General features: G+C 30.7%; 1 protein-coding gene and 1 pseudogene across 4 annotated transcripts; both read right to left on the bottom strand.

Moving 5' to 3' along the window:
• Window positions 1-11,316: 11,316 nt before the first annotated feature.
• LOC142330373 (general transcription and DNA repair factor IIH helicase/translocase subunit XPB-like) lies at window positions 11,317-55,381 on the bottom strand (annotated as a pseudogene).
• A 5,465-nt stretch (window positions 55,382-60,846) lies between these two features.
• On the bottom strand, window positions 60,847-119,956 carry LOC142330175 (polynucleotide 5'-hydroxyl-kinase NOL9-like). Of its 4 annotated transcripts, XR_012757714.1 has the most exons (7): window positions 119,672-119,956; window positions 110,742-110,885; window positions 87,495-88,676; window positions 75,506-75,719; window positions 70,004-70,146; window positions 65,554-65,840; window positions 60,847-61,223 (listed from the first exon to the last, which is right to left on the bottom strand). XR_012757714.1 is itself a non-coding variant. In XM_075375281.1 (6 exons), the coding sequence occupies exons 2-5, from the start codon at window positions 87,964-87,966 to the stop codon at window positions 65,608-65,610; spliced, it is 1,062 nt and encodes a 353-aa protein (XP_075231396.1). In that variant the 5' UTR covers window positions 87,967-88,676; window positions 90,818-90,931; the 3' UTR covers window positions 60,847-61,223; window positions 65,585-65,607. The 4 variants fall into 4 exon arrangements, 1 of the variants encoding a protein (XP_075231396.1); XR_012757713.1 differs by lacking the exons at window positions 110,742-110,885; window positions 119,672-119,956 and adding an exon at window positions 90,818-90,931; XR_012757715.1 differs by lacking the exons at window positions 110,742-110,885; window positions 119,672-119,956 and adding an exon at window positions 90,236-90,380.
• Between the last annotated feature and the right edge of the window lie 321 nt (window positions 119,957-120,277).

The following is a 120,277-nucleotide window of genomic DNA, read 5'->3' as shown; positions in this document are numbered from 1 at the left end:
TGGCAAGGAGGGTCACAAGTGTGAGGACTATCCGCTGAAAAAAGAGGCTCCGACGAGCGTTGACTGTAAAAGGTTGCGCAAAAGTCATAGGCACTCGGTGAATAGCAGAGAGTGTGGTTGTTACTTGAGAGCAATTGAAATGTATTTCAACTCTCTTGATGGTTAGGTTCGGTCAACTTAGTTCCCAGGGAGCCTATCCAGTTCAAGTATAGTTAGGTGAGGTTGTTGAGAAGCAAAGCATCAATATTCTCCTTCTACAGCACCCATATGTGGTCAAGGGTGATCTGCCAGGTTTTTCAGGCTGAAGTAAGTTTTACATTGGTGATAGTAAATCCGCCGTTCTATGCAGGAAGTCCATAGATAGTAAAAGATGCATGGTGGGCCTCTGATACGCATCATGTCATTATGCTTGCCGTGAGATAGTAAAAGATGCATGGTGGGCCTCTGATACGCATCATGTCATTATGCTTGCCGTGAATGGTTTGGACCTGGTTGTTGTAAGTTCGTACTTTCAGTACAGAGATTCCACTGAACAGCATTTGGAAAGATGGGATATGATTGTTAAGCTGGTAGCGGGTCATCCTATTCTTATAGGAGTTGATGTGAATGCCAAATTGCCTCTTTGGCACAGTGAGATCACGGACAATGGCGTGATCCCACATTCTTGCAGCCTGGCACATTCTTGCGGCCAGGCTGCAAGTTTTTACTCGCAGCCTGGACGAGGTCCCATTAGATGACCTGGCAGAGAATTTCTCTTCTGCGGTAGATGAAACTACTGAAAACTCTATCCCTCAGAGTACAGGTCGAGAGAGAGAGTAGCTGGATGGTGGACTCGGGAATTGACTGATGAAGTAAACTGTGGGCCGGCTCAGGAGAGCCGCACAGCGTGCAGGTGATCCTGATTGGCATGCAGTCTTGATTGCAGATTATCGTCGGAAGAGGGCCGAGTATTTTCACAAGATTAGGTCTTCTTAACGAGATTCCTGGCGTACTTTTGTTCAAGAGCAGGGGAATAAATACCCATGGGTTGTTGTTTATAGAGTTCTTGGTAATATGCAGAAAAAGGACATTCTTCTGTTAGCTCTCTTAACCCAAGATGGTGTTATAGATAAAGATTGTGTCCTCACTCATCTGATGGAAGATCTACTTCCAGATGATATCGAAGTTGGTGAGACCTCGTATCATCAATGTGTCTGAAAGGAAGTTGTAGGTTTTCGCTCTGAGATTGTGCCTTCAGAAATTACTGAGGTGCAAGTCCACCAAGTAATTTACAACCTGGCTAGGAATAAAGCCCCTGGATATGATGGTATCACGGTGGAACTCCTTGTTCGCACCCTGCCTGTGATTCTTGGTCCATTGACTAGGGTTTTCAATAGGTTGCTGTTTGCCGGGCACTTCCCTGCATGTTGGAAAAGTGGTGTTTTGAAATTGCTCTTCAAGGGTGGCGACAAGGATCCCACTGTCAGTTCCTCTTACCATCCTCTGACGCTCTTGCCTGTAGTAGGTAAAGTTTTCGAGAAGGTTTTATACCTCAACATTAACAGCAGGCTGACTTCTAATCACATGCTGATAGACGACCAGTATGGTTTTCACCCTGGCAAGGGCACAGAGGACGCACTTCTTGGGTTACGGATTTGACTTCAGCCAGTGAGTGCAAGTATGTACTTGGTGTCTTCTTGGACATACCCGGGGTGTTACTAGACAGGTGTCTTCTCCTACGGGGTTGGGATATCTTCTTAATACTTTATTTCTTTATTTTGCAAAAAAGCATGTACATTTGTAAACACTCCTGACTTTTTCATCTAAAATCATTAAGAGGTTATGATTTGTTACAACAACTTGTGGTGGCCCTCAGCCCTGTTTCAACTGCAGCAGCATGGTTGTATGCTAAATGAGATTAGAACTTTCTCGAGCTACTTCAGCGACAGAACTGTCGTACTTTGTGATGGCAGTTCGGAGGTAGGAAAGACCCTGTCTAAAGGTTGTCCACAAGGCAGTGTTCTAGGTCAACTCGTTTGGGTCGTTGAGTATGATTCTCTCATGTGATTCCAGATTCCCAGTGGCTGTCGCATTGTGGCTTATGCCGACGATGGGCTGCTACTGGTCGAGGGCAATTCGCATGCCAAGATAGAGTTCAGAGCGAAACAAGCATGTAAAGTGCTAAGGTTGTGGAGTCTTCAGCATAAGATGGTTCTCAGTGTGGAGAAAACCACTATAATGTTTTTGAAGAGCCACCTAGCTGCAACTTGCCACCCGCGAGTTGTGATGGATGGCCTTCCAATTAGGTATGTCACCATTCAGAAGTATCTGGGTGTTATCTTTATGAGAGGCTTCTCTTCAAGGAGCATCTCCAGTTTGTAATGAAGAAGGCCATCGATGCTTTCTTCGGTGTCTGTAGAGTCATCCATCCCGATTGGGGGTTGAATTACTGCACCATGCATATTCTTTACAAAAGTGTCTGTGAGGCCATAATGTTGTACACTATGCCTGTCTAGGCTCATTGTTTACAATTACGATGTTGTAGGGACATTCTTTTACGAGACGCCTTCTAACGTCAGGGCATATGCAGGAAATTGAAGACCAAGGTTATGAATCTTGGCAAGCTTGGTGGAACAATTCTTCTACTGGTTGATATATGCATGGTTTTTTTTTTGTTGGGAGTTGCGTGCTATATTTTTCCTTCACATTTCAACATGTAAAGCAAGTTTATTTTACAATAGAATAAACATGGCGTAATGCTTTTACCTTCTGAGCCTAAAAAAATGCATTAAATCAAATAATTTTTTATCTCTATCTATTAAAACAGGTTTCTATTTTAGTATGGAAAACTATTCTAGTGATTGAAAAACATATTTCTATTTTATTGATGAAGGTTATTAATATTTGCACAATGAACAACTAACTGTGACTAAAATATAGCGATTAATGTTGAACAAACACTTTATCAAATGGTACAAATTAATTTTTGGATTTAATAATTACTAACTTGATTAGGTGTATCCTGAAATGCAACTGAATATACAGTTAATGCTGAAGTTTCCAATTGTACATACACATCACCTGAAAATTAAGAAAAAAGATGATAAATTACATAACCAGGTCTAAAATAACTTTTAATGTGTTTATCCAAAGCATTTTTCCATGTATTTATGTAAACAATTAAGATAATAATTCACACATGCCTTTTAGTTCCTGTTTCGTAGGATATAATAAATTATGAACATTATATTCAATAATATAACAATGTAAATCACTAATACCATACAGAGTAATTACCATTACCATTATTACTACTACTAAATATACAAATCTGTTGTATCAACTATAAGCAATATCGTTAGAGAAGGTATTCTGCCACATATGCCATACAATCTATAGTTTTATAACAAAATAAAACTAGTACAGATATATATAAATCATGTTTGCATTTTGAAATTCAATTATTTATATGTTTAATGATGTTACAGTTAATTGAATTAATGGAAAAAAAAGTTAATCTAATTATTAAAAAAATTAAATTTCTTAAGTTAATTTTAAATTTAAATTATTAATGGTTATAATTTTTCCTGTAACAAATTTTTCAAAAGTTCCATTGATTCAAATTTTTGTTGTAGTTAACAGTATAGATAACATAAGGGGTAAACCTGTTTTTTCTTCCAGCATGAAACAGTGTAACTCTTAATTAAGAACTTCCTCATTGCTTCCTGTCATTGTTTGCTTCTTCAAAGTTAGTATTGTTTCCTCATCAAGTAAAAATTATACATAATTCTTATTTTGATGAATTAAAACTTTCATATATTTACAAATTTCTATCTTTTGCGACTTGTGACATTTATCTGGATTAAAATTTGAATGTCTCTATGATTAAAGTATGTCTTTGGCTTCCTTCACTGATGGACACCATAGTTATTAGAATCATAATCATAAAAATAATGATTATACATTACCATGATCGTACAAATACGGTCTTATTTATTTTTATTGATTGCGCTTACTCAGTGAAGTGGGTAAATTTACATATAATTTCTTTGCTTTTTCCAAACAATTTTTGTTTTACTTTTTTAATCACTAAGCTCTTAGAAAACAAAAAAAAAAAATGTTACCAGGTTCATCTAATCAGAATACACAAACACTGTAATTACATGAATCAGTAGAAAATCCTTTTCCAAAATTTAAAAAAAAATGGAGTAACAAAAAACCCCAGATCTGAGCAGAAATTTTAAAAAGTTGTCAGTAACTTCTAAAATTAATGATTTATTCAGTCTGCTCTACCTCAAAAATAAGATGAATATTTAAATACCAATTTCTGGGTTTTGTGAATTCAACTTCTAAGAGGGTGAAATGGGGTAAAACTGAATTTCACTTTTTCAAATTTTTAACAAATTGAGATAACAGCTTGATTTTCAGAGAACATATTTTTCACGTAAATATCTAAAAACCAATTCATGCATTTTTTTTGATATCTTGAATCTAAGGTCGTAATAAAATGTGATCATATAGAAATTTTAAAAAGTATTTGATATCTTCTAAAATTAATGATTTATATTTAGTCTGTTTTGTATCATAAATATTTCTTGCATAATATTTTTCTTCGTTTTCTACATTAACTGGGGCTGTAAATTACGATACACTTTGACCATACTAAAATCGCATATTGTTATTAATGACCTGATTGGTTAATGACATTCAATAGGATTGGAGAGAAGGGTAATAATTAAAAATCTATTAGGCTCATAACTGCCCTATATATATATATATATATATATATATATATAGTAGTGCTTAGATGTGAAACGTTCAATTTCAGGTTTGCCCTGAAGAAGTAAACTACAATAGAGTATTGATCAGTGATACTGCGGTACCATTTAATATTGATAAAGCGTTAAATCATGTTAGTATAATATTTGTTCGTGTTAGTGCATTAAGTGATGTGTGTTAGTACTTATTCATTAATAGCAGTGTTATGTTTACCAGTGCTGGTGTTGTGTTAAGTTTGAAGTAGATTTAAAATATGTTGGTGAACATCAAAGTTGATAGGTTATTGATACTCTACTGTACAGTTGTTTTGATCGCAGGAGATGGTGTTTGTCTCTTTCATTTTGCTTTTCTATCTCAATTTACGATATTCGAGTACAATTTCTAATTAAAGTATGCTTTGCAATGACCATTAATTAATCACAAGGACAGTCACTGAAAGTTGCAAGAATCAATTTAAGATAAGACTATTTTCCCCCAAAGCCAATTCTAAGCAGCCTGGTCCAGAGTAAGTTCTCCATTAAGTTTAGTGATACCAACAGAAGGACTACTAACTTAATGTACAAAGAGGTTCTGACATAATTTTCTGATGTAATTGTAATAATTTGTGACTTTGCATCATACATATTTTTTAAAAGCATTTTTCATAATGTAAATACAAAACAAATCCAGCAAATAGTCAGTTTATTTTTCAATTCAATCAATCTATCAATTCCTCAGTTAAATTTTTGTGGGTGAAGCTGTAAAGGGTAAATATTAGTGAGTCTATAAATTTGTACAGACATCATTATGATTAGTATACATTTGCATTTATAAAATAACTGTTTGAAAAATAATGTATAAAAACCTCTTTCATTTCGTCACAGGTCACACTCTTTTGCAATTCTCACAGTATCAATCGCCAATTTATAATGGGGAGACTATAGGTGAGATGACGGGCAAACCTTTTTTTAAGTCATGATAGTATGAACAGTATGATATGAATTTATGCTTTGTTGCAGTATACAAGTCTATTCAGAAAATAACCGAACATTTTTAATTACACGCCAACAGAGATATTTAGTGACATGTGGTTGGCAGCATTATGTTCCACATAACCTCCTCTGTAACCACATGCTCTTATTGTTGATATCTCATTTGATTTTCATGTTTAATTATTTTAGTGCTACGTGTTTAAGTGTTAGTAGCAATTTTTGTAATGTGTGATTTTTGGGAGCAACGATACAAAATTAAATTTTGCGTGAAACTGGGGAAAACTTTCACATAAGTGTTTCAACTTTTGAAACAAACTTACGGAGATGATGCTCTGGATCGTACACAATGTTACAAATGGTTTTAACGATTGAAAAGTGGTCGTCAGTTAATTGAAGATGACCCACGACCAGGGTGGCCTTCGACTTCAACTGATGACACCCATGTTCAGAAAATCAACAATCTGGTGCTTTCAAATCGCTGATTAACTGTCACAAAACTTGCAGAAGAGGTTAGCATTTCAGTTTGATCATGCCACGCATTTTGACTGAAAAATTGAACATGCATCGAGTTGCAGCAAAGTTTGTTCCTCCTTTGATAACCGAACAGCAGAAAGTACGTCGAGTGGACGTTTGTCGGCACCTTCTTGAGCAAGCCAAAGATGATGAAACATTCATGCAAAGGATTATAATGGGAGACGAAAGCTGAATTTACAGCTACAACATGAAACAAAAGTTTAAACACCAAAAAAATGCTACTAACACTTAAAACACATTGCACTCAAAATAACAATAACATGAAAACCAAATGAGATATCACCAATCCAAGAACATGTGATAACAGAGGAGGTTATATTGAACACAATGCTGCCAACTGCATGTCTCTAAATATCTACATTGGTGTGTAATGAAAAATGTTCTGTTATTTTCTCAGCAAACCTCATATGTGAATGATGGAAAAGTATTCAACAACAAAAATCAAAAAGATAAATCACATATTTGTCAAAAAATTCATGTAGATAAAAAAAAGATTGAAAAACATGAAATGGATGACAGTATTTCAGAAAAATTATTTACATTTCTATGATGATGTTCATGTGGATCATTCATGGATAACAAGGCATTTAAAAAATATATGAGCGATGATCATACCTCACAGTCGTCAGGATTTTCAATTTTTTATTCATTATAAACACTTGCAAAATCTCTTCCGAGTCACAGTACAGCTATAGAATTTCATACAATGCTAACAGAACAACTGAGATCAGCTGGCCTTGACCCAATGTTGTCAATGAAGCTGTGTGCATGTGATACACTGATTCTTACTTTCTGGACAATCATAGTAAATTTTTGCCAATTATCCAAGAATAAAAATTAATTCTTAGAAAAGGATTGTTCAATATCATCAGAAATTACTCTTGCGCACTTTAGAGGTTAAAAAAAATTTACACAAGGTTGGCAGTACCAATTTCATTTAAATGAAGTTGTGAATTTCTCTCTGTAATTTATGTGAAATCTGCATGGCAGAAAGTGGTGTTTAAAGCTCAAGCTCATTTAAAAGAGGATGTGTTAGTGTACATTCTAGTATTGTATTTTTAAATTTTTTTATTATGTAATAAAAAAAACCTGTTAAGTACCCACATTTATGTGCAACAACATTGATATAGTAAAATAAAATTAATTTAACAGGATAATAAACCAATGGATGTGGTAGCCTTGAACAGTTAATAAATTGCAAGCACTCTTTCAGTTAATTAAAATATTTAATAAGAAGGTGTTCAACAAGTAAATAACAGATAAGAACAATAAACTCTATCTTTTTTATTACTAATTGGAATATTCACTCTCTTGATTGAATTATAGCTGGCACTGACTTTGAAATATTAAATTATTTTTTGTCTTTTGTCTTAAATTTGTGTTTATTTTTGCTTTCTAACTTTCTTTTATTTCTATTATTTTTTAAAATTTTATTTACATAATTTTTATTTTTCCTAAAATGTTTATTTATTTTTGGGATTTATAGTAATATTATTTAAATATATAAACAATATATATATTCTGGAGTGCTCTTGCTGTAGCTTATTTGAGCCATATGTCTAAGCTAGTGATTCTCAATCTTTTTAGCTCCATGACCTTCAAAAAGTTAAGACAAAAATATAATGAATACTTCACGTTCCCCCAACTGCAACCCAATGTAACCTTGTTAAAACTATTCAGTTGTGTTGACAACGACAGATATGAACATGCATGTATGAAGTGTACAAACATGATCATGAAGTTTACAGGTTCCAAACTGATGTGTATGTGCTCCATTTAATTTGGTTTGCTAGCATAACATTCACTGTGAGAGCATCATGTTTGAACATGCATGTGATATGTTTGAACACGTTATGCTCTTAGCAGTATAAGAGGCGTAAGGGATTGCAGAACATCAGTTGAGTTTTGGATGAGAAGCATGTAACTAAACCTTTAAGTTTTTAAAAGCGTAGTTTCATTGAAATTAATAATAATTCAAGTTTCGGTTTTTTAGTGCGCGGTCAAATGGTGTAACTGTGTTTTTTTATTTTTATTTATTTTTTTCAGTATTCAATTTGATGAATCAATAGATGTGGCAAATATTTCTCAGTTCTTATGTTTTCTGAGATAGGAATACGATAGGAACAGAACAATAGAAGAAAATATGTTGTTTTGTAATTCAATACCTGGTCATGCAACAGGACAATGTCTTTTTGACATTTTTATGAAGATACTATAAACTATAACATAGGCTACTATAAACTGTAACATAAATGTTTTGCAGTACGTAGTGATGGTGCAAAGACAATAACAGGAAAAAACAGTGGATTTCTGAAAAAATTAAGATTGTTTTTTCCAAGGGTGCGAATGTAGTTCCAACATGATTGTGCCACAGCTCACATGGCAAGAGCATCGATTGAAGTGGTTTGACAAATGTTTCCTGGACATGTCAGTTCATGATTTGGCGATGTTTCTTGGCCCCCACACTCACCCAATCGATCGATTTGTGAGGCTACCTGAAATCAAGAGTGTATGTGAACAAGCCACACACAATCGAAGACTGAAAATTTCCATTCATAAGAAATTGAAAGCTGTGCAGAGCTTTAAGGAGAGGCTCCAAATTTGTAACCAACAAGGATGTCATCTTATTGACATTTTCAAAATGTAATTAAGGTATGTTAATTTCAAAAATGCAATAAAAATATTATTTAATGAAAACTTTTTTTCTACAATTAATACAAGTGAAGTTATTTAGTAGTGAAAAACATGTTTCCTCTACTCCACCCTTATTATGATGAGCAATATTTACAAAAAATGACGTAAAATATTTCTCTAGCAGACTCAGTACTTGAATTTTTTTTGTTGAGATGACTGCTTTTGGTCAATTTGCCCTATGAGAATAGAAATTTGTAGCATTTGAAAATGCCATGCCTGACCAGGTTTCAAACCAGGACCTCCAGATGAAAACTTTCAACATATAATTCCACATAAGTGTATATAATGTTTTTTTATATATTAAATAATGCAATATCAAAACCTATAAAAACAATTCCTCAGAAATCATGAAATATTACTGTATGCACATCTCTTGTTATAAAGTGGCAGAAAACATACAATAAAACGAAATTTTATGGTAATATCTGTTCTCTTTAGAAATAAACATGTGTTTTCTAATAAAAAACAAAAAATAAAATTAACAAAATCCTTCTCTTCAGTGGAAGTCTGGCTAAATAGATTAATAGTTCAGTTAGATACCTTTTAAGAAAGGATAAGCCTGTATTTGGATAGTCTTTTATTACTAAAGGAAGAGCAACTTATATTGATAAACAAAATTGCTCATTAGAAAATAGCAGAAGTGCATTTTTTTCACACTGCATAAAGATAACCCAGTTTCCTGAGAATTTGTGAATGGAATGGATGCTTGTTACAAGATGTTAACTCCTTTGGATGGGGTTGTTTTCTCATTACCACCAATTTCCTGTATTCTTGATCCCTTCCCACCCCAGTGATGTTAAAAAATGATTGGAATTTCATTTATGTGGTTAGACAGGGTTATCTTACCAGTTGCTTTATCCAGGATATTTTGGGTTAAAAATCACAATTGGGAGTGAAGTTTAAACTTAAGTTAAAGTTTCTACATAATTTCTTATAAGCAGAAATATGTAAACATGTGATCTTGAATGGAACTGTACTATCCTAGTCTTAATCACAAAGATAAAAATGATTATTCAATCATCATCAGCAGCATTAAGTCTCAATATTTACTAACTTGAAACATCAGAAAAAAGTTGTATCAGCTGTGAAAATAAACTTCTTTGTATAGTTAGTTTTATGATACTCAGAACCTTTAGGAGCATTATAATCACAGAAATTACAAAAAATGAGAACTATACAGTTCGTGGTTAGTAGGAAATTCAAATTAAAACTGAACTTATGCTTCTTTCCTTCACTAAAAAGAAGTGATCAAAAAATAATATGTACGTTTTATTTATATTTATGTGATTCCAAATACCAATAGATAAATGAAATTTGGGTTTTCTTTTTTTTACTTCATTATATATCATTAGCAAAACATTCCTTTGGATGTTCCATTAGTTTTCTGAATTAACTGAAACCAAAGGGGGATAGATAATTCATGGCTTCCCTTCTGTACAATTTCAACATTAACATACGACAATAACAAGTTCAATTTCATAAAAAGTGTATGAAACATTATTTCTTGTCAACAAGACTGGTCTTCCTGACATGTAACTCATCATGCGATTGATGGGCCATTACTATTTAACAACGGTGATGCATGTTTCTGTATGTTCACGACATTTGATCTTATTTTCATATTATATGAGATTTTATTTTTTTGTCCATAAGAAACAAATTATGTAATGCACCTCTTCTTGAACATAACCAATTATATAAAGCATAATTTTAACATGTTATCACTCTATAATGAGACCGGTGCACCACTGTTTGATGCATAAGGAATATTATTTTTTCTCACTATTCAACTACAAAGGCTTTTTCAATGTTTATATAGGCAAATTTGAAAGGATGTTTTTGTTTGAGTAACCTTTGTAAATGTGTAATACCTTACACAGCTTAATGTTTACTAACTTTTCAAAATTGTATGTAAATACTTCATTCTAAATAAAGATTGTATGCATACATTCTGAATAAATCTTCAAATGCTACAATATTATGTTGTAACGGTTAAAACAAAATAAATATCATTTATGTGGTAAGACAGGGGGTTGTCTTTACCAACTGATTTATTGAGGATATTTTGGGTGAAAAAAGCACAATTGGGAGTGAAGTGCTCTTTGGTAAGAATCATATCCCTAATCCTAATATTAAAAATACTTCTTATTCAAATAGCTGAAGTGCAATAACATCAATAATAAACAATACTTACTGGGTATAAGAATCATTAATGATTTCAACTGAAAAATCATCAATCCTAAAAACTAAAATAAAACAAGAATGTGCTTGGCTGAAAAGGACAACCTGGTTTTAAACAAACCCATATAAGTTTATGCTTGGAAAAATAACTAAGTACCAGCTCATTTTCATACATAACAGATTTAATTAAAAGTTTACACAGCGTAAAGAAATAATAAACAGGAAATTCAAATTTTAAAACTTCAAATTGTCACTATATTTATTTCATTATTGTAAAATTTTGACTTTGTAAAAAATAAAACAGAAAATTAATTCCACAGCAATAAATCACATTAAAAACTAAAAACAAATTTTCTAGCTTAGGGAGTAGGAATCATCCACATCACCCAATTTCAATGTTATACTAATATAACATATATATAATAAATACATATTTATATATAGCAAGTGAATATCGTAAACACCTGATCAAAAGTTAATGGCAGTTTCAGATAAAATACATGGACTAAAAAACAACTAATTCTATGATCTTAATAATTTTTTTTATGTAATATAGACTTACAAATTTATAATATATTGTGATCTTTTAACCTTACTATGTATTTCTGCAACTTATACCTAATGTTTGTATTGTGATTTTCTTTTATTGCTTTTTTTACAGCTGTAACAGGGCATGTTACTACCATCATATTGGTAGATCCATTCATGTATGATGCTGGTATGTTGATATATCGTACATAATTTTGGTTCTTTTTATTCCAATGAAATATTTATTATTAAATAAAGAATACCATTATTATTATATCAGATCTCAACCATTATAAAATAGGAATTTCACAAAAAAATTTGTAAAAAAAAACTAAAATAAGAAATCTAATTAATGGTTTTTGTTTTATAAATTATAATGCCAAAGCAACAAAATCTTTTACAAAACAATACAAATATCATCAATAAAACTAACAAAATTATGCCTAATATTTCCTCTGCAAAAATAGCAATATTTTTATACAGTATTTTTACAACGCGCATACAAATTTTTTTACAAAAGATTTTAAGCACAAGTTGTTAATGTAACAAAAGAATTCTCTTATTAAATAACTTTTGGCCCTTCATAAAAATAAATAGTTATGAAAAACAATTTATCCACGAAATTTCTTAAACAAGGGATGTTTAACAGTCGGTCGTTTATATTCAAGGTACACAGCATCATCAGCTCCAGATAACGAACTCATGTTACCACTACGTCGAGATGTACTGCTGGTAGCACGTAAGCCTTCACCAGGAACCCTTTCCTCATCTGCATCCATTTCACTAGCAGCTAGCACTTGCTGTAATAACTGTCCCTGCTCTTCTCTTGTTTTATAAAGCATATCTGGTTCCTGAATACAGACGTAAAAATCAAAATATTAAAACTATTTTTAAATAAATTGGAATATTTTTAATTTATTTTATTTGGTTATCTATATTTAAAACTATTAAAGTACACAGAAAAATATTTCCAAATTTTAACAGCAAAATTACATCATAAACATAAAAAGGTGACCACAAGTAGTATAGCAAAAACCAAACAAGAGAAAAAAATACCAAATTACCATCAATCTTTACTATATTATGTCAACACCATTATAGAAATGAAGATTAAGATATTATGCAATAGAAAAAAGAATGTTAAATGAATTAAAATATTAAAACATTGTAACCATACGTTTGTAGTAGTTGGTATATACTTATATAGTTTTATAACCAAACATTCTTTACTTATAAATAAGATAGTCATAATTTTACCAAGAACAGTCATTTTTTAACAATAATGAAAACTAATACAAAATTATACTTAAGTACATGAAAAATAATTAGAAATTTTATCAAAGAATTAATACATACCTCATCCATTCCAACCAATTTTGTAATAACTTTGTATGAATAACCTTGATTAACAAGAAACCGTTGCCTTTTTCGAGAATAACTCATTTCCATTGTATCTTGAGAAACTAAGGTATAAAAGAATGCATTGTACTCTTCGGCTAATGCACCTACATAAAAATATTTTTAAAGATTAGAGAACTAATAATTTATCAAACATACTTATTTATACACTGAATCTTCAACTACATAAAATTTTGTAAATATTAGCTTGTAATGAAAGGTAAACAGTTTTGGTTAATATATTGCAACCATCACTCCACTTGTGGATAGATCCTCTTCCTAATTTGTGTTATCACTTCACATTTCTCTAGATTACATTTTATAACAGTTCTATTATTTCTCTCCATAAATTTAATGTTCTGTATGAGGATATGCAAGATAAAAAATAAAAATAAAACTTAATATAGCTAAGCCTAAAATTAAACAAATACAAAAATCATAAAAGAACAAAAATTCTAAAAATAGATAATATTTTAGACACGTATTATAAATATTGATGACATAAGAGGTTACAAAAATATATTACATATAAATTTTAAAATAAACAATGGACAACTATTGTGAGGAGATTTTATTTCAATGAGCAGTGAAGATAACAAGCTTTATCGTGTTGACTGCATTATTAATGTGAGGGCTTTTTTTTTCCAACCTCCAATCATGCACCTAAGTAAACAAAAGGTAAGTGGGAGGCAAGTCTGCATGTCATGTGATTGCGCCACCCCCTCCCCCACACAACTTCTGCCATTCCTGGTTCCATTGCATCAGACCGAGCCAAGCTATGTGCAATTGAATATGTATGGCTGCAAAAATCAATGCTCTCACCAAGTATGATACGTATTCTGTATGAGCCTAGTGTACGGTAAAAACTTTATAAGTGATGATAGCGTACGGGAATGGTATAGGAAATTTAAAGATGGGCAAACGGACGTCCATGATGGTGGACAAGGACTCAAGTCTGTCGCTACTTTATGCCTGGTTGAGCATGTTGATGATTTTGTCTGTGACAAACGGAATTGTCAACTTTCTGCAGAAATTTCAAGGTCTTCTCTGTACACAATTGTGCCCAAAGACCTGGGATACCAGAAACTACGTGTACATTAGGTCCCAAAAATGTTGACTGATGATCACAAAGAGCAGCAAATGGCATCAGCCTTAACGTTTCTCATGCATTATGATAATCAGGGGAAGAGTTTTTAGAGTCTATCATTAGTGCGATAAGACTTGGATCCAGTAGGACAATCCAGAAACCAAAGAACAGCCTAAGCAATGGATGCACACTTCTTCTCCAAACAAGCCGAAAAAGTTTGAAAAGACACTGAGCAGCAGGAAAACAATGGCTTTAGTTTTTTGTGATCATAAAGATGTCTTGTTGGTGGACTTTATGGAGCAGAAAACAACAATAACCAAGGAAGTTTATTGTGAATCTTTACGTCACCTCCGCAGAGCGATCCAGAACAAATGAAGAGGTATGCTCTAATTTGGCATGGTTTTGATCCACAATTGCATTGTGCCAACAAGATCTTCTCAAACGATCTTCAGGAGGCTGTCAAAACATACCTTACCTCACTCGTGGCAAACTTTTTTGAAGAGGGCATCGGAAAGCTAGTGTCATGATACGACAAATGCCTCATTCATTTTGGTGATTACGTAGAAAAATAAGTTGGATACTACAGAACTTTTAGTAATAAAATCATTTTGTTATGTCAACACATCTTTTTTTTATAGCCCATCAGATGTTGAAAAAAACACGTATTATAAATATTAATACATATAAATTCAATTATATATAAGACTTTTAATGAACTAATAAACATTCAATGTTCTTTAAACGCTGAAAAATTATTTAATTCAGTTTTACTTCCAAAAATTAATTTCATTGAAAAATTCCAGTATTGTAAGTAAGAGGACATTTCCTTTATTTTACAACTCAAATACAAATATTTTAAAATTAATTAGTAATTTAAACATAAAACTGTTATAAATTATAAATAATTTTTATTAAAACAAAAAACTTAGCACTTTATGACGGCTAGTTAAACCTTATTCTATCTGAATTTTTTTATACTTAAGGTTTACATAACTTTTTTTAATTTAGACAAAATAATATTTTAATATTAAAGTAATATTTTAATTCAAGTGTAAAATATTACAGTGATACTGCCTCATACAAAGTACTAACCTCTAAGGTGATGTGGTAGTATTATGCATTTATTTAGAAGTTTCTGGGTTCAAATCTTGGTCAGGCTTGGAATTTTTTACACACTACAAACTTTATTTTTCATATTCCCAAGCATAAACTTCAAACTTACATGGTGAATTAAATCATGAAAAAAAAGCTTAACAAAAATAAAGGTATAATATATTTATAGATGCGTGGAAAGAATTACAAATAAAAAAATATTTTTATTTACTTCCAGCCTGTTAAATAAATGCATAATATACCTATAACATATAAATTATAACATATATTAATAAAATTAAAAACCTATCTGAAAATCTATATTGTGGACCTGAATGATAATGAAGTCTGAAAATCTCAAAAAATAATGATAGTAATAAAAATAAAATTTATTTGTAATAAATATAACATTTACTACATAGGATTCTATGCAGTAAGTTATGGGTTTAACTCTACATATATATAAAAAACAAACCTTTCTTAGCTCAAAGAATACGACCCGATCGCTGTGCTTCTTGTCTTCTAGATCCACCATGAGAAGAAATTTGAATTAGAACATTTGCTTCAGGTAAATCAAATGAAGTATCAGCAACTTTACTTACAAATATTGTGTTAACTTTTGGATTGAATTTAAAGTTTTGCAAAATTTGTATTCTTTCAGTCTACATAAAATAAAAGGTAAACACAATTAAAATAATTTCATGTCTCATTATAAATAATACAGACAAGTAAAAATTAATAGGGCTCCAGGAGCTTACCTGGAGAAAGCTTCAGTTCTGTCAAACGGGAGTGATGTGCGATATAAAAATTCAGACGAGAGCATTCTCATATACTCGTCACTCCAACTCCAAAAATGACCTATACATGATGCCCCCCTTGTTAAGCTGAGAACTCACTAGAAGGTTTGGGTATACAACCCCAACAGGAAGGTGAATCAGCAAGCGGTGAATATATGTTGGGAACTGAGGAGTCCTTCCTCACTGTAGCACTGCAACCTGACGGAGGTCAATTCTCACCTCAGGAAGTAAGTGAAGTCACAGATCTGACTGCTGAAGCAATGTTTTACTATTATGGTTAGCATGACTGCCTAAAGGAGGCAGTCCCTCCATCATGATCAGATGCTGTAGACTGATAGCCTACACAGCTGAAACTATAATTATCAAAAGCAAAAATAAAGAGCAAACTTGACTGAAATTCAAGTGTAAATATGGAAATGAATCAAAATAAAAGATTTTTTGGTAAGAAACGGGAACTGGTAGATGAACCGAAACTTACCAAGTTTAAATACTTAGCTCTGACAAAAACAACAAAGAAGGGTCAAGGTTGTGAGATAGATATACACTGATCTATTGTGGAGTGGAGTTGTCGCAGAGAGCTGGAGCTGGAGTGGGATATATTATATTCATAAGGAAAAAGAGAATATAAAGGATGGAAGTTTCTAAATGAGCATATCATGGTTGTGGATGTAATGGCTGCAGAAAGACTTGTATCTATAATAGCTGTATATGATCCATATGAAGATAAAAGGGTTAATAACAAGGATACCTTCTATGACTTTCCAGAAAACTGTTGATGAGGTGAAGGGAGAAGTAATGATATTGGGTAATTTAAAAGCTCTTGTGGGTAATGGAATGGGAAAATGTAATTTGACCAAATTGAGAGCGAGTTAAATGAAAGTGGTTAAAAACTACTGAGATTTTGATTGCTAATGACTTTGCCACCACAAACACTACATTTCTGCATCCATCATTTTACTCAAGTGGCGTCATCTAGGAATGAAAAATTTATTATTGATTACATAATTGCAGAAAGGGAGCTTATGCAGAGGTCCAGGTTATGAGAGTGAAGAGAGGCCCAAACATTGATAATGATCACCATCTCTTGGTAATGATCAGCAATTCATAAAGATGTATGAATAATGTAAACCTTTTCATAAAGATAAGAAAAGTGAGAGAAAAGCTACATACAAAATAAAAAACTATAAACTGAGGAACCTGGAGGTTCAGCACCTTTTCAGGGAAGGAAATAGATGCAGTCAGGTTTTAAAACTTAAAATCACTGGACACATGGGCAGAATTTTAAATTTGTATATCAATAGCTACGGAAAAGCCTATGAAAGAGCTAAAATGGAAACACCAGAGAAGAGAGCAGTTTAGTGAACTTAAAGCACAGATAAAAAATAAGAAATTACTGTGGTACAAATAATTAGTTTCAAAGGTGGCAGAAGATATCTACGAAACAAGGCAAACTCTATTGAGTACTAAGAGTATGAGGTATTGATGAAAATGTTATGCAAGCTGTGCAGAGTCTTTATACAAACTGCAGGAATTATGCAAGGGCAAATGCATTATCAGAGGAATTTATTACTATAGCGCAAGTTTGACAGGGGGATATTTATCGCCTTTCCTGTTTGTCAAATTTTTAGATGATGTAATGAAAAGTTTTAGGCAAAGAACAACGCAATATTTTGTAGAAATTGGAGATTAAAGCCTATTAATGAATCTAAAATTGTGTTTGCTGGCAGGCTTTATTATGCTTTGAACTAAAGTTTTATTTTTCAGAAGGAAATCAAACATGATACAAAGGTGACAATCTATAAATCAAATTTTCTAACAACTCTTACATATGGTTGTGAGTCACAGATTTTGGCTGAGAAGCACAAAAGCGGATGCAAGTGTAGGAAATGAGGCTTACAAAGGATCCTAGAAAACACAAGAAGGGACAGACTACAGAAATATTTAAAAGGAATGTGCTGAAGGTCAAGAATATGGAATCATAACTTAGGTGTCTGGGACATTTAATAAGAATGGATGAAAATAGATTGCTTAAGCAGGTGTGAGAGGCCAGGACTCGATGGAGATCCATAGGAAGAACAGAAATTCATTGAGAGATAGGCTGCATGCATACAATGGGTTCAGGCAAGAGGTAGAAATTTTAATAACATAAAATAGCTGACAAATGGAAGTGAAGAGCTCTTTCTTCCTTGATACCCACTGGATAAAAGAGAATTCGACTAAGTAAATAAAAATTAACAAAAAATATACTCGTAAACTGTTTTGCTTTCATCTGTCAATTTTTACTAAATTAATAGTAAATAAATTTTTACTATGCACAAATAAAGAAATCCATGCTTTTAAACAGCGGAATGCTCTAAGATCATATATCATCAGAGAAATTATTTTTTAAAGTTAAATCAACAATTCTTTCTTCAAATTACAATGTAAGCAGTACTTTAAATAGGACACAAGTGTCCTATTCATTCATATAAATTTATAACTATTATTGATGTTTTTTCTTCTTTATTGCAGTATCGCTTTTGAATTACTTCCTAATAGAACATTCAGCGATTAAATTTCATCTTGCTTGAAAATTATCCACTAATATTAATTTTTTTATTTGTTTCTTTATTAAATTACCTTAAATTAATTTTAATTATTTCTGTTAATATTTTTTTACGATTTATTCAATTATTAATTCATCATATTTTTAGTGAAATTTAAAGGCACTAATACACACTTCAACACACCTTCTGTGTTTGACGGCAAATTAACAAGGACTCTATTAAATTAAAAAATAATAAAAAAAAAACACAGAAAATTTCATTAATACTAAGACATATCTGTAGGTCTGGAAACTAAATATTTTCATTAAGAATAAATGAAAAATAAATTTTTTCTGCAAATATTACCTGTGATGTAGGTCCATAAATGAACGGTTTACCCATCTTTAGAGCATAATGTTTTAATGCAAATACATTATCAGAAAATACAATAGTTTTATCACCTCTGCGTTCATGATAACGAATAAGGAACTGAGTAGCTCTAAATTTATTTGGGTTCATAACGTACAGCAACTGGAAGTAAAAAAAAAAAATTCAGATTATTATAATTTTTATTACTTACTAACAACTACACAGGTGTACTTGACAAGTAACTAGATCCCTTCAACTCTCATTTGTTTGATCTTCAGTGTCTGCAGCTCTAGATCCTGCTTAAAGTTCAGCTTGTGGGTTTTTTGTTGCCTATAAGTTTTCCTATAAAAAACAAAAAGAAAGAAAAATGGTTCATTGAAATCGGTTCAGTAATATTCGCCGAATGAAAAAATTCAATGAACCGACAACGGTCAACAAATTTAAACTTTTTTTAAGAACGCTGATGAAAATAGCTGTATTTTGAGGCCCTATATTTGAAAATATTGCAACACATACACTTTTTTTGTTACAGAGATTGGGGGTTTGACTAAAAACAAAAGACATGTTTTTGGGATGTAATGAATATTGAATAAAAAATATATTTACACCTAAAACACGTTAAATCTAATTAAAGATGTTTTATTAAGGACCAAATGTAATTAAATATATAAAATGTTACAAAAGGGTACCATAGAGTAACAAAATATTTCACTTTTTTACCTGATGTTCAGTAAAATCTTCTCTTTTTAAAAAACAGCAGCAGTCGCCCATCGTAGATGTGTCGTACCAGCATCTCTGGCATTGTGTTTACATCGGCCTGGTGAAATCTGTCTGTTCATCACTTACTGTACCCAAAATTTTTTTGGCCGAGAGTACAAAAACTTATGTCACTGTATAACATGAAAAATAATACTTCATTGATTATTAGTTTTATTTGTTTTAGGATGCTCCATACCCGAGAAGTGTTAAAGAGATTGCCTTCCAAAATGCAAAATTCGTCACCAACTGAGCCAGTACCATTGATGTCAGGAGGTACAACTTCAACCTCCACAACTGAAAAAGGAGATTGGATAGAGAGAAATACAATTCGCCATCACGATTTGGGGACATCTAAGGACACATTCTTATTCCATTCCTAAGTTGTAAAATGAAGCAGGCTGTTAATACTCCTTTTTTGACATAAGTATCATTATTGAAATGTTCATCAGAAATAAACATTTTCAGATGCAGGAACACATGAAAATTATTCTAACAGCTAAATGTAGGTTGAATTACGTTCCATTTCTTTTAAGAGAAAGAACATTTGAAGGCATCCCATTCAGATAAGATTTGAAGAATAGAATTTGAAAAGCAGTATTAAGCTTAGGATTTTAAAGAAGCAATACAACTTTACAAGAAAGCACTAACACCTTTCAATATGGATCACGTGTCAGAGTGTTAATCTCACAATAGGAAGCTACGTTTACATTTGTACCTTGAAGCACAAATTCAACTAGAAATCTTTTCTGTCCCAAAAACTGTGCAAATGAAGTTATAGGCTGAAATAGCCTGAACATTTTGTTTTCCTATTATGAGAATGCAGGTCATACAGGACATTAAAGCAGCAGCTATAAGTATTCATAGATCTTTGCAAAGACTAAGCTGGAAAAAGAACATTTTACTAAGATCAGCCCACACTGCATAAGGAGAATGCTGAAGTATTATCTGTATTGAATGCAGGTTTTCTATCGGCTAACTAATGCTGATTATCCTAAAAGGTTCACAAATGTCAATGCTTCAAGAACTTCATTAGAGGCAGCATTGGCATTTTCGATCAAGTGTTTTTCAAAGACAAAGTTTGGTTTCAGCTTGATGGGTCAGAACTACCAGAATTAGAGTACTGAAAACCCACACATTTTCTTTGAATCTCACCTACACCCACAAAAAATAGGCATTATGGTGTGCAGTTTCAGGGCAAGGAATAATAGTACCCTTGTTTTTTGCAAAACTATGGATGCTGCCGTTAGCAAGAAATTATCCAAGCTCATAACCTCACTGCAAGAGGATGAGCATGACTACTGCTTGTTGCAACAGGACAGTGCCATTTGCCATATAACTCGCTCTACTATGGAGACGCACAGCTTTTTTTTGGTGGAAGAATCATTTCTAAATAATTGTGGCCACCGAGATTTCCTGATCTGACTAGTTCAGACTTCTTTCTATGGGGTTACTTAAGAGAAATTGTTTACAGCAGCAATCCACACACCCTGCAAAAAATTGAAGACAAACAGTAAATAGACAGGGTACTGCTAACAAGAGTAGCCAACATAGTCAAACATGTTGATAACTGTTTAAAAGTGGATGGATATCATTTTCAACACCTGTAAATTATTATGTTAAGTGTTTACAAATAAACTATTACTTAAAAATTAAAGTAACTGACAGTGCCTCTTTTAATTTGAACCCCTTCATTTCAAAATATAATGGTGCTACAATGTCAGATCACATCCTGTCTCCAAAGACAACTTCTTCAAGAAACCACCATCTTGTGTCCTCTAGCCACATGAGAAAGATCAAAACATTGCCAGCTCACTTTATTTTCCCTCAAAAGATGCCTTCAGCATTCAGTGATTAACACTGGTTGACAGTTCGAATAACCTAGATGTATTGGGGCAATTTCACAGAGAAATTATGTAAACTTATATGAAAAGAAGTAAAGAGCTGTAAGAATCACAATTATTATTACTTGCAAAGTCCACTACATGCATCAAATCATTAATGACCACAAACAGCCACCAGCAAGTTATCATGCACTTTATCAAACTACAATTCACCTCCTATCCTCCTCACGAACGGTATTTTCACTGAACATCTAGATCTATACGTATCGTAATCTTTGGATTCAAAACACGGTATAAATAAAGCTGTTTTTCACAGTTGGCACACTGTTCCAACACTTTTAAATACAGAATGCATGCATAAGCACACACATATACATACCAACAAATACTTTCTCACGTATGGCATCTTTAGCTTTCTAATAGTGGAAAATCAGTACAAACATTAGCCACAGTGCTGCAATGGAACAATTCAATCAACACTTTTTTAAAATATACTTTGTATATTGTTTAGTTATTTACAAGTAATATTTAGTTGTAGAATGGATAAATAATCAAATAAAAGTGAAGTTTCTGTACAGAAAGAATTATCATAAAGTATTTTAAAATTAAGAAAGAAAAATACTCACCAATTTTTTACTTGTTCTGCAAACAAGATATTCACGATAAAATTCTGGTGTCATTGCACACCAAACTTCAGCACACTGAACACGTGCAATATAACCTCTCTTTTGTAATTCTAACCAATTAGCTTCATATAATTTTGGACCGATCAGGAAATTAAGATCTGCAATTTTGTCATCTTCTCGTAACAAAGTTGCAGTTAAACCCAATTTACAATGCGACTGAACTATGGTTAATACACGTCGAAACATTTTAGCAGGAATAGTATGTACCTCTGTAAAAAGAAAATATTTTTGCTATTAGCATTTTCTTTCAATATTAAAACAAAAATCAGTTAATGTCTAAAATAAGTTAAACAGATTGAAACTACTTAACATCTAGATGGATTCTGTAAAGAATACATGATAAACCTGATTACTAATAATACATTCTTTAAGGTTAAGAAACTCAAAATCCCTGACATTACCTTTTGATAATTTATTATTTATAAAGTGTAATAAGAATTATGTATCATTTATTTTCAGCACTTATATTTGTTTAAGCATTTTTAGTTTAACATTTTTATAGTTAGGCAAATTCTAACTAATTTTATATCAAAGTTCCTGAATATACAGTACTATCTTATACATAAGTCTGATAAAAAAGGAAACTGGGTGAGATTGTTAGAACATGGTGAAAAACAATAGCAGTCCTGCTCATACAATAAACTTTTTTATCCAGTATCTTTTTCCTCATTTATTAACCGCAAAAATGTTTAAATAAAGACAAACTAATTAATCCTACTGAAAATCAAACTAAGAATCTCTACCATATCCAAAATTATTTCTTATCATAGTCTAAAAATCAAAGTTGTGGCCCAAAACCTCCTTGCTTGTAAATACCAGAATCTAGCTCTTATCAAGTTGTATCCAGGCAAGTTTTTATTTCTTCTCCTCTAACAAATTACTTAATTTTTATTAATATGTAATAAAAAACTTTTAATTTCAAATACAATTATATATTTTCCTTCCTAATGCAGTAACCTAAATCAGTAGGAATTATACACTACCATTTCACTCTGTGTCTTTCATTCACATTTCTCCTATCTCATCGACAGTTTAGTTAATCTTGCTTTTATATTTTTGTCAAACTGTCCAATTTATAATTTTTTTTTTAATCTAAATTTCCCAACACAGCATTCTCAAATGGAAGGGACAACTACCTCTTTCCTTAAGGAAATTATCATAGTAGTTAGTAAATTAAGTACAAGAATCTTCTGAACTTAAATTAATATTTTTAAGTAAGTATAACCTACTTCTAGAATCTAGAAAAAAAAATTTACGGTTTAAGAGAACAATCAGTTCAGTGAATAAATATTTCTAAGTCATTAAAACTAATTAAATGAGTCAATAATTAGTATTTTTTGACGGGAATTTTTAAAAGATTCTTTTTTTAATAAAAGAAATCATAAGGACAAGAATACAAATTCTTAAAAACTTAGAATTAATATGCAATATTATTATCAAAGTATAACTTTTACTAATGCTACCATCACCACATACTAAGTATAATATTTTAATAATTAAATATGAGCAACCTGATTTTATGATGTAGGAATTTATCAATTATATAGAATTTTTTATCAATCAAAAATATATTTAATGATCTTTGATTTCTATAGTGTTTTACTATACAAAATTCTAGAGAGTTTTGTATTAATTACACCTTAGCATGTGATATTGTGTTTGGAAATAATTTTAAACTTTTAATATGGATATTGATCTTGGTTGCTTGTATTTTTCATCAAATATAACTTCATTTTATAAATATACCTTCATTCTTTCTTAAGGTGAATGAATTTAAATAGATAACAATTTTATGTACAAGAGGGATTCAAATAAAAACAGGGATTTTCATGCTTTGCTCTTATAATGAATGCAAGGTAAACACGAGTCATAGAACAAACACTTGTATATAAGAACTTGACATCAATAGTGTTGACTACTCTTTTTCTTCTCTTCATAAGTTTTAATCATTATATCTGAACGAATAATAGTAATGTACAGAAATGTACTAAATTTTGTAGGAATCATTTTGTAATGTAGGAATCATTACATATGATTCATATAACACTAAAACATAAGTTTGAGAAGAAAGTCCGGAATATAGGAATGATGTTAGTCATTTTGTGATCATCAGGAAAGAAGTGAAAATGAATTACAAGCTCACCGCCCAAGAATCAAAGACAATAAAAAACAGACTGAACAGAAAACCTTATTTGAGAAAATCAGCAAGGGAAATCTCTGAAAAACTTACATGGTGGTAGTGATAGTGATAGTGAATAGTAACAGACCTCAAATTTAGCAAAGTGATTGAAGGTGAATTTGCACCTGCCTATTTGCAGCCTGAATCCAAAGAAAACAAGATTGGTTGTAATCACACAACTCTGCAGCAACATGAAAAGGTGAAAGATTTAAGTTTTCAAAAGAATAAGTCAAATGAAACATAGGTGCACTATCTCAAGCTAGTGAAAATGAGTAAGTATGCAGTCCTAATATGCAAGCTCACCTCTACCATGGAAATAACAAATTTTCAAATGAAAAAATAATAACATTTTCTTTTAGGTATTGCAGGAAATAATTTATCTTGACTTTCTTAAAAAAGGAACTACAACTGCACAGTACTATTCTGCAATTTGAAAAACAAAAAGAAGCCTGAAAATCATCTGTTTTCTGTCTGTCTCCTCCAGAACAATCTTCATCCTCAGATTACCACTTGATAACTATGGAAACTACAACAGCTCAAGTAGAATGTTCAGACCTCCCTTCCAACTTAGATGTACTGTTGTCGGGCTATCATCAATTTAACCATTAAAGAACATTTTGGGGTACATAAGATTTGAATAAAAAAATATTGACAATATATATGAACAGGTCAATATGTCTACTAAATGACTTTTCTTCTGACATCAAGAAGCTTAAAGAGTACTGGAACAAATGAATTATAATGATGGAAAATTACATTAAGATATAAGTGGGTATAAAATTTACATACAAAATTCTTACTTTTTAATCTCCTTGCTATATATAAACTTTGGAACTATTGCTAGACCTAATGATATAAATCTTGCTTATATAAGTCCAAGAAGAACACAGATCTAATAACTTTTACAATTTAAAGAATGTTTTCCTATTATAGCATAAGGAAGTAATAGACCTTTTAAGATAAATTAATATTTACTTCGTAACACAATAAAACCATGATAAACAGACATACTTAATTTTTTTTGTCGTTCAATCACTTAATTTTCTTAAAGCATATATGCAGATGATATTTTACAAGTCATTTCCACGATAAATATTAATTTGCTAGTGGTAACTCTTAAAAAAATTATGTATAACATTTTCATTTAGAGTACTGTTGATCTGTGTTATGTGAATTTATTCTGAAAATTCAATTAAACATGACTTTTCCTTATTAAATATTAATTCACCTCTAATCAGACAGATGTGGGCTAAGTAAAATTATCTTGCACTACAATGAATGGGTAAAACCTTTTATATAATAGATGTATACATAATAGTACTGCCTGGTATTAAATAAATCCCCCCTTTATCTATATAAATCAAATTAAGTAGAAAATTGAACTAAGTGGATTGTATAATTCCACTCTAACAAAGCTAAAATCTGTAACCAGATTTTATTTTTAATCTTAATTTCAACACAATGTTTCCTGTTACTTAAATAACAATTAAATAACTTACATGTATTATCTGCAATTTAATCGCTCTTAATTTCTCTCTTAACATTAGAATGCAAAAGTAAACAGTTTATTTATATCAAAATATACAGAAAATATTCTTTTTCCAGTGTACACACATTAAAAATTTTTTCTGTAAACAAGACCAATACAGTCTTCAGATTTTCCATTCTTCAAAAATTTGAAACCATTCTACTCCTTTGACAGGATTTTTCAACTCATTACACTTATTTAAGATACATTAAGACAACAAATATATTATTTTCAAAAATTATAGAATGTAATGAGAGAATACAGAAAGGTTTGTAATTACTGATTTCAGATTTTACTTTTAATTGGCTTTTAATTTGGCTTAATTTTTTATAATTCATTTTACTGTAATATTTAGTATTAAGAATTTGTAATCGCACAATTAGTAATTCAAAATCATATTTTCTACTACATTAGGAATTGATTTATTTATTAATAATAAAAAAATACGATAATACCACATGACTTCCTTGTACACCTGTTTAATTGCATATACACATTTTTTTTAAATGAAAATACATAAAATTTTATTTCATTAATAACTTCTAATATTTTTTTTTTTTTTATTGCTACTGTTGAATTATTATTTATTGTAAAAACATTTCTACAATCAGAGGTTAATAGATCAATATATTTAAATTAAAAAGAAAGTAAAAAAAGAAGATGACATCAGATTGAACCGATGTGCCGTCCCTTGTAAAATCCAAATATTTCATTATTTAAAATTTCATTTGGCTACAACTCTAGAACCAATGAAAATAAGTACCATTTATGACATATCATTGAAAAGTTCTCAATGAAAGCGTATTACTGTACTTAAGAAAAAATCCAAAATTCAGTTTTTTGGATTTTGGGCTTTTTTGGACACTTCTGGTCCAGTCGATTGCAATCAAAAGGGGAAGTGAACAACTAAATAAGTAACATCCTAAATCCAAAATTTCAACATCCTATGATTAATCATTTTTGAGTTATGCGAGATACATACGTACAAATGTCATGTTGAAACTAGTCAAAATGGATTTAGGGATGGTCAATATGGATATTTCTGTTGAAATCTGAAAACCAAATTTTTTTGCAATCACAACATTCCTTTACTTCATACAAGGAAGTAATAAAAAAGTTACTAAAGCCAAATTCAAATTAGAATTTGAATTAAGTTTCTTTAGTAAAAAAAAAAATTAATTCTGTATACTGATGTGTGTTAAGAAAACACAGTAAAAGTAATTTTAAAAATTAAAGTTTGAAAAATCAAAGTAGTTATGATGTTGGAAAGGTTAGGTGCAAAGATTAAGCTCAATGATTTTGAAAGGAATAGTACTACTCATTTGGTGTTGAAAAAACAATCAACATTTGAACAATTATTAAACAATAAGTTAAATCTAGAGCCATCAGACTACAAGTCAGGGGTACCTTTTACTACTAGTACAGTTTACACATACATTTTCATAAAAGATAATTTTTAAAAAAAATACTCAGCTAATTCATCCTTCTTAATAAGTAGTACCATTCAGACTAATAATTGCATGCATGCCTATTACTAATTGCAAGACAATTAGCCTATTAGCCTATCTAAAATGATGTCTCTCTGTTTTTTTACAACTTCATTATTCCAAACCAGGTAGTATGCTTATGTAACTCCCTTATTATATTTACTATAATTCTCTGATACAAACGTTTTTTTTTGACTTCTTTTGACATTCAAAAATCTATTTCTACTAACTGCTAGATGATACTGGAATGTTTTGGAATTAACTGAACTACATAAAAGCATAAAAATACAGATAGAAGAGTAAAATATATCATTCAGCAACTAGTTTTATGAATTTTGTTAAAGATTAATAAATTTTTTAAATAATACAACCTTCTACTCAGTAACAAGATTAAAAAAAAAAAAACAAATTGTATAATGATGAATATTTCAAACAGTAACTTCTTTTACTATTATTTTCAATAAATCTCACATGTAGTCTGTCCAGAAGTGTTATCACAAGAAAATATGAAACATACAAAAAACACCCAGACAAAAAATCAAATTGGGTAATTTTTTAAAAGTTAAAATTGCCTCTATAAAAAGCAATTCAACAGTTTTATGCAACACAGTAGAGAAAAATTTTTACTATACTGAAGACACCAAGGTAATGATAGGATTATAAGGATGAGTTCACTGTCAGATTATATGAGATAATGTTCAAATTGCTATATGGCTGTACTATTTTATTACAAGATGTTTCTTGCATCAAAATCATTACTAACTAAAATAGACTGTTTTAAAATTTACCATTAAAGTAGGTAAATTTCATGAAAAGTAGGTAGGTTTTGCATCAAAATCATGGCTATCTGAAACGGATTATTTTAATTTCACCAAAAAAAAAAGGAATGATGCGAACTCATATTTTCAATGAAATTTGTGAAAATGTGGATTGATTCTACGAAAATCCAGTTACCCAAAAGAAGTAAAGCAGCTTTCAAAGGGTAAAGTCTTGAAAAGAGTTTTTCAGTTAAGACCAAGACTTTTCAAGTACCTGAAAAATGAACAATCTAGTTACTCTGCACTACTGTCAAATTCTCTCTTTTTTGGACTGGCCTTCCTTTATATTTTTGAACACTTTAAACACTGAATAGTATGGTCTGTAAAACTGAGATGTTAAGTTAATACTGGCCATGATAAAACGAACAGATTTATAAAAAAAATTATTTCTGAATGATATCACTTGAGAAAAGGGAGTTTGATTCATTCTAGCGTATTTCAGAACTAAATAAAATTTATCAAAATATGATACAGAAAATTCTGACTTCATTTTTTTTACAAGCATGCAATCAAGTGTGAACAGTTTTTGGAATATACATAGTTTTAAACCCAAAACAATTTTCAACTGTCAAGATCACATTTATCAAACTATTTTTTTTTAACTCAAAAACTGAAATACTGAAGCATTTTTTATTTTTCTAATTGAAATTGTCTATTTTCTTAAACATATAATAATAGTACTTTAATATGTATTAATAATAAAAAAATCTGTAATTTATAAATACAATAAAAATAAATCAGGTTTTTTTATACATTCTTACATACAAATTAAATGTACAACTTTAGTAAGGTGTTTTGATTTTAATTTGTAAATCCTAAAAACCCCACTTCAATTCTTTGATCTCCCCAGAAGGTAGTAAGCACTGCTGTATAGCAACCAGATGTCTAATGTAACCAATTTTCATTAGACCCAAAAAATGGTCATACAAGAAGTGACCAAAGGTATCTGACCTTGTCTCATAAAAACAAAAATACTTAAATATATTTAGTTCGATGACTTGTACCCTTCAAATTAGGCCCCTTCTGATATAGCACACTTAGCCCAGTAATGTTTACATTGTTGTCAACATTTTTCCAAGTAATTTTTAGTGAACTCCATAAGATGATTTGTCATATTTCTTTTGATCTCTTCTCTGTTTTCAAATATTTTTCTTTAAGTGGAATTCTAAACTTAGGAAACAGCCAAAAATTGAGGGGAGCTGTGTCTGGTGAGGAAGGAGCCTGAAGTTGTTCAATCCCTTGTTTTGCCAAGAATCTCTAAATAAAATGTGATGCATGGGCTGGAGAATTTTCATGAAGAATTGTCCAATCACCATTTTCCCAAAACTGTGATCTCTTGCATCAAACAGCAAATCTTAACTGACAAAGAACAAATATGTAGTACTCTTCATTGACACTTTGTCCTTGAAGAGCATACTTGTGATGAAGCATGCCTTGATAATCAAAAGAAAATCTAAGCATGACCTTTATATTGCTTCGTGATTGCCTGGCTTTCTTTTGTCACAGAGAACATGAAACTTTCCAATGAGATGACTGCGACCCTGAAACTTTGTTTCAGGGTCATTACCATAGACCTATGCTTGTAATACATTTATCCTGTCTTGTGCAACTTGCAGTTTTCCTTTTGTTCATAAGCGAGAAGTTTAGGGACAAATTTTGCTGCTACATGTCACATCTAAGATCTTCCATTAACATCAATTGCACTGAGCCACATGAAATTCCTACTTCATCTTCAAGCTATCTAATTGTATTTCAACATTCATTCATCACCATCTAATGAACTTTCTCGATTTTATCGGTTTTCTGATGAAAGATCAGCCAGAACATTTGACTTTCAACAGATGTTCGCCCATCTTGGAAATGCTGATACTACTCTTTAATTTGTTTAAAACCCATACCTGATCACCCAAAGCTGTTTGAATCTTCCTTATTGTCTCTACTTGCATATCATCAAGTTTCTGACAAAATTCAAAGCAGATTCTCTGCTCAATCCGTTCAGTCATTTTGAACTGCAAAGGAAACACAAGCACTATCATACATTTTACTTCCACAGTTGTTATGCAATGAATGACTGTAATGGGCAGTAAAACAACCAATCATATGCAAATAAGTCAAGGTCAAATTCCACAATGGTCCACCTCCTGCGCTAAACTGGTTACCACAATAAAAAATAAGGTTGGATACTTTTTTTTTCTCTACTCCCCTGGGCCGGACCGACTTGATGGTATTACGCCACCCAGGGGAGTGTCCGTTACTCTAATAGGCCCTCCCCGCCTACTGGCTATATACCGGCATGGCAGGTCAGGCCTACCGGTGGCTCTTTTGAGATTTTTTATTCTCTATTATGTCCTCTATGGAACCACATCATACCTACAAGTCGTGATGTGACCTCCGGATTTTTTATAATACTCTCTTGTTCCTACAGCACACCCCAAGGAGTCCTCAGCAGATCATTGAAACCAGCACAACTAAGCATGCTGGCTCTCACCGCTGAGGCTGTCCACCCAACCTAATATACTAGAAACCCATACTTCTTTCATCTTCATTCTTCTGTTTTAGTACTGTCTTTATATAATCAGCGACCTTCCTCCAGTTCTCCTTACTGCTGAGCATGAAATCCATGGTCTCCTTCGGTGTTTTTCCATGAATACCCGCGTAGTGTCTTAGTCTTATCCATTTATTACATACTAAAAACGTATGCTCAGAATCATCGTCCTGTTCGCAGTACATGCACGTGGGTTCATTCCTTCTTCCCACCTTATGGAGATAACCATTGAAACACCCATGTCACGTCAGGAACTGGGTGATCCAATAGTCATTTTCTCCATGCCGCCTGTTAATTCTGGAATTAAGGTTCTTGTCCATCCAGCCACTCCAGCCTCCGCCCATCTCTCCTGCCAGATTCTATGTATGTTTTCCCTGACTTCATTTTCTGCTCTCCCTAAAAACCTGTCAGTTCTATATCTGGTGATAAGGTCAATCGGTAACATTCCCAAGAGCACACAGAGGGCCTCGTAAGAAACAGTTCTATAGGCAGATACTACTCCCAGTAGTATCCCCCTGTGTGCTCTCTTCAACCTGTCTCTATTTCTGCTAGTAGTGAGAGCACAACTCCATGCCGGCACGGCATACATCATTGTTGACACTACGGTTGTCGCTAAAACTCTTCTTTTTGATGCCCGAGGAGCGCTCTGCTTTGACAAAATTATATTTAGGCATTTAGTCAGTTTCTCTGCACTCTGACAGACACTTAGTACCTGCTCAGTAAATCTGCAGTTTTTCTGTAAGATGACTCCAAGATATTTTAATACTGTTACTTCCTCAATATTATAGTCTCCAATTCGTATATCTACTGGCTGCAATACACGTTTTCCAGTGAATTTAATGTATTTACATTTTTCAATCGAAAGCTGCAATCCCCTATCAATGAGCCATCTACCAACTGTCTCTAATGCAGCGTTTGCCTTGTTTTTAACTTCATCGATCGTTCTGGCCTGCACAATGATTGCCAGATCATCTCCGTATGCTATAATTTGTACACCCTCAGGAAATGTTCCTACATATACTATAACTACATATAAGTGCCACTTTTAATTGTCGCAAGTTTTATATCTGATGTATGTATTCAAACTTCCTCCTACATTTATATCAAATTAAAAATTATGTTATTTAAAACCAAAAACAGGAAAGAAAACTAAAAAATATATTATACATAAGACTATTTATTTATCTGACTTCTGCATTCAGATAAGAAAAATTTAATCTTCATTTAAGTAGAATTTTCACAGCAGTAAGTATTTTTATTTTATATATATAATTCTTATTTAGTAACATAATAATAATATAATTCCTTAGATAATCCAGCCACAAGCGGACCATACAAATCATTTTTGTTAGTGACAAATGGTTATTATCTGAATTGAAAATAACTACATATTGATACGTAAAAATTTATTAAAATAAAATTAATACTAGTTCTTGGAAAATTAACTGTAATAATAAGCAATTATGTTTCAATAATGTAAACATTTATGCTGAAAATATTCATAATTTTATATTCTTTAACTAAACTGTCCAAAAATTGACAAAGTTCAGACATAAGTTTTATAAGAGAAAATAAAATTACAAAATCTAAATAAATACTCACCATCAAGTACCATTATACCCCACTCTTGATCTTGAAGCCACTTCATTGTCTGATCTGCTTCCCATGATCTTTTTTGTGTATGTGTTATCATTGAATATGTTGTTATTAATATACCACAACCCATCGGTTTATCTTTGGCTTCTGATGTAAATCGGCAAATCATACTGTCATCTGCTACACAAATAAAAATGAAATAAGTGATAAAAATTAAAAAATATTGCTTTTATATAAATATTCATTTCTATATATTTATTCATATTTCATACATTAATTTATATAGTACAAGTTAAAACACTGGTTTCAAAATTTAGTGATGTATTAAACACATCTTACAATGTCTCGCATCTGTTGTAATATAAAAAAATAAGCAACCACATTTACATTTTCATTTTCACTGAATAATATTATCATATAACTTAAAATAAATAATAATTTGCTTTTTCATCTTTTTCAAGAAAATATACATTTAGATTTCAAATTCTGACATTTATTCTATTATAAAACAGTGACATACTTTTTTTAACACTTAAAGCTGAAAATTCAGAAAAAATGTGCGGCCTGGAAACCTAGACATATTTTACTTTTTAATAAAAATCAGAAATCTTTTAAATTATAGCTTACAGGGTGCCCTTGAAAACTAAAAATGCAATAGTAGTATTATATTATTTTTTATAAAAATTGGTTTACCCTTACAACAAAGTTCATTTTTGAAAATTTTAATGAAAAAAACAAAACAAAAAAATAATTACGAAGATTCTCTGACAAGTATAAAAAATATTTTAATTTAGTCACGATTATAATGTTTAATACAATAAAACTTAAAAATAGTGTTATACTCATGTATGGATAAAAAAGCTTTCTTCAATCTAAAAACAAATAAAAATTCATTTTCTGTTAACAAAAAAAATAAAAAATAAATAGTGCAATTTCAAAAAAAGGATGTTTTGATACATTATCAGAAGAGTGTCAGCAGTATTGTTATAATAATTCCAAACAAAAAACGAGAAAATTTTACTTATTATAAAAATACTTAACATTAACTTATACATACTTAGTAAATATTATAAGCATTTACTTTTACTTTTTAATACTTTTTTTTTAAGTACTTTAATACTTAGTATTCAAATAATACTTCAGAAATTCATATTACGATCAACAAAGATGCAAGCAACTGAATGTAAAATTATTAAAAACAATTATTATTAACTGCCAGCTTGAATGTAATATATATGAAACTCATCAAACATAGATGTAACATTTGCTATCATTGTTTCTCTATTTTCAGTTACAATGTTTATCAACTCATTATAAATAAAACAAAATAATAAACAAAAATAGAACAATATGTGTTGACCAAGAAAACAGAACTGAGAAAATGTATACTAAAAGCATTATTTATCAATTTTTCAATATCTGCGTCAGATAAATTAATCATTCAAATTGGCACTTTTACAGTGTACAGACCAATCATCAATGGACGAATCTTTGATAGAAAATAACCAAGATATATTTTATTATAAATAAATACGGTTACATGAGATGTGCTTGAGTTTTGACTGGTAAGGTAAGCCCAATGAAAATTATTGGTAAATAAATAGGGGTTATTGAAGTTATTGGTAAATACTTAGTTATCATGTCTAATACATAAGTTTGTAAGACACGGTTTTTTATATATATAAAAAAACCATGGTTTTTAAATATATATATATATAAAATCAATAGGGCTCAAGCCAACCATCACTTTTAATCATAGAATTATTGAGAGGACAAGAAAGAACCCACATGAATTCAACTCACCCAGAAAAACTCTTAAAAATTATCCTCAAAGATTAGAGGCTATCAAAATAAACTGAAAGAACCACACTATAAAAAGTTTTTATAGAGTATCTTGTTTTAATGAAAATTTGATTGAGATATTGGACTGTGCTTATTTTTGTGAGTAGGTCTGGTTTTATCTGGTTGGCTATTTTAACTTTAAAACAATCTTCTAAGGACTGAAAATCCTCTAATTTATACCAGGTAACTACAAAAACTTAACACATTGTTCCCAACAAAACAAGTTGTACTGTTCAACCACAAAACTTGAGTACAACAGAAAAAAATTAACATAATTTGGCTTGTATGTTAACTTATCAAATTTTATTTGATAATAAAATTATAAATAAATCATCCCAAGTCAAATTCAAAAGGTTTTACAAGATAAGCATTACTACTATTTTGTAAAATTGTAAAGCTATACTTCTTTAAAACAGTTTTATATATATAAAGCTGACATTGTTGGATCAAAGGTTATGTTATATATATATATATATAAATATGCATATCAGGTTCAATTTTATATAATTATAACTGTAGAAAACTCAAAACTGAATTTCTCAAAAACAGATCATATGAGTCTGATAAAATTTTACTATGTTTACAGTTATATTAGATCTACAACTTTTTTCTTATTTTTTACAGCAATTTAATTAAACAAAAAAGTGCTTTACCAGTAGACCACATTTTAAATTGCTGCTTCCACTGTTAAACTGAAACACCACTGTTACATAATACTAATGCTCTTTTTCTAACTGTACAACAAGCAGTGACTCCAACAAGACTTTTACCAGCCCCTGTAATAAAAATAGTCACATTAAAATAATGAATTTATATCACAATAAAAACCCAATTAAAACATAAATCTTATAAAAGAAATAAGAGAACAGAACATATATGATTCCGAGTGTAATACTAAAAAAAAAAATTGGAATACTTTCTACTTCACAAAAATGCATGTCAAGCATTTAAAACAGGAAACAAACCTTAAAATGAATACGTGTAACTTACGCATGCATGAGTAAAGTCTAACAGTACAATATTTACCAGATGGCAATACTGTACCCAAATTTAACATATAGCAGCAACTGAAGTAACCTTGTCATGTTCTATTCTCAACATTTCATTATCCATTATTTTATGGTGTTGTATCAGCTATGTCATTATCCAAGAATGAACCTGTATTTATTGTAGAAATTATTTTATAGATAAATCTTCCAAATATGTGTGTTAAGTTAAGTTGATATTTCCTTAATTTTTTAATTCCTAATAAGTCAATAATATAAGTTTTAAGTTATAGTTATGTACGTAGAATCAATAGGGCTCAAGTCAACATCACTTTTAACCATAGAAGTTATTGAGGACGTGAAAGAACAATATAATTCAACTCACCCAGAAAAAATTATCCTTGCAGATTAATTTGTCAATAACTTTACTTTCAGAACTACAAAAAGTTAATAAAACAACAGCGCTCATCATACTGAAGAATCATACCAAAAACTTTTTTTATAGAGTTTGCGTTTGATTTTAATTTTGTTTTAATAAAAATTTGATTGAGTTATTGGATTGTGCTTATTTTAGTGACTAGGTTTGATTTTACCTAGCTGGTTAATTGACCGGTTAACTGTCAAAACATTCTAAGGAGAAGTAAAAATCTTCTCACTTTTATAATACACTCTTAATTTTAAAGTCAAATTATCAAAATAAATTCTTGAATGTCATAATTCTCAACCTTTGAAACCAAATGTTCTTTCCCATAATCATTAACACAATTATTCAGAGTTTTAACTTCAAGTGATTAGTTATTTCAAGTTGGAAAAATGACTTCCTTAATCTTATTCTAACCAATAATGACATTCTTTCTAATCTCTGTTAAATTGTTAAAAAAACAATTTAAACATTATTCAATTTAACATTCTTCCTGACAAAAAAACTAGTCATAACATACCTGAATATCTATAACATTAAGAGTTTAATGGAGAATTCCAAGGTATAAAAGGTAAATTAAAGAAGTAACATACATTTAAGTAGTGCAAATACCATTCTCAAATTTTGTAACTAAACCACTTAAAACAAAAATTACTGTTTCAAAACCACCTGTTCAAAGACTACAGTAATAAAATATAGATCTGATACAACTACAGGATCAATCATAAAATATTCATTCTCACTTAATGTCTGGATTAACGGTGTCATTCCTAAAGTCATATTCTGCAAGTAACGGATGCTCTAATTCAATACATCTCTTTTGAACCAATTCAATTTTTTCCTATAATAAAAAAAAATTAGTTTAAAGGATGAACTACAGAACTACTTCATCTTATAATTTACAAAACAATTCATATACCTGTAACAGTTTTCTCTTTAGTCCATCTCATGCTACAAAGGATATGTCCCAGAGAGGATCATTCTTTCTTGCCAGTCAAATTTTATTAGTTTTGTGGTGCAGATCTGATCTTACTAGATTCTTCATTCTAAGGATGCCAGGGCATGGACAGCCAGTGAATTCTTAATATCTGTTACAGGGGCTGCCTGCTGTACTGACTTGATAGCTGATTTCCATTTTGTGGCCACACTGCAAGTCTAATTGTGACAAAGGCTGTTAGTCAGCGTCAAGTGTCTAAATCTCACCAAAGAAAAAAATCATAAAATCTGGTAAATTATCTAACCTGATGAAAGAATTGTAATTATTTCTTCACCTAAATACCCACAAATACATGAAAAACAATCGTGTAGTAAAGTAGTTATAAAACAGTTCCTCAAGTATGAAAAATTAAAGAATCTATAATTATAATGTCTATTTCAGGTTTCAAAAAAATTAATATTTAACTGTCATTTGTTTCTTCAATGATACTATTAAAAAAATAATGAGAACCTGGAAGGAAGATTAGGATATCCATAATACAATATTAGATCTTTATAAAGATTTTGAAAAAAAATCTGATTTTAATAATGTTTTAACATTTGAACCATTTATTTTTAAAATTGACACAAAAACTGAAAAAGGTTTGATTAAATTATTAAGAAAAGGCCTTTCTCACATCAAAAACAAAATTAATTTAAGCTTGCATAGAATTAAAACTTATTTTATGTTTATTAAAGCATGTTAATCGACACAGAAAAGCAGTCAACCCTGACAGTTTATAGGCATCCTAACAAAAAAAAAACATCACTCCTGAAAATAGGATAACCATTTTCAATAACAAAAGTATGCTATAAGTCACAAGAAATTATGTAAGGAATAAGTGCCTTCTTTAATGAGAATAACATAGTGTTACACATAAGCTTGCTTAGTCAAACTGTAGATGATATTCATTACTAAATGTATATCCCACTAGTGGTATATTCCCTCTGCTGATCACATGAACAACCAAATAATAAACATTACTGCTCTTGAAGAAACTAATTCTTGATTATTTTTTATACAAGTTGTTTAATGTATCATATTAATAAGACTGGGTAAAGAGTGTAACACCACAAATTAATGCACAGCTTCCATCATGATTACTGAATGTTAGGCCTCATAATCATACTATAGGTAGCTGCACAGCTCCTCCACATAAGTGCAATCATTATCAAAAATGACACAGCTAATCTCAAGAATAAAAATCATTCTATATCAAAATTATCAAGGTTACTATAGAAAGTGAAGAGTAAAATGACTAACTATTTGCCTTCTTCACTTAGTGAAATATACTATTGTAGACCAGCATCCTAAGTCAACCTAAGTACAAGCAATTTCAAGCCCAACAATATCATTTTCTTTACCAATAGGATAATGGATATCATATACAGTGTAATAAATATCTATATAATTTGGTGAGAATAACTAATAAGTAGAGACTGTAACACATGATATACAGACACCACAAAAATAAATTAATAATCTGCCCTTTTCTGTAGGAAAAATTCTATTGTAAACAATGTTCCATCTCAGCAGAAAAATGGATTATTGTACACCTATAGTTAACTACACAATAAATTCTAAAAATATACAAAAATTGTTATACTAATAACTAATTATTAATTCCCCTTTAAGTGGTAATTTCCCTTTCAGCGCTTATTTTAATAATAAAAAAGTTTTTACCACTTTTCAAAGATGTATCCTAATGGTTTTAAAACATCTGAACTATATCAGGGAAATAACAGCACATTTAAACAGTGCAACCAGATGCAAATTACAGCTCAATCAACTAGGTGTAGGTCACATCAAGCTCAGTAAGCTGGTGATTGAAAATTTACTTGAGTTCAGAAATCAAATCTGAATTGAGCAAAAAAAAAATGTGAATGAAAACAGATCCATAAATTTAAATTTGGGACACTGGATGTGAAATAATATAAAGATACAGTGGACATTCATATAAAAATAAAATATCTTTAAATGAAATATCAGATGGGTAGGGAAATTATCAGAAAAAAATGAATTTGTAACCATTGTAAATTCTGACCTAAATTTAAATTAAATTGAATTGGCTTATTTAAATTGGTGAATTTATTTGTATTTTATTTTATTATAAATTATTTTGTTATTTGGATTTCTTAATACGTCGACGGACCATATTTTTTAAAAACATAAAAGTTAAATTAGTAGCAGCACGATTCATAATTTTAAGAAATATGACATTATGTTTGAAAAATGAACAAACTTTTCTATAAAAAGAGTGTTACATTTGTATGAGTACACATACTCACACAGACTTGTTAATTCTGAGAAGTAACGGTGGGGTTAGACCAGTGAGAACATCAGAAAGCGTCAGTTTTGTGTTGGATTTTAACATGGTTAGTTTAGTGCAGTGAGTACGTTAAGCAAACTGATCACGAAATTCATAAACTATGATTTGTACAAAATACAGATATGAGAATTTAATGTCAAAGGCCTTTCCATAAAAACATTTCATGGATTTATCAGAAGACTGCTTTGAAAATGTAACATGTTATAATGACAAATTATGTTTAATATTATAATTAAAATTAATTTTGGATTGGCCAATGCTTTAGTATTATAAGTATTAATAAGATATTTTGTTAAGTTCTGATGTGTTTCTTCTATTACATAATAGTGGTTCTATGAACTCAAGTAGACTAGTTATGGGAGTATTGAGTCAAATGTGTTTATTGTCATTTTTCTTTATTTTTATAATTAATGTGTATTATTCATCGCTGTTAGTAATATTTTTTTTGATCTCTTGAGTTATTTTAATTTTTTTTGTACAACTGGAGAGAGAAGCATAAGCAACATAGTCCTAGTACACTGTTTCGCAAATCCCAAAAATAGTAAGTTCATTTTTTATTTATTACAAGTTTATTCTTTATAAATTATAAAATTGTTATTTTTGTGTACAAATTAAATTTGATGTTTTATCAGAAGCAAATTGGATGTTTTTGGATTGTGTGGAACGAAACAGAAACAGGGTGAAAAAATTGTGAATGGGTGTAAGATATTTTGAAGTAGAACTGATGTGTTGTCTAGGAATGGAAAGGCAATTATTATGAGTAAAAAAGATGTGTATGCTTTACAAGCAACAGAATAGATTTCAGGTAGAATAATTGACATTTATGAATGCACAGAAGGTTACTAGAATTGTATAACTATATACACCTCATGTGGTTGTGTAAAAGTAAATGGAAAAATGCTTCCTATGGAGGATAGCTTCTAGAAATCAGGACAAGAATTTTGGCATTTGTTTTACTAGTAAGGTCATTGACCAAAAATATGCCAACAAATTATGGTGATCTACACATGGAGACTGCAATCAGCATTATTCAACTTACGCGTATCAATCGAAACCAGTTTATTTCACATGTCTTCAACCACAGACATTTTTATACTTACTTCCTGCCTTCAATTTTAAATATTATTTTCTGAAATATTATAGGAATTTAGGGACAATCAGGTTGTAAGAATGAAGTTTATCATTTTACTGAGCAATCTGCATCTAATGCAGATGTATGTATAATGTATAATGTTTTCTAATGTATGTATATTATATACATACATTAACAATAAAACAGAGTTTGCAGTCAAATACATAAGCAATTTATTAAATAATTTTTTTTATTTTGCACACTAATCAAATTACATTACTTCAAAATTGATTCCCCAAATTTTCACTGTACAATATTCACATTACCTGGTTTAGTTCAAATGATACTGTCTTCAGTACACCCTCCTCCTCATCATCTTCATCAGCTTTATCCATTTTATCATAAAAGTCAGATATATCTTCCGGCACAACAACTGGTTCTTCCTCTTCACCAGTTGCGCCACCTGACTGAATATCAGTCTGTTGCTGCTGCTGCTGTTGTTGTTGCTGCATACTGTTGAACTAAAAGCATTAAAATAATTGATTATCTGCAACATTAAAATAATTTTAAAATTGTAAATGAAAAATAAAATAACAGTAACAAAATTAGTCATTATATTATGAAAATATTTTATTAAAAGAACAGAAATTATTTTTACAGACTATCTTCATATTACAAAAAATTAATCGTAAAATTAAATGCAATTTATGAAAACTTTACAATAAAAAATTTGTATAGTAAATAACCTATATTTGTATAGTACAATAATATCTTAGTCTATTTATTTATATAACCATCACTAACACTGACATATCTGTTGAAGAAACTTAAAAGCTTCAAAATAACCTTGTCATATTCATTTGCTACTACCACTTACTTATCAATTAATGCGTTCTTTCTAATTCACGATCATTTTTGAGTCACCTGCCGATTAAAACATTTCATAAAATTTTTGAAAAGACTGACTTTTAGCAACTCAGACCTACATCCAAAATTTTGAATGCATTGTGCACAAATAACACCATGTCTTTTGTCAACTCTATAAATATTTTATCTCAAGTAAAAATGTTTCCATCGACTTAAAATAAATCGTTTCATCTTTAGCAGAAGCTATTTTCTTAACCAAAGTATCAGTTTTTTCCATAGTCCCTCAATTGCGAGAGACAGAAATTTAATAATAAATAAAATACAAACACGTAAAACTTTTTTAAACCATCGGATATGAATCAGAGATGCAGAAGGAACAAAGCGACAAAAAATTGATAACTTATTTCACTACCGTAACAACTTTTTGTATCGTACAAAAACATAATACAGCTGCCAATTAAGCACTATAAAGCATCAACTAACCATGTACATTATAATTTAACCGTAAATTAAACAATAAATAACAGAAATATTTTTCCCTATAAAAATTACTGAATCTGACCAAAAATAATATTTTATATAATACAATAATTAACCAGTTTTTACTGAAATAACGATAAAAATGACAAAAAGGAGATAAAAAATGTTAAAATTTTAGCAAACTTTAAACCGTTATAAAAAATAAACCAAACCTGTGGGATGCCTTTTTTATCAATTATATTAGTAGTAATTGGAGCCACTTCTTTATCAACATTTCTTCGTAAACGACATTCTTGAATAACTGGATCTTTAAGTAATTTCTGAAGAACATCTGGGAATGGCGATTCCACAAAATACTTATTATGTTTTAAAACAAGTTTAACCTGTAAAAATTTGGGAGAAATTTTATAAGTATACAGTAAAAATAATTTTTTGGGTAAATACTGATAATGACACAACAAATTGTAGTATAATACTTATTATTAATAAACAAAACATCAATCACTTGCTACGTAAAATCATTTCTACTGGAATAATATATATTTTAACATCATTTATTTTTTACTTCTTTAACCTAATAAAGTTCATTTCATTTAATAATAATAATAATAAACATATTATTTAATACAAACAAATATAAATATCTAGTAAATTTTTTTATTAATATGAAATTTCTTAAGAAAATAATAATAATAACTGAACACCTGGCAATATTATAGTTTAACTTTTCCAATATTTGCATAAAGCTGAAACTTATTTTTAATATTATTAAATTATTAACTCTTTTCTTTATTTAGTATTATTGAACTCTTCATTACTTTTTGTAGTATGACATATTATAACATATTTTATCTTTTAACATAAATATATTTACTACATTGTACACGCTACGTTATAATTCAATATTTGTCTTCCTAAACCTCTTTAAACATCTCTCTATTAAAAAATTAACCAAACCTTGATGGCTTAGTACAAGGTTCGTTCAAAAAGTATCCACCATCATTTTTTTTTGTTTTGAAAATATTTGAGTGTAAGCAATAAAACTTGGTAAATAGCAACATTAATAAACTACTGTGCATGAATGTTTTTTACGTAACTTCATGAAACATGTCAGTCTGTTCAGCAGCCAATGTGTACATGTTACTGCAACTGGTTTTTTTATTCTGTGTATAATGATGAAATGCTTGAACAAGATTACCGTATCAAATTCTGCCAGAAGATCGGTGGGTGCCCAAAGAGAAAAAATTTGAAAGAGATTAATTAGGTTTGGTGAATGAAGCTGCAGGAATTACACAAATTAAATAAAAAGTGGTAAAATCATTTTTATAGTGGCCAGACTTCATTTGAGAATGACCAGTGTACTAGCAGCCCAAAAACCAAAACTTAAATATCACTGACAATTTATGCAGTTTGATGTGGAAAATCATTGGCTGACTGTCCAAGAAATTACAAATGGCATTGGTCTCATGTAATAATTATAACATATGATTCAGGCATACACAAAGTGACCATATATCTCTTGTCAAAATTGCTTTCACTTGAAGAGAAAAAAATTCATTTTGATGTCGCACCAATGGTGATTCCAACTTCCAAGACTGTAATAACTGGTGAAGACTCTTCAGTAAATGGGTACATACATATATAGATATTCATTAAATGGGCAATTTATAAGTATAAACTGCAGAATCTAATTCATATTACATACTTGCCCCCACACAGATGTACCAAGACCCCCCCCCCCCTTTATTAGTGTAATATTTCAATATTACACAAACACAACAAACATTGTGAAATCTCAGAATACAATTGTTTCATATGTTTAACTATTAAAAATTAGACATTATGGAAAATTTGTTATCGATCTGTAAATACTAATGAAAATAATAAGTCTGAAAATAAAAACTTATTAATCAAAAAGTGATAAAATAAAAATATGAAAGAACTGTACCTTTCCATATGACAGAGTACAAAGCCTAATGAATTCAATAATGCCATCTGGTACGCTTGTTTTACTCAATCTCTTCAAGTATTCAATTATATCATGAGTCTCCAAACCGACACTGACTGCAGCATATAAGAAATAAGCAGTCAATTTGTACTACCGACAAAAATAAAACATTAAATGACATTATTTCAAAAGTAGCAATTAATCACTAAATTCACTAAACAAAACATATTCATTTTTGTTCAGCGTAAGAGAAAAAATTCTCACCAACCTTGCCCTGGATTCAGTCGTTTCACAGTTATCAGGGAACGTTGACCGGGTTGGGAAGGGAGTTCGGGGTTTCAAACTAGTGACGGGTGAAGCAATGGGTGAACTGCAGAAGTCTATTAAACGGATGGAGGAGAAAGTAAAAAAGCCTGTCTCCTTCACCTCAGTTGCTGGAGCACCTGCACCTAAATGAGTTGGTCCACCGCCGCCAGTTCAGGCACCAACGACAAAAATTAAGCGAGCCACTGTCAAGGTAGTCCCGATTAAACTTGTCCAGGGGCTTCATTGACAGTGACAAAGCTAACCCTTAAAAAGGTTCTGGACCCAAGTCTCCTGGGTCACGAAAACAAGGGAACACAGCGTAATCTTGGAAGTCGTTTGAGCAGCAGGTGAAGCAGCTGCTGGAGGCCGACATTCTACAGAACAGGCTGAAGGCTCAGTTCCTGGCTGAGCATAGGCCGCACATACTGGTGTATGACAGTGGCCAACTTTTCTGTATATAAGACCGACTTTTTATCTTAAAAGTGTGTCACGATCGACTTTTGTTGTCATAGGCGTAGTCTAAGGGGGAAGAAGGGGTGTGAAATGCATACTATGTTTATACATTGTGTTTCACTATAAGGTGCATTCCAGCGAAGTATGGGTAAATAAGTAGAATATATTATTTTTTAAATCACTTATTAAGTTTTCGAGATATAGGCTCATGAAGAAAATAAATTTCCAGACCCAATTTTTGATAGCAGCATTCCGTACATGCGGTACCTAAAACATTTGATTTTCCGACTCTTTCTCAAAACAGATTTTTACTAACTTAAAATGCAATTTAATTTTTTTATCAACTGCAATGTATAAGTTGTACTATTTGTTTGTAAATATGAAAAAGTTGTTATAAAAATGCACAGTATGGCTGATAATTTGATATTTCACTTTCACGTTTTTTGGGCCAGGAAAATTTATAATGAAAAAATAATATGACTTACTTTTTGCTAATCTATCAATAGCTCGTCGAGTACACCTTGTACTGAAATATAGACATACGGCTTATCTATCTACATAAAAAACAACAACAATAATTATTTAAAGGGCCAAAAAACTCACGTCCAGGAGAATTAAAAGAACATGGATAATTATTAACAATATTTATTAATTCAAAGTAGCTACAGATAAAGACTTTGGTCACATCTCTCTCTACTGCAGTCCAAGATGTGTAGTCACTGTGCTCTTTCGAGGCACACAGCAGCCAATCGCCCTGCCAAGACAGCACCTGCCACTGCCCCGCCTGTACTGCAGTGAAAGACTTTGATGCTGGACACCGGATCTGGGGTATGCAGTGCAGGGCACATAAGATTGCTCATATGAGAGCTGTAAAGAATACAGCTTATAGCAACGCCTGAATTAGGGGAAGCCTTTGAAGGCAGACCTCACCATGTTGAACACTTGCACCTGGGGCCGTTGAATCTGCATCATTCCCTGGCAGCCACAAGTGAAGCTATGAGGATCCTTAAGGAGTAAAACCTTGAGGTCCTCTGGGTCCAGGAGCCATACACAGTCGAAGATAGAGTGGTCAGCTTCCACGGGGTGGATTTTATTCATTCTCATGGGAGACGGCCACTCTCTGCAATCATAGTCAGCTCAGATTCGTTGGGTGTCTTTTGGATGCCCCATTGGTTTGATGAGCAATTCACCGTCGTGTGAATCACGAGGAGTACGCTTGATATCATGCTAGTGTCAGGATACTTCCAGCTTGGATGGAGTATCGATGACTTGCTGGTGAAGTTGGGCAGGATTCTGGTCGGTCTCCCATGCACCAGAGTGCTGATTGCTCTGGACACTAACACCAAGTCTTCCAACTGGGGATCACCACTCACTAACTCCAGAGGTGCTGGTCTCGAACAGTTTGTGGACACCAGGAACCTGTACTTGATTAACAATACAGAACCACCAACTTTCTCTTGCAAGCAGAAGGAAAGTTACATCCACACAACTTTGGTGACAGGTGACCTGCTGAGAAGTAATAGTAGTTGGACTGTCTGGCCCAAGGCCAGTATGATTGATCATAGGCTTATAACTTAATTTTATTTCATTAATAACTTCTGATATTTTTTCATATTTTTTTTTATTGTCATTTTTCAATTATTATTTAACGTAAATTTTTTTTACAATCAGAGGTTAATAATTATTAATAAATCAATATATTTAAATTAAAAAATAAAGAGTTAAAAAAAGGATATGAGGTCTCTGATTCAAACTGATGTGCCTTCCCCTTATAAGATTCAATTTCATTAATTAAAATTTAATTTGGCTATAACTCTGGAACAAATTAAAATAAGTATCACTTATGATACATCATTGAAAAGCTCTCAATGAGGGCTTATTACTGCAGTTAAGAAAAAGTCCATAATCCAACATTTTTTTTTTGATTTTGAGCTTTTCTGGACACTCTTGGTTCATTCAATTGCAATCAAAAGGGGAGGCGAACAAGTAGATGTTACAACAGTTCTAAATTCAAAAGTTCTAGATCCTACGGCTAATTGTTTTCGAGTTATGAAAAATACATATGTATGTATATACAGACATCACGATGAAACTAATCAAAATGGATTCAAGTATAGTCAAAACGGATATTTCCGTTGAAATGTGGAATTTTTCACGATCACAATACTTCCTTTATTTCATACAAGGAAGTAAAAAAAAGTTTTACATCTGTAAACAGGTATGTTTTTTAATTTTCATATTTTATTTTACAGATTTAACTACTTTTTGTTCAGCCAGTTCCTGTTGAACAATGAATAATATAATTATAAAAAAAGCAACTCTGTTATATACGTTCTCAGAAACATTAAATGTATTTCAACCAAAATAAAGACTGGGTCAGGTAATGTAAAACAATAAATTACCTCTTTCTGGAGGAGAATCTGTCTCCACACACAGTAGAATTGATGTCAATAAAAAAACCAATGAAAAAAAATTATAAAATCAATAAAAACCAATGTAACAAATTATAAAATAAAACAAAACAAATAAATAATTAAAATGTAGTATTAATATAGATAAAAAGAAAAAGGTAAAAGAAGCTTTTGTTTTCATAAATAAAGATTATTTAAAACATCAATTTTTCTCCCAAACAGGATAAATCATAAACAATATGAATTATAATATCTGATAATTTTAATAACTATAATAATTATAATTATTGTCAGGTCTCTCCAACAGCATTCCAATAAATAACTATTATTAATATGTATTAGTATACAAATACCTCATGTATAAATTCTGGTCGGCAGACAGGCTCTGAAATAGCAATAAGGAAGTCATGAGCGTGTTTATAAACTGGTGAAAATGACTAAAAATATATGACCATTTGGAGCCTGTAACATTTTGAAATCAACCACATTTAATAGAAAAAGAAATTTACAAATACATTATTAAAACCATATAGTGTTACTATCTCTAAATTCATAAATGATTTCCAGTTAACTCTAAAATAAATATATCTTTTATCTGATCATTAACTAAATACATTAAATAAATACATGTAATATTTTATATGACATCAGGAAAGGATAGGTTTGCTATTAAGTGGACAAAAAAAGGACTATCCAAGTATATGCCTGAATCAGTAGTCAGCAAACTCATTAGTCAAAAGAGCCAAAGATCAGTGTACAATGATTTAGATTTCTTTTGAGAGCCAAATTTCTTTTGAAGCATGTTTTTAGGAGTCAGTTTAAACTAGCTACTAACATTAAATAAAACCAGATATAATAATAATCTTATTTATTGACAAAAAAAATTCTTTACATTAAAATAAAACTATTACAACACACATTTAATGTGAACAATGACCTTGCATTCTTTAGAACATTTGGATATGCCAGGTTTGTATGTCATTTTTAATTTCAAGCAGGATTCCAGGTTCTCATCAATAAAACGATTTCTCAATTTATTTTTGATAAGGTTCATTCACTCTTGAAAAAGATTGTTCGCATGAATATGTAGAGCCAAAGAGTAAAGACCAGCAAATGCTAGTTTTTTTTTAACTGATCATATGAATCAGGAATACTATTCCAGGGGTTGAAAATTATATGTCTTCCTTCTCCAGGTCTTTCAAAGCAGATCACTTTTGCTATAAACTAAGATCACATTTATTTTTCTCAAATTTTTCAACATCAGCATTAAGACATTAAATTTAGTGCTCTATAATTCTTTGTTTATTAATTCCAGTAATTGCATTTCAAAAGCACCAATGTCAACATTAAATGGAGAAAAATTCAATTCTGTTACGTCAGATCAAGAAGTTTTTAACAAAGGCTAATGTCTACGCACGCTACGCTATTTCTGAATTCCTGAAACCTCCATAGAAAAGCTTCCTCATACTTAAAATTGTTTTGAAATTGCACATGTCAGTTAGAGAGTTATTTTCTTGACGACGTTTCAGCAGGTTTGGAAAATGAATAATGTTTCTCTTTCAAAATCTTAAGCAAAAGTGATAATTTTTTTCTAATGAAATAACTTCTTTCTATATTGAAAAAGTTGTGTTTCCTTTCCCCAGTGGTTTACAATTAAACCCACCGGGTTGGCCTAGTGGTGAACGCATCTTCCCAAATCAGCTGATTTGGAAGCCGAGAGTTCCAGCGTTCAAGTCCTAGTAAAGCCAGTTATTTTAACACGGATTTGAATAATGGATCGTGGATACCAGTGTTCTTTGGTGGTTGGGTTTCAATTAACCACACATCTCAGGAATAGACGAACTGAGAATGTACAAGACTACACTTCATTTACACTCATGCATATCATCCTCTGAAGTATTATCTGAATGGTGGTTACCGGAGGCTAAACAGGGAAAAGAGAGAGTGGTTTACAATTAAGATTATTTAGATGAGACATAACATCTACCGTAAAATTTTTGGATCTCCTGAACATCCATTAGTTCAGGATAGTCAACATCCTTTTCAAGGAGAAATGCTTTAATTTCTAATAAGGAAGCGAAACGTTTTAAAATGTTTCCTCTTGAAAGCCAACGTACCTTATTATGCAGCAAAAGATCTGCGTATTCACTCTCCACTTCAACTAAAAATTCTTTAAATTAGCGATAATAAAGAGCTTTAACTACAATTGGTTTGACAACCTTGATCACTAATTTCATAACATTGCAAATTCCTTCTGGAAAAAGTCTGTGCACAAAGTGCTTCTTACTGAATGATGCAATGGTAAACAAGTATCTTGTGATTAATTTTTTCCTTCAAAATAGAAACAAAACCTTTTCTCACTCTGGTGATACTTTTTGCCCCATCAGTTGAAACTGAAACAATTTTATCGAGTGGAATATGATGTTTCTGCACATATTCAATGATACCATTTGCAATATCATATTCGTCGTCGCCATATGTTTGACCTTTCAGCAGCAATAATCCTAAAAGTTCTTCTTTAGGACCCACACATGAAATAAATCGTCCAAAAATTGAAACTTGCACTGTCATTTATGTCACAAGATTTGTCATCAACAGCTATTGATAAAGCTGAAACAATTCAACATCTTTGATTTGCTGAAGACATTTTGACTGTTCTGTCTTTTACTGTTTTAGCAGGCAGCAGTAAGTCTTTAATTTCTTTAAGAAAATCTGCCTTATTCTTAAAATCCAGAACAGCTCTTGGATACATTTATAAAACAACTTTTAATGTGTTCACCGTCTGTGTATGGTTCGCCTCTCTTAGCAATCTCTTGACTAACAATAAAGCTTGCAATATTAACACTGTGGGAAGATTGCACACAATAATTAAATCCAGAACTTTATATTTTTCAGAAGAGTCAAGAAAAATCAAGTTCTGTATTTAATTCAGTTCCTCAACTGCTTTCTTCCTCGCACCACCGGCAGGATATTTACTGCCAAATGATGAGTGTTCAGTTGTAAAGTGTCTCTCCAAATTTGATTTCTTGTTATGTGCCAATTATTCTTGACAAATAAGGCAAGTCGGAAGCCATTTGAGTTTTGTATAAATGCAAATGATTCGATCCATAAATTTAAGGTTTTAGTCTTGTATTTTCCTTTGCTTCTTCTTTGTAGCCGTGTCAAATATGTGCACCTAAAAATATGTTTTGTTTTATAACAATAAAAGCAGCAACACAAAGTTATAACAACTTGATAAATAGATGCCAAAAATACCTATGAGATCTGCTGCTGGTTAAAAGATACAAGCAGCTTTACACAAATTCGCACGCGGCTTTGTGTAAAAAGTAAATGACAAGCTAATATTGTTTCTGTAAAAGAGAATTTTTCAGTTTTATTTTAAATAATGTGAGATCTTTTAAATTTTTCAATAATTTATTAAAAATGACAACATTAGCTCTTTCTAATAAGGCTTTTTCTTGTAAGCTGAAGAATTATGTTCAGTTATACAAAAATAGTCCTGTTGCTTTGTTTGATATATGTGGATATTGTTATTTTTTAAGAAAAAGTGACTAGTCTCGTGACTAGTCTTTTTAGTAAAAACTGCACACTTATAAATAGAAATGCATAGATAAGTAAACATTTTCAATTTAATAAATATCTCTAAACAATTCATACTTATTGGCACCAAACAATAATCTGACATTTTTACTGTATCTTGAAAACACACTCTGACTTTTCAAGGGATCCCCAAGAGATGATTTTACTTCCTAAGAATAATAAATATTTAGTAACGATGAGAAACTTAGCATTTTATTAAAAACACTTCAAAGGAAACCAGTTTGATTTTGTTTCAAATTAATCAATTCGATCAACCTAAGAAAATTTGTCTTCTAATAAAATACCCAGAAATGTTTCACTATATACAACAAAAATATTATCATTAATGGGAATTCTATTCACACAATTAGTAATATTACAATTACCTGAGCACATGCAACAGTTTTATCCATATTTAAATTAGATGTTTACAACACAAGCAGTGGTTAACTTTTTCAAGTGCTAATGTAGAATTTTCAAGAGCTTTTAATTAATTACCTCTGAATTTAGATACAGTTACCCTCCTTATAGATGAAGTTGAATGCAAGAAGTTGATAATGATAAAGGTTAGTCAATATATTATTCTAATCAAAAAATTTTACATTCTATTTTTTATAATTTTTATAAATATTTTTGAAAATACAGACAATGAAATTGGCCTGTAATTTTGTACATTTCAAAATCTTTTTTAATTCGGGGGAATAACTGCAGATGTAAAGGCAGCAGGAAAATTTTCCACTATTGTTCAATTAAATTGGTAAGATAAAGAATAATGGCACACACAACTTTTAAAATACTAGCAGAAGTTTATCAATACCCACTAAATAATTACTCTTTATATTTAAAATAAGTCCTAACTTCCTGAATATCAATGAAAAAAAAAGAAGATTCATTAACAAAACGATTCAAAATAGTGGTTTTGTGTCAAATGCAGCAAACACATGCATTGCATTATCAACCTAAAGGCTAATAATATATGTAAACATTCAAAACAAAAACTATTTCATTTATTCAAATCCCTATCCATACCATCTCACTGAAACAAACAACTGACCAAAATTATGTATGCATAGGATAAGCAATTATTAAAACCAATATAATCCAATGAAATCTACTTTATGAGTTACTAAATTTAACCAAAATTTAAGCTTGAAGTTTTTTTAATTTCTATGTTAGATTAAAAGAGCAATGAAAGAAACTTTAAAAACAATTAAAATGTCTAAGTAAAAACTGTATTAAGATCAGATAACATGTAAAATTTAATTTAATCAATAATAAAAGGATTCAATAATTAAAGACAAATGACAACAGCAAAAAGACTACTTAAAAAAACCAGTCTGATGTACAAGTTGACATCCCTTACATAGAAAATATTGACTGTTTGAAAAGAAGTTCCATTATTATAAGTTTTTTATTTATTTCAATGTTACCTCCGCTTGAAACAGAACCAACACTGTGCTGCGATAAGATTTTTATTTTCTGAAGGTGTAAAACCAGCCAAAATTCACTCACAGATGTTAAACACTATGGAAGAAAGTATATTAACGGTGAAAACATTTAGTGATGTGGGACAGTTAAAATCGGGCTGAAAAAGTGTTATAGATTTTTATCATAGCAGATAATGAGTGAAAATTCTGACTGATGCATTGAAAAATTCCATTAATGATTTTATTTGCAAGAAGACAGATAAAAATTTGGGAAATTGATGAAACTTATAGTGCTGGTTTAATTCTGAAGGTGTTAATAAATAATTGACTGTATTTAAGCACACATTTAACGAGTATGCAGAAAATTTTTTTTTTCATATTTGTGCTGGTGAATACCAACATCCCAAAAAATCATGAATTTATTACCATAAGTAACATTTATAAAATAATGATTCATAATTTCATAGCAAACAGATTTAATCATAAATACTAAAAGGATGAAAATTAATTTTTATTTAGGTGCATCATGAACTGTTTTAAATGGAATTTCAAGTCATGCCATAAGTTACATAAAGAAAAAATAATTATACAATAAATATATTTAATTCATACAACATGTAAACAAAATTGATACTAACAACCCATAAAGGTCTAGATGCATGATCTGGTTTAAGAACCATCTGTGATCGATAATCTTTTGCACCAAATTCATCCTCAAGTGCTCCGCTATCTTTAGCTTCGGCATTCTTTTTGGCAGCATCTGGAATTCCATCTGAAAAATGTATAAATAAATTTTAACATATAAAAAAAAAAAATAATAATCATCTTAAAAAATTAATATCTTGAGAAAATTACCTCTGTAATTTAAAATTACTTATACTCTAGGGCATTTAGAGATATATCAACCATGAAGCTGTAAAAATGAGGAACTACTTTTCAAGAAAAATAAAATAAACATCAGAGACAGCTATAGAGTACATATAAAGTTTATATAAATTCTAAAAACATTAGGATGTAAGCTATACCTACTATATAAGTAGGTAGGTGCAGCTCAGAAAAGATAGGCCTATCTTTTAAAAATGTCAATGAGTAGAGCAGGTAGGAAACAAATCACCAGTTCTTGGAATGGCATATTATAGCTCTAGTATGAGGATAGTTTAATCAGAAATCCAGCCCTCATGTTTTCTTAAAATTACAATTTCAATTCTGCAAGAGCAAACACAAAAGTAATGGAAAATCCTTGCTGCTTCCAGCCCATTACTAAGTGGAATAGTACTGAGGGCCACTTGGCTACAATTTTTGAAAGCTTTATTAAATAAAAACATGTTAATAAACATGAGTATTCTTTAAAATTTTTGGCAGCAAATCAATTCTGATGATTATCTTTTTATTATTTTTAATCATATATATATTTATTAATTTAGTAAAACAAATTCTTTTTTTTCTATATCTTCCTCTCTACCGATTAATACCAAAAGCATTGACAAAATTCAGCACAATCCGCCAAAGTACAGAATCAATAACAGCTCTTACCTTATCTTGTTTTTCTTTTTTATAAATAAAAGCGCTTTCGAGGAATTTCCTCATCATCAGTTGAAAAAACATTAATAAAATATTTAACTTATTATTTTAAACATGATATAATATATGTAGTCAATAATTAATTAAATCTTTAATTTTAAAAACAATAAAATTTTTTTTATATACATGTTTGCGGCCAGCTACTAAATACACTGCTTTAATACAAAATTCTAAGTAATCCAAACAAATGGTGGAAAAACATCATTTAATTCATTTTTTCATTAATATTTAGTTTACAATTATTTACACTTCTAAAATAACAAAAATTCCATACTGCACTAACAAGCAACATTATTCACTTGGTAAATGCATCCCTTACAAAATTGTGGTACCACACCTTGACTAATACAAATCGCAGAGTAATACTCTGAAAATTGAAGGGTATAAAGTAAGGATAAAATCAAAATCATTTAAGAACCAATATAATAAACTAGTTCCCATTGATCACAATTGTAAAAAATTCAAAAGTTCATCAAACTTACCTGGAAATTTGTCCAGGTGCTCTCAAATGTCAGCATGCATTTTCAAGATACAAAAATACCTTATGTTTGATTCCCAAAAATATTACAAAACATTACATCCTGCTTGTTAGTTTCCTGCTCTAATTATCGGTGAATAATCATACCAGTCAGTTTAGTCTTCTTTGTTTGAGAGGGAACTGATATCTAAAATTTCTCATTCCCTGTTAGTATTAGGTAGAGGAATGGAAAAGTGAACATGGAAATGATAAATTTGTTATTTTGGTATCCTTGTTTCTTTTTTAATTAAATTTATTTCATAAATTTTCTTTCCTGAATCCAATAAGTGTTTCACTTATACAATAATTAATATATACTGTAATATTCAGCCGAAACCAGGGCTACCCTTAAAGTGATCTATTATCTGGTATTCAACAGAAATTGGTCCATTTTTTTGTAAAATTAAAAATTTAATTGAGTCACCTGTCTGATTTAATTACAATTGCAACCTGTTCTTCCTACATCATGTTTACCACCGGGACGGGATTAATTATATTAATATTACAAGATTGAACCAGGTAAATTTATCTTGGTTAAATTTAATTCTGATGATACATAAAAACAATAAAGTATAGGTATGTGTGTATAGTTTTGGATAAAGACGATTACAGTGAAATAAAAGAATTTTCACTTGAAATGTCAGCGATGACCTCATTATTTTTAATGGAAAATATATATCAACAATTTTCTTTGAAAACAAAATTAATTATTCCCAGGCCAAAATGATTCTGAAAAACAGAGTGATAATGTATAAATTTTCATTATCACTTTATGTATTTCAAAAACTGCAAGAGTTCAAAATAATTTCACACAGGCAATAGTCTTATTTCTTTGAAGAATGACCCCTTCATATAAGGGCAAAATGAGGTTTCCACCTAGATGAGCATTATTCTTGTAAATATGATGTGAGCTTTTGGTGAAGAATTATTTAGTTAAATAACTCATAATTATTTAGTTAGAAGACTCAGTTCATTTTCCTGTAACGAACTGTTAATTTCCATTTTAATGCCACTAGTTTTGATGTTTATTATTAATTTATTAAGTATAAATATAATGTACTTAAATTACATTTTCATTTAAAGGAAAAAAATATTTTAGTTAAAAAAGTTTACACATACAATAAGTTTTTTTGGAAAACTGTATTCAATTTTGTAGTTTTCTCATTTTCTTAAATTCCATATTAATATATAAAGATAACAAATTACCTTCATCGTTTCTTTCAACTGGATCATCAGCATATTAATCTTCATCATCTTTCTTCTTTTTCTTGGATCTTTTATCTGTAAAATAAAATCAGATAAAAAATAAAAACAGTAAAGTAGAATTATAAAAGTATTATCATCAATCATATGATCAACAGAATTCCACAAGTAATTATTGATTCAAGAATTTTGTTACACTAACTAAATAATTTTTCGTAATAGGAAAAGTTTTTAAACATACAAGATATTTTCTACTGAAAGGAAAATTATGTGCAAAGCTTGAAATTTCACAAAGTAAATTCTCCACCTTCAATTTCTGCAAATTCAGAATTATATATCTAACAAAGTTCTAGGTTATCAAAAAACACAAATACTAACCGAAATCTTTTTTAGTACGCTTTGGGCCTCCCATCGTGATTTAAACAAAAGAAAGCTAAATTGCACAATCTTACTTCGCAACCGTAACCCAACTATGAACACATTTTAACATATTAAGATATTATTTACGTTGGCTGCCTATACATATATAACATAGCTTTTACAATTACTATCACATCTGCAGTTTACAAGAATTAGCTTTCGTTTTGTAAGACTGCAAATCACGACTACGATACAACTTTAAACTTCAACACTATCGATAGCTCTTGGAACTAAATCATTACTATCGAACTTCCAATTATTATTTTGTAAATGAAAAAAATTACTTACTAAAAAAAAAAATTAATACTTTAAAATAAAATTCTACATTCCTCCACATCCGAAAAGATGAATAAAGTTTAAAAATAGAAGAAAAACTAAGACATTCTAGTAAATTAACATTAGTCAATATTTGGCATGAAAAAAGCAGTTCATAATTCGATATCTATTGCACATCACAGAATTGGAACTAACCTCAAATAATTTTCCAGAGTAACGTTGAAATTTTCAAAACGTTAGCAGGTTGTGCGGTGTTTGCTCATTCTTATTGTAATTAGATTTGCTTATTTTTTCAAAAATACTTTCTTCTTGCAGAGGGTCAGTCAGCAGATTAATTTAAGTTTAAAACACGAAACTAGCGACCTTAAGTTATTCTGATAGATCATGTATTTTATAAATGTATAAAAGTCAAATAAAGCTGTACTTAAATGCGGTACCCGAAACTATTTTGTACCGTTATTGACTGACTTATTGTTATGGCATTGACTCATAATACTTTATGTAGTAGATTATGTAAATTTAACCATTTACGATTACATTTTAATTTAGTTCATAGACATACTAGTAAAAGTAGTTCAAGAAACGTTCTAAACTACGATGTTTTGGATATTTATACGGAAAATTTAGTTCAAGAAAATTGCAATAAATTTAATGAATTTATTTTCAAAGTATCATTAAACAAAACAAATTTAATCAATATTTTTACCAACCCTTGTCAAATATTGGAATTGCCTGATCATTGTACAAAAGAAGAACTTGTTTCCAAAATAATAGATTCTTTAAGGGTTCACAATGTAAATAATACTGTTACTTGTATTAAACTATGTAAAGAAAGATCATACTGTTTACCGTATGGATTTATGTTATACTTAACAAAATTATTTGCAAAATTAGGAGAAAAAGAAGGTTTGGAATTAATGCAGTCATACCATAAGTGTTTGTATGCAAATGAGTTTAAGAAGTACTGTGGTTTTAAACACTACACAGCTCAAATGTTATGGTATTCTTGATATTTTAGAACAGTTATATCAGAACTGCTCAGTTAGTTTAAAGTATGAACTAAATTACATAATATATGATATCATCTCTGATGTAATAATGAAGCATGGGGAAGCTTTATTGGTTGTAATGACAAAGTTTATTAAACAATTAGCTGATAAATATGATAATTATTATCCCATGGCTATTTTATGGAGATCATTACAAGAAAGTGAATGGTTTGCAGATCAGGAATTAGCAAAAAAAATATTGAATGATAATGAGGAACTTATTATTGTAATAAAGCCATTGGTACCTGTTTGATGTGTTTCTTACATGCAGTGCCATAAAATTGATGTTGTCCATAGACTGTGTGAAGTGTTGCTGAAACTTAATGCCGTCGATCAATATTCATCTGTTCTTCATAGTCTTTTTGACTATTATTGTAAGTATACAGAATAACTTCACTAGTATATTTATATTGTCTGCCACTGCAGCTTTTATTAAAATAAATTGTAATGATAATTTTGCTCAGCCATCTCTCACTTCAACCAAGAAATTTAGTAATCTTTCATTTAATTCTAATTTCTAAATAATAATGTAGGTTACCCAAACTGGTAATCAAGGAAAAGTATATTTTCATTTGATTAGCCTACTTCATTTGTCATGAAATCTGACTTTCTTGTAACATTTCATTTTAAAATATGTTTTTTCTATGTAAAATTATGTATAAAATATGAGGAAGAGTCTAGTCCTTGATAAGCAGTGCAAGTGTATCAGTGCTTCATTAGTGGATTGATAGAAATAAAATCGTTTGAATGGAAGCTTAGCCATTTAAGCACTATCTGCTTTTCTTCTTATTAGACCTGAAAGATTAGACTCTAAGAAGAGTTCTTCTATGTAAAAGATACACTCTTGGGAAAAAAACAGTAGTAATGGAAAGCTGTATTGCAACAATACAACCTTCTCAGAAGTACATGTTATTTGGGCTTGATTGCAGAATTCAAGTGATTTCTGAGATGTAGATTGAACTGGTGGAATTGTTTTCCTGGGTATACAGTACACCAAAATTATCTTTAGCTCATCAAAAAACAAAATCAGTATGATGATAAATTTTCTGCTGATTGTTAGGTAGGGTTTTGGTTATTTTCAATTTTGATTAGGACATAAGACAAATAAAATAACTTACTTTCTTGGTTTCCAATTTTTGTTAGTGGATCCAGGTCTCACTTCCAGAAAGTTGTATCTAGGAATACACCATCTACACACATTTGGTACGGCATTCTTGTTACAGGCTCTTTATTGAACTGCTGATCATGAACAGTGTGGTATAATTATTATATTTATGTATGACTTATAACCAGATTTCATTCACTGTTATGCACAGATTTTACTCTGCTATGGTTCAATTACTGTAATGGTCTTTGGTGTCATTATTATTGGTATGTGACCTGGTTAGTCTTTTAAAAAATTTTCACTGTTCAGGAACTTCCCAGTCACTCATATATTTGCTGTATATATGCTCACATATATAGAACATTTTTGAATACAAATTTTCTTATATTAGGCAGAAATTCATGTTGAGGTTATCTATGACATTGAATGTGTTATAATATTTCAAACGCATATTAAAATTGTATTTAATTAAAAAAAATATATAATATATACATCTTTACTGTGTCAAAGTAATCCTTCTCCAGCTTAATAATAGTTTAAGCGGCTATAGAATTAGGATAACTAGTGATTCACCTTGTACTTATTACACAATTACAGTAGTAGTATTAAAAGTAGAATGATCTGAACGGATGAAGAAATACTGGGCAGCTCGGAAGAGTAAAATAACACGCTTTTCTCAGAAAAGATTAACTAAAATTGACTTAAGTGGTCCCATGTTGCACGTAAAAGCATAATAATAATATAAATATATATCACACTAGTTATCCTAATTATATAGCCACTTAAACTATTATTAAGCTGGGGAAGGATTACTTTGACATATTAAAGATGTATATAATATATTTTTTTTTAAAATTTAAACAATTTTAATATGCGTTTGAAATATTATAACACATTTAATATCATAGGTAATCTCAACATGAATTTCTGCCTAATATAAGAAAATTTATATTCAAAAATGTTCTACAGATTTCCTAGGTTACTTTTCTATATTATATATATATATATAAATTACAAAACAGAATACAAAACAAAATACAACATATAAACCACCAAAACAGTAATTAAATAAGTAACTTAGCATTATTATTAATTTCCAATAACAATTTTCGCAGTACCCCTTATCTTCAGTTTATTAAATAATATACACATCTATTACAATAAAAATATTCTTTTAATTTTCTGAAATTTTATTTGAAATTATGTTTTATATTTTGAATAATATAATAAGTGTATATGTAAATTTTGATGTCCCATTATATATGTTATAATATTAAATTTGATTAACAAAGTTTCAATATTTTTAATTATTTGAGTATTCAAAAAGAAAATATATATTCTTAGTTTTAAAAATTAAGTTTAACTCATTTATTTACTCATCTATTTTTTTAAATAACACATTGGTCAGTATGTGATGAATTATTTGAATTTTTAACAAAATTATTTATATTATATATATAATACTAGATAAAAAAATAGTGTGGGATATACAGTCTATAACATGTATTTTTTTTTTATTGATGTTTGTTGATTACCCTTGAAATTTTGTTTTTAGTTTAGATATTTCTGCTGTAGTAATAATTATTTGATTTCATTAAGCATTTATTTTTTATCTGTAGAAAAATATTGATAGAATAAAAATAAAGAGCAGTTTCTCACTGTAAATTTTGTGAGTTTTATTAAATTTTTTTTCTATCAAGATAATGTAATGCATTATCTCTCACCAGGAGTACATTGTTTTTACATATGTAGAGCACATTTAAGAACCTACAGTTCTGAGTTATTTCTCTGAATAATAATGTTCACTTTATAGTCAAACTGGCTCAGTAAAGAAGATGGTGAGAAAACCACTTCGATTTTCACTTTCCTTATTAAGCTTGGCATGGGGTTCTTGTTAATTTGGTCATGGTTATGTCAGTTTCAAGAGGGAATTAAATCTCATTAGGTCACCTACAATCTTTTTAACTAGTAATTAACCTTCTTCCTAACAATGTTTTTTTTTAAAACTAGTAAAAAGTGTACAGGTGCGTGAAAAATAAAATAAAATTTCTCCTTGATAACATTATTAATTATTACTGTTTTATTACACATTTAAACACATATAATATTTAAAAATTTTTTTAAGTTGACACTAGTTATGAATACACTATTGTAAAGTAGCTCTGAGTTAGAAAAGACTCATTTGACTTAAAAATTAGTGACCCGATTTTTACTGCCTCTATACTTTAATACAACAGCCTGTTAAGACTGACACATATTTTTTTTTAATTTTAAAATACTTATACTTATTTTACAGATTCACAAAACAATTTAAAAAGATGTTCTGCTGTAGTAAAATCAGCTTTGGATCTCAATATACCACTGAAAGAATCCTATCAGAAACGCTTTTTAATATTATTAACTACTGGAAAGTTTGACAAGTCTAATCGCAAGAGCTCATCAGAAATACCCAACAGTATCAATTATCAGATAAATTTAAACTTTTAATGTTACTCGTACCTGTTTTTATGCTTAAAAAGTAGTATTTATGTAGTAAGTGGCATAACTTAAATTTTAGCAATTTAATAATTTTGTAATTGTTAAGTTTTTGTCTAATGTAAATTATTTATAAATAGCTGATACATTGTGCTGAATAACTGTGTTTTAAAAATGTTAACTGCTAATAAATCAACTATTTATTTAAATTTATTATGTTATTTATTTCATGGTATTTTTCAGGTATTTAACTACCGATTTTTTATTGTACTGAAAATTAACTAAAAGAATACTAAAACAAAAAAGATAATAATGTATTATGTTAATTTAAGTAAATACGTATCCCTACTTTACACTTAAACACAGATTGTAAAAACAATTTTCTACTTCTTTTTAATAGATGCTATTAATCCTGGGGTTTGTTTTCTAAATTTTATTTCTTTTCTGTTTTTGTTATTTGATATAATTATATACCAACTGATGTGGGATTCCACAAAAGTCAACTGTTGGTATTAGTTTTTTTTTAGGTTTTTCTGTTCTAAGTAGTTCTAAGTTATTGACATTACTATACAATTTCAGAGTTGTTTGATATTGTAACTATATAAAGGCATTTATAATAACAAACAAACTAATAATCACACAGCTCTCACTATAATTAATTGCATAACAATTTAGCCACACTTAAAACTTAATAAAATAAGCATTATATAATAATTATAAAAAAAAAAAAAAAAAAAAAAACATTAAAAATGTATTAAAAAAATTTTATTTACTCAATATCAAGGCTTAATTATAAGTTTTTTAACTACACCACTCAGTACATTATTACTAATGGATGTATAAGGTACATATCCTATGTCTGGAGGATTACAGAAAAATTTATTAAAATAGTCTTTATACGGTATCTAGGTTTTTATAAGTTTTCTTTGCTACACCACTCAGCACATTATTACTAACGGATGTATAAGGTACATGTCTTGTTACACTTTCTGGAGGATTACAAAAAATTGTATTTGGTAAATAGACACATCCTTTAATTATACTATTGACTTGACTTAACATATCTTCATTAAGAGGTGTTAATAAAAACAGTTCTTCAGTCTCTTTCTTCACACCTCTTACAATACCTATTAAAAAAAAAGAAGACAATAAAGAATACAATAGCACTGATAATTGAAAGAATATATAATAATAATAATTGTCTCGAAATACAATCTTATGATCTACAGTAGAACTGTTACACAAATTACTTTGTAATGAGTTCTATATCTTACCATCAAGAAGATGGCAAGAAAACTACAATCATCGTATAATTTTAAACAATTCTAACAAGTCATCATTAAAAAGATATTTTTAGAAAATTTCTTTTTTTAATGACAAATCAAAGTGAAGTTATTAAATAGTTTCTAAAAAAAAAAAAAATACTTTTAATGCTTTTACAGCCAGGTGAGAATAATGATGGCAGTCAATAAAGGCCAAGACCTTTATCATTACTCTCACCTGACATCAGTTGATGTTAATGCTAGAAATCATCTTGAATTAAAATATCATTTTTGTGTTCACATAAAAAAGTAGTTGCAATACCATAAATAAGTATAAAGACATGCATATTTAAGATGCTGAATTTAATAAATTCAGTTCAGCTGATCTTAAAAAATTAATATACATAAGTTAAAATTTTAAAGGAAATATGAAGTAATTCATATAAAAAAAATATGTGAAATATGAATTTTGTCTTATGCATACCTACAAAACCACTAAACTGTAAGATCAGCTTCACTTAAGTCAATGCAGAGTGAAACTGCTTCTAGGGCTTGAAATAAGGATAAAAAGTTCATACAAACATATGACAGAAAATGCTTTGTTACTGACTTATGGCTAGTGAAAAATTTCACCCAGATTTTAGTTCCCAGTGAAATACTGAATTTTTAAGGCGTTATAAAAGGACTAAATTTGATGGGGTCTTAAATTTCTTGACCTGAAAAATTTAATAAAACAGGTTCCAGGACTGTATTTTTCGTGGTTTTCATGATATCCAACGTAAATCATAAAACTTTAGTACTGAAAAACGTTTCTTTTTTAAAAAAAAGTTCATGCACACAAATATTTTTCCTTATTTCAAACTCTAGAATCAGTTCTCAAATGATTTCCCTCTTCTCCTGAATCAAAATTTATAATGTATTAAAATTAAAAATATAACATGCAAAATTAAATTATATATGAAACTTCCAGAAAATTTGAGGTCAATGAGTTTTAAACTTTTAAAAGATATGTGGTATATATGAGATATACTATTACGCGAAGCATATTAAAGTGTAAATGAATTTTAAATAATGCAAAGCATTGTTTCTAAATGTTAATATTTTTGATATATCTGATGTGTACATATATATATTGGTTGGTTATATTATATATTTGGCTATATATATTATATATAGTTGTTTTTTTATTTCAAAACATAAGTTACTTTCTGAACAGCCCTCTTGGGTGTATATATATTTATATATATATATATATATATACAAAACCAAATAAAAAAAAAGAAATTTTATTATATACATTTGAAAGGGACAATCGTAAACTACTTTTCTACATAGTTGCCATTTAAATTGAGGCACTTATCAGAACAATGCACAAGCTTTTCAATTCCTTCTCAATAGAAATCTGCCACCTTAGATTTTTGACACCCATCTTGCACAAAAATTGTGATAACCAAGCTTCCCCGATACAATTCATGCAGTAAACTTTGTGAAATTTGTAGGAAGTGAAGAGAGAGTTCTGCAATCGTAATGCGGCAATTTTCACGAATTTTATTGTTGATTTTCATCATCAGTTCATCAGTCACAAGGTTAGGCCGACCACTGCGGTCGTCATCATGAACATTGGTGCGGCCATTTTTAACTGAATGCATCACTGCCTCACTCCCCCTTCACTCATTATTCCATCTCCATACACCTTGCAAAGTTGATGTATTTCAATTGGTTTGAGGTTTTTTGCCAGTAAAATCCTCCTAATCACTGAACTGCGTCTGCAACTCAGAACTCGCGGGATTTTCTATTATAGCGCACATTTCAATAATTCACAACGAACAAAGTAGAAAAATCATAAACCACACAATATGACAGCTTGATGCACACTGGATGTAAAAACATTTTGACGCCAAGATGGCGGCTCTATCCCCATCTATATGCTAGGCACCAACACAAGTTACTTTCTGGACAGCCCTCGTATAAATAGTTATATATTTACTGCATGGATCTCATTTATACATACTTTTTATTATGTTTTTGTTGTGCTATATATGGTGTGGAACTATTTTACAAAAGCAATTAATATAATGTGTAGAAATGCAGAAAATAAATTAATTAAATTTTGAAAATGCATTACCATACACATTTACTTTTAAATGTCAGTCTTATAAGAAAAGTCCTTTATTTTGTAGTCAATTTTTTTAAAGTTTAATAATACAAAAAGGAACAATAAAAAAATATTTGTATTATTATTTTAATAAATACCTAAATTAATGACATACCGGTTGATTCAAAAACGACTTCAAATTTTAAAGGCATATAAAAATTTATTGAGATAACTTACAGATTTGGTTGAAGTCTCATTCATAAAAAAACACAAAGTTTGTCACCCAACATTCACTTTGGTTCTACATGGTTTCCATTTGTAATGCGACATACATCCCAACTGAAGTCAATTTTATTCCAGACTGTAGCCAGCAAGTCGGGCGTTACCTCTGCAGTTGCAGCATTAATTCAGTCTTAGTTCAACAAGATCAGCAACCAAAGGTGGTACATAAACCTAATCTTTAATGAAACCCCACAAAAAAACTCTAGTGAGGTCAAATCTGGGGAGCGAGGTGGCCATGCAATTGGACTTTCAGGACCAATCCACCAAACTAGGAATCGAGTACCAAGAAAATTTCAGACTTCTATACAGTAGTGAGGTGGTAATTCCATCTTGCTGATGGAATTACCATCCGTCCATCTTGGTCATCATTATCTAACTGAGGAATTAGAAAATTTTGAAGCATGTCCAGATAAACGATACAACTTACAGTTGCCTCAAAAAACACTGATCTTAGCCCCATCACAAATGGACTGCAAAGTTTCATGAGGGTTTCTGCTACCCCATATTCCGTAATTATGGATGTTCACCTAGCCACTGATGTGAAACATTGACTCATCACTAAAAATTACATTGTCTAAAAATGTATTGTTGTCTGCAATTCCATCCATCATTTTCAACCAAAACTGCAGCCAACCAACTTTATCATCATCTGTATGTGTTGAACCGTGGTTAGTTTGTATGGCTTCAAGTGCAATCATTTACATAAAATGCGCCAAACAGTAGTTTGTAGAATGCCACTCACGTGATAAGTGTCGAGTTGATTTCTTCAGATTACATGCAAAGTGTTCGAGTTGTCCCACAGCAGCACGGGCATCCCGGTGATTTTGTATGTGTAACAGAACAACCTGTCTCAATGAAGGTTTGATGCCAAGAGTAAATATTGTAAGCTTACTAGAAAGCTTGCTACCCTACTCTCTATGAAAATTACTTTGAACTGCAGTTGCTGACTGCAAATCATGGAACCAAAACACACAGTGAGAACATTCCACACCAGTAAATGTATCCATTTTTAACAATACTGGTGGCATACTTCAAAACTAATAAACTATATAAATCAAAACTTTGTGTTTTGCTACAAAATGAGACCTCAACTGAATTTGTAAGTTATCTAAATAAATTTTCATATGCTTTTAAATTTGAGAAATCCTTTTTGAATCGTCCAGTACTTTGGTCACAGGATAACTTAGTGACACTGTCTCAAGTTCAAACTAGACAAAATTAAATAGGTGCCAAAGCCAATTAAGATGTAGTATATTTTTAATATTAATAAATTAGTAAAACTTGCATGAAATTAAAGCTAACTGAAATAAATATAATATAATAAAACATATCAACAATTTACTTAAATTTTCTTTTAACATTTTTTAAGCTAATTAAAATCACTAGCAAAAGACAATCTTAATCTCTCAGCTGTATCGACTAATATTATATTTAATATTGTATTTCCCCTTTATTTCATTTATCATATTTTGTAGCCAGTGTACTGATTAGCAAGCTGGTCTTGGGTTTGATTCTCAGCCAAGATCAGACATTTTTACATCAGTTATTTCATCCAACATATCTTGCTATTAAAATAGATGTAGAAACACGTTTGTAGTCATAATACAGTTAAAAAATTATAAATTACTTCAAAAAATGATTTCTCATTTCACTAATATTTGTCTGCATGTACTGGTGATTTCCACAATTGTTGCTGAAAAAATATTTTGTAAAAAAATAGTTTTCTTATAACATTGTAGTCAGAGAACCATTCTTACTTATAAATATGAGTTTAAAAATATATTAATCAAGGCTTCAACAATTAAAGGATATAATTACATTTTTTAAATCCTTCATTTCTTAAACGTACCAAGTCTGTGCTTGCTGTTTCTTTTAATTCTTTTTATAAAACCCTATATTTTCTACAGCTGATGGTATAGGTAATAATTCATAATTGAGAACTTTTGGGTCATGTTCACTCCTGCAGAGATTTAAAATGTTATCTTCAACAAATTCAGGATCTAATAAAGCAGGAAAGTTACGCGCTTTATGTTGTGACTCAATCTGTACAAGAACAGTCGGTGATACTTTTTTAATCATACTTGACACAATAAGAACACCCATCCCTGTAAAAATAAATAATTCAAATTTATTTGAAAACAAAATCATAGCAATACAATTTTATATATCATTACTAATTGATGTACTTCCAAGTAACTATCAGTCTAATTTTACATAAACTAGAAGTTTTTTAACCAAGAAAATATAAATTTAAACTAAACTGATAAAAATGTAAAATAATAAACTGTTTCACAATGGCCCAAGACAAAAATGTATAATTATGCAGCCAGATGTTAATGGTTCATTAACACCTGAAATGTCTCAGACAGTAACATCTTTGAAAATAAAACAAAATGAAATGCAATATAATGTGCATGGAATGACAATTTAGTATCTATATATAATCATCCGATATATAAGGCTGCTTTTCTCATTTTACAGTACCTTTATCATGGCTCAACCAATCTCATTATCAACTTTTTACATTTATCCTTTACTTTTTCTATTTATTATCATTATTATTGATATTTCATTTTCACTTCCATTGCTATTTTTAACAAATTAATGCAGTGTAGGACCCTGTGAGTGTGCCTCCTAGGAGGAACATGTTAACACTAAATGGGGGGCGTGAGCATATCGAAAAAAAATATTATTAAAAAAATGTATTAATTTACTGAAAGGAAAGCAAAACAAAATACAGCTGACATAATAAAATACACATTTACACTGACATAATGCACTTATAAATAGGATTGTATTAGTACTGCAAAATGTACTTAATAATTAATTTATCAATACTAAATTAAAAACAAGTTTAATAATTATTAATGACTCCCTTGGGCCTGCCTAGCAGAACAAAGTTTTTCAAATGATAGTTTAATATTAGAAATAAACATTCTAAGTTCTTTTTCTACATTTAGCTGAGATCTATATTTTGTCTTCAAAGCAGCAATAGCAGAAAATCCAGTTTTGCAAAGGTAGGTTTTGAAAATGGTAATAGTATATGAAACGCTCTTGTTTTCAGTGCAGAAAATTCATCATCCACCCCTGCTAAATATTCAAAGAGCAATTTATTATTAAATTATCTTTTGTTTTTCCACTTACCATGAAGTCTATGAAGATTTCTTTTTCGGCAGTTGAGCGCCTTTCAGGAGTATTTAGAAATGGATCCCTAACCCACTTGTAACTTGCTATCAAGGTATCGTCAGCAAGAAAATCCTTTTTAAAATTCTTTGCCAGCATGGCTACATGATTTTCAACAGTTACAAAAACAACTTTCACATGCTGTTCTTCATCCTTGTAAGTTTTAACACATTCATCCACATCTGTAAACATTTTGTAAGTTTTAACACATTCATCCACATCTGTAAACATTTCTAAGGTGTTTACTTTAAATTCAAATTTTTTACAAAAAGCATTAATTTTATCACTCGTATCCAACATATGTGTACTTGCTCCTTGGAGTTGAAGATTCAAAGTATTTAATTTCTTGAATATGTCACCCAAGTAGCTGAATAACATCACAAATAAACCACCTTGAAATCTCTCGGCTTCTGGTCAGTTTTCCTCTTCTAGAAAAATGATGATTTCATCTCTTTAATTCATAAACACATTGCAAAGATTTTCCATGTGACAATCATCTTGCCTCACAATAAAATAATATCGCTAAATGTACTGCACCCATATCTTTACAAAGTGCAGAAAAGATTCTTGATTTTAGGAGTTTCATTTTTATATAATTTACTATGGTTACAACCAATGTTAACACAATATTCAGACCAGGACTCATTTCTTTGGAAGCCAAAGCTTCTCTGTGGATCATGCAATGTATCCAGATACACTGTGGAGATTTTTATTTCACAAGTGCTTGTATACTTTGGAATCTTCCAGACATTGAATAAGTACCATTGGTGCATATTCTGACGCAATTTTTTCACTCAATGTTTGCCTTGTGTATAAAATCATTTAAGATAGCAAATAAAGCGAGTGCTGTTGCTTTGAGTTCTATTGGTTTGCAGAAGAGTAGTTCTACTGCTGACATGCCATCACAAAATTGAACATGGGCAATGAGACAAGCATATTTATTGCTTTGCCTTATCAAGCTGAATTGAAAACAATTTGTCACACAACTTTCCAAAAAGCTGATGTTGTACATCTTCAGGAATATCACCAATTCAACAGGCAGCAGTATCATTTGATAGAGGTATGAACTGCAATTGTTTGGCAAAATTATAAACATAATTTCTACAATCTCAACTGCAGCTGGAAAAATAAGCTCTTCATCAATAGCATGAGGCTTTTTACATCTGGCTATTTTATATGAAACTGTGGCAAATAAAGCTTTCATTCACAAAGTTTTTTTTTTAAAAATGTTGTTTGCTTTTCATACAAATTTAATTTTAATTCAAAGAATTCTCAGGGTTTGTTAACTTACTCACTATGAAGTGTTTCCAAATGTTGTTTAAGTTATTTTAAGTTTCATGCTGTCTGCTGCCAAAATTTTTGAGCAAATTACACACAGGAGCCTTCTTCTTCATTTACTTCATTAATGATAAACCCATAATTTAAGTGTTCTTGGGAGTGTTTCTTAATTTTATTTTCAGAACCATACTCATCTGTGTACGTTTTGATGCTTCACTATCATCTAATGCTCGCTTCTGCCCACTTAAAAATGTATAAATGTATTGTTGTGAATATTTCATATCATGAATAGCAATTAACATGCAACATACACATTGATGATAAGATTTGATAGCAATAGAAGGACTCAACTGAGACTGGCTGGAATTGAACAAGATGCAGCATTTATACACATTTGTGCAGACGTTCAAGAATGTTCGAGACAAACTGGAACAGTTTGTCTCGAACATTCTTGAAGTTCCTTCTGCGAGAAGTTCCTTCTCGCAAAACTGCAAGAATGTTTGATATGGTGGAAATAAGACAAGAGAGCAATATAGAGGCATCAATTTTGGTTTTGTCAATGCGGTGGATCGGTGTTACCAAATATCAATAAATTTACTTATTCTTGAAAGTTTGTAATTAAGGTTGTAGTGTATTTTTAGCTTCAAAATACATTATTATTGTACGAGAGGGGGGCACAATGAAAATTATGATTAAGAATTGGGTTGTAAATACTGAAAGGTTGAGAAACGTTGAATTAATGACCAATCTAAAAGATTTTCTTACAAATTTTTACAACAAAGGTAAAGAAATTTTCTTTCACAGAAATCTTTACCCAGTCAATAAAATTAAATATAAAAACTTTTCTGCATCTTTGTTTAATGAGTACAAATATGTAGTTAAATAATTTCCATTAGTTCTTTCTATACTGTTATTTTATATTTTCAAATAATTTTTTTATTATAAAAATTGTTCTTTTAAAGTCGAAATGAACTTTAATTATATTTATTATAATTTTTTATAATTAGTTGTACATTTGCCCCTGCTCTGATGAAGATTTTACCACAATCACTTTTTTATCCATGGAGTAGAGCATTACATTCAACTGGAATAAAATATTTATTTACTTCTGGAAATAGCAGCATCACTTTGTCCTCAAATCCAAAGCATCAATAACAATATTTATTAAATGAGTGGACCAATTTAAAAAACTTCACAGGTCTGAAGCCAAACTCATCAATTTCATATCTGTGTCCAGAAAATTAACCTCAGTTGTCCAGTACAGACAACTATCTTGAAAAAGTTTGAAAGAATTGCTAATACAGCAATGTTCCTATATTTTTCTTGATTTAAGAAGCATTTTTTTAGAAACAGGAATAAATGTGAACGTTATAAAGGGTTTGAGGCATGAATCCCTTAATCAAGTTATCAATAATAGCAACTTGTGGCTTAAACGGTTAGAAGTACATATCTTAGAATGACATCATGGTGTACAAAGCAATTAGGCTGGAAACTGATCATAACTTCACAAGAGCAAAAACCAAATATCAGAATGAGTAGTTTGTACATATCAAATCTTGACTATTTGAGATTCAGTCCTTCTCATAATCAAATCTTGACTATTTGAGATTCAGTCCTTCTCATAATCAAATCTTGACTATTTGAGATTCAGTCCTTCTCATAAATCACTGCAAGTTAAGCAAAGCTGAAGGTAAAGTAATTTTTTCATGTATCCTAGTGATTGTACAAATCATAAATAATAATAATAATATAAACTGTATACAGTAATAAAATTAAGGTTATAGATACTGTTGTTAATTGATATTACCTTTATTATATCCAATAGTATTAATAAACCAAGGGATATTTTTCAATTCCTCCTGGGAGTTACAATAATCAATCACATTTTGAATACAAATAAAATAAAACTTCAGATTATGGATAACATCAACGCTGCCGTAAAAGAAAGATCTGAAACAAAAATATAAACATTATAAAAAAACTTCTAAATTAGACAATGAAATAAAGAAAAAAACACAACTTCATTTCACATACCTAATAGAAACAGGATGTGTATACAAAGAAATTAACTACAACATGCAAATTTTACATAAGCATAAGTTGTAAAATTAATATACTAATCTGAACACATGTTACACTGGTTACCTAGCCATCTTCAATGCCACTTGCAGCATCAATTAGGATAAGACTAGATCATTGCCAAAAATAAATTATGAAAGAATATTTACAGCTACTACGAAAGTGAGTCTCAATTTTAAATTTTTTTATTTTTTTAATATTAAAAAAATAACCATCAAAAAATAATCTAGAAGTGTATATTGGATGTATTAAACTGTAAAGCAGTTGTATAAACTATGTAATTTTTTCATTTTATAATTTTATTTTATGTTTTCTACCAATGTAGAGATGATTCAGTTTATTTTTATAGAATACTATTATTATATAAATGTCCACATTTACATTTTTTGATAAATTAATAATAATAATAATAATAGATTCTAGATTTGAATCCTAGCTAGTCATGTTGGGCAGTTTTCACACACTACAAAACACATCTCTGATCACATAAAAACGTTAAGTTGACTGAAAGTGTAAATCAGCTTATTGTCACCAATACAATAAAAAATGTAATATCACACAAAAAAATACTGTAATAATACAAATCATAATAAAAATAATATATTACATATTCAGTCCAATCTTTGTCTTCCTCTACTGCTTTCACTCTTTACTCATCCCTCTATTATAAAAATTAACTAAACCTTAAAATCTTCTTAATACATTGCTATTTCATCGTCTTAAAGGATTTCGCCAGAAATTTCTCTTCTCTTCTATTTATTTAAGACTTCTTCATTTCATTTTATACTTTATTAACCACCCTCCTAATTTTCAACATCCTCCTAAAACACTGTTCAAAATTCTACGTCAAGTTCTGTGTCAAAGTTGTCTGAAACATTTTGAGCCTAACATAGAAAGACATTTTTTCTGTCAAATATGGTTTTATTTTTCAACAAAGTCTCCTTTTAAGTCGATACACTTTTTCCAGTGATGCTCTAACCTCTTTAACCCCTCCAAATAGTAGCTGGTGTCTATCTGCAAAACAGACATTTATATATGCGATAACCTCCTTGTCTGATGAAAATCTTTTTTCCTCCAAGCAAAACTTTAAGGTTAGGAAGCAAATAAAAGTCGCTCGGGGCCAGATCTGGTGAATACAGTGATTGATCAACTAATTCAAAGTGCAATTCATGAATTTTAACCGTGACAACCATCAAAGTGTGGGAAGGCACATTGTCCTGATGGAAAAGCACTTTCTTCTTCTACAAATGTGGTCACTTTTTTGTAATTTCTGCCTTCAGCTTTCAAGTAATGATGTGTAATACTGTATCATTAGTGTTTTAACTCTTTTTGAAGATAATCGATAACCAAAATTCCGTTACTATCCCAAAAAACATTCGGCATCACCTTCCCGGCCGATGGAACAGTCTTTGCTTTTTTCAAAGCAGATTCACCCTTTGCAGTCTGTTTTGACTGTTGTTTCATCACAGGAGTGTAGTGATGGATCCACGTTTCATCTACGGTTATCAATTGATGCAAAAAATCTGACTCATTCTGCTTAAACTGTTCCAGCAGGGCCTTGGAAATGTTCATTCAAATGCGTTGTTGGTTCAAAATGAGCAAATGTGGCATGCAACACGCGGATAGCTTACACATATCCAATTCTTCAGTTAATATATGACAAACATCTTCATTTGATTTGCCCAAAGCCTCTGCTATCTCTCTAACCTTAATTTGTCGGTCATCCAGTACGATTTGGTGAACTTTTTCGATATCGTTAGTGGTTGCAGTTTTTGGCTGTCCCAAATGCTCATCAACCAAGCTGATACGACCATGTTTAAATTCAGCTGCTCATCTTTTCACAGTGACAAATAATAGGACAGAGTCCCCATAAACAGCGTTCAACTTGGTTTTAACTTGCAAAGGCGTACTGCCTTCAAATGCAAGTATTTAATCACGGCATGATGTAAATACTTATAAATTAATAAAATTTTACATTTTCATACCATTCAAACAATAATTAATTTCATTTAACTGACAATTACATAACGTATATACACACACACATATATTTAGCTCGCTTATTTTTACCCATCTCTGTAATAAAAATTGTAGTTCAGTATTGTTAGTGTGAAACACTCTTATACAAAATCTATATCAAAAATGCTTTTACTAGTCACACCTGAGGAGGATGATCAAGGACTTTTATAGATAGCAGTATGTGGTACCACTGCTATCTAAGTACAACCCATTGGGGTGGTTCTAATGGTGAATTTGTCATCGCAAATCAGCTGATTTTGAAGTCGAGAGTTCTAAGGTTCATATCCTAGTAAAGGCAGTTTCTTTTCAACGGATTTGAATACTAGAGCGTCGATGTGTACTTTGGTGGATGGGTTTCAATTAACCGCACACCTCAGGAATGGTTGATCTGAGACTGTACAAGGGTAAAGTAAATAAAAAGGAGTCGATGCTATCACTACAATATTTCTAAGTGGTAACTAACTTTGGTGTGAAGTTGCAAATTTGTTTTTCTAGAAAGGTAGTTAAAACTTCACTGTTAATAAAGTGAAGCCTGTGAATAAAGTGAATATATGATGAAACTCAGGAAATACAGTAACCCTTGGAAATCACCTGGAAATATTTTTATGTTACACTGCTGAGCTGGATTTCAGAATGGAATGGCGGAAGATTTTGGAGTAACAACATGTAAAAGTAGTAACAATGTTATGGGTCATATTCTTGAAAAAGCTTATAACTCAATTTATTTTCCCAGTAGAGCACAACAAATAAATAATGCAAAGTTACTATGGCAAATGTACTATCATTTACAAACTTTTGATGCATTAGATTGCACCCACATAAAAATAAAAAAAACCATCTGTTTGGGGACAAATATATTAATTCCAAGGGTTACATCAGCATAAACTTTCAGGTGACGTGTGATGAGGAAAAGTTTACAAGCATTAGCACCGAGTGGCAGGGCTCTGTTTGAGAATACAGACGAGTGATATTCAGGACATTATCTCTCAATGTGACGTTTGCTAGGCAACTCTGGCAACAATATATCTCCATGGATGATCACGCCATTCAAGACACCTGAAGGCAACATTAAATATTGATTTAACAGCAAACAAGCTAAAGAAACAGTCATAATAGAAAGAGTGTTTGGTCAGCTCAAACAGTTTCCCAATCCTTGGTAACTGCATGCAAATATCACTAGAAAAAGTACCAAAACTAACAATGAGCTTCACTGTGCTTCACAATATTGCCAAACATCTTAGACTTATTTCATTTCGAGGACATGGAAGAAGGTAGAGAGGAATATGAGTTCACCAAAGAAAAAGTTGGCGAAGAGATAAGAAAATACAAGAAAATTATGTTGGGAACAGAAACAGTAGTATATGTTACATTTTATTTAATTTGTAATGTTTTATGCTGAATGTTGAACCTAAATTTATTGTTTGGAATACATATTGTATAGCCTCAATTACAGTACAATCTGTTTTTAAAATCATGATTACAGATTTCTACAATACAAAATAATGAGAATAATATAAAAAATAAAAATTATTTTTTGATAGTCAATAACCAGCTAGCTACTTTACTGGTTGGCCTCTCAATATCACATCGCAGTTACATTCTTTTCTTCATTTGAACTACAGAGATTTCAATCCCAGTACCTTGGGGATACATACTACATACATCTTCCTTCTTTTTTTCATTAATAACTTTTGGCACTCTTGACATTTTTTTACAACATTGGGTGTTCTGCGAGTAATTTGATGAAAAAATAACTAACTGTCAACAGTGTTCTTATCGTACCCTTCACTTGATGACATATTAAAAAAATCTAATGTAGACATCACATGACTTCCTTGTACGCCTATCAAATTTTATGTACACATTTTTTGTTTCACTTCATTTAAACTTATTTCATTTGAAAGTGAGGTATGATCCTCCAACTCTTTAATAAAGTGAACATTTACACAACTGCTAAAATATTAGTTAACATCAAACATTTATTTAATTATTAATTCTACAACCTTACTTGAAATATTAGGATAGAGTAAGTCCCTTTATTACTCTTTAAATAAATGTATGTCTTTATCTAACACTATGTTTTTCTTAAATTATTACAATGTAACCATCAACAAAATGAAAAAAAAAAACTATTAATCAGATGTTTCACCAAATATGATGTGGACACCACATGACTTACTTATACACTTATTAAATTACATAAACACATTTTTTTAAAATGAAAAGTACATGAAATTTTATTCCATTAATAACTCCTGATATTTTTTCATATATATATATATTTTAATTGTTATTGTTGAATTATAATTTATTGTAAAAATGTTTTACAATCAATATACTTAAATTAAAAAATAAATAAGTTAAAAAAAGTAGATGAAGTCTGATTTGAACTGATGTGTCTTCCCCTTATAAGATGCAAATATTTCATTAATTAAAATTTCATTTGGCTATAACTCTGGAACTAATGAAAATAAGTACCACTTATGATACATCATTGAAAAGCTTTCAATAAGGGCTAATATTACTGCAGTTAAGAAAAAGGTTTTTTGAATTTTGGGCTTTTTTGGATATTTTTGGTTCAGTCAACTGGATTCAAAAGGCGTGTACAACTAGATGTTATAACAGTCCTAAATCCAAAACTTCAATATCCTACGGCTAATCGTGTTTTAGTTATACAAGATACATACACACAGATGTCACGCCGAATGGATATTTCCATTGAAATCTGAAAAATAGCTAGATGTAGTGTTGATTATTCACTTCAATTTGACTTAAAGTTATCACTACACTCTAGATTTTACTATGAAGTTGCTATGAAGTTTACTATGAAGTTGTTATATATAACTCACCCTTCATTTACATTCATAAACATCATCTTCATTGATATCACATCTGCACATATTCATTTTTAAATGTTTTGTACATATTCTCACTCATTCTTACTTTATTGAATTGGAATTCATGTAACTTTCTTTTGTTTTAGGTTAAAAAAACAATCCCCAAATCTATACAAAATTATACATAATTTAATTATTGATTTGTGGCAGAAAGTACAGTTTTATATTCTTGAAGGATGTCATATGAGAAAGGAACAATGGTGAAAATATTAACAGAAATATTTTTAAAAACCAATTTTCAACAATAGTTCTGAAAAAAATTATTTTGTTTCATGGGTTTTATTAATAGCAAAAGAAAAATTATTTTAACTAACCTTAATGGATTTGAAATATGAGTAAAATTAGGTCCCAAAAGAGGTGTATTAATAAGAAATGCAGATACACATCCAGGAACTGTGAATTCTGACTGTCCTGGATCAAAATCTATCACCAAAACTTTATCCCAAGATGACAAACTACGATTAACAAGATATCGAAGTAATGTAGATTTTCCTACACCACTACCACCACAAAAAATAGTCCTGGATCCTAGAATAACAAAGAATTGAACAATAACAAAAGAATATATGAATGACAAAAAATACATGTACATCACAAATTATATTATCATGATATTACTAACTTGCACATTTCTATTATAGTGAACAATAAACCCACAATGTCTACTGGAAACTTCTGAAAAGCATACAGTACAGGAGCCAGAGAAAAATATCATTGTTAGGAGATATTTAGATCAAATATTTCAAGTTTGTTTTAATTTTATGACCCCCAAAAAATAAAAAGAATATATAATGAATATTTCACAACCCCCAACCTCAACCCAATAAAACTTAATTAAAACTATTTTAGCTGCACTAATAGCAACAGGTATGAACACGCATGTCTGAAGTACAAAAACTAAGCAATTTACAGGTTCCAACTTGATATGTACGTGCTCCTTGTAATTTAGTCTGCTTGCATAATATTCACTATTAAGACATTATGTTCAAACATGCATGTGATACACGTTTGAACACATCATGCTCACAGCAGTATAGAAAAGGCATAAGGGATTGCAGAATGTCCGTTTAGTTTCGAATGCAAAGCAAGTATCTGGTGCCTTAAAGTTTTTAAAAGTGTAGTTTCATTTAAAATAATTTTAGTTTCAGTGTTGTCAAACAGTGTAACTTTTTTCAATTAAATTCTTATGCAAAATGGATAGATAATTTTTGAAAAAATGAAGTAAGCCATCTACATCCATTGAATTGCCTGGTAAAAAGGCAAGATTGTACAATGAAAGTTATTTAAATTGCGGTTTTACCACATTCAATCGAAAGCCACACTGTGGCTTTCAAGTCCTCTCCAATGTAAGAATGAAGCTATCAAAATTAATTCGACACTTGGAAACTAAACAACTGGATCATAAAAGCAACCTGTTGACATTTTTTTAAAGATTACATACTTTGAGAAATTAGCAAGCTTCTATTTGTAAATCAAGCTATACTGATATAAGTACACTTGAAGCATCTTATCTTACCTCATAGCATTAACTATGGCTAATATGTCTAAACCCCATAAAATCGCAGAAAACCTCATACTGCCTGCTGCAACTGATATGGTCAGTATTTTAATAGGCATCAAAGAAGCAAAAGAATTGAAAAAATGTGTCATTTCTAATGAAACAGTATCAAGGAGAGTCGTTGACATGGCTGCCAATGTTCATGATCAGATAATTCAGCAAGTAAGTTCAAGTGAATTTTTTAGTATTCAGTTTGATGAATCAACAGATATAGCAGACATTTCTCAGTTCTTATGTTTTGTGAGATATGAATGCGATAAGGACAGATCAATCAAAGAAAATATGTTGTTTTGCAAATCAATAATACCTGGTCAGGACAATGTTTTTTGATGTTTTTTTTTTTTTTATGAAAGTACTAAAAACTATAACATAGATTGGACAAAATATATTGCAGAATGTAGTGGTGGTGCCAAGATGATAACAGGAAAGAACTGAATTTCTGAAAAAATGAAAAGCTCTGTCTTATACCAAGGGTGGAATGGACACAGTGCTTCTTTCACAGACATGCTCTTACCACAAAAAAATTCTGAAAAATCTCAAAATCAACTTAGTAAAGCTGTAAAAATGGTTAATTTTATTAATAGCTGACTGTTACAGAATAGGCTGCTTGCTGAACTATGCGATGAAATGGGCGAAAAGAAAATATTTCTTTTTTTCCATATAGGTCAGATGGTTATCACAGGGGAAAGTGTTAACCGGTTATTGAAATAGCAAGATGAGTTAATATTTTTCCAGGATAAACGAATGCCATTCTCAATTCTGTTACAGAATAACAAGTATATGCTCCTGTTAACTTACATAACTAACAGCAAACTTAACCCAACATATGTATTTTTGAATTTAAAACGACTTGGATGTGAATTTACAAGTGCATGATCAAAATATTTTATTAATCACAGACAAAGTTCATGCTTTCATCAAGAAGCTTGATATCTGGTTTATTTGCCTTCAAAGCAAACATTTTGATATTTTTTCACTCACTTCCAATTATACTGAGAAAAGTTTGGATGAATAAGACACACATTCACCACAGTTTGGTTAGCATGAATATGTACTTGTGCGAGCAAAAAATTCAGTCTACAGAGTATTTACCAAAAGATAAAAATCACTTCTCAAAGAGATGGGTATTGAATTCATTTACTGCTAAGTTACCAGATGAGATTCATAACCAGCCCATTAAAATATCTACTGATAAAACATTGCAACTACAATTCAGATGTTGTGAAGATTTAGATACATTTTAGCTTACTTGTCGAAGTGAATATGGAAATTTAGTCAAAGAAGCACTGAAAATATTAATCTCTTCCACCACATCTTACCTCTGCAAAAAGGATTTTTCATCTATGGTTGCACTAAAAACTAACTATAGGAATGACTTTTATAACTTGAAAACAATTTGCTTTTGTGTGTTTCTAACATTGATCAATGTATGGGGAAACTTTATAATAAATGATTTTTTTTCCCATAAAATGATTTCATTATTGTTTTTTTTTTTCTGAATTTTTACGGGCATCGACTGCTAAGGTCATTAGCCCTCGTCACATTCTTTAAAAGAAATTATTATCTCCATCAGGATCGTAAGGGTGTAAAGGGCCCTTACATTTTATTTAAAAACACAAACTTCACAATAAACATTAAGACATAAAAGACAAGGACAATCACAAACACTTATGGGGTGTAAAGGGCCCCGATATTAAAATTTGAGATAAGGTTCTCAAAAGACCATGAAATTAAAATTTCAACTTATCAATACCATTTCTTTCTTTATATATATAAAAAACTACCCCTTAGAGATTCTTTTATCACAACTTTAAACTTTCATTTTATAGACTTTTAAGAAGTCCACTGGCATGTAAAAATACAACTATATTTTCTTCATTTCCATTATCCAGATCAGCACTAATATTATTTCTAAGACGGAACCTCTTTCTGAGGTCCTCATTTATGGTACACTCTTCTATTAGATGCTTGATTGTCAGTGTTATCAGTGTTGTCAGTGTATAATGCAGCCATAGGATGGTTATTGAAAAGTTTATTATTTATATGGGCAGGATAAGCCCATATATTTTCTGCGTATCTTAGTAAAAGGATCTCTCTTCTATAATGTAGTGGCATTATTCCGACTTCAGACATCAGACTAGCCGCCGGACTTGTACAGAAAGCGCCAGTTGCATATCTTATTCCGTTATTATGAACTACGTCTAACTTTTTTAAATGCGACTTTCTAGCGGATGAATATACGATACATCCATAGTCTAGTTTAGATTGAACCAATGCTTTATACAATCTCAATAATGTCTCTTTGTCTGATCCCCAATTTAAGTTCGATAGACATTTTATAATGTTTTGGTAGGGCTCTTTTGCATCTATCACTCAAGTCCTGTATATGTAATCCCCATGTAAGGGATTTATCCAATACTAGTCCTAAATATCTTACATTTTCTTTATATTGTATTGGATTATCATCAATTGTCAACGCAGGACTTTGATGAGGAATTCTCTTCCTACAAAAGTGTACACAGCACTTTTTTCTGGTGAGAATTGGAATCCGTTATTCCTTGCAACTTCATTTAGAGCACTGATCGCTCGTTGCAATTTGTACCTCACCATAGCAGTCTTGTTGCTGGCATACATAATTGCCAGATCATCAACATAGACGCTTTTGCTGATTTCTACTGGAATGGCTAAATGGCTAATATCAATTTATTAATGGCAATGGTAAACAAGGTACTGCTCAACGGCGAACCCTGCGGTATGCCATTTTCCAAGATTCTTTCACATGAATATTCATTGTTGACGCGTACTTGGAAGGTACAGTCATTCATATAGTTGCTGAGCAGTATAGGCAGATTGCCACAAATGCCCCATTCATGTATCTGGAGCATTATACCATGACGCCAGGTCATATCGAAAGCCTTCTGAAGATCAAAGAAGACTCCGACACAATGTTTCCTTTTAATGAAGCTGTTATATATAACGTCCTCTAAGCTGATCATTTGATCAGTGGTAGAATAGTATTGTTTACATGTAAAGTAGAAGGCTATTGCGATCTCCCTTTCATATCACCGTGACTCCCAGAGATTGAGAAATGCTAATCTAGAGGATTGAAAAAACATATTACTTGATAATAACAAACTTTTATCTCCATTACATCATCACACTATATTCTGAAAATAAATTATTAAAATACTTAATTAATTTTTAAAATACTTATAAAATATTTATCAAATATAAATTATCGTGATATGATCAAATTACTAGTACATAATATATGTTGGGGAACAAATGAATCCCACTAAATTCAATTGTATAGAATTTTATTTAACAATATCTTATCACTGAATATTAACCACTATTAATCACTACTTATTAACTAAACTGAATTTTTAACAACGAACATAATTAAATATAACTGAATTGTATAAATTAAAATCTGTAATTGTTCTGGTTGAATCTACTGATTATGTATCATGTTAACTGTATGAGCTCTGCATCTGAATTGAACTGCCAGCTCTCCGTGTTATTTCAGCAACCGCCCGTAGAGCAGCACTCAACAACACATTAGATCTAAACTTAAGCATAATGTGAATTACAGTAGGGTAAAGAAACATTTTTCAATTACTGATGTTCCATATAAATATCAGATCAATCTCAGTCATATCTCTTTAGAATGATAAGTTACAGAGTAAAAATGTAAATTTATATTACAGTTATTATTCATTCGGTTAATCAGTTTATTTCCATTTATATTTCATAAATAAAATAAATTTCCAATAAATTTCATAAATAAAAATATTTTCATAAATAAATGCATTATATATGTTCCACACAATTAAAAATAAAAATGCAGAATGATTTATAAAAAAACAAAACCCTTCATGAATTAAGTAAATTTAGTATAAACAATTTCAATCTTTATTTTAGCAATAAATAATAAAACCTAGCATGCATATTACTAAAATGAAATGTATTAAGCTGAGAGAGCTAAGAAGTTTTCTACTATTTTACATTATGATAATGAATCACAATTGAAAGAATCATAAATCACATCAACAATTTACCAACAAATTTAGAAATTTACCAACCAGCAGAGTACCTTCACTCAAACAAGTGAAAGTTCTACTTCTAACATAAACATAAAGGTGAAATAGATCCTCTACTACCTAATGTAAAATAGTATAGAATGTTGATGTAAATAAATCTTTTTTTTTCTTTTGTTCCTGTTTAGCCTCCAGGAATCACTGTCAGGTATTACTTCAGATGATGAATGAGGATGATACGTGTGAGTGTGAATGTGTGGTTAATTGAAACCCAACCACCAAAGAACACCGGAATCCATGATCTAGTGTTCAAATTTGTTTAAAACTAGCCTTTACTAGGATTTGAACATTGGAACTCTCGACTTCAAAGTCAGCTGATTTGCGAAGACACATTCACCACTACACCAAACCGTGGTTCTATATAAATCAATCTGTTCACTGTGGAGTACACATTCCACAAGTTTAATGCACCTAATCAAGGACTTGTAATGCTACATATACAGTTTAAAGGTATAAAACCACGTACAGTAAAACCTTTCTATGCAACCTCTCAATATAATGCTAAAAATTTCAGATGCAATCACATCATAATGCATAAGGCCCTTAATAAAGCAGAATTGGAAAGCTTATTTTACTTTTTATTAGATATTTTCTTTTATAAAGTGGAAATAAAAGAAAATATTTTACTTTACAATTACAGGAGTTAAATGAAGGAAAAATATGTAACATCAATAATAGATAATTCTTTCCCAGCCTTGCAGGCGTGATGTTTTAATACATTATATGTTTTCTAGTACACAGAATTCTAAAATGAATTGTACAAAATAGGCTATTTCCACTCTTAAATATGATTCTGAATTTAATTTTAAATTAAATTTACATTGGCAAAGTTAACATACTTGCCATATTTTTGAAAAGATGTTCAAAATAAGCACAGATGTACACTTTTGTGCTCAAGTGATATTGCAAGTCATCTGATACAATACGTTGCTGTCAATAACAACAATTTCTTGTTGAATGTTCACATTCAGTTCATCAATACTGTGGCAATTTGATTCATAAACTCTATCTTTCAAATAGCCCCAAGGAAAAAAATTGCAACTAGACAAATTTGGGGAACACAGAAGTCACCAGCTGGTGACCTCCACCAACAAATTTATCTAGCAGAGAGTTCTGCTGATAGTTCATTCTTCTGTAAATGAAAAAATGAACACATGCTACTGAACTCTTTGATGTGTGACACATTGCTCTGTCTTGCTGGAAGAAGCTCTACTCTTTTTCCTATCTGTTAGCTGAGCATACAATTCTTCACAACTGTACAATGCACTTCTGTACTGATAAGGCTGGTCAAATAATATTGGCTCCAATATACAATTACCAGAAACAGCACATTACACACCAATTTTCTCAATGTTAAGTGAATGCTCAAACATCTTATGAGGATTTTCAGTCACCCAGTACCTAATGTTGTGTAAATTAACATGCCTCGTGAAACCAGCATTGCCTGATGTGAAATACAGCATCGGGTCTATCTGTCTATTAACAATGTTTTTGAAAAGCCAGTTGTAACAAGTTTCAGTTTGTCCATTCTCTTAATTTGTTTGGAGAACTGTTACACATATGGTTTAAAATTTAAATCATGAAGAACTTATGGTAAGATATGTATTTTACACACTTGTTTTAATAAATCATACAAATTTTTTTTCAGACTGGCAGAAATTCTTCTTTGAATATTGGCTCCGACTTCTGGACTACTAACAAAAGGCTGCCTATTTTGTTTTGTTTTGAAAACGACATTGTTGTACTATTTTTTAACCAAATCATGTGTACTACTTCTTGCTTTCGTTATTAGCAATTGAAAATTTTTCAGTGAATATTTGACATGTTTCTTGAAAGGATCCAGAACACACATAAGCTTCCACAACAGCAACCCTTTCCTCAATCGAATAAGGCTATTTAGAAAAACACAATTGCAAAGAATAAAACGATACTCCACTACAACATGAAAAATTTACCAACTCACAATAATAGACGAAAGTAGTAACATATACAATCAGTAATGGTGGTATTAAGAGCATTAAAGGTGATCCTCAAATAACTGCAGTTCAAGCTGGCTCAGATCGGTTTTAAGTTGCTCACACACTGTATTAGTTGTTTCAAAGGTTTAAATGTTTTTTAAATAGTATTTTCATTTGAATTTTATTTATTTTAAGTAAAATTTTATATCAAGTATAAAACACTAATTACGAGTAAAATATAATATAGAATTACATACAGCACACCAAATTTTATATCACTTTAAAATATCACTGTTTTAAAACACAAACATGTAACAATTAAAATAAAAATGTAGTAAATATAAATGTGAAAATAAATCAAAGCTGGAAAAATGGTAAAAAAATTATTCAAATTTTTAAGAATTGAATACTTAAAAAGTAAAGCAAAATATAACATCAATTTTGCAGCAAAGCCAATGACATTAGTAGAATGGAAAAGCAAAATATTCTCACTGGTCAAAGATACAATATAAAGAAAAGTATACTTATGAAAAAGCTGGGTCATTTTTCAGGTAATTGTAGTCAAAATTCTTGGCTGAAAGTATAAATCAGATAATTTAATAAGTGCTTTCAACAAACAAATTGATAAAACTTCGGTGACATATATTTACAGTCCTATCTATACAAAAGAGTCCCCATTAAAAGTAATAACCATCAAATTTTTTTAATGCAGAAAATGTTTCTTGCATTTCAATGGTTTCCTCTTTTTAAAGGTTTTACATTATATAAAAAAAACGGTAATTTTAAAAAACTGAAAAGAAGTTTTTCAAGTTAACCTTTTCCCATCACAATGCTCCGCGCTTCTTAGCGCTCCGCAAAAATAGTTGGTATCTGATTGCCTCTCTTCATAGTCTTATGCTACCCTCTTGTGAAAAAATTTTCAAAAAATTACAGTATATTAACGAGATTTAACAGATTCTGACAAAAAAAAAACCTTACGATTGGATATTTTTTATGCCTGTAACAACAAAAAAATTGAAACCGTACAAAAATTACAATAATTTAATTGCAGAATTTTTTTTGCGCATTTCTACCGCGTTTTTTATTAGCGAATTTTTTTTTTTTTTAATTTGTGTTTATGAAACATAGTTTGCTGATTAAAAAAAAAATACTTTCAAGCAAATCGGTTGAAAGTTGGGCAAAATATGATGAAAAACCCGTGTCATAAATTACAGATTAATTAGCATATCAGTTTCGAGAAATTTTTATAGTTATTTATTTTTTCTTAGCGTTACATATAATGTAAAATTTATTTTAAAAATGATAAGACTTCCTTAGAGCATTTATTACGTAAAAAAACTTTTTTTACAACAGAGTATTGCTGTTACACGCCACGGAGGGGGGGGGGGGCAATAGAGTTGATGAAACGCATAATAATTACCCCAGTAATTACAAGCTATTCGGTACAAACAACAGTTATTTTTTATGTTACTATGTATATAAAATCGTAATATATATTATATATATATAATATATAAAATAAGAAATTACGAGCGCGCACTAGTTTTTACACCAACATATAAATCGCAATATGGGAGATTCCCCAAAAAAACAAAAGAATGAAATAGATGAAAAATAATAAATAACCTAAACAAATAAAATGAAGTAATAAATTTATAAATAAAAAGCTCTTACCCCTAGTTGGTGATATTTTGGCGTGTGTGATACACGAGAAAGCATCCATCTATACAGAGTGGTACCTCACAAGCCACACACCTCCAGACTGATCTTACGCGAATGCCGTTTGCCGAGCACACAACGCATTGTCTAAAACTGTTTGTTCCCTCACGTTTAGGAAAATGTCTTGCTTCACAACTTTCAAGACGTAAAAATTCACGATTTCTTACATAAGATCCTCGTGCAGAAAATCTCGTAGGAGATGATGAAACAAGCCCTTTCAAAACCTCATTTCGAAACCATCAGAAGGATTGGTTCTTCTCCATCTTATTGCCGTATTATTTATTATTTATTGTAAGCCGTATAAGCATTGACAAGGAGCATATCAAAAATGTGGAAAAAGAGCATATCAAAAATGTGGAAAAAAAGTTTTTTCGTCCATTTTGTCATGCGCCTATGTAAGTAATAGCTTGAAGACAGAAGATAAGATTGATCAACAGCCCCCATATAATTATTGTAATCTACAATCATTACGGGTTTCACGACATTTTCTGTACCGTGAATTGTTACACTGTATTTACCCTCTTCAGCAGGCCCATGAATAGAAGACAGAAGTGTTACCATTCGCTTGTCATTGAATAGAATACAAGATATTCCATCCAGTGTCGTACGACAGGCTAACCGGTGTCTGGTCAAACCTAATTGTTTACGTCTGTTTCGTGTGAATTCAGCTGGCATTCCAGCACGATTGGATCGAGCTGTTCCACAAGCTAGAATTCCCACATCTTTCAGTCGTCGATATAATCGCAGGGATGAAAAAAAATTTTCCATATACAAATGATATCCACAATTTTCATAACCTGCAATTAGATTGATAACTGTACGTTCAGTAATTTTTTCGTTTACATTTTGTTCCTCTCGTTGTCTCCCGAGATATACATTCATATCGAATGTGTACCCAGAATTATCGAAAAGTCTGTAAACCTTTATCCCAAAGCGCTTTCGTTTACTAGGTATATACTGCCGAAACAAGACTCTACCCTTGTAGGCGCATAAAACCTCATCAACTACAATTTGTTGTCGTGGATTACAGAGTTCACGAGATTTCTGACGAGCAATTTAAAATATTTCGCGTACTCTCCAGAGACGGTCATAGTTACCAGTTTGCATTTCTGATTCTATTGGTGGATCCTGGTTAGTGAAGTGTAAATACTTCAAAATATGAAGAAAGACAGTTCTCGGTAATGTATTCCCAAACCAAGCGAAATGGGAAACCTCGTCAGTTGACCAGTATTCTTGTAAAGTGTGTCTTACAGTATGACCCATTTCCAGGATGATTGTAAAGAAACGTTTCGTCTGGGCAAGACTAACGTCACCTTGAATTCTGTCCTTAGGTAATGGCCTATCAGGTCTACGGCTTTGAAAATACAAATTAGTTTGTGATGTTACTTTTTCAAGGATAGCCCCAAAAAACAACATAGATACGGCAAACGGCGTCTGCCCATGAATACGGGGATCAGGAATATATTCAGGCACATTGTGTAAATTCCTACGACGCTTCTTAGGCCGACCTCCCTTATGAGGAGCGGATTTAGCCAAAAGGTCGGGATTCTTTACAAATGCACCTGGTTCCGGACCCATAAAAGGCAAACTGTTTAGTGTGTCATATTTACACCTATCAGTACAAACTAACCAGGGATTTCCAAGAACAGGCAGACGACCTTCCAACTCGTAACCTTCGTCATCTGTAACTGTTTTGTCATTTTGGGCCCGGTCAGTTGGATTTTCTTGTAACTCCGCCGTGTCAAGTTCCTCATCTTGGAGAGGAAATTCAACAGCTGGTTGCATTTCAACATCCAACTGCACTGGAGAACGATAATGGATTTCATGAAATATATTACCGTTTCCTTCAGCATGTGGATGTAGAACTGAACCGGCTACATTTATTTTCTGTTCCGTGTCAGTATCACTAATCGAATGACCTGGATCATCATCGTCGCTACTAAAATTCAGGAGATGCGGTTCCGAAAAATCGTTACTCCTAATTTCAGTATTTTTGATGTCGTCCAAGCCCTCAAGGTCGTCACTGTCATTTTCGTCATAATCTGAAAGTTCTTCGTCAAGAGCAAACCTAATCTGTTCGTCATTCATTGTCTCGATAAAAAAAAAAATTACGGCAAATAAAAAAAATCACAAATTTAAAAAAAACGCCCTATATGTGAAAAAAATCGCACTGAATAAAAAAAAAACCGATGTAATTTTGAAAAAAATAATGAAATAATATATTACCAACGGAACGCCGGTTTGCGATAGTAAGTTACTTACTGCAGTTCACTCGTACTCACTCACACAATAAAGTAACATATGTTAGTATAAAGAAAGAGATTCAGTAAAAACTACGTTTTATAAAAATCCCCTCCACTTAAAAGGCTATTCGGATTGACAAAAAACTATTTTTACTGTATACTGTTATTCATTACGAATCGGTATGTGTTTCATTGATGCCGATATCTTTTGTCAGAAAAGATTTATTAGGCCTCAAATAAAAGTGACACATTTATGACCACAAATTCCTTTTTTTTTTGTGTGTGCCGTATAACATAACTTATTATGTGTTTCAATACATCGTTTTGTTGCTAATATAATAAGCTAGTTTTGTAAATAATAAATAAATCCGTAACCCTCATAGCAATTATAATACACCAGTCACACACACACACACAAGCACATTTCTGAGAAAAAAATGGTCATTTTCTTTCTTGTCCAAATAAAACATTTTAATTCGTATAACTATAGTTCAAATTGTATAATAAAACTGATTTCTTTGTGAATATAAAAAAATATAACCGACTTAGATCCCATATAAAATGATTTTGTAACAGCGTTTTAAAACTGTCACCGCACAGAGCCACTTTACTGGCTTCCTGATCTGAAAAGGTTAAAAAAATTTACTACAGTCACCAGTAATGATAAATTTCAAGATTACAATCTTCATAAAAATAAACAGAAAATTAACTTAATAATTACATACCTCCTTTCACATGAGTTAGAATATTGTTCCATTCTAGCATTTCACGATACAATTTAGTATTTTGTGAGTGTACCTGGAATGTACTCTGTAACACATTCTCAATTTCATTTCCTGAATATAATGATGGTAATAAAATCTGTTCTGAATATCTTTCGACAAACTTTGGCCAAATTATTGAGGAAATATCACCTCTTTTCTTATTTAAAATCAGCATAACAAAATTATTATTAAATTTTGTAGTTATACTATTAACTTTTTCTTCAGATATTCCAAATCCTAATATATGTTGTAAAGAAATATCATCTAATTCCTCTTTTTCTTTTGTTGTAATGCACAAATGACCAACACCTCTAGGCGAGTACAATATCTGTTTTCCAGATAATCTATCAATAGTATAACCAAGTACATTGATACTTCCAACCAACACTTCTATTTCAAGCACACCGATTAGATATAATGAAAATGGATGCATTAATGACAGTAAAACATGGTTTTACCACTATTTTTATTATTAAATAATTGTTCACGTTCCTTATTATAAGTATCATTGTGTTCATTAATACAGTTATCTTCATTACTGGCTTCATCACAATTATATGAAAAACCTGTTAATTCATTTTTATTAATACTTAATTTTGACACAGAAGGCTGCAATAAATCGGAAGATGAACATGGAAGATTTATTCCATCTTCCATATTTTTGTTTGAAGAAAATTTTTGTTGCGATTCATTTTTAGTTTTGCCACATACTTTATGTTTATGCTTCTTCTTACGGTTTACTTCATTCTGACAATTAGTCACATTTGCCGTATCATAACTATTATGAAAATGTTCACTTGTTTCTACAATAATATTAACATTTTTAGAATTATCACTTTCTAATACATTACTCTTAAAATTTTCTAAATTGGATTGTTTCAACTTTTTGAGTGCTTGTGTATCATCATTAAATAATTTTCTTTTTTTAAAGATTTCTTTTCTTTCAATTTAAATTTATCAGCTTTCCTTAAAACATTTAAAATTTGATGTTGTAAACTAAACAATTTTTTAGTCTGTAATTTAATTTTTGAATTTTTGGATTTTGTAATAAAATGTTTCACAGTTTTAGTATGTTTTAAACATTTTTTACCTTTCCCATCATTAATATTATTTCTTATTTTCATTCTGCATAAGGTTATTTTCCTGCAACAAATTAAATAACATTAATATTTTAAGAAATATATTGTTAAAATACTCAAGCTCATGTGGCACAACATCGGTAATATTTTTTCAGACTATACATATAAAATCAACCATATACATATGCTTCCATGAACACACACAAAAAATTTGTACTATCAAATAAATCCATTAAAAATAGAACTTAATACCAAAGAAAAAGTTGATTGTTAAATTCATTACATAGAATAGAATATTCAGAAAAAGTATTTTGAGGTGTTTCAGAAACCAATTAACAGATGCTAAACAGAAAAATAATATATACTCATAATAATACACTAAACCCAGCCTACTGATAGAATCACTCATTTCTAGTGTCTTGCAATACAAATTTATTTCAACGCACTAAAAAACAAACGTGTAAAGATGGGAAAATTCAGACAATATATACTATCATATATACTCATGGCAACACAGTCAATGGCAAACCAAACAATCCTCACAGACATCTCACACAACTCCCTCAATTGACAGTTTACTGCAGAAAGCCAATGAAAAAATAATAACTCAGTAGAAATAATAAGACCTAAGTGTTACACCTTCCAGTACAACTGAAACTCTTATAGACTTTATGACATATCACCAAAAACACCTATTAATATTAAACACATGCTGTTGCATTGTCTTAATCATATTGAAAATCAACCAATAATTCAACAAAAATCTAAACAAAATTAAAATCTAATACATGTTAATGAATACTACATACCTACGCTAATACAAAATTAAAAGCATACCAAATTATATTTGTATATTATCTAACCCATACAGAACTGTTGAAAATTTCTGAAACTTTCAAAATCAAAAACTACACACATTTAAACACAATGCTTTAGCATGAAAAATTAAACTGCAGTGACTATCAAACATTATATGAGCAAACTAAACTCAAATTCAACCACAGATTCAAAGAAAATAAGCAAGTAAAACACATAAAAACAGAATTAACTATTTGTCCTAAAGAAAAGGGATATAAAAACAATAATATTAATCAAAATATGCATATCTTATAAACAATTATTAACATGGTCAAACAATACCAAAATTTCTCTAATTTGACAAACAACATATTAAAATCAATCAACAGAAACAAAAATAATAACACATTGTAAGTTTCCTATTTCACAATGGAAAAAATCAACAACAATGATACTACACAACTGTTTAAAATCTGCACAACAGCTTCAAAACCATCTTCTGGAGACACATTTTATACATTTAGAAACTTAACTAATTTTTATCAGGTTATCATTTCCTGAAAAACACCAGCAGTAAAAAAATGATAGTTTCAACCTATGATAAAATTTGATATATTATATTAAATAATTAACTTTGTATACTACAGTAAATAGGGTTCAGATGAAAGCATGCATTTTTGTAGCTTTAAAACCACTCTAAAGAAATCTATATTAATACACATATTCTTTCTTCTAGCCTAGACTTTTGTACAACTGCATTCTAGTTTCTGGCATGGAATTGCATTTGTAGCCTTTCAACAATTATGAATGAATAGCTAAATTTACCTGACCAAACTTTCTTTTTCTTTTTCCTGTTTAGCCTCCGGTAACTACCGTTTAGATAATTCTTCAGAGGATGAATGAGGATGATATGTATGAGTGTAAATGAAGTGTAGTCTTGTACATTCTCAGTTCGACCGTTCCTGAGATGTGTGGTTAATTGAAACCCAACCACCAAAGGACACCGGTATCCACGATCTAGTATTCAAATCCATGTAAAAATAACTGGCTTTACTAGGCCTTGAACGCTGTAACTCTCGACTTCCATACCTGACCAAACTAAATCCATCCTACTTTACGTTAAATGGCGAAAAAAAAAGGTTCTACGTTTGCTCTGTACAAAACACATGAAACTATAATTTTAACACTAGGACACATGCAGTATCTCATTACTTTTAGTTTAAAATTAACATAAAGAGGAAATAAATTTGCAGTGTGTATGCGAAAGTAAAAGTCAAAAATTCCATTACTTAAATTTAAACATAGTAACTTTTAAGGTTAGAAGAGGTATAATGCAATGTTTACAACGTATAGTTAAAACAATGACCAAAATAAAAAAATGCAAACTTGTATCACACGAACTGTTACCTTAGAATAATGAGACCTCAGTAGTATTGAAAATACCTACAACACCAGAAACACAGCACTCTTTCGTAAACATAGCAACGTGCTAATATAGATATCCTTGCCACAAAACTCTACGTCTTTAGTCTTTACCCTTTGTAACATGCAATCCTTCGTATCACAAATAGACAACTTCCAAACAAAATTCCCAATCTGGAAATTTTAAATTTTTTCAATAAATTTACCGTTACGTATTAAAATTATATAATTTTATTTATTTTAATATATTATTTTTTTTTATTGTTTTGAATCAAATCGACTTAAATTTTCATAAAAGGAAAAAAATGTTTAATTGTAATCAGCATTATTATACTACATCCTACATTTATTTATTTTATATAAGCCTTGTTTTTCTCTAGTTTTTTCTTCTTACACATCCTTAATGACCAAATTAAATAAACTTGGACCTTGATGCAGCCTACAAATCTTTGCCTTTTCAAGATTATTAAGCAATCTCTCTCAACTTTTCGTCTTAAGACCTTTTTATTTCATACTTTATTAAGTTATTTAGTTTAAAACATAGTTCTGTAATATTACATTTCAAAGACTTATAATATTTCTTCACAGAAATAACTTTAAAATTTTTAAACCAATTAGATACTAGCGCATTTTTTTGCATGAAACTTCTTATTTTTGCCCTGCTGGTTTTAACACCTCATTCATCCTTTGTAGTTTTACCACCTAAACTACAAAATTCCCTCATTTTTGACACATATTCTACTACCTTAAAATTTAATTCTTCTCATTTTCTTTGTTTTTAGTCTTATTTATTTTCAAATTAAATTTCTTTCACCAGCAAAACATATATTACATTTAATACTTCTTTATATTCAAGTGATAAGCAATGGGACGTTTTCATAAATCTAAACCATCGATGTATATAAATGGATTGCGTGGACAAATTAGATGCTAATCTCACTGCTTTTTATATTTTCTGCTTTACTTTGTCTTCTACTCTTATTACTTGTTTTGATTATGGCACAGATTATTTTCGTTAAGTTTAGTGTTGCAAATTTTACACACAGCATGCTAGTTATGAACTCAACATATACCAATACAAAAATTTATTAGCACATTAAATATAAAAACAATATTAAATCTATTAAAACAAGGATGAAATGTACAATTTATTCAAATGCTACATAGATTTCCAGACTTTAAGATACGTAACACCAATACCAATGCATTAGCACTAAGAATAAGACTGCATCATTGCCTTAAACAAAAAATCAGTTACTTCAAGGAAAAATACCACTTAGAAAGCAAGCAGTAATTTCTATTAATCTTTTTATAAAAATAGTCTTCCACAAAGCAATTTTGAAGACGTATGGAACATTTAAATATTTATAAGTATGCATTTTTTTGAAAAACCTGTATTTTATGTGAACTTCAAAATTGAATTTATTCAATTATATTTCTCTTTTTAATCTTCTATGAATATGATGTACAAAGAATGTGATTATAATATCATACATCTGTCAATGCCTTTGTACATTATACATAGTGTAAATGAATGACAAAGTTTTCAATATCTAGAAACTGTATAAATTTATAATGATATTATTTATCTCTTAACACCCACCATGTTTTGTTATCTTCTGTGCATTAAATAATGATACTGGCCCTAATGTGGGTTAATTATAGTGATTTTCATTTAAAATCTCAAAATTTAACATTATTTCTAAACAGATCATTCTAGAAGATTTAAAGGGGTGGCTGTATTAACGTAGAGTTATTTAAGAATTAAATAATTTGAACTTAAATGTGTTGATAATTTTAACAAATAAATCATACAATAACTTACAGTTTATTTTCAAATAGCTCTAAAAAAGGCATTCATTTCATACTTCAACCAAGAAAATCAATTAAAATAAAGTTTAATAGTCTATCTTGAGTTCTGAAGAACAGATTACATTAATTAACAACTGTCAAAACTAGTTTATTATCTTGCCATTGCACAGAATTGTGAATGGTCAAGTGTTTGAGACCAATATAATCTACTTCAATTTTAAATGAAGTTAGAAAAGTAATAATCTGATAAAACATACTACAATCTCTTTTTTAACATTTTAACAATGATAAATTATTACTTAACATTTCTTTGTTAAGTTGTGAAAACAATAAAAGTAAATACAGTTTTATACTTTAACTTAACAATTAACTATAAACACACACTGCAAAATAATGCCAGAAGTAGGTGTAATGGTTGGAATGTTGTCTTCTTGATCACCTGATCTTGAGTTTGATTGTGGGAGTTGACACTTTCATACTGATTAATTATTTAATTAATATTTATTTTTTAAGTTTTAATATTTATTGCTTAAAGAAACCTCAGTTATTGTAGGAAATGAAGTAAGATTAAATCATTTATTTACAAAAAATAAATTAAACTTGATCTCAAATTGTCTCTAACAAACACAACTACACATTTGGCAAAAAAAAAGAAGTATTTTATGAAAATTATAATTTTTATTAAAATAAATACTATAAAAAATAAGTAATGTTAAATGTACCGCATAAATAGTCTGCATTAAATCAAAATATATACACTGCACTAAATTTGTCCTGTGATAATGCTTTTAGCAGGTGAATTTTATAGGAATGATTTATTTTTTTAAAGCTTTGTGTTAAGCGTTTTCATTCATTAATCTAAGCATACATAAAAAACGTTTACACAACCTTGAAAGCTTTGTCATTGAGTTTGGCCTATTTGTATGTGGATGTTTTACAGAAAAAATTGTACATTATTTTTCCATTTTGACATTCAACTAATTATTTATATGCCTTCATCCTCAACTTTGTTCTGCTCTCAACAAATTCAGCTGTCAGTGATTTATGTTTTTTGAACATTTTTAAAATTCTGCAATGCAAGCCATTGTTTAAAATGCAGAAGAAAACTCATCTATAGTGAGCTCAGGGATATAATAGTTAATTGAAGATTTTCCAGTAAAACTGTTCATATCTTAAGGCTTTTTTTACAATTCTATGTATATATTGCATTGAAAGTAATTCCACAATTAAAGAAATTTAATGAGTAAGTTCTGTTTTAACATTCAGAAAATAGAAGTAAGTTTTCAGACGTGTCACGGGTATTTGTTTTTCCCTTCTCATAATAATTGATACAACACTCAAACAACTTCTTCATTCACTCATAAGTCCGGTTAAACTTTCTACACACTTGAATTTTTGTAGTAGAACTATTTCATGTTCTAAAGAACCAAACTACAATTTAAGCTTCACAGTTGGCAGGATTATTTACATAGCACTCGCAAATAGATCATATAATAATAATGATACTGAATAGTTACAAATTATCAAGGGCATTTTACAGATGAATAAAATAAAGACCAAACAAACACAACCACCTCTATTTTGCTTAAGATTATAAGAGCAGTTGCACAAGTTTGTGATAGCCTTGACTAAACATAATCACCACGGTGCCGAATAATGTAATCTGACTACCAAAGTGGCTATTGTACAGGTTTCATGAAAACAAATTTGTTTTCTATTAGAATACAATCAGGATAAGGATTCCAAACAAGTTAGTTTCAAATTACAGATACAGGAAGTGTCAAACATAGGAAACGTGATGAAAGAGGAGCCAGTCCAAAAATATCAAGGTATTTTTGTTCAAGTTAGAGAAGCTTGGGTAAATCAACTCATTGTGTGACTTTGGAGTTGGGAATACCATGATTGATAGTTACAAAGTCTTTGCATAAGGTCTTAAAACTTCATGTGCACTAAATTCTGTTGTTAGATGCAATAGACACTGATGATTGTACACTGTTATTATTTTGCCTAGCGCATCATTAATGAAATCAACTAAGACTACACTTTCATAAAAACATAATCTTCTCTGATGAAGCACCATTCCCACACTTCTCATAATATTGCCAAAATGGAGTATAGAAAACTCTCCAGAGTTTGAGAAAAATAAGATAGCCCAAAAGTTAGAAAGTGGTATTCATGTCTGTATGAAGTAATTAGACCATTCTTCTTTACTGTATGTACAATGACTAGAGCTACAATTCTCAACATGTTAAGAATTATGCATTACCAACCTACAGTCAGCAAAACCAAAAGCTTTCTTCCAGAAGGTAGCACATCTCCACACTTGGATTTAATTGTTTGAGACTACTTGTAGGAAAAAATCCTGGACAATGGATTCACCAGGGAGGACCAATTTCCTAGTTTCCTTGGATTTCCCTTTTCAGGAGTTGTCAAAGACATTGTATATGAAACTACGATTTGTGATGAACTAAAAAGTCAAATCAGTGTGACATCAATGGAGGAATAACTGCCAAAGTGCTCTAAGATATATGGCATAAAATTTAATACCACCTGGATATTTTACATACAATACATGGAGCTCACGCAGAAATTTAAAATAAAATTATTTTAAATGTACTATCTGAAATAACATATTTAAGAAAATAAAATTGCTGACTACTAGTATATATATACACACACAAGGTGTGTTCAAAAAGTAATGAGAACTTTTGTTTTTTGGAAAGAATTTTATTTATTTGTCTACATTAATGTTGTTATCCTCTTCAAAATAGTACCCATTAGATATACACTTATGCCTGTGCTTTTTCCAATCCCCGAAACACATCTGGAACTCGATCTTTGGAATAGTGTTTAGTTCTTTCAGCTATTTGCCTTTAATCTCATCTATGATGTAAAACGACGGCTCTTTAAGGTTCTCTTTATTTTTCGGAATAGAAAAAAGTCATGCGGGGCCATGTCTGGCAAATATGGCGACTGTGGTGTCATTTCAGTGTTGCTATTTGCTAAAAATTAATGAATAATTAATGAAGTGTAAGCAGGCGCATTATTGTGGTGCAAAAGACATGAATTGTTTTGTCACAAATGTGGGTGTTTTTTCGAATTGCTTTACACAATCAGCATTGAACTTGTAGGTAATATTCCTTATTGACTGTTTGACCTTGTGACAAGAACTCATGATGCACTATGCCGTTAAAATCGAAGAACATGATGATCATAACCTTCACATTCGACCATACTTGTCAGAGATTTCTTTCAGTCTTGGTGATCCAGAATGCCTCCAATGGGACGATTGAGCCTTAGTTTCAACATCATATCCATAAACCCATGTTTCATCACCTGTTATGACTTGCCTACTACTTTCAGTAGTTCTGCATCGTTGTTGACTTCATTTAGAGAGTCCTGAGCAACTTCCATTTGCTGCTGTTTTTGTTTGAAATTCAATATTTTGGAACAAATTTTGCTGCCACACATTTCATACCCAAAACATCTGAAAAAATTTCATGGCATGAGCCAATTGATATCCCAATATCATCAGTGACTTCTCTGATTGTGATCATTCATAATCATTTCTTTTATTTTTTCCACTTTTCATCGGTTGTTGATGTGCTGGGGCGTCCAGGGAGCTCATCTTCAACGTCTTCATGACCTTCTTAGAAACACTTATATCACTTGTAAACCCTTGCTTTACTCATAGCAGACTCACCAAAAGCAATATTTAACATTTTTAAAGCATCGCTACACTTTATTCCATTCTTACAGCAAAATTTAATACAGATTCTCTGACCCATTTATACAAATAAAAAACTGCCAATCATACCAAAACATACGTTGTACTTTCGATAGCTGACAACAGACTAAACATCCAATATGGTTAAAAATGTACAGATACTTTTCAGACATGTTTACCAATACAACAAAAGAATCCCGAGAATTGAACTAATACAACCCACAATTTTGAAATTTCAAAATTCTTGTTACTTTTTGAACACACCTCGTATATATATATATTATTAACAAATAGATATTTAATGACAACAGATACAGTTCAATAAAAGGTTAAAAACACTCAAAGGTAACAACTGTATGTAGTGCTTTCAGAGTTTAACTCCTGTCAATAGCAGACCAGATTACAAAAAAAAAAACATATAATTATTATAAATAATGTACATTTAAAACTATAGTTTTTTTAAAAAACTTATAATTAAAATTTTAAAATCGTTAGAATGTACATACTATTGTCATACTTCCTAATCCATCATGGTTAAGATAAAGAATCCGTTAAAAATTTTAACTGTTTGGGTTTTTAAAAAAAGAATTATATTTTTAACTACATATTTTATTTATAATTATGTGTATTTTAGAAGAATTGTCTGCTGATGATGGAATTATAGCTCTAAAAATGCTAGACAGAGAGGTGAGTGTTATTATTATTTTTTATTGAACTGTATCTGATGGATTTTCTTATTCATAAATAATTATTTGATACAGTGGTATATACATAACATTCAAAAAGTAAATATATATACATGCAATAGCGTACAAATTAATCCAAACACAGGGAACTTTTTTGTTTATTTCTATGTTGTGGGTACACTGCTTGACCACATCCATTCTTAAAGTTGTCAGTATAACATGAGGTTATTGTCTTCTCTTTGTTAATTTAGCAATTTTAATGTTATAAATTGCATTTTGTTAAAGTTTAATTCATTTTTTATTACAAAAACATTCTATTTCTTTTTTCTTTTTTTTTTTTTTTTTAGGGCGAAAAACGAGCGGTCGTTATCATCGCCCGGAAAATAAATAAATAAATAAAAATAAAAGTGAAAGTAAAAGTAAAAGTAATTAAAACTTAAAACTACTATCACAGTAAGCAAAATCCGGAATGGGTGTAAAAGGCCCATTCTCGGATAACAAAAACACTAACATGTAACTTAAAACTACGTTAAAAACTATCATATTAAAACTAAATAAAACTTAAAACTAAAAAAAGAGATAAAACTTAAAACTAATATCACAAAAATCTTACAACTAATATCACAGTCAGTCTTTAAAATATTAAAAAAAATAACTTATAAAATTTAACTAATTCCGATAAGGAGTGTAAAAGGCTCCTAATCGGATAAAAAAAATCAAACATTCAGAGAAAAATAAAATAAAAAAAATAAACTTATTTAAAAACTAAAGTATTAAAAAATATAAGCAACAATATTAATTTTTTTGTATTAACCCTATACTACGCAAAAACAGAAACATCCGGTTTAAAACCTCTTTATCATTACACAAGATACCACGGATATTTCTGGGTAGTTTAAATTTACGACGCAATGCCGCATAACATATGCAGTCCACGAGTATGTGGCGCACGGTCACGCGGCAGTTGCATCGTGCGCATAGAGGTGGTTGTCCGCTTGTAAACAGGTACTCGTGTGTCCAATCCGCAATCGACAGAGAACTACTTCCTCAGGCCGGGGTTTTCTGTATGAGGAGTCCCATGGTAACACAGAATCTTTAATCTGACGGAGTTTATTATCAATGGTAGCCGTCCAATCACCTTGCCACCTTGCTCTCAATAATTGTTTTACACAATTAATGAAATCAGAAGTAGCAACTCGGGTGGTGAAAGGAGGCTGGTTACATGCTTCTTTGGCAGCGGAATCTGCATGTTCATTACCTGGAATTCCTACGTGGCTAGGGACCCAGCAAAAACTTAATTCTGTGTTGCGATTATTCAACTCAGCGATTGCGTTGTAAATTTCAATGACGATAGGATGTTTAGAATAAAAGTTTTTTAAGGTTTGGAGAGCGCTACACGAGTCACTGCAAATAAGAATTTTTCTATATTTAAGGTTAATGATGTTTAGAGCCTTATTTATAGCGTATAGTTCAGCGGTAAACACACTCGTAATACCGGGTAGACCAAACATATAAGTTCTCTCATTGACAACAAATGCACACCCAACTGTATCGTTTTGTTTCGATCCATCAGTGTATACAACCGCGTCTGGTTTCATCTTGGAGAGAACACACTGAAACATTTGCTGAAAGACAGTAGATGGTGTTGATTGTTTATTGTATGTAGTCAGGTCAAAATTAAAATTTATGAGGTTTATTCTCCATGGAGGATATGAGCAAGGATACATAGGAAAGAATGACGGTGTGGCAACATTTATATGCTGCAGCAGACGCCAGGTACGGACACCTACAGGTGCAGTACGACGTGGATGGTCCTCATACTTTCCTAGATTGGGATTTCTAAAGACCGAGTCAAGAACCGGGTGATTTGGCTGTCCTCTGAGACGAGCAAAATAAGATAATAAGAGCTGGTCTCGTCTATCCCAAAGTGATGGTTCACCACAGTCTACAAGTAAGCTTGCGACAGGACTTGATCTAAACGCGCCTGTGGCAAGCCAAAGGAAAGCATGATGTACACTATCCAGCATTTTAATCACGGTTTGACGAGCTGAAGAGTAGGCGACACAACCATAATCTAAACGGGAGCGAACTAAGGAATAGTAAAAACGTATCATACATGATCTATCGGCTCCCCAGTTGGTGTTAGTAAGGACTCGCATCATATCTAGAAGTTTGGAACATTTTGTTTTCAATTCTTCTAAATGTTTGACCCAAGTAAGACGATTATAAAAAAATAAACCTAAAAACTTGATGTAAGTAGAGATAGTAATAGTCTCTCCGTTCAGAAATATTTGCGGAATAGAAGGGTTTCGTAGCCGAGAAAAAACTACACATTTTGTTTTTTCAGATGAAAATGTGAAACCAGTAATCCTGGACCAAGCTTCAAGGTGAAATATAGTGTTCTGCAGTAGTCTCTCTGCTGTAGGTGCTGAACGGCTTGCAATGTAGATAGCAAAGTCATCAGCAAATAGAGAGCATGAGACAGGAGCCTGCACACATTTGGTAATATCGTTTATGGCTACAGAAAATAAGATGGCACTTAATACACTACCTTGAGCCACCAGCCTACCAGAGCCCAGCAGAGATGCGACCTGAAGGGCAGCCATAGCAGAAGCGGATGAAGAGTTTCTACACAACCTCTCCTTTTAAAACTTACAAGTAGAGTAAAACAAACCAGCAATTGCGACTCCTCTGGAGTAGGGGTCGCATTGCTCCCTCCTTATAGTTAGTGCCCTGTTGTGGCGTATTCCTGCTAGCCTATGAAGCGTTAGCACCGAAAGGACTTCAGTAGACGGTCTGAAGGGGAATTACGTCGGGAGGACAGGCTTCATAAGCCTAGCCTTCCGCGGTCGGCCCATAAAATGGGTTTGATAACGCCGGTTCAACAACGGATTGGAATGCAACTAAATCCGTCTTAAATTAACTAAATAATAATAAACAAAACTTGAAAAATTAGACCCGCTATTTAAAATGACCCTTTTAAAAAACAAACCCGATTAGAATCATCCAGCAGCAAGGGACTCTGTCCAGGTTCTGCGATAAGTAGGGAGAAATAAACTCCCGTCAACTTTGCATTCCATTCCATTCCAGTATGTTGACGTACATATAAAAATATAAATAAAATAAAATTACAATTACTTAGATAATCAGGATTCTGTTGTCCTTGTAAATAAGGTAACGCATTTAAATTTATGTTAATATTAAGATTAGTTTTCGGTACAAGTATTATTTTTGATGAGAATTGACGGTTTTCAGTGGCATCCATAGGTCCTTTGTAAAATCAAATTGTTGTTTTTTGTTTAGAGGTTATAAAAGAGTCTTCCCTTTTCAGATACCGTTTACGAATATGTTCCGATTTAGGAATATTCTCTTGACAGGGCCTCTTTGTCCAATCCAACATCACAGAACAGTGTTCTTAAAGTTGGCGCACACATTTGAATGAAAGCGGGTAGGGCACCATCTTATTGAATTATAGATGAATTGTCATTTAACAAAGCCCTAAAGGATTGTAAAATTTATTTGTCCAGCATCTCCAATTAAGCTTGACCAATAACTGTACCTTGAAAGAAACGGTCCGCTCAGTCCTCTTAATGATAGCCAACATCAGACATTGAGTCCTGAAGATTCAAGGCGAGTAGACGGTTCATTTCCGTATTTCCGCCTCCATTGTCATCGTACGTCGTACGTTAGAGATATTTTCATATGTTCAATATCAGTTCACAATGGTTTTTTCTTGTCTCGAATGACAGTCGTGTTTGCACCATCACTACACTTTCTCAACTGATTACATCTCATCGCATTGATTAACTATTGGTGACCCGGATATTGGTTTTTGTAAAAAGAAAACAAAAAATGAAATCCATCACCTGAAAAATAAATTGTACAGACTTTTCCAAAATGATTGGCAAGAGTGGGGATTCATATGAAAAAAGAAAAAAACGGAGACAAGGTGAGACAAGTACGAACACAGACTGTTAGAGTAGTAACATTTTTCCACCGTATCAATCTTTTTTATGTCGACAAGGGAAAAATACAAGCCACTGCAACAAATTTTTGGTAAAATTTATCGGAATAATTTTTGGAAACTCTAACAGGTATAAAACAAAGTTTCAATATTGCAACCCTTACTAATTCAAAAAAGAAAATCAAAAAAATATCCTTCAAGACGTTAGAAAACATTTACATACTAACTTAACCGAGAAGGAAAACATAAACAAGTTAAGAAGTGTTCGTGAACACTTTCAGTCTCAGAGTAAAGGACACAAAACTTGAAAGCAAATAGTAACGTAGCAGAAATTCTCATGTTACGCAGAAAAGACTCCATGTCAAGGAGGACACAGAACCAGAGAATAAGAAATCATGACATTATAAGCAAAAGAAAAAAGAAACCTCTGCAATCTAAAAGAATGGCTTCAAAATACCCAAGTTTCCAGTATACTATAAACAAAAATGTACTCGTGTAGTCTTAAAGTCTACATGGAAATTTAAACAAAAATTACAAAAAACAAATCATACGAACATTAGTAACAAATAAAGCTGATCTCTTTATATTCAAAAATATCTGTGAAGAAATGGACCATTCTATTCCAAAACAAGCCTAATGTTACATTTGTTGCTCACGCATAGTAGACTCTGCGAGAGTCCACTGTGTCCGATTTCAGAGATATCTGCCTACAGGGTGTAAGGCCTCACGATGTCCTTGACGAACCACCGTGATTGATAAGACAAGAAATCGGATAATCCCAAACTATGCCCAGGGCCTACCATCGGCTGTTCTGCCCCTTTTTGGGGGTAGGCCCGAGCATGACACCGGAAGACTCCAATAATCAGAAGGTGAGATTCTTACATACGTTCTATTTGATTTGGTGAACGAAATTATCAGGCCGGGAGTCACGCTATCGCGGTTAGGTAATGGACGGATGTGATACCGAATGAAAACACCGAAAAGACTCCAACAATCAGAATGTAAAATTTGTAAATCCTTTACATTGCAGATGGTGTACAGAGATACCATTAAGTATGACACCAGAGGACTTCAAGTTTGGCGGTGAATTTAGTAGGTAAGATACAAATACTTTACCAAGAATCTTAAAAAAAAATCAGTTTTCGGTCTGTAAGCTGTCTGCGTAATCTGTGTTTTTTCATCCATAGTTGATTAATTCATCCATCTCGCCCTCAGCGTTAGGCAATTGTTCCTTTTCTTTTGTTTCATGTCAGTTACAGTTGTCCGACTGAAGAGGCCTGTACTTTCCCCTGTGCTGCCTTTTCAAGGATCGCAGGTGTTTCTAAGGTTACGGTCTGTAATTATTTACAACCGGAAATACGGAAGAAGAAGTAACCACATTCCATGAAATCTAACCAGGTCCAGCCGTGACAGATGCAAGACGAAGAAAATGGTGAGAGTAATGAACACCTTAATGATGTTAGTTAATTCACAACCAATCAACTTTCCTCCGCCATAGAATTTTGGCTTACCTTTAGGACATGCGACTCCCACTGAAGAGGGGGAGTACAATGAATCCTTCAATGACTAGCAACCCATTTTCATTTATATCTCGCTAAAAACGGTTCCTTTGCTTGAAATACTTTGGAATGACATGGTGATTTACTGTACGGCCTTACAAAATTATCTATTTGATGTAATAATGTCAACATTCTAATACAAATACTGAACAACTGTAAAATTTTTCAAGAGGTAGAAGACTACATAATTTATTTGATTTCTTAAATGGATAACATTTTTTATTCTAATTAAAATCTAATCGTGATCTGTTCTACATTTACTATGAAACCAATATAGAAATTGTTTTAACCGAGTAATAATTTAATTAAAAATGTTATACATTTTATTAGATGAAGGCACCAGAGTGATAGTAATTGGTAATTAATTTAACCAGCCTATTCATTCAACAATTTTCAATTTAATCAATATTTATTTATTATTCTAAATTCAAGTTCCTGTCATTCTAGATAATTAGAGAAGTGACTTAAAGAAATGTTAATCAAAGCTAAAGTAAAGTTTCAACAATCCAGAATAATTTTAAAATTCAATTAGTTGAGTGTTAGTTTAAAATTAGAGTAAAATAATAACGAAGAGTCTTCATTATTACATTTATTATATTGTTAAAAAATAAAAATTAAATATTCTGCAGGGTTTTTATTAGACTGATATCAGAAAGTTCTTTATTATAATTTTTTTTTAAAGATTGAAGAAATAAGGTACAAAAGTTATTCAATTGTAGGACGATGTTATTCCTGAAAATTTAGTTTGTTAAATAGACAATACATGTAATACCTAATTGAAGCTGATGGTCTGTTCGACTAAAATATTAAATTAACTGAAGTATTAACCTCTAGACGTGAATAGTTCTTGTAATAGATTCGTATTTATGAACTTGATTAGTACAGTATCGTAAAATTATCAGTTATGAAAGCGCTATTTAAATAGAAAATAAAAATATAGGGATTGCTACAGTACTAAATGCGTAATTTTTCTACCCTGAAGTAGAAAGATATTTGAAATAATGCTTGCTATGTCGGACAGGTATGAATGTTTTAAAAATAATTTGAATGATTTTCGTCTAATTAATGCGTTTTTATTCAGTCAGAATGATTGAAATCAAGTTTTGTAATAATCTATGTAAAGTGATGAATTATACAAAACAGTTAATTTTCTAGCTGCCAAAAATTAAGTTGGCAGCACTGTGTGTTTATTCTCGACTCAATCAGTCCACCGATAATTTTTAATTTTACTTAGTTAATTTTTTAATCTTGAATTCAATAAAATTTTAATAAAAAGTTATGTATAATTACAAATATTCCTCGAAAAATATAAATACACACTGAACAAATTACAGTCATACACAACTGAACTGATACATCACGATCAAAATACATAAATAAAATTTCAATTAATAACACCTGTAACTTTATTTATTTATCTTATTGAGTTTTTTAATTATTTTGTTTCAAGTACATTATTAGTTTTTAAATAAGATTCCAAAACAACAGAAGATGTCCAAAATGCTGTGGCAAGGGTCTTAGTCAACATTCCAGAAATGTTAACCAACAGTGGGAAAAGCGTTGAAGTAATTGTGTGCAGGCAGAAGGGAACTACAAGTACTTAGAAGGAAATTACACCACTGCTGACTAAAAACATAAGTAACAATTTTTTATCGCATCAGTCTCGTAACTTTGCACCTCGTATGATATCAGTTAAAAGTTACATTAAACCAAAAAATCTATTTGAAAATAGTAAAACTTATGTAGTAAAGTCTGTTTAGTGATACTGAAGTTATATTGAATATATTAATGTAGAAATATAAAGTGATGTAATTCAGTTTTCTTGAACTTATTAATTGCATCACGTGAAAAATTTTGAATTTTTTTTTTTATTTCTTTATACTTCTAAAATTTATTGCTTGGAATCTGTTTCCAAGAAGGGACCTTTTACACCCCCTCTCGGAGTTTGTTAAATTTATTGATATTTATTTAAATTTTATATATTTTTTTTACTTACTTCCTTTTAAATAAATTAAGTTTCCCACTTTGAATTAGTTATACATTTTTTATTGTTATTAGTTTTAAGTTTTTAGTGATATTTTATCTGTGCTATTAGTTGTAAGATTTAGCTTTTTAATTTTTAACATAGGTTTAGTTATTTTTGTTAAATTTTTAGTCTTCTCGTTATCTGAGTTAAGGCCCTTTACACCCTTCTTGGACTTTATTAAATTTTTTTATTTTTAGTTTTACGCTTATATTTTTAATTTTATTTTTACAGCTGTGAAATGTGACATGATACGTCATACATTGGGCATTAATGGGTTATATTAAAATTAGATCATTTATATGTGCAGTGCTATTAATAAATGATATTAGTGATATGACAGAATAGGGTTGCTCTATAACTACAATTTCAGCAATAGCCTTGTGCTACCTTTGACAATTAAAACTCTTAAAAAAAGACTATGTCAAAAAAAATCACCAGTTGTAACAATTAAAAGTATGAGAAAATATACATTTTTTATGGTAAACATAATTTACCTTACTCCTAAACATAGTGAAGGAAAAATGTAGACCATGTTTATGAGAAAAGTAGAGATAGATGTTTGTTGTGAAATGCAAGAATTTTAAAAATACCATTTGTATTTTTAATTACAAACTTATATTCATAAGACAACGGTTTTTGCACTAAGAATACATCATATAAAACTGTAATTCACAATAGGAGACAAATATTCCAAAAAGACATTGAGTGTTGCAAGACAGCCATACTCAATTGCTGTTGCAGTGGGATATTACAGGTAAGCATGGAACAAAGCTGGATATGATCTGTCTCTACTATATACAAATAGCTATTTGTCTAGCAAAAGAAGGAAGCTGGAGAATGGAACAATATACTATTGTTAAATAACAATAAAAACTAATAAAGATAAATTGTTAAAATTTGTATACACATTTTTCTTATGATGCAAGTGTGGATTAAGAAAGGATTTGTTGAAATTCAGAGTTTAGAGTTAAACTAGGCCAACAGCTATATATATATATATATGTTTTTTTTATTTCTTACTAATAGATATCACCTTAATTCTTGGTATGTATAACAATAGTTACAAACATTTCAGTTCCGGTAATTCAATAAAGTTGAAGCATCAACTATCCTTAATAACACATTACAAGATAATTGCGTTAAAATAAATTACATATTTTAAAAATTGTTCCAGTAATTTTTAAGTTTTTTATTTTAATTTATTCATATAATATATATTTGAAAATATTCAAGCAGTTTTATTTTACATCTCGTTTGAGTTTCATAAATACTTTCAATGTCGGCTTGGAAAAAGTGTGGATATTTTTAGCCCGTAGATACAATTTTCGCAGAAGAGAAATTAACTAAAAACTTTATGAAAATCGGTACAGCAGTTCTGTAGTTACAAAGAATCAATTCACTACGATATTCTGTTTTTATCCTGTCCCAACATGTTGACTAATACAACTGGTTTGGTTATTTTTGTTTCTCATAACAGTTCTGAAGAACTGTGGGAGTTGTCCCTTTTCCCAGCATTTATTAATAATTTATACTGCATAGATAAATTGGTACCATATTGTGAGTAAAATGCAAACATTTTATTACAGTACATAATAGTTACAAATAAAATCAATAATTTTATTTTAATACCACATAAACGGAGGAATAAAAAAGTACTAAACTGAATCGACCAAATTCTAATGAATACGCTACCAAATCTTCATCGATGTCCATCAAGTGACACTGGATTAAACAAAATTTGAAAATATATTGATTGGTTTTTTTTTGAAAGAATAGGATACTGGTTCAATGTAACTGTAAAACGTGATTTAAAGATCACCACAATTAAAGCTTGTGAATAGGACTGGAAACTGTTGGACACATGAAATGTTGCAAGGGGAAAATGCTGAAATAGTATAACAAGTACTTATTGTTTTATTATTTAAGAACTTCTACAGTTCACACAAGTCAACACGATAAGCAGCATCTGAATTAAACATTCCTCATTCAATTATTCATAATGTTTTAAGGAAACCTTTCAAAATTTGTTCTTGTAAAGTAGTGCCACCTATCACACTAGAAGATAGGATTAATCGTAAAAATTCTGCTCGATTTGTTTGTTGATGACAATTATCTTAATAAAATAGCTCATTCTTATGAGGCTACTTTACATTTATTTTTAAAGGTAAATAAAACATCAGATTATAGGGTTCAGAAAACTCCCCATTTCAATGCTGAGCACATCAGGACACTTTGAAAATTAATGTCTAACAAGTGACAGTGGTGAGATCACTTCATTTTTCCCTTATGAACATTTACCTTGATATATTGGAAAATGTTGCCTTTCCCCATATACAACATTTGCAACTTATATTCCAGCAATTTTGAGCCCACCACTGCCACATCGAGTATAACCCGATCATAAATTTCTGAAGGACAAATTTCCTGGTAGGTTGATTGGTCGTGGCCAACCGGTAAAACAGTCTGGTCAGTTTGAAATATGACTTTTTTTTTTTTTTTTGTCTTCAGTCACTTGACTGGTTTGATGCAGCTCTCCAAGATTCCCTATCTAGTGCTAGTCGTTTCATTTCAGTATACCCTCTACATCCTACATCCCTAACAATTTGTTTTACATATTCCAAACGTGGCCTGCCTACACAATTTTTCCCTTCTACCTGTCCTTCCAAAATTAAAGCGACTATTCCAGGATGCCTTAGTATGTGGCCTATAAGTCTGTCTCTTCTTTTAACTATATTTTTCCAAATGCTTCTTTCTTCATCTATTTGCCGCAATACCTCCTCATTTGTCACTTTATCCACCCACCTGATTTTTAACATTCTCCTATAGCACCACATTTCAAAAGCTTCTAACCTTTTCTTCTCAGATACTCCGATTGTCCAAGTTTCACTTCCATATAAAGCGACACTCCAAACATACACTTTCAAAAATCTTTTCCTGACATTTAAATTAATTTTTGATGTAAACAACTTATATTTCTTACTGAAGGCTCGTTTAGCTTGTGCTATTCGGCATTTTATATCGCTCCTGCTTCGTCCATCTTTAGTAATTCTACTTCCCAAATAACAAAATTCTTCTACCTCCATAATCTTTTCTCCTCCTATTTTCACATTCAGTGGTCCATCTTTGTTATTTCTACTACATTTCATTACTTTTGTTTTGTTCTTGTTTATTTTCATGCGATAGTTCTTGCGTAGGACTTCATCTATGCCGTTCATTGTTTCTTCTAAATCCTTTTTATTCTCGGCTAGAATTACTATATCATCAGCAAATCGTAGCATCTTTATCTTTTCACCTTGTACTGTTACTCCGAATCTAAATTGTTCTTTAACATCATTAACTGCTAGTTCCATGTAAAGATTAAAAAGTAACGGAGATAGAGAACATCCTTGTCGGACTCCCTTTCTTATTAGGGCTTCTTTCTTATGTTCTTCAATTGCTACTGTTGCTGTTTGGTTCCTGTACATGTTAGCAATTGTTCTTCTATCTCTGTATTTGAACCCTAATTTTTTTAAAATGCTGAACATTTTATTCCAGTCTACGTTATCGAATGCCTTTTCTAGGTCTATAAACGCCAAGTATGTTGGTTTGTTTTTCTGTAATCTTCCTTCTACTATTAATCTGAGGCCTAAAATTGCTTCCCGTGTCCCTATACTTTTCCTGAAACCAAATTGGTCTTCTCCTAACACTTCCTCCACTCTCCTCTCAATTCTTCTGTATAGAATTCTAGTTAAGATTTTTGATGCATGACTAGTTAAACTAATTGTTCTGTATTCTTCACATTTATCTGCCCCTGATTTCTTTGGTATCATTACTATAACACTTTTTTTGAAGTCTGACGGAAATTCCCCTTTTTCATAAATATTACACACCAGTTTGTATAATCTATCAATCGCCTCCTCCCCTGCACTGCGCAGTAATTCTACAGGTATTCCGTCTATTCCAGGAGCCTTCCTGCCATTTAAATCTTTTAATGCTCTCTTAAATTCAGATCTCAGTATTGTTTCTCCCATTTCATCCTCCTCAACTTCCTCTTCTTCTTCTATAAAACCATTTTCTAATTCATTTCCTCCGTATAACTCTTCAATATATTCCACCCATCTATCGACTTTACCTTTCGTATTATATATAGGTGTACCATCTTTGTTTAACACATTATTAGATTTTAATTTATGTACCCCAAAATTTTCCTTAACTTTCCTGTATGCTCCGTCTATTTTACCAATGTTCATTTCTCTTTCCACTTCTGAACACTTTTCTTTAATCCACTCTTCTTTCGCCAGTTTGCACTTCCTGTTTATAGCATTTCTTAATTGCCGATAGTTCCTTTTACTTTCTTCATCACTAGCATTCTTATATTTTCTACGTTCATCCATCAGCTGCAATATATCGTCTGAAACCCAAGGTTTTCTACCAGTTCTCTTTATTCCGCCTAAGTTCGCTTCTGCTGATTTAAGAATTTCTTTTTTAACATTCTCCCATTCTTCTTCTACATTTTCTATCTTATCTTTTTTACTCAGACCTCTAGCGATGTCCTCCTCAAAAATCTTCTTTACCTCCTCTTCCTCAAGCTTCTCTAAATTCCACCGATTCATCTGACACCTTTTCTTCAGGTTTTTAAACCCCAATCTACATTTCATTATCACCAAATTATGGTCGCTATCAATGTCTGCTCCAGGGTAAGTTTTGCAGTCCAAGAGTTGATTTCTAAATCTTTGCTTAACCATGATATAATCTATCTGATACCTTCCAGTATCGCCTGGCTTTTTCCAAGTGTATATTCTTCTATTATGATTTTTAAATTGGGTGTTGGCAATTACTAAATTATACTTCGTGCAAAACTCTATAAGTCGGTCCCCTCTTTCATTCCTTTTGCCCAGCCCGTATTCACCCACTATATTTCCTTCCTTGCCTTTTCCAATGCTTGCATTCCAATCTCCAACTATTATTAAGTTTTCATCTCCTTTTACGTGTTTAATTGCTTCATCAATCTCTTCGTATACACATTCTACCTCATCATCATCATGGGCGCTTGTAGGCATATAGACGTTAACAATCGTTGTCGGTTTAGGTTTTGAATTTATCCTTATTACAATGACTCTATCACTATGCGTCTTGAAATACTCTACTCTCCTCCCTATTTTCTTGTTCATCACGAAACCTACTCCTGCCTGCCCATTATTTGACGCTGAGTTAATTACTCTAAAGTCACCCGACCAAAAGTCGCCTTCCTCTTCCCACCGAACCTCACTAATTCCTACTATATCCACGTTTACCCTATCCATTTCCCTTTTTAAATTCTCTAGCCTACCAACCTTTTTTAAGCTTCTAACATTCCACGCTCCGACTCGTAGAATGTTATTTTTTAATTTTCTGGTGACCCCTTCCTTAGTAGTCCCCACCCGGAGATCCGAACGGGGGACTATTTTACCTCCGGAATATTTTACCAAGGAAGGCGCCTCCATTATTGTATATGTGAAAATGCAGAGCCACATTTTCTTGGAAAAAAAAGCAGCTGTAGTTTTCCATTGCTTTCAGCTGCGCAGTACTCAGAGGACTGAGTGATGTTGATACGGCCGTTTAAGTCGTCCTGACTCACGCCCCTAACAACTACTGAAAGAGCTGCTGCCCTCTTTCAGGAATCATTCCTTAGTCTGGCTCTCAACAGATACCTCTCCGATATGGTTGCACCTTCGGTCCAGCTACTCTGTATCCCTGAGCACTCAAGCCCCCTCACCAACGGCAAGGTCTCATGATTCATAGAGGAGGGAAATATGACTATAGCTTGAAATTAAATAATCTTGAAATTTAATAATTTTTTGTTTTCCAAAGTAAATACTTTTTATAAAATAAAATAAAGAATTACAACAGCTGCAGGTTTTAGCTAAAATGTTACAGCAGTTTTTTAATTTTATTAAACAAATAAATTTTTGGACTGAATAAATATACACTAGGGTAGAGAAATATAAAAGTTATGGGGAATATAAAAGGGTTATCTAAATAAAATAATTTACTAAATGGGAAATCTTTTTAAAATTTTTTTACACAAAATATACAATGTAAATCATTAAAAGTACAAATTTTGTTGTAATGGTATTAACCATGAAGAGAAGGCTAATCAGATATCTCAAAACTTACATAATTGTTAATATTTTGATGCTGCAAACAGTATGTAATACCAATACATTCAGTTGAAAGTGTAGATTTTGTTAACTGATAACCACTGACGGTGAAGTTTAATATTTTGTATTGTAAAATATTGTTGTTTAAAAAGACCTGTAACTGAATAGTTTTATATATTAGAAATAAATAATTAAAGGATATTTACATAAACATAAATTAAGATATTAAATAAGGCACGTAAAAAAAAAATTAATGGTCATGAGAATTAATAAAATAAATAAATCTATTCTTTAAACAATAGCTGCATTTGATGTAATACGTTATGACTGATATAACAAAGTTGTGTTTATAGAATACACACAATATATATGTAATGTGTGTTTAAATATGGACCCTACAGTCGTAGTTTGAGATAGTACAACAACAAAGTATGTTAAAGAATCAATGGGTAGATCCATAGTCAAAGATGTACTGATCAAATTCCAAAAAATCACCAGTTTAATTAATTAAATTAATTATGCATTATTTATTTAATGTTTTGACCACCTCAAATATATGCTTTTCTTTTAGATATTAAGGAATCAGCTGAAGACTGGTTTGGGGTTCATGAATAATTGATTACCTTCACTTGAACTTTATAACATTTAGAACCATATAAACTACTTACCCAAACCCAAAATTTAGCAATATGTTTACTAAATACAATTAATTGCAGGATAAAGTTATCAAGAAAGTAGACAGAGGAGATATAATCAAATTAGAATTAGTACTATTAAAGAGTAGTCAGTAATTTGAGGTTAAAACAGAATAAAATTTGTTCTTAATAAATAAGGGTTTAAAATATTACTCTAACACTACCATGAAAGTAGATGTATGTGTAACTTTAACTTGTTAAATTATTATCTATCTCGTTTAATACAGGAATTTATTTAATATAGGTATTTATTCTACTGTCTTAATCTGAAAAAAATTATTATTAAATAAATTGAAACATTACTTAAAATTACAGTACAATATTACACTTAATTAGTTAGACAGCTGCAGTTAAATAAGAATAATCTAAATATAGGGCTGCAAATTTGTCCATGAGGAGTAACAACCTCAGCAAATGTTACAGAAGGCATAATTGGCATAAAAATTAATAAGATCAAAAAAAAACATGCAAAATAAGCATAACATAATGGTGCCATGTTGATTCATCAAATCTCCTTCTCAAAGGTTGATGAACTGGAGAAAATTATAAATTATTGAAAAATACATTAGCAATAAAATTTCATTGAATTCTTATTTGAGCAATGATGATTAGTTACCACTAATTGTGATATTTTAGGTGATTGAGCCTGTAATAGATAGTGTATTCCTGTTTACATTACTTACAATGATTGATTCATAAGTCATACGGTTCATTTCACAAGAATTTGTACCGTGCCAAAAAATAACATATGGTAACACTCAAGCTTTATAGAATATCAGGTTGTATTCCATATTGCAATGAAGTCAACTGCTTCTCACCACATCATTCAATAATCAGTGCCAATGAAGTCTCAAATCAGTATATACAATTCTACTATAATTTTCATAATTTGTTTAAAGTGTTGCATTTATGAATGTTTGTCTATGTTTTTTTTTAAATTAGGTCAATATCTTCTTTTTTAACATTTTGGACTAGACTGCAAAGGCTGTTTGGGTACATATTTCCTTCATGGTCTTCCTACATTATGTTTTCCTGTAAATTGTAATTTGAAGAAATTTTTTTGTGGCAGTCTCTCCTTTGACATTCTGTTTAGATGTGAAAACCACATTATCTGTTCCCTTTTCCAATTTCTTATGCCTAGATTTAGTTAGTCATGTAGTTTTATTTTTTGTCAAAACCAGCTTGTAAAGTTCTTAACAGAATGTAAAAACATGTTTTGGAATATTGAATGCTTTCATAATAAGCATGAACCAATTAAATATTGAGTATATTCTCTATAAAGAGGATATAACCACATCTTAATAAAACTTAGGCGAGTCTCACTCATCATTCTGTTCCTCAGGGTTTTTTAATTGTGTCACATATATCACTAAATCCATTCAAATTATACTCATGATCTCTGTCAGATTCATACAACATATCATATATCATCATAATCATTAAAGTGTGGCACTAACTTTAATTAACAAGAATAACAGCAGTGACATTCAATAATATGCATGCAACTGCCTATGCTTGCCATTCTGCTGCAATGCTCTATTAGAATAATAATAATAACTAAGAATAAATAAATAAAGGATTACAACAATTGGAAGATTGGTCCTTGGTACTTTCAGTTTAAATGTACACAGTTCTATTATAAATCCAGTGCTGTATCATTTTGCAACAATTTTCGATCTGACTGGGTAGTTATAACTTTTATCTTAAGTGATGATATATGAACAATATATTATTACTAATGCAAATGTACTTATCCACACTTTTTGCGGTTAAAGTTATCAATGAAACATATATCAAGTTAATTTTTTTGTTTGATGATTTCGCCACAAAGCTTGAAGCTTATACATGAAATTAATTGCTGGCGTCACTTGGAGATATTTTCTGAACTAAAATTTACATTATAATTTTCTAATGTCAGTGTTTATAAAACTCCAGGCTTTGTTTTTGCATAATAGCTTTATTAAAATGAATTTCTACAAACGAACTGGTAAATAGAACCTCTGTTTATGTTCTACATTTTTCAACAATTTTTTTTCAATAGATGAATGAGACCTAAAATATGATGTTCCTAAGTCTCTTTAATGGGAAAACTTGAGGTGATACCATACTTTCAGAACACTAGGGTCTGGTATATGAAGTAATTTAAAGTGTTAATATCCACATTCAAAATAAAAGGAGCTGTTAACAGTTTCAAAAAAAGATGTTAGCAAACATCTATAGTCACAATTTTAATCTTTTAAGTTTTTAAATCATAAATCAAATTCATTTTGGAGAAACAGAGATCTCTGTAAAACTAGTCAACAGAGATCTCATAAAAAAGAAAATAAAGTGAAACAATTTTTTAATTAAATTTAAATTATGCTTCTAGGTACTAATTGTTAAAACTGTTTATTTCTAAATGATATATTTTCTGGAGTATCATCTATTAAGAAGCAGGTTGATGAATTAGCCATATGTAGTCTTGCAAGTGCTTTGCCAATTTAAGTCTCACGTAAATTTGAAATAAGATATTATACCAAAAATTACTGTTGTATAGATATTGCGGACGAAATGATTCCGGAACCGATTTAAACTTTCTCCATACTTAAAATCTCAATTAAAAAAATCGGTTTGCGCCTCCACGTTGGTTCGTCTGGATAACCAGTTAGAAACGTGGAGATTTCTACTAGTGAACTAAATTGGAATCACCTCTCTGGATCACATCCAGAGTTGTAACTCGGGAATTTATTCTCACCCAAGGCTGACTTGCCTTTGAAAGTCAAATATGGAAGGTCTTTTAAGAAAAAATCCACCGTCTGGTAAATACCAGAGAAGGCTGCACTCGGATCCGGTGGGCAGCTGCTTAAAAGATAACAATGAATCGGAGCGTTTGGAAACACCCAAAAACAACACAACTTCAAAATTGAGGATAAGAAACAAGCAAATAAACTACATTGCCACTCACAACATTAATTCTCTAACTCAACCCGGCAAACTAAAAACTCTAACAGACATAATGGACAAACAAAATATCCTAATCGCAGGACTTCAAGAAATGAGAAACACCGATCGAGAGGCGTTTGAATCTCAGGGTTACAGAATTTACAAAAGAATCCCCGGGAAACGTGTGATGAAGAATTGCCCACAGTTCGGAACAGGATTTGCAATCAATCTTAAAATAATTGACTCAGTCGTAGAATTTAAGTCTTACTCCCCCAGGATTTCAACCTTAACCCTAAAATCAGCCAATAAATTCTACACCATAATAAATGTCCATGCTCCCACCAATGACAAAAACAATCTTAAAAAAGATAGAGAAGAGATGGACAAATTCTGGGAACTTCTTGACCAAACTGCAAACAACATAAATAAGACCCACACAAAGATTTTAATAGGGGACTTTAATGCCCAACTTGGTAAAGAACGAAGATATCGTGATATTATCGGAAAATGGCCTGCCCAAAAGAAAACTAACAAGAATGGCCAAAGACTTGTCGAATTTTGCAGAAACCATAATATGATCTCAAAATCCACCTATTTTATGAGAAAACCAAACAAATTGAAGACTTGGAAACACCCAGATTGGAAAAAAGGAGAATGGCAACTGGATCATGTTTGCATGGACCGGAATTATCACAAGGAGATTTATAATGTAAAAGTCTTGAGAGGAACAGATACTGGATCGGACCATTACTTAATTAAAGTTAAAATAAAATTCACCCCGCATAAAAAGAAAAATCCCAACCTAAAAACAAAAGAGCTTATGATCCACATAAATTAATAAACAATGCCATCTTTGAAGAAACAACAAAAAAAATCAAATTAACTAATAATTTAAAAGAACTGACATCCCAACTGAAAGAAATAGCTGAAGAACTAGCCCCTATAAACCCAAGAAAAAAACACCAATGGTGGAATGAAGAATGTGACAAAGCAGTCAAAGACCGACACCGGGCTTGGATCAACCACCAAACCCAGAAAACTGAAGAATCTAACCATGAATTCACCAAACAAAGGAAAATAACTCAGAAAATTATAAGAGGAACCAAACGACAAGCCCAAAAAACTTGATTCAGCAAATAGAAGAAAGTTCCAAGAAAACTAATTTCCGAGACTATTATAAAATTTTTGGTCAGGCTCTTCAAAGATATGAACCACCCACCCTTATGCTGAGAGGAAAAAAAGGAAATATGGCCCACACCAATAAAGAAAATGCTGAAATTTTGGCAGAAACCTTCAATAGACTCCTCAACTGTGACGACCCCCCAGAGCTTTTTGAGATTGACACTGAAACTCCAGTTAAAACTTCACCAGTAAATATCAAACCCACCAACAATTCAAGAAGTTCTCGCAGCCTTAAATGAAATAAAAAACTACAAAGCAAGCGGAGAAGACCAGCTTTTCGCAGAACTCTGGAAACACTCATCAGTTTATTCAGTCAAAACTTCCCTACATCTATGCCTCGTGAAAATATGGAACGAAGAAAAACTTCCAGAACACTGGACCACAGCCCTCATCCATCCATTACATAAAAAAGGGGATAAAACTAATCCGGAAAACTACAGAGGCATATCTCTCCTGGATTGCACATACAAAATCCTGTCGAGAATCATATACAACCGATGCATAGACCAACTTGAACTGGAACTTGGGGAATACCAAGGGGGATTTAGGCCATGGAGAGGTTGCCCGGAACAAATAATATCCCTAAAACTTATGATGGACTTATATAAAAGACGGAAAAAACAACTAATAATCACCTTCGTCGACTTTAAAAGGGCCTATGATTGTATACACCGACCATCCATGCTGAATATTCTGAGAAACCTGGGCCTTCACCCTAAACTCGTAAACATGATAAAATTAACTTTAACCAATACCCAGTCCAGAGTGAAATTCAGAGGTGAACTCTCTCAACCCTTCTACATAAAAACTGGATTGAGGCAAGGAGACGGCCTCTCACCACTCCTTTTCAACTGCGCCCTCGAATTTGTCATGAGAAAATGGTATGAAATAAATCCCAAAAATATAAAAATGGGTACTAAGAAAAACTCCATCACACTAAATTGCCTAGGATTTGCAGATGACCTCGCTCTTTTAGCAAATAATATTCAAGAAGCCAAAACACAAATCATGAGCCTTCAAAACCTAACACAAAAGATAGGGCTTCATATCTCTTTCGAAAAAACTGAACTAATGGCCATAGATCCTCTGGTAATAGAGCACATTACGGTAAACAATCAGAAAATTAAAATAGTAAAACGATTTAAATATCTAGGGGAAATAATAACTTATAATTTAAATGAAAAAGTGACATGCCAAAACAGGACAAATAAAATGATTAAATCCCAAAAATTAACTTGGTCAACATATAACAAAAAATGCCTTTCTACTAAAACAAAACTTAAACATTATAAAACTGTAGTACAGCCAGAAGTCACCTACGGAAGCGAGACCCTTTTCAAAATCACTCAGAAAAACCGAATTGAAAAAATTCTGAAAATAGAGAGGAGAATTGTCAGAACGTGTATCAATAAAAAACACCAAAAAGAAGGCCAATGGTGGATTGTGCCAAATGAGGTGGTGTATCGAGAAATAGAGCCTGTTACTGATACTATGCGGAAAAAAAGAATCTCTTTCTTCGGTCATCTCATAAGGATACCGGAAACAAGACCGTCTAGAAATATCATTGAAAAGCTCTGGTTCCAAAAGCTAGAAGTAGGATGGATCAAAGAAATTAGAGAAGATATGAAAGAATTGGGAATTTCCCTGACCGACCTACAGAATAAAACTGGAAAAATTACAAAGCTAAAAGATAAAAGCATTAGATTTAAACAAAAGACAGACAAACGACAAAATACAACGAAGAGGGTGTTTACGGATGAAGAAAAGAAAGCAAGATCTGAACGGATGAAGAAATACTGGGCAGCTCGAAAGAGTAAAATAACACGCTTTTTTCAGAAAAGATCCAACTAAAATTGACTTAAGTGGTCCCATGTTGACCGTAAAAGCATAATAATAATATAGATATTGCATATAAAAATTATTTTTTAAGTTATTATTACAATGTTAAAAATAATGCAATACTTTGGAATCAAATAAAAAATTCTAAACATTAAAAACATATTTTCTCAGAGATCTTTACAATGATAATAGTAGAATATTTTATTAGCCGGTTAAAAATTTGACAATAAAAATTGTAGTCTAGGATTTTGGATTTTAACTGCAAGATTTTGCCACAATATACATAAACATATGTATCATGAAACTTTGCATTAACCAAGGAGCTTTGTTTTCTATTTGGTAAAAGTGAAATTTTGATATTTACTTGTCTTTTAATGTTAGAATATGACATTAATAAAAAAGTTATTAAATTCTATTAATAAAGTTGATATACCTATAAATCTTCTTCAGCACAATATCTTTCTAGAATATTCCTCCTTCAAGAATAAATGTGCTTGCAATAAAACTTTTGAAATAATAGAATGGATAATATAGAGTTAATTATAATGGTTAATATAGATAGAGTAATTATAATCAATCATATGTGCTGAAATAAAATTGCAAATTGCAATTTGTAACTATCAAAACATAAGTTGTCATAAACAGGAGGTTTGTAATTAGAAAGCTGCCAAGTAGTACGAAAAGTACCATCAATCTCTCATTAGGGTTGCCATGAGTGGGACAGACCTTAATCATTACAAAAAAAAAATTATGCTACTTTTGGAAAATAAACTATTTTATACACAAAACACACAGATCTGGAAATAATTGGGTATTATTTATAAATAATAATAAATTCAAATTACACATATAAAATATAAATTAACATTGTATATACTGCTGGTATAATTATTAAAATTATATGAATTGATATAAAAGGGATGTATATATAAAAGATATAATTAGTCAGGATTACATAGATTTTTGGTGTTCTTAGACGATATGTGCAGAAATTTAATAAAATTAAAATTGGTATATATATATATATATATATATTAAAATACATACAAGAACAATAATCCTAAATCTATAAAAACTTGGTACTGTGTATAAAAGGAAATTTATATAACTAAATATAAATACAATATCAATCTCATCATTAGAAATAAAATTTCAATTATTTATTTAATTACAGAAAAAATCATGGCATATCATTCCATTTCTATTAAATAATATTTTCTTATATTATTAAATTGTTTTTTATTACTTACAAACAAAGATTGCTTGGTAAAATTAATTGACAACTAGGTAAAATTTACAGTTTAAAGTTTTATAAAAATTAATTAAAGAATTGATAGGCTGAATATTTTTGTAATTAAATAATTCAAAATAGAGGATTTATTATATTAATATAATGCAGAAGTTTGATAAGTATGAATAAGAATAAATTAAATAAAGATAAATATGAATTAGAATCACATCATAGTTAATGAATTTATAAAATAAACAAATTTAATTTTTGCAGCTATGTAATTAGATGAATGCAACTGACCTAATGTAGGTTACCATTTAAAAAAAAAACAACACCTTTTATGTATAAAGAGTACGTAATAATTAAGTGCAGATGTAAAAGTGGTCACTGAGGATAATACTTCATATAATACTTCAGGATAAAGTATTCATCATACTAGCAGCATAAAATTTACAATAAATCATGTTTAAACTCATAGTTTTTTGAGTACGTGTACCTTTTTCTTACATAATTTTAATTTATATTTATTTTTAGTTAACATAAAAAAAAGCTAAAAGAAATAATCTGATAAGAGTAATAAGAAATTGATCGAACTTAAAATTATTTAATAATGTTTCAAGAAATATTAACTTTGATTGCTGAATGATTTTCAAGGATAATACAACAAACTATTAAAGCACGATAAGAAAAACTATTTACTCTAAGTAACATCATATTACAAATAACTTAAATCACTCTGATGAAGTAACCCAGTTCTCTGACTGAATTACGTATGAAAAATAATTACTATAAGTTCATAGTAAACTATCACACTTATCAGAACTTAAAATAGTTTCTTATAGCCTTCTGTAAATTGTATTAAGAAACATTTATTAACTATTAAGAAACTATTTTATTAACTAAACTTACTATTAATAATAACAATTATCAACAAACAAAGAACAAGACACTTTGTTTAAAAATATAATAATAATTCATTTGATCTAGGGGATAGAGTTTCAGAAAGAGGGAGCAACATGTAACAAAAGAAAAAAAATACCTGAACTTTGTCCATTTTCTGTTCTGTCCTAACCTTACCTAAATAAGCACCTCTGCCTGTTCCTCCATTGACTAGGCCGGTACTCAGCTATTCGGCTGAGGCTGAAGTGGTTCTGGTACAAGATGAGGGGTACGACTGCTTATTGGATGGAGGATAGGACTTGCAGGCCAATTATAAGGTGTACTTGCTGATGTTGGTGGTACACTTCGTGAATGTGTTAACATTGGTGACATACACTGCACACTATTGTTATTAGTATTACTACTGCTGCTGTTTTGTATTGCTGGTAATATTGCAGCAGATTCTGGGTGAAGGAAGTTGCGGTGTTCATTTGCTTGATCGGATGATGTTGAGTCACCTTGGTTATTTTGTGATTGTGATATACAATGTACTAATAACTCTGGTAATAATAATTCCATCTACAACAAAAATTAAACCGTTAAAAGATTTCTGCATAATCTAAATTAAATAAATAAATGTCTATGAATAATTAGAACTAACCGAGTTCAAATTTAAACATTTTTAAATTAAAATTCACATGACTGCTAAAAAGTATATGCAGATATGTAGCGGTAGTGTTTTTCATTGTTTTTTTTTTTTGGGAGGGCAAGAAATGCTTTCACACTATCAGTGCCATGGAACAA

The sequence above is a fragment of the Lycorma delicatula genome, chromosome 9 (assembly GCF_047948215.1).
Source record: "Lycorma delicatula isolate Av1 chromosome 9, ASM4794821v1, whole genome shotgun sequence".
NCBI classification, from domain to species: Eukaryota; Metazoa; Arthropoda; class Insecta; order Hemiptera; family Fulgoridae; genus Lycorma; species Lycorma delicatula.
Note: the sequence above shows the minus strand (reverse complement) of the source record. Positions and strands in the feature narration are given on the sequence as shown.

Coding starts and splice junctions, on each gene's coding strand:
- LOC142330175 (XM_075375281.1), bottom strand. CDS start 87,966: ATGCATCCATTTTCATTATATCTAATCGGTGTGCTTGAAATAGAAGTG. Junction 70,147..75,505: donor CATATTTCAAATCCATTAAG/GTTAGTTAAAAT, acceptor TTTTTGTTTCAG/ATCTTTCTTTTACGGCAGCG. Junction 65,841..70,003: donor TACTATTGGATATAATAAAG/GTAATATCAATT, acceptor TTATTTTTACAG/GGATGGGTGTTCTTATTGTG.